This window comes from Schistocerca piceifrons, chromosome 2 (genome assembly GCF_021461385.2).
Source record: "Schistocerca piceifrons isolate TAMUIC-IGC-003096 chromosome 2, iqSchPice1.1, whole genome shotgun sequence".
Taxonomy (NCBI): domain Eukaryota; kingdom Metazoa; phylum Arthropoda; class Insecta; order Orthoptera; family Acrididae; genus Schistocerca; species Schistocerca piceifrons.
This window is the reverse complement of record NC_060139.1, coordinates 1072606214-1072750392: the sequence shown is the minus strand read 5'-3', so window position 1 is coordinate 1072750392 and position 144179 is coordinate 1072606214. Positions and strand designations below refer to the sequence as shown.

Here is a 144179-nt window from a genome sequence, read left to right as displayed (position 1 = left end):
TACAATATTCATGTTATCTGTTTTGTTTGTATATCTTCTCTTCCGCAGTAGCTATTTTACTATTCATATTGAGATATATTCTTTTGCGACAGTATTAAAAGTACTATTTAAATCAGAATTTCGGCTCGTACGTTGCCGAGCTACTTGATTGTCTGACGCGAATCTTAGCTTCGCTGCTTTGGCAAGGTCATAATATTCAATGTTTACATCGACTGATCTATGTTTTGTCAAGTATTTGCTGTCCGTTGTGACAAACAAATTGTTTGCGCACTGCGCCTCACACAATATACAGGATGTTGCAAAAAGGTACTGTTAAACTTTCAGGAAACATTCCTCACACACAAATAAAGAAAAGGTGTTATGTGGACATGAGTCCGGAAACGCTTAATTTCCATGTTAGAGCTCATTTTAGTTTCGTCAGTATGTACTGTACTTCCTCGATTCACCGTCAGTTGGCCCAATTGAAGAAAGGTAATGTTGACTTCGGTGCTTGTGTTGACATGCGACTCAATGCTCTACAGTACTAGCATCAAGCACATCAGTACGTAGTATCAACAGGTTAGTGTTCATCACGAACGTGGTTTTGCAGTCAGTGCAATGTTTACAAATGCGGAGTTGGCAGATGCCCATTTGATGTATGGATTAGCACGGGGCAATAGCCGTGGCGCGGTACGTTTGTATCGAGACAGATTTCCAGAACGATGGTGACTCGCCAGGAAGACGTTCAAAGCAATTGATCGGCGTCTTATGGAGCACGGAACATTCCAGCCTATGACTCGCGACTAGGGAAGACCTAGAACGACGAGGACACCTGCAATGGACGAGGCATCTCTTCGTGCAGTTGACGATAACCCTAATGTCAGCGTCAGAGAAGTTGCTGCTGTACAAGGTAACGTTGACCACGTCACTGTATGGAGAGTGCTACGGGAGAACCAGTTGTTTCCGTACCATGTACAGCGTGTGCAGGTACTATCAGCAGCTGACTGGCCTCCACGGGTACACTTCTGCGAATGGTTCATCCAACAATGTGTCAATCCTCATGTGAGTGCAAATGTTCTCTTTACGGATGAGGCTTCATTCCAACGTGATCAGATTGTAAATTTTCACAATCAACATGTGTGGGCTCACGAGAATCCGCACGCAATCGTGCAATCACGTCATCAACACAGATTTTCTGCGAACGTTTGGGCAGGCATTGTTGGTGATGTCTTGATTGGGCCCCATGTTCTTCCACCTACGCTCAATGGAGCACGATGTCAAGATTTCATGCGGGATACTCTACCTGTGCTGCTAGAACATGTGCCTTTAGAAGTACGGCACAACATGTGGTTCATGCACGATGGAGCTCCTGCACATTTCAGTCGAAGTGTTCGTACGCTTCTCAACAACAGATTCGGTGACCGAGGGATTGGTAGAAGCAGACCAATTCCATGCCCTCCACGCTCTCCTGACCTCAACCCTCTTGACTTTCATTTATGGGAGCATTTGAAAGCTCTTGTCTACGCAACCCTGGTACCAAATGTAGAGACTCTTCGTGCTCGTATTGTGGACGGCTGTGATACAATACGCCATTCTCCAGGGCTGCATCAGCGCATCAGGGATTCCATGCGACGGAGAGTGGATGCATGTATCCTCGCTAACGGAGGACATTTTGAATATATCCTGTAACAAAGTGTTTGAAGTCACGCTGGTACGTTCTGTTGTTGTGTGTTTCCATTCCATGATTAATGTAATTTGGAGAGAAGTAATAAAATGAGCTCTAACATGAAAAGTAAGCGTTTCCGGACACATGTCCCCATAACATATTTTCTTTCTTTACGTGTGAGGAATGTTTCCTGAAAGTTTGGCCGTACCTTTTTGTAACACCCTGTATTTTACATTCTGTGTTTTATTACGTCCACAATTCAGTTTTGTGTATTTCTCCAACTTTGTTTTAATCAGAACTTTTTAGAAAAAAGCGAAATGACTCTGGTATAAATAAAACTTTTATTACAGTCGCGAAAGATGGAATATTTCTCAATACTACATACGACACCTATCTGGTACTTAAATTAAATGAGATACTGTTATACAATAAATTTTATATGAAATTTAGGTATCTTGTCCACATTCCATTGTGGCAACTAAAATCGACTATACGGAAAGTATACGCTATGAACTTTTACCTCTGCAAACTCTTCAAAATTTCATGTAATGGTTTACTACATTTAATGCTGCAAAATAACTGCGTTGAACACCGAAACAAAATTAAGTCATTTATGGCGGGGAGGTATCAGCAAGAAGATGTATAAAAATCAAATTTTTGAGCCAAATAGTTTTTGTGAAACCGAATAAGTGTGTCAAAGCAGTCGGAACACCATGTGTCTGTGCAGGCGTGCAGTGAAGTGATGATAAAACCGCGCACAGCGCGGAATGCGGGGAGCACGTCTCTGTAGCAGCGAAAGGGTTAATGTGGCAGTGGTGGCTTTACTTCATAAACTGCGCGCTCCACCCTAAACGTAAGTTTGCGAACTATACTATATTATGGCGCTGCTTCTCTTGGCACGTGCGTCGTTTGCAACTGGCAACGCAGCAATCTCCCGCGTCTGGGCAGGCATGCGCGAGCCGCCAAGATAAAAGAATTGAACTATTCTACTACTACTGCTGCTACTACTACTACCACCATTACTACCACCATTACTACCACTACCACCGCCACTAGCAACTAGTTCAAGAAACGATGACAAATTTGTAGAACTCCAGCAGCAAGAGAACAAGCACTTATATTTTCTTTCCACGAATAAGTCTATTACTCAGTCTATAAAGATGTGATCACTGGATAGCTCTCCAAGTAGTGTATTTTCTATTGCTAACGTGCTCAAACACGACAGCCGGGTGTTGGACATTGAATTCCATAAATAATTCTTCACTCGTTTAAGAGTACTCATGCTTTGTTCACTGCTTGCTGTAGTTGCATGTAGGGTCGAAACCAAACGCAGGAACTTCGTTGTTTCTTCATAAACAGAGTCTAAATAGTTGTTGACAATGTATTTTAAGAGGATTCTAGGAGATAAGTGTTTTCTCTCATCAGCGTATATGTTACACAGTTCATTTTCAAGTTGTTGTTGTTTGAAAAAAGGGTATTGTTCTAATAACTGAAGCAGTTTCAACTTTGAGAATTCTTTTTGATAGTTCGGGAAACACTTTTCGTTCAAAAGTTCAACAAACTGAATTTGGGGAAAGTCTTGAAATCTTTTTTCCATCTGAACAATTTGCAAATGTAGTATCTCGTAAGTTAGTGCCCTGAGAAATGTCTTTTGACTGTCACAGAATGATAAGCTGCCATTCAAACACAAGCTGCATTTAATACATTCATCAACGAATGCTTCCGTTCTTAATTGTCGTACATTTCTCAAAACAGTTCTTATTTCATCGTGGCAAGCAGTTATACTGACAGATTTTGACTGAAGAACATTAAAGAAATGTACAACATAAACAAAGCATCCTCGGTAGGAACAAAGCAAGTAGACAAACTTAGGATCATCCATCCGTCGTTTCATTCCCACAGCCCAGTTCAAAGATTCTGGGTCGCACTGAGAGTCCGTATCATGAATTATATTATTAAAAACACTATATAGCTCCGAGAAATGACTAGATATTGTTGAATTTACCCTGGATCGAAAGTTCCAGCGAGTGTTGCTTGCATATGGCAGTTTAAATCCTTTCTCAGTTAGCAATACAGTTCGCTTTGTCGATTTGCTGAAAAGCGAATGGAATGCAGTAAGACCACTTACAAACATGCGTACTTGTCGTATGATTTTGGAGGCACGTAAGAGTACCAAATTCAGTTGGTGTGCGTAACAATGAATGAACAGCGCATAGGGACAGAACTGCTTCACCAGTTCTTTCTCTGCCCGCTATTACTGAAGTGCCATCATACACTACTGGCCATTAAAATTGCTACACCAAGAAGAAATGCAGATGATAAACGGGTTTTCATTGGACAAATATATTATACTGGAACTGACAGGTGATTACATTTTCACGAAATTTGGGTGCATAGATCCTGAGAAATCAGTACCCAGAACAACCACCTCTGGCAGTAATAACGGCCTTGATACGCCTGGGCATTGAGTCAAACAGAGCTTGGATGGCGTGTACAGGTACAACTGCCCATGCAGCTTCAACACGATACCACAGTTCATCAAGAGTAGTGACCGGCGTATTGTGACGAGCCACTTGCTCGGCCACCATGGACCAGACCTTTTCAATTGGTGAGAGATCTGGAGAATATGCTGGCCAGGGCAGCAGTCGAACATTTTCTGTATCCAGAAGGCCCGTACAGGACCTGCAACATGCGGTCTTGCATTATCCTGCTGAAATGTAGGGTTTCGTAGGGATCGAATGAAGGGGAGAGCCACGTGTCGTAACACATCTGAAATGTAACGTCCACTGTTCAAAGTGACGTCAATGCGAACAAGAGGTGACCGAGACATGTAACCAATGGCACCCAATACCATCACGCCTGGTAATACGCCAGTATGGTGATGGCGAATACACGCTTCCAATGTGAGTTCACCGCGATGTCGCCAAACACGGATGTGACCATCATGATGCTGTAAACAGAAACTGGATTAATCCTAAAAACTGACGTTTTGCCATTCGTGCCCCCAGGTTCGTTGTTGAGTACATCCTGTCTGTGATGCAGCGTCAAGGGTAACTGCAGCCATGGTCTCCGAGTTGATAGTCCACGCTGCTGCAAACGTCGTCGAACTGTACGTGCAGATGGTTATTGTCTTGCAAACGTCCCCATCTGTTGACTCAGGGATGGAGACGTGGCTGCACTATCCGTTACAACCATGCGGATAAGATGCATGTTATCTCGACTGCTAGTGACACGAGGTCGTTTGGATCAAGCACGGCGTTCCGTATTACCCTCTTGAACCTACCGATTCCATATTCTGCTAACAGTCATTGGATCTCGAACAACGCGAGCAGGTATGTCGCGATACGATAAACCGCAATCGCGATAGGCTTCAAGCCAACCTTTATCAAAATCGGAAACGTGATGGTACGCATTTCTCCTCCTTACACAAGGCATCACAACAACGTTTCACCATGCAACGCCGGTCAACTGCTGTTTGTGTATGAGAAATCGATTGGAAACTTTCCTTGTGTCAGCACGTTGTAGGTGTCGCCAACGGCTCCAACCTTGTGTGAATGCTCTGAAAAGCAAATCATTTGCATATCACAGCATCTTCTTCTTGTCGGTTAAATTTCGCGTCTTTAGCACGTCATCTTCGTGGTGTAGCAGTTTTAATGGACAGTAGTGTATGTTTGACCAACCACTTTTCTTTCCACATTCCATTCTTTCAATACTGCATGAATAATGTTTGACAAATCTTCAGCACTTTTATCACCAGAAACATCGTAAAATCCAACGAATCTTTCCTCAATTTTCTCTGCAATACAGTATCTGAATGTTATACTCATCTGACTCTTGCATGACACATCTAATGTTTCATCAGCCTGAATCGAAATGAAATTGCAGTTCTGAATTTCAGATTTTATTTTCTCATTAACTGCCAGAGTTATCATTTCTATTACATCATTCTGTATATCTGGATAAGTTCCTTTAAAGGTTGAAGATGATGATAGATGGTCTCGGATTAACTGCTCTCCTTGGGCTAGTAAATCCAGCAATTCCTGATACTTACCTTTGTAGCTGAAGGATTCGTCTTCTCGATGGCCGCGAATGGCTAATTCCTGTTTACAAAGAAATACATTTTCCTGTATAAGACGAGCCAATACTCTCCTGTTGGATGCAACTTGTTCGTTGTATTTTATTGCTGTCAGACGAGCGGCTTCAGAAAGGGCGTGCTCATTTCTACTTTTGCCCAATAACTGAAATGATTCTTTGTTCTGCAGGTGACGTTTTGATATCTGATGCTTTGATGCTTTCCTGTCGAAGTTCTTTATTGTACAAATGCCCTCATTGCACCATTCCTTTTCACCACTAAACAGAAGACATATATAACAATATAATCTGTTATTAACTGCATTCGCAGTCAGCCAAATATACTTTTCGTACCAGGCTGTCTGAAAAGTGCGTCTTTGTTTGGATTCACTTAAAAGTACACTGAGTATAGGAGTAGGTCGTTTGTCCTTCAATTCGCACTTTCTTCGTACGTTAATGTAGAAAAAGGCGGTTTTAATAAAAATTCTGTAAGATGTTCAGTTGCTGGCTCTCTTACGTTGGCGACACAACGAAAATATGCACTAAAATCACACAAGAATGACTATGAACACAAACCGTGCGACTGTTCACTTCCTTGTTGAAAGCCAGCATAGAAGCGGCAGAGACTAATCTCGATACCTGCTAGCAAGTGCAGCGCACCAGCCTTCGTGGAAGAGCGGAAGTGGAGGGGAGCCGAGACTACCAGTAACGCCCAGGCGCACACAGCCAGGTAAGGGAAGGGAGGCAAAGGCTAAGAGCAGTCGAGTCTCAAGCAGGCTAATACACCAATACTCAGGGTGCGGCGCGGGTTACAAAACTGATGACTTTGCACATTTAGAGCTCTTACCAGAAAGTTGTTTATATTTTTGTTATGAATTACTATTGCATCTTTTTTAAGCATGAATATTCGGTGAAAAAATATGATTCTTCATCTTATAGCTTGATATCTTTTCTCGATAAAGATCTGAGTTTATTTTCGTTATTTATGATAGTTACTGTGCTGCACGAAATTGAGAAAATGGCTGCACGAATTTTTTAAGAATTTCTAGAGGTAAAGTCTCATTGCATAGACTTTCCGTGTAGTCCATTTAAGGTCATATACGAGTATTATTGCGTATGAAATGCAACCAATATAATTATCTAAATTGTATTTAAAGCTGAGACCGGAATGACATCTCTTTTCATTTAACAGATATTGATTGTTTTATCCGCAGACGGGTTGCTCGTGCATATGAAATGCAACCAATATAATTATCTAAATTGTATTTAAAGCTGAGACCGGAATGACATCTCTTTTCATTTAACAGATATTGATTGTTTTATCCACAGACGGGTTGCTCGCGGCTCATCCAAACCTTTCCTGCACTTCGGGAATCAAGTGGTCGTAAAAATCGTCGTATTCCATAAATGGTTCAACATATCGAAACGACGATTTTTGGAAATGACATTGTATGATTAACACTCGATGCGTTTTTGTAAACGCGTGAACGGAAACAAGACTCCTTATAAATAACACCATCAGGTTTTGTCCAAATTTTCATAACCAAACAAAGAAAGAGAGAGAGACAGGTAAACGGGGTGTCAAATTGACCAGTGTGAGGGCTAGTTTTGCACGAAAATATTTAACTGCTTGCAAGTAATCAGGTATTTAACGAAAACTTAAGTAATGAGTTGAGAGAAAATTGAAATATTTCACAGAAAGCTACTGCCAGCTATGTAAATGAAGTGTCAAAAATTTCATATATTTAAGGCCTAGCTATTTTGCACGTAAAATGGTACATTGATGCAGTAGTTAAATGTCAAAACGACTTCCTTCGAATCAAGTACCAAACTTAGGATTATCGAGTAGAGAAAACGTTAGGAAGCAAATGAGGGGTCAGTGAGAACATGCTTTCTGAATAAAACTTGAAAGTAAAAAATGAAAGAAATCGGTCAAATATTTTATGAAATGATTTGTGTAAAAGAAATAAGTAGATCAGAGTAACGTTCTATGTGCCTCTGAATGATGCTGGAAGTCATGAACAGAAAATTAGGTGTACCATTCGTTTCCCTAATATTATTTATTTCATACTTTTAGGCAAATCATTTCACAAAGAATTTGACTTTCTTTTCAAAAATTTTGTATGATTCACTTTTACAGACTATTTAGATTAATTGAAACCCTTGGCCTTAACACTGACTGCTGATGAATTACCGGTACGTTCGCAATATCAAATATCTGCAAAATGTCACAGTTAATTGCAATTTATTACGAATTAAACGTCTGTGATATACTGGGATAGGTGTATATACACATAAACAGATCAAGTTCTTTGGCAAGACCTTAAAAATACACTTAGCAATGCAGTGTAAACAGTATACATAAAACGTAGTATACAGAACTTTAACTGAGTCAGTTAAAACGTAAAAAGCACATGGGACAAACCGAACACCTTTCCGTGCTCGTTTCCACAGTCTATAACGCTACCGTTACACAACAGCAAAGTTTTAAAATGTTGTCAACCTATGTGTTTATATTTGTATTTAGGGTAGTCAGTCATTCTTTCGCATTTATTGGCTGTTAAAAGTTCTTAATCATGTAAAAAACATTCGTCCTTAATTTATTGATTAGGTAATCGAATGCTCCTCTGCTTATTCAAGTGTATTCGAAGAATTTGTCTGGTGATCTTCGTGGTTGATGATATTTATGAAATTCTCCATGGAGATTCCAACCTTTGTAAATTTCATGCACAGCATTCCTTTTCGCTTTATTTTCTTAAGTAAACCTAATTTTGTAGCCTTAAACTTCAGCTACGGTATTCTATAGTTCAGTGGCACCGCTTTATAGAAACAGGTTGTAACCTCCCCCCTCACTTATCGACCTTAATGACAGTGAAAAATTAAACTGCGTGTACCTAATGGAAATTTGGGAAAAGCAATCGTCACCGAAGTTAATCTATCGGTAAAGAGGGAGGAAAGGGTTACATCTAAATGAAAGGAAAAATGCAAATGAAACTGATGGAAATCAATTTTGAAAAGGGGTAAAGTTAATAAAGAAAGTAAATGTGCGGCCATTACGTTAACAATTAACTAGTGGTAATTAGATATTTGAGATTTGGGGGAAATCACGGTCGCCAGTCCTAAGGACAATTACTATAGTAACTGAAAAAGAAAGGTTATTACACATATAATTAACACTAGAAGCGTGGCAACTGAAGGTTGACACGTGTAGTGTGAAAACTGAAAGTTTGTCAGAAGTAATAAATTTCGCTACACTCTGACTTAATTTAGCAAAAGAATTAATAAAACCGGAAAATCGAAAATTAATTTAGTGACTGAAGTTAATAGTGAGCTTTCTTTCTGAAGCACATCGAAATCCAGTAAAATACGGTTAGTCTTGGACTACCTCAACAATCATTTCAAAAGCAACTTGACTCTACGCAATTTAGAAACAAGATATTTAACTTTGAACTTGAATTAAATGATTCTGAACTATTAACAACAGTAAAATTTAGTACGTACCAAGCTGAGCTGCAGTCACAGGTAAGCTAAAATATGCTAACAAAACTCGCACTCTAAATTTGTGCTCGTGTAACCTAAATATTGTAGCCAGCTACTGAACTTTGAAATTAAAGCAGTGAAATCTAATTATATTATTTTAATGCTGGCGTTTGAATTTCAACGACACTCGGGTTCATTTCGAAAAAAGGAAGGGACCCTGCTTGGCAATGCAATTGGGACAATGAGCAACAAAGGTTCATGCTAAGTTGCTGTAATTTTGCGAGGCAAATGGAACAATTTGAAAAGCTGAGGTCTGCCATACAGTTCTGAAACTTTACGTGCTTTTAGTCTTCCTTGTTGGTTGATTGAAGGTTTGAAGCCGTCGATCGAGGAGGTGGCGACAGTCACTCATTGTCGGCCGTCGCTGTTGCAGAAGCTGGATGTTGGCGCGCCTTCTTCTCGACACGGTTACCAGGCGAAACGGGCTCTTGATGTGCGCCAGCTAATGCTTCCCGTCCGCGACACCATGTCAGAAACTATCATCGCGAGTCGAGCGCAATTACATGCTGCCAAACCCCGAAAGCGCGGCAACTCGCGGGAGCTTCTCACAACACACCTGCTCCACTCGCTACTCCAGCCAGACTCTGACTGTTCTGCCCGCGCTCCACGCGGCAGAGTTAACACTACCAAAGATCCTACACACTTTGAGTCTTCACACGACCTATCGATGTAATCGTTCGATAGCAGTTTTCCCTAGGCAAGACCCAGCGTAAAAATACAAATAACATTTACGAAACAAACCAATTATACATCGACACAAGTGCATAAATATATATATATCCAAACAGTAAAGCAATTACAATATATAAAGAGACAGAAATGTCATATCTTGAGGTAACAAAACAAGGAAAAAAATAATAGTACAATAGATGGAAATAGGAGGATATGCATTTCCGGCGTTACACGTGCCCCACATTGTCTGAGGATGTTCGTGTTACGTAAACAGACTCAGAAAATGTCCCAAAAAAGAAACAGCGGAAATGCATATGCTCGAAACATCAAAAAAATTTAGCATTCGTCTAATTAACCATAAACCAATTTGTAGACAATAATAATTGAGTGGAGAAACTCCTAATCTTATTCCACTCTGTCATCTTGCACAAAATAAAACAGGTTGACAACATATCAAAATTCATAGAAAACATAGAAAATGGTTTAGCTATTCTAAAATTGTCAAAATTCCCAACAGTATAAGAAATGGAATACTATTTACAAAATTAATCAGAGTACATGGTCATAAAAACAGGTAGATCAAAATGCGCAAATTAATAATTAATTACATAGAATACACATTTTTACATAACCCTTTCATAATTAATATTCTCGTCATGGGAGTCCATTAAACGCTAAACAAGAAAATAACACACATCAGATCGAAAAAAACATAAATATTGACAGTAGAATTCTTTCAGCTGTCCAGGAAGAAAAACAATTCCGCCTTCCGTACTCGCAAGTACAAAGAATGCCGACAGCGGCCCAAGAGCCGACAGCGGCACCGCCTCGCCAGTATTGTTGCGCCCGCCTGTGCGGCACGCTTGATCTCACTCGCCTGTGTAACGGCATTTCCAGAACGTCCGTTTCACTGAATTCTTTCGGTAAAACTCACTCCCGAGTAATCTCAAGGAGTCCCTTAATACTATCACAGTGGATAACTCAACTCTGTCCATCATCACACGCATGTACTAGCCTGAAACTTAAAACAGCGTCTAAGTACATCGGCAATGACTAGTAAATCACATATTTATGGAATCTTACAGCTATTTACAAAATCATATTTACATTCCTTAATCTACTGTGACTCAGCTGAAAACTTAAACTAGCAGCTTGGATTTTTCAGTTGATTAGATCATGATTAAATTGATTAAAATTAAATTGATTAATCAAAACGCGCTTTAGTGTCATGACGACGTATGCGAGCATCGGCTTTTAGCTTCATTACTTCTCGCAAACGATCCTTTTTCACACCAATACTAATGTCAATCCGTGGAGGGAATTTGATTATCTCTACCACTAAACTTGTACTTCTGTCACCCAACAGGATTTCCTCTGGAGAAAATTCCGTAGATTCATGTCTCAAGGTGTTCATAATTCTCTCAAATACTGCTACATATTTGCCCCATGCCCTATGGTTGTGATGGCAATAGGTACGGGAAAGTCGGCCTCGTCTTTGTTCGTGTGTTACGTTTGACACACCGTCTACAATACTTTCCAATTCACTTTCTACATTATTGTCAATGCCGAGATTCTTCACATTACAGTAGTTCAGATTCATACCTATGTCAATACCATCCGGCCAGTTAACAATGTGTATAGGCTGGTATTGCCTATGCACACCGTCTCCTGCCTCGTCAAAACTAACTACTATTGTTTTATCTTGGGACGTACATGTCAACGTTTTGCTTTCGCAGTTAATCACTGCACGGTACTTTAATAGCCAATCTAACCCGATAATTACTTCCGTAGTTAAGTCTGGCACGACGACAAACCCTTGCTCAAATCGTGCCCCACATATCTCGAAGTTGACAAAAATCTGTTTTGTGACCGGTTTACTGGCCTTCCCAGTAGCACCGATAATTTTCACTCCTGTTACTGGCATAACTACGATGCCAGGTCTGTCTTTCAGTAACTCAAATATTTTCCCAGATACAGCACTCAATTCTGCACCGGTGTCAATCAACACGTTTAGTTGTAGTTCGTGCATATTAACAGACACTACTATCTGTCTACACTTGTCCTCGACTGTTTCTTTATTTTCCCACAGTAAATCCTCATCTATATCCAGGTCATTCCAGAAAAAACCATCCGGCTTTGATCCTAAATCCGGTTTATCTGGCGGCTTTTTCAGCCTCTGTTCACATACAGTTTTAATTTCAACACGTTTTTCCTGAGGCTTAGTCTCTAGCTTCGCCTCCAATACCGAAACCTTTTCCTGTAACTCGTCAACTAGTGAGTGTTTCTTTGCTATCAATTCACTAATTGTCACCTTCGTTGATTCCTCTTTAATCAGATTGATCTCATCTGCCAATCTACCTGGAGACATGTGCCCAGTAGTATCTGCAATTACTTCCTCTGGATCTGCGCAACCCACACTGCTATCGTCTGACCGCATAACGTCAGCTCTAACCTCATACACACTGTAATCTACGTGGTTTTCTACCAATCGTGTCCGGCTATCACTAAAATTTTCGTAATCTTTCTCCTTAATACTCTCGCAATGTTTAAACTGGATGTTCGCGTCGGATGGGTCGGCTACTTCTACCATTACAACTTTCGGTAAAGTCTGCCGGTTAGGGCCAGAACTTTCCGTTACTACTTCAACATTCAACTCCTGCGGGACGAAACACGACGAATCTTGCTCGTGCTCCCCATTAACATCAACTATTTCTGGTATAGTCTGCCGGTTAGGGCCAGAACTTTCCATCACTTCACAAATACTATCTTCCTGTGGGACGAGACGCGGCAAATTCTGCCCGCGCTCTCCATAAATGCTTCTCCCGTACAGGCCCCTATAATCTCTTAGTTCGTCGTATAAGCGACCGAACTGCCTTAACCAGACCTCATCCCTCTCTGCATCCCCTCGCTCGATGACGGACGTTTTATCCGACATCTGATCTTCTTTCAACACTTGCGAATCATTCTTAAACTCAATCTCCAGTTCCGCTGTGGGTATTACAGCTGCCACTTTATAATCGATTTCCGGAACACTACTTAAATTGTTCTCACTGACAGTGAATGTATTTTCTACTGCCGTGTATACAGCTGATCTACTACTTGTGGGCGCACTCCTTTCTCCTAACACTGGCACACTCTCCCGCCGTTGATTATTCCATACGGGATTTTCATAACGACGACACCTGGGTTTTCTCCTGTTATTGGGCCGCCAAAATTTCTCCACGCCCGGTCGGCCCCTCACCGGCGCGGCTAATGGTTTCCCTGTCTCGTCCCAGCAGATACGCTCCCCGGATGCTGCTGAGGCGGCTGGTCACACCCTCTGGCGTTATTACTATTCTGCGCAGCCCGTATCACGCTAGTATGATACTGGTTTCCGTCATTCCTGTTATTATTTGCATTGTACCGATTGTTATTACGGTCCGAACCATTATTGTTATTGCTGCCATGGTTGCGGTATGCATTATTCCCATGGTTATCGTTGGTGTGGTTGCTGTGGTACCCGTTGTTGTTACCACGGCCTCTACCACTGTCGCGATTATTGCGCCAATTGTCCTCGTCCTCCACTCTTTCCAGGAAATCATTTATTGTCCTGTAATTGCTTCCTACGTAGCGTTTTGTATCATCTGGAAGCTTTTTGTAGAGTTCCCAGACTATTTCGGATTCTGTGCGGCGATCACGCAAATATTCCAACTTGCGGATCCAGCCCTCACAAAACTCCTTCATCGAGCCGCGCGAATTCGCATCGAAGGGCCTCGATACGACAAATTCGCGCCAGACACTTTGCTGTTTTTTCTCTGACCAGTATTCAGCAAGAAACAAATTTTTAAACTCGTCAAAAGTCAGGTTCGTAATGTCGAGGTTTAAGCCCCAACGCTTGGCATCACCAGCCAGCACATCAATAACCGCATTAATTTTTCTCTCATTAGTCCATGATCTGGGTAAAACTCTATCACAATTTTTAATGAAATCCGTCGCCTGTATACCGCCTTTTTTCAAGGGGTCGAACCGCTCCTCTTTCGTCAACAATTCCGAACTATGTGTACAGATTGGCACATAGCTCTGTTTTTCGTCAAGTTTCTTTTCTAATTCCGACACTCTCGTAATTACTTGGCAAGTGGTTGTCGCAAGCGTTTCCACTTCCCTCTTTTTCTCTTCGCAGGTATTAGCCTGCTCCCTCACTTTAGTGTCTACTTCGGACACTAAAGCCTTTAAAGTTTCCACCTTCTGTTGATCCTCTTTTTTCACTAATTGAATTTGTTCCGTCACCTTATTCTCGATGATCGGAGCAACTGCTTCTCCTACACTTTTCTCGATTCTGCTAATTTCGGAATCAAAACGAGTATTTATGCTCGCAATTTCCGCCTGAACGCCTATCATTTCCTGTTTAAGATTACCGATTTCGGTATTAATTACAACAATATCTTCTTTGATTTTATCAACTTTTGTATTAACAACTCCAACATTGTTGTTAACAACATTAATAGCTTTGTTCTGATTGTCTAGCATTTGTTCAATTTTTTCAGACAGAGCTACTTGCTTGGCAGCCTGAGCTGCTTGCTCGGCAGCCTGAGCTTCTTGCTTGGCAGCCTGATCTTTAATTTCTGCCGATTGACTCTTGATTTCGTTAATCAAAACATTCAATAAATCAGTTAAATTCCCGGAAACCACCGGTTTTACTTCCGTAGCGGCTTCCTCTTTCATTGTCCCCCCGTATTCGTCATCAAGGGATTCAGATTTGATTTTCACTTCCGATTCCGAAACATTTTCTAAAGTCTGGAATTCCATTTCTGCTCTTTGTTGCGTTTCGGCGGTCGCATCCTTCATGCTAGCCGCCTGCCCCGGAACAATGGGTACCGCTGTGCGCGTTTCCCACTGTTCGACCGATTGTTCCGTATCTAAGTCTACCAAATTTTGGTAATTGTTGCCTTCACTCATTTTAATAATTTTCAATATAAATGCAAAATCTCAGCTCTAATTAGGATTCCTCATACGAATATTCTCGCTGACGTATCGACCATTTCGTAACCAGTACTTTGTTACGAGATTTGCACAATGCAAAATTCGTGCCCAGAACAACCTCAAATTTGAAGATTGTCCTGTCACCAGGTCGCCACGTGTAACCTCAACCCTCACTTATCGACCTTAATGACAGTGAAAAATTAAACCGCGTGTACCTAATGGAAATTTGGGAAAAGCAATCGTCACCGAAGTTAATCTATCGGTAAAGAGGGAGGAAAGGGTTACATCTAAATGAAAGGAAAAATGCAAATGAAACTGATGGAAATCAATTTTGAAAAGGGGTAAAGTTAATAAAGAAAGTAAATGTGCGGCCGTTACGTTAACAATTAACTAGTGGTAATTAGATATTTGAGATTTGGGGGAAATCACGGTCGCCAGTCCTAAGGACAATTACTATAGTAACTGAAAAAGAAAGGTTATTACACATACACTCCTGGAAATTGAAATAAGAACACCGTGAATTCATTGTCCCAGGAAGGGGAAACTTTATTGACACATTCCTGGGGTCAGATACATCACATGATCACACTGACAGAACCACAGGCACATAGACACAGGCAACAGAGCATGCACAATGTCGGCACTAGTACAGTGTATATGCACCTTTCGCAGCAATGCAGGCTGCTATTCTCCCATGGAGACGGTCGTAGAGATGCTGGATGTAGTCCTGTGGAACGGCTTGCCATGCCATTTCCACCTTGCGCCTCAGTTGGACCAGCGTTCGTGCTGGACGTGCAGACCGCGTGAGACGACGCTACATCCAGTCCCAAACATGCTCAATGGGGGACAGATCCGGAGATCTTGCTGGCCAGGGTAGTTGACTTACACCTTCTAGAGCACGTTGGGTGGCACGGGATACATGCGGACGTGCATTGTCCTGTTGGAACAGCAAGTTCCCTTGCCGGTCTAGGAATGGTAGAACGATGGGTTCGATGATGGTTTGGATGTACCGTGCACTATTCAGTGTCCCCTCGACGATCACCAGTGGTGTACGGCCAGTGTAGGAGATCGCTCCCCACACCATGATGCCGGGTGTTGGCCCTGTGTGCCTCGGTCGTATGCAGTCCTGATTGTGGCGCTCACCTGCACGGCGCCAAACACGCATACGACCATCATTGGCACCAAGGCAGAAGCGACTCTCATCGCTGAAGACGACACGTCTCCATTCGTCCCTCCATTCACACCTGTCGCGACACCACAGGAGGCGGGCTGCACGATGTTGGGGCGAGAGCGGAAGACGGCCTAACGGTGTGCGGGACCGTAGCCCAGCTTCATGGAGACGGTTGCGAATGGTCCTCGCCGATACCCCAGGAGCAACAGTGTCCCTAATTTGCTGGGAACTGGCGGTGCGGTCCCCTACGGCACTGCGTAGGATCCTACGGTCTTGGCGTGCATCCGTGCGTCGCTGCGGTTCGGTCCCAGGTCGACGGGCACGTGCACCTTCCGCCGACCACTGGCGACAACATCGATGTACTGTGGAGACCTCACGCCCCACGTGTTGAGCAATTCGGCGGTACGTCCACCCGGCCTCCCGCATGCCCACTATACGCCCTCGCTCAAAGTCCGTCAACTGCACATACGGTTCACGTCCGCGCTGTCGCGGCATGCTACCAGTGTTAAAGACTGCGATGGAGCTCCGTATGCCACGGCAAACTGGCTGACACTGACGGCGGCGGTGCACAAATGCTGCACAGCTAGCGCCATTCGACTGCCAACACCGCGGTTCCTGGTGTGTCCGCTGTGCCGTGCGTGTGATCATTGCTTGTACAGCCCTCTCGCAGTGTCCGGAGCAAGTATGGTGGGTCTGACACACCGGTGTCAATGTGTTCTTTTTTCCATTTCCAGGAGTGTATAATTAACACTAGAAGCGTGGCAACTGAAGGTTGACACGTGTAGTGTGAAAACTGAAAGTTTGTCAGAAGTAATAAATTTCGCTACACTCTGACTTAATTTAGCAAAAGAATTAATAAAACCGGAAAATCGAAAATTAATTTAGTGACTGAAGTTAATAGTGAGCTTTCTTTCTGAAGCACATCGAAATCCAGTAAAATACCGTTAGTCTTGGACTACCTCAACAATCATTTCAAAAGCAACTTGACTCTACGCAATTTAGAAACAAGATATTTAACTTTGAACTTGAATTAAATGATTCTGAACTATTAACAATAGTAAAATTTAGTACGTACCAAGCTGAGCTGCAGTCACAGGTAAGCTAAAATATGCTAACAAAACTCGCACTCTAAATTTGTGCTCGTGTAACCTAAATATTGTAGCCAGCTACTGAACTTTGAAATTAAAGCAGTGAAATCTAATTGTATTATTTTAATGCTGGCGTTTGAATTTCAACGACACTCGGGTTCATTTCGAAAAAAGGAAGGGACCCTGCTTGGCAATGCAATTGGGACAATGAGCAACAAAGGTTCATGCTAAGTTGCTGTAATTTTGCGAGGCAAATGGAACAATTTGAAAAGCTGAGGTCTGCCATACAGTTCTGAAACTTTACGTGCTTTTAGTCTTCCTTGTTGGTTGATTGAAGGTTTGAAGCCGTCGATCGAGGAGGTGGCGACAGTCACTCATTGTCGGCCGTCGCTGTTGCAGAAGCTGGATGTTGGCGCGCCTTCTTCTCGACACGGTTACCAGGCGAAACGGGCTCTTGATGTGCGCCAGCTAATGCTTCCCGTCCGCGACACCATGTCAGAAACTATCATCGCGAGTCGAGCGCAATTACATGCTGCCAAACCCCGAAAGCGCGGCAGCTCGCGGGAGCTTCTCACAACACACCTGCTCCACTCGCTACTCCAGCCAGACTCTGACTGTTCTGCCCGCGCTCCACGCGGCAGAGTTAACACTACCAAAGATCCTACACACTTTGAGTCTTCACACGACCTATCGATGTAATCGTTCGATAGCAGTTTTCCCTAGGCAAGACCCAGCGTAAAAATACAAATAATATTTACGAAACAAACCAATTATACATCGACACAAGTGCATAAATATATATATATCCAAACAGTAAAGCAATTACAATATATAAAGAGACAGAAATGTCATATCTTGAGGTAACAAAACAAGGAAAAAAATAATAGTACAATAGATGGAAATAGGAGGATATGCATTTCCGGCGTTACAAGGTGGTTGGCTCTGAGCAGCTATCTCGTAGCGCGACGTGGTCGCTCGCACGCAGGACACCCAAGCTTTTCGCCCCTTGCTGCTGCTTCTCGTTGGAGTCTCGCGAATCCGGAAGTCGTTAGCTGTCGGTCGCTTACGTAGGACACGGCCTTAGTACTGGTATATACTCCAGAATTTTTGATACCACAATGAAAAGTCATCGAATTGAAGTCATATTTTAAAGAGGAAAACAGAATACTGGTGAAATAACAACCTTGCAATTGATTTTGCTTTTTGCAAATTGCAAAAAGAGCAATTGATATTGCTTTTACCTCAAAGTTGTTAATTCAAACTCGGTGCAATTATTCTCAAACTGATAAAGCTTCCGCTAATGTGTATGATGTGACAAAATTGCATCACTATTTGTATGACCACAAGTTCTGTTTAGTGACAGATCGCAAGTCTTTGTAGTCCTTCAGTCCTTGTTTCATTCCCCAAATTTGACCAATAATTTTGATTGTGCGCAGCTATGACCATCTGTGATCTACATTTTAAGCATTAGCACGTTACAATACCCCACCCCACTGTATCCTCTTAATAGTAAAGCGTGAAGTACGAACACAGCTAATTTGTTAAACAACTATTTTAGTAACAGGTTAATAATTTACAAATCCGTAGCGTTGAATCCGTAGCTCTTGAATCTGTATTTTACATTAATATTGTCAGCTTTACAATTCAAAGGAAGTGTTCCCTTAATTTTTCAAAGGATGGTGATCTGGAGTGACGTCCACACAGATACTCAAGACATTGGCAGCGAAAACCATTCAACATTTGACATTCCGAAAGCGGCAGACTCTTTAGTTCCATGTTCCTCATTCGCTAGCAAGGTTTTGTGACCTGAAAACTATTACAGAATGAAAACTAATTTACTGTAATCTGTATGATTTTAGAAAACACGTCTTCTCGCGACATCCGTCGGTATTCCTTGTCTACAAAATGACCTGACCGCTAAAATATGATCCCCATACAACAAACTTTGCTTATCTCGTGCCCCTAGTATGCACGTCGCTTCTTTTAAAAGTAGAAACAAGCGGCAGCAAGAGTCGATCTGCTGACGCCGTTGGCATGTTGTGTAGCTTTACACAGTATTACTTATGCACAGACTTTTGTCCCTTTTTGATAAAAGGACGACCATACGTGACTTCTAAAATGGAAATACGCTTATACATATTCTGTCTATCGAAAATTCACATAGGCATAGTTGCTACGGTACTGTTGAAAAATTCTTCACAGACAATATATATGACTTTCGTAATGATACCTAGTTGTTTTGTTGTACTAAGATGGGTTACCTTTCGCACCACAATAGAGCTGTTATTGAATACGTACACCCAGCTAACTGTTTATTTTAAAAAATTGGGCCCACTTGTTTTATGGCTATAACGTCCCATCGCTCAATATGTTAACGTCGCGTACCGTCACGTTACTGTAGCACACTATAAGGGGCGTTCAAAATGAAACGAGCCGGAGGCATAATTACAAAAATCAATACCTGTATGTTAGAAGTATTGACGCTGGCTTTTCAGATACTTGTCCCACTGTGACACAAGGCGGTGAATGACTGTCTCATAAAATTCCCAGGGCTGCGGTGTTAACCAGTTCCGTAAGTACAACTGGACATCGTCGTTCGAGGTGAATCGTTTGCCTCTCTGAGCCCTTTTAAGGGAACCAAAAATGGCGTAATCACAGAGAGAGAGGTCCAGACTGTATGGAGGGTGGCCGAGAACCCCCAATCTGAATTTCTGCAGGAGTGCCGCGACTCTGTTGGCCGTATGAGGCTTTGCAGTGTCGTGGAGCAGAATGACCCTCCGGGTGAGATTGCCTGGTCTTTTTGATTTGATTTGCTTGGCGAAGGGTGGTCAAGGTTTGCGAGTAACGCTGTTAATTCACTGTTGTCCCGTGCTGCAGGAAGTCAATCAAAAGGGGTCCATCTTGGTAAAAGGAGACCATCAGCTTAACCTTTCCTGCACTCGTGTGGATGGTCTTGGCTTTGTCGTTTTAATTCTGATTTGAAGTGATGACACCACGACTCGTCTCCAGCCACCACTCGTGCCCGGAACACATTCCCTTCCCGAGCATAGCACAGCAGATGAGCAAGATATGCTTCCTGGTGGGGTTGAAGACTGTGGGTCACCTACTGGGACACACTTTGCGCATGTGGAATCGTTCCTTCATGATGGTATGAACACTTCGGACGTTCAATCCGATCACGGCTATGGCTTTCACTGCACTCGGCGGCCCTGGGTAATGAGTGCACCCACCTGGTGGACGGTGTAATCGGTAATGCAGTGTGGTAATTCAGACCGTGCATCTTCGACTAACGACACTTGTCCTTCTCTGAAGAGCTTGACCCTTGCAAGGGACATGCAATGTCCGCCGTAAACTTGCGACATTCGCCAGTGTCCGTTTCTACTACTCCTTCTGCTGTCAGGGAACGAATAACACCCCTTTGCTCTTCTGTTGGCGCCTTCATGTGACTGTTTACAATGCGACTGGTAGCGTTGGACGACTGATGCATGTTGCTGCTAGCTCTGTATAGTCACGTGACGTGCACGTGTGCCCTCTAGCGACGGGCTGTGAACTTCCACGCTCTGGTCGGAACCACACCTGGTTACACACCCCAATGTATTCACCGGTTTGGGTATTCCAGACTCCAGCTCGTTTCTTTTTGAACGCCCCTTATGTATTAAATTCATGTAGATCAATTATGTTGACCTTGGAAAATATTTGCACACGCGTACATCCCTTTCTACTCTATTTACTGTAAATTAACAGATCGTTTTTGTTATAACAATTAAAAAATCTTCTTAACAGCCCTGAAAGATTCTCATCTTTTTAGTCTTCCAGAAAGTGAGAGACTGTTTCTCATACTCCTTCGCTATCATCTAGAGCTACTACTTATGATTTTAAATCTCCAAAACAGTCTTCATTATCACTTACGTCTTACTTCCTCATTTTAGCGCCCACTGTCCTTACCACCATTGGAGGTTGTGAAGAACCATCGAACGTCAGTTCATTATTCGCATCTTCGTTTGGAGAGTTGTCTATGATATCTGCAACGAAACTGAAACGTATAAAGCGCAAGGAAAAGCCCATACACTTCCATTTGTATGTGAAATAGCCAGAAAATAATGACATTAGTTATGTCTTTACTGGCTCTCGCTATTTTACATTCAACCGTTTCGATTTGACTGTCTTCCCATTCAAATCCAGGATGTGCCGCAATGTAGCTCTGGGGTAGCCGGTAAGTCGAGTTTACGTATGTACTTTGCGCTGGGACTTAAAATGGCTGCAGTACAACCAGTGCGTACGAAAGTATAGTTAGGTCTTAACTGCATACTTTCACTATATGGCCCACATTCTCAAGCTAAGTCGTTTGTCGGAGCCGACATTTTACCAGCGTGCTTCCCGTGTTAAATACAAAACATGAAGCCAAGTGGCTGATGTTCTGTTGAGAGCGCTAATTGCGAACAGTTTAAAGATGTTGCTGAGTTTGTACTGATGGGTAGATAATAGCTGAGAGCTCACTCTCAACTCGTTTTTTTCTTCTTCCTGCATAATTTTTATGGGTAGAAATTCAATACATCTCGATAGGCGGGAAGAAATTGATATGCTCCAAACTGTGGCAAACGACACAATATCACAGGCATATCATATACTGTATATCAGCATTTGCGCAGTCAGCTGGCACTGGCTTCAATAGAAAATGAACGTATATTATTTATGATACTTACGCATTAAGTAATAGTGTTCCATTTTATTTTGTAATTTATTTTCCCTTCTACACAGCTCGAGCTAACCACCATGAGTAGCAGACAGAGATACTGGACGCCACTACGCTTCTGTAGTGCAAAGCGTAAAGCAAGAGAAGAAAAGGAGAGAAAGACACTTGCTGTTATATCTAAAACACGTAAACTGTTTAAATTTTTTAATGTTCAGAATGATTTTGCCGAATATACAGAAAATGAAGTGCATAATACAAAAGATGTAGTTGATTGTAAGGATATTAGTTTTACTACACGAGATTCATCAGAATATGCAACTTTTTCCAATGTAGTTGCGTTTTCCATTAGTGATACAGCAACAGAACAGACGGAATGTCTTCCCAAATGGTTCAAATGGCTCTGAGCACTATGGGACTTCAACATCAGACGTCATCAGTCCCCTAAAACTTAGAACTACTTAAACCTAACTAACGCAAGGACTTCACATACATTCATGCCCGAGGCAGGATTCGAACCTACGGAAAGTCTTCCCAGTTCAGCGGTATCGTCTCCAAGCCAAACCGAACTGAAAAGCATAGGAAGTTCTATCAGGCCAGAGACCTCGTCTTTAAAGGTAATGAGGAGTCCAAAAAATGTTACAGGCTTCTGATGTTACTGCATCTTGTACAAGTGGAGCACAAAGCGAAAGCAAAATATATTCTAAAGATATTGGTGAGTGACCAAACAACTTTGACAGAGATCATTGGATTATGAAAGAAAGTAGCGAAGTTTAGCACATGAACAGTAGCTCTTTGTCTTCAGTGAAAATATATGAGAATGAAAATCAGCCAAGATTCTGTAGAAAGTCGTTTTTCACATGTAAACATGAATTAACGAATAAAACTTACATGAGAGATGGTTTGTGCTATTCAGAAAGCAAAGGGAGCCTGTTCTGTTTTGTTTGCAAAGTGGCAAATTCTGATGGCTCGCCACGGTTTACGAAAGACGGAGACTGGCGAACACTCTTAGAACCATTGTTGCAGTTATGGCTGAGTGAGTGCTAGCATTTCGAGGTAGTAATGAAATTGTTGATTCACCCCACAATGGAAATGATTTAAGGTTATTAGAATTACTTGCAAAATGTGTTTCTGGCCCAACATATACGTATTCATGCAAATACAGAAATGGCGCATAATGTCCTGTAACAACGTGCAAGGAATTTATCCATGTAATTACATCAGCCATACTGGATCATATTATTTGCGAAATTAAGAGATTCAAATACTATTCCGTCTCATTGGATTCCATTACTGATATATTTCACGTAGATAAACTCTGTGGTAGTGCTTAATGCTTATGAAGGAAAAAATTTTGCTCAGGCTACCTTTTGTGATCTTAGCAAAGCCTTCGATTCTGTGGAGCATATTTCACTCCTCAACAAACTAGTTTATTACGGAATCACAAACAGTGAAGTTGACAACATTTTTGAATCTTTTCTCAGCAACCGTAGACAAATTGTTTGTATTGGTAAACAGAGATCACAGCTAGCTGAAGTTAAGTGCAGTGTGCCACGAGGCTCAGTATTAGGACCTCTGCTATTTATCCTAATGACAAACGATCTACCATCCTGCATAAATACTCACTCCATTCTCTATGCAGATGATACCACTTTTTTCAATATCAGCTCAGACATTGATATGCTCCAAACTGTGGCAAACGACACAATATCACAGGCATCAGTCTGGTTCCGAGCTAATGGGTTGCTGCTTAATGAGATTAAAACTCAAAAGATTGTATTTAGTTTGAGAGATCCGCCAGCAGAAGACTTCAAGAATAGTGTTAAGTTCTTAGGTATTGTTATAGATACTAAACTGACTCTGGAGCCACATATTAAATACATTAATGCAAGGCTGTTTAGAGTGGTGTATTTGTTAAAGAATTTAATAAACCATGTACCTGCGGCCTATGTAAGATCAGCCTACTTTGTTTTTTTCAAAGTATTATATCTTATGCCCCCCCCCCTTATGAACCATGGACTTTGCCGTTGGTGAGGAGCCTTGCGTGCCTCAGAGATACAGATGGCCGTACCATAGGTGCAACCACAACGGAGGGATATCTGCTGAGAGGCCAGACAAACATTTGGTTCCTGAAGAAGGGCAGCAGCCTTTCCAGTAGTTGCATGGGCAACAGTCTGGATGATTGACTGATCTGGCATTGTAACATTAACCAAAACGGCCTTGCTGTGCTGGTACTGCGAATGGCTGAAAGCAAGGGGAAACTACAGCCGTAATTTTTCCCGAGGACATGCAGCTTTACTGTATGATTAAATGATGATGGCGTCCTCTTGGGTAAAATATTCCGGAGGTCAAATAGTCCCCCATTCAGATCTCCGGGCGGGGACTACTCAAGAGGACGTCGTTATCAGGAGAAAGAAAACTGGCGTTCTACGGATCGGAGCGTGGAATGTCAGATCCCTTAATCGGGCAGGGAGGTTAGAAAATTTAAAAAGGGAAATGGATAGGTTAAAGTTAGATATAGTGGGAATTAGTGAAGTTCGGTGGCAGGAGGAACAAGACATTTGGTCAGGTGATTACAGGGTTATAAATACAAAATCAAATAGGGGTAATGCAGGAGTAGGTTTAATAATGAATAAAAAAATAGGAGTGCAGGTTAGCTACTACAAACAGCATAGTGAACGCATTATTGTGGCGAAGATAGACACATAGCCCATGCCTACTACAGTAGTACAAGTTTATATGCCAACTAGCTCTGCAGTTGATGAAGAAATTGATGAAATGTATGACGAGATAAAAGAAATTATTCATGTAGTGAAGGGAGACGAAAATTTAATAGTCATGGGTGACTGGAATTCGTCAGTAGGAAAAGGGAGAGAAGGAAACATAGTAGGTGAATATGGATTGGGGGGAAGAAATGAAAGAGGAAGCCGCCTTGTTGAATTTTTGCACAGACCATAACTTAATCATAGCTAACACTTGGTTCAAGAATCATAAAAGAAGGTTGTATACCTGGAAGAATCCTGGAGATACTAAAAGGTATAAGATAGATTACATAATGGTAAGACAGAGATTTAGGAACCAGGTTTTAAATTGTAAGACATTTCCAGGGGCAGATGTGGATTCTGACCACAATATAATGGTTATGAACTGCAGGTTGAAACTGAAGAAACTGCAAGAAAGTGGGAATTTAAGGAGATGGGACCTAGATAAACTGAAAGAACCAGAGGTTGTAGAGAGTTTCAGGGAGAGCATAAGGGAACGATTGACAGAAATGGGGGAAAGAAATACAGTAGAAGAAGACTGGGTAGCTCTGAGGGATGAGGTAGTGAAGGCAGCAGAGGATCAAGTAGGTAAAAAGACGAGGACTAATAGAAATCCTTGGGTAACAGAAGAAATATTGAATTTAATTGATGACAGGAGAAAATATAAAAATGCAGTAAATGAAGCAGGCAAAAAGGAATACAAACGTCTCAAAAATGAGATCGACCGGAAGTGCAAAATTTCTAAGCAGGGATGGCTAGAGGAGAAATGTAAGGATGTAGAGGCTTGTCTCACTAGGGGTAAGATAGATACAGCCTACAGGAAAATTAAAGAGACCTTTGGAGAGAAGAGAACCACTTGTATGAATATCAAGAGCTCAAATGGAAACCCAGTTCTAAGCAAAGAAGGGAAGGCAGAAAGGTGGAAGGAGTATATAGAGGTTTTATACAAGGGCGATGTACTTGAGGACAATATTATGGAAATGGAAGAGGATGTAGGTGAAGATGAAATGGGAGATAAGATACTGCGTGAAGAGTTTGACAGAGCACTGAAAGACCTGAGTCCAAACAAGGCCCCGGGAGTAGACAACATTCCATTAGAACTACTGATGGCCTTGGGAGAGCCAGTCCTGACAAAACTCTACCATCTGGTGAGCAAGATGTATGAGACAGGCGAAATACCCACAGACTTCAAGAAGAATATAATAATTCCAATTCCAAAGAAAGCAGGTGTTGACAGATGTGAAAATTACCGAACTATCAGTTTAATAAGTCACAGCTGCAAAATACTAACGCGAATTCTTTACAGACGAATGGAAAAACTAGTAGAAGCGGACCTCGGGGAAGATCAGTTTGGATTCTGTAGAAACGTTGGAACACGTGAGGCAATACTAACCTTACGACTTATCTTAGAAGAAAGATTAAGAAAAGGCAAACCTACGTTTCTAGCATTTGTAGACTTAGAGAAAGCTTTTGACAACGTTAACTAGAATACTCTCTTTCAAATTCTGAAGGTGGCAGGGGTAAAATACAGAGAGCGAAAGGCTATTTACAATTTGTACAGAAACCAGATGGCAGTTATAAGAGTTGAGGGGCATGAAAGAGAAGCAGTGGTTGGGAAAGGAGTGAGACAGGGTTGTAGTCTCTCCTCGATGTTATTCAATCTGTATATTGAGCAAGCAGTAAAGGAAACAAAAGAAAAGTTCGGAGTAGGTATTAAAATTCATGGAGAAGAAGTAAAAACTTTGAGGTTCGCCGATGACATTGTAATTCTGTCAGAGACAGCAAAGGACTTGGAAGAGCAGTTGAACGGAATGGACAGTGTCTTAAAAAGAGGGTATAAGATGAACATCAACAAAAGCAAAACGAGGATAATGGAATGTAGTCAAATTAAATCGGGTGATGCTGAGGGGATTAGATTAGGAAATGAGACACTTAAAGTAGTAAAGGAGTTTTGCTATTTAGGGAGTAAAATAACTGATGATGGTCGAAGTAGAGAGGATATAAAATGTAGACTGGCAATGGCAAGGAAATCGTTTCTGAAGGGAGAAATTTGTTAACATCGAGTATAGATTTAAGTGTCAGGAAGTCGTTTCTGAAAGTATTTGTATGGAGTGTAGCCATGTATGGAAGTGAATCATGGACCATAACCAGTTTGGACAAGAAGAGAATAAAAGCTTTCGAAATGTGGTGCTACAGAAGAATGCTGAAGATAGGGTGGGTAGATCACGTAACTAATGAGGAGGTATTGAATAGGATTGGGGAGAAGAGAAGTTTGTGGCACAACTTGACCAGAAGAAGGGATCGGTTGGTAGGACATGTTTTGAGGCATCAAGGGATCACAAATTTAGCATTGGAGGGCAGCGTGGAGGGTAAAAATCGTAGCGGGAGACCAAGAGATTAACACACTAAGCAGATTCAGAAGGATGTAGGTTGCAGTAGGTACTGGGAGATGAAGAAGCTTGCACAGGATAGAGTAGCATGGAGAGCTGCATCAAACCAGTCTCAGGACTGAAGACCACAACAACAACATATCTTATGGGCTTTTAATATGGAGCAATAGCTCACACCTTCAGGACATTTTGGTACTTCAGAAGAAAGTAATTCGAATTATCACAAACAGTGATATACTGGCCCACTGCAAACCACTGTTTATCAACTTAAAAATATTAACTGTGATAAACATGTATATTTACTCTGCCCTACTGCATATAAAGAGCAACTTATCAGAACACCAGCGTAGAAGAGATGTACGCACTCATGGAACCAGAAATAGTAGCAATCTTGACTTACCTTACTACAGATTATCCAACTCATTGAACAGCTACGAAGTGGTGGGTACGAAGATGTTTAATAATTTGCCACTAGAATGGGTAGAAGCTCCATTTGATTTATTTAAAGACAAATTGTTCAGTTGGTTAGCTGCAAATCCATACTACTCACTTCAGGAATTTTATGACTGTAAAATATCATAGTGGTACCGATTTGGAGAGTGCAGCATAATTTCTGTAACTGAATCAGTTATGATGCAATGCTTTCATATTATTTCATTTTAAATGTTGTATTTTATGTAAAACCTATGTCACATATTGATCTTTAATCTATGTATATATGCTGTATAACTTGTATATATGTAACTTTGTCAATTGCTGTAATAGCTAAACGACAATAAAATTTCATTCATTCATTCATTCATTCATTCATACCATCTGGACCAGTGTAAAGATTTAGGAAGTTTTTGGATATGGAAGGCCATACTGCTGAACAACTCTCCCAAAGCTTACTATCTTTTTTAACAGAGAATGGCATTAATATCAAAAATTGTCGTGGGCAAAGCTATGACAGTATCAGTAACATGAGTGGCAAGTACACCGGCTTAAAAGCATGAATTAAAGATACAAATGAGTACGCTGAATATATTCCCTGTTATTAACATTCGTTAAATTTGGTCGCCAAGTGTGCTGCAGAATGTTGTGTACAGAAGCAGCCATTTTCTTTGATTTCCTGGAAAACCTCTATCCATTTTTTGCCGCTTCTACCTATCGATGGGGCCTTCTTTTAAAAACACAGAAAAATGGTAGTACTAAAATTCCAAATTTGAAAAGGTTATCGGGTACTAGGTGGCCGGCCAGAGCTAATGCTACAAAGGCGCTTTTATTTGGTTTTCATACGATCAAACATGTTTTGAATGACGTATCTACCAATATGCATCAAAAGGTAGAGTGCCGCAGTCAGGCTTACGGACTTGTTTTGAAAATGAGTTAGTGGGAACGGGAATAATGTGTGTCGCATGGAACAGAATACTAGAACGCTTGCAAGCCACTAGCTTTTCGCTCTGTCGTCTGATCAACATCTGCGCATCGGAAATGCACTTTATCACTCTAAGCGCCAAGCCCGTAAAATTTACGGGCCTGGGATCGCGCGAAAATCACCAAGCCCGTAAAATTTACGGGCCGCTACATTTAATTTCATTCAAAACACTGCAACGTTATTTCTACGGGTTTGGCCAGCGCTATACGTTTTTCAGATGTTTATTAACAAAATGCGTCCATAGATGTCACGGCAGCGCTGTAATTCATGTTAAAACTTATCTTTGCGTTCTCAGTCTGTATATCATTCAGTTGTTTGTCATCATGTTTCGGCGCGGTTTATCAGACGCAGAAATTGCGGATTTGATCAATCATAGCGACACTCTGGATAATGTAGAGAGTGATTCAGACGATTCTGAATGCAATGGTGTGTTTGAAGGTACGTATTTCCGAATTTTCCACGTAATTGTGCAGTACGCACATATCTGTTGAACATGTGTAAACGATGTATGTAGTTACACATAATGTGATATTCTTTTTAGAAGACGAGATTGATGACAGTTTGTCTTCAGATGAAGACGAGAATGATGTTGAAGGTGTTGCTTCAAATCCAGCAGCTGTGCCGTATCCGAAAGACAGTGAGTGGACTGCAGTTGACACCTACCGACCTCTGCCTGTCAACACGACACCCAGGCAGATACTAGTGGATATTGATGAGTCGAGTTCTGTACTGGATTGCAGTAAAGTGTTCCTTACTGACAGTGACGTAAATGAACTCAAGAGACAGACAAATTTGTATGCATCACAGACAATACAGAAGAAAAGAAGAGGAAATAATCTGAAGCCCCATTCAGTTTTGAGTTCGTGGAAGCCAGTGACTATAAGTGAGATGAGGCGTTTCTTGGGTATTATTTTCCACATGTGTGTTTCGAAAAAGCCCAAAATTGCGGACCATTGGAGCACTAATCCTGTTCTTAGTTGTAACTTTTGTCCCCATGTCATGAGCCGTTTGCGTTTCACTCAGATACTGTCATGCTTGCATCTTGTTGACAATTCAAATCAGAAAAAACCAGGCGAAGATGGATTTCATCCACTTTACAAAGTTTTGCCATATTATAATAATTTGAAGGAGCGATGTATCCAGGCATATCGTCCCTCAGAAAAAGTGACAATTGATGAAGGAATTTGCCCATTTCGAGGTCGTGTGAGTTTCCGTGTTTACATGCAAAATAAGCCTCATAAGTATGGACTGAAAGTATATGCTGTTGCTGAAGCCAGTAGTGGCTATGTTGTAAATTTTGAAGTTTATGCTGGTAAGCATATTGTTGACAATTCTTCGTCTGCGGTTATTTTGCGATTGTTGTCTGACAGCAGCTTGCTGAACAAAGGCCACACTGTGTATTTAGATCGATTTTATTCCAGTCCAGAGCTATTTCAGCAACTGGCAGAGAAAGGCACTGGAGCTGTTGGTACTGTGAACAAATCCAGGAAAGGATTGCCTAAAGATTTAGTATCTGCTAAGCTGAAAAAGGGCGAAATGTCTTTTCGGCGTAAAGATAATGTATTGGCAATGAAGTGGAAAGATAAGAGAGATGTGTATACATTGTCTACAAGGCATCAAGCAACATTTGGTACGCATACTAAGAGAAATGGGTCTGTAGTATTGAAACCACTTCAGGTACTTGATTACAACCTCAATAAAATTGGAGTGGATATTGGAGACCAACGCCTGCAGTACAATCCGTTCCAGCACAGAACTGTGAAATGGTGGCGAAAATTATATTTCCATTTGCTGCTTATGGGAGTATCAAATGCATTTTGGCTGTACAATGCAGTGCACAGGAAGAAAATTACAATAACAGACTTTATAACAGTGCTTGCAGTTCAGCTTGTTGAAGACGACACACTTGAATTCATTCCAAGAAATGAAGGAACTGTAGGTCGGCTAACAAAGAGACATTTTTTGCAGCACATACCTGCAACTACTAAGAAGTATGCTGCTCGTGTGTGTCACGTGTGCAGTTCCAGGAGCAAGAAACAGAGTGGCAAGGCTTCTCGCAAAGAGACACGATACGAATGTGAACAGTGTGGCGTTGCACTCTGCCTGGAACCTTGCTTTAAAATTTTCCACACTAAAAAACAATATGATTCTGTGTGAAATTTATATGTAATACTGTATACTATCAGAAACATGTAATGTAGTGCCACAATTTTGGTTAAAAATAAATCACAATTGTATTCCCTTATTCGTATGACTTTTTCTAAATTCTTAAAACATCTAAGTGATTTCTATAACTGTACCTTAAAGCTGTGCATTGTAAAGTAGTTTCTTTCACTCAGAATTAAAGTAGAAATGTGCAGCTTCAAGATGGTACCAAATTTGCCACAATCCAAACAGTAGATTTGATGCAGTAATTTTTTTAATATTGGTAAAATTGCCCGGTTTCTAGGGACGGGTGCATAAAATAGGCCTGGTACAGAGAGTGTTATACGTCCATACACGAATGCATCTAAGCAATGTGGTTCATATTTTCAGAAATTGAGGCAGAAGCCAAATACCTGACTAACTGTGAAGAATATCTGTAACAAACTTCAAGACGACGCAAGCGAAACACAGAGTAAGACCATTTTAGTGGGTCAACTACACTCGATGAAGTTGTAGAAAATCAAACACCTGGAGAACATTTTGAATTTCAGGTGTTTATTGTGTGACATTGTCCTGGCTGCATTAGCTAAACGCAATGAAAAATACCATCATCTTACTAATGGTTTTGGAATATTACAGATTTTAAATCTCTTACAGCAGAGGAGATATTGAAAAGAAGTCCTAATATAGTGAATGCTTACCCAGATGATTTAGAAGAGTCGCTAGGCGACGAACTGCTACAGTTCGCTGAGTTACTGAAAACGGATAATCGCTACTCCTTTTGACAGAAAAAAGAACGAAGCTTTGGAACTACAGATTTTTATTGGAAAAATCGTTAAGATCGTGTTTTCCAAAGGTAGAAATAGCCTTAAGCATTTACTTATCTTTAATGATCATCAACTGCAGTGGAGAACATTCTTTTTCAGCGTTAAAGCATATTAAAAATGAATTAAGAAATACGATGGGACAGGAATGTCTAAATGACCTCAGGATAATGAACATTGAATACGATTTGCTCAGAGAAATTGATCTAACTTTTATTATTTCTAGATTTGCCGAAGTTAAATCTAGAAAAGTTTATTTGTAACAATCTTGATTTACAATCTTTCGTGGCCACTTGTTGACAAACTGTTTTATTTGCCTCTTTCTCGGGTTCTTCGGCCGATGTTCGTCTGATGATTTTACTGACGTTTCGCCAGCACTAGTGACTGGCATTGTCAAAGCTTCACCCTCCATTGCCTGTGGTGAATCTTGTTTTATTTTATATCCAAAACCATATGACCTACACGAACCAAAGGCCTGTTGTCAGAATTTGTTACAGGCCCCACGCTTGCTTAATCTGGCACTGCAAGGCGTTGTCGAACCATCAGGCATCCTGTGGTCTTCTGCTTTGTATTTGGTGCCTCAGGAGGACAAACCGTGTCGCCCATAAGGAGACCACAGTACGCTAAATTCAAGGGCAGTGCCAGGCAGGTATCTGTTGCCACATCTGCTGAACATTATTTAGCCAGTTCTTGGCAGCTGCAACTATAATTAGCAAAACTGACTGTGCAAAGGCATACACTGTTTGTCCCGTGACTGTCCAGTCATCTCCACCCTGGTGAACTTTGAATACATTGCATAAGAACAGGAGAGCGATGGAAAACTGGACAATATCTTCCACGATACCTCCAGCGGCCTAAGTCTAGAACTGGCGCCCATGCCTGGTTGCTTCTTGAAGGTTTAGTGCTAAGAAAGGCGCACATCGCCCTTTCCTCCTGGAGAAATTTGGCACAGTGCTTCTGACTATATCTGCGAGTTATCACATTCTGGTGCTAACACCATGGTGTTGCTTGTGGCTGCACATTTCACCTGTCTCGGACTCCAAAAAGACTGCCACCAGTGAGCATGCACCTGCCTGGCCTGCCAAAGTCAGGAGACACAGCCATGCACCCATCGGCACCTTCCCCGACACGACACGCCACTTCACACATCTCCACACGGACACTATAGGTCCACTTCTTTACACTGGTGGACCACTTCACCCACTGGCTGGAGGCGACCCTGTAGCCTATATCACCAATGTGACTGTTCCTACTGCTTTTGTTGACACCCAGATGATGCACTTCATCTCTCCGAGACTGTACAGACTGCAGCCCCCAGTTCAAATATGCACTGTTCAAACATGTGTACTGTCTGTGTAGAGAACAGCTGTACTACTTAACAGGCTACCACCCACACCTAACGGCATTATTGAGTAGCTCCATTGGACATACAAGGCATCAATGATGTGCCATGAAACTGCCTTGACAAAGACACTCCTGCTTGTACTCCTCGGCCTGCGAGTGACCCTGTAGAAAGAGATCAGCATCTCATCTGCAGACTTCATCTACAGCCAGAGCGCTCTCCATTCCCAGAGAATTCATGGAGGAAGTACCACTGCCTCACGATGCATAGGCACTGCCACTAGCAGAATGCCTGCACAGTAACATAGCCGGCCTCCAACCGCATCCACCGTCGTGGCATTGCACTGTCAAAGCCTTCATCCACATGGACAGTGCCACATGCATGTCTATGTATTGCCTCAAAACATTCCAGTTATGTCCAATGGTGTAAATAAAATGCAGTAGCCACCAGAAAGATCGCGGGAGGTGCACATCGGCATGGCGTGTCACGGACGGTAGTTGCCACAAGTAGAGTCCCGTCCACCAGAGGGCACGCAAGAATTCGGCCGCGACCTCTGCCGGTGGAACAACAAGAACAACTCAGGCAGCATGGGCAGTGCCCAGAAAGTTCACTTCAGGTGTGCCTAGGAGACAGTTCCCGGTCTACGCTATGTGAAGTGTGATGGAAAACGTGAACCGTGTTACTACATAAAACATGGGAGCAAAGTCTTTTCTGAAACCACATTAAAAAAAAAAATAGTTGTGTTATAATGTCAGTCTTATTATTGCTAATCATTATAAAATTACGGTAAATAAAACATGTAATGCAGTGTTAGTTAAAGCACTAAAGTTGGTAATCTTCATAAAAAGAGAACAATGGGCACAAAATTTACAGCGTGTTGCCGACAAGGAGGTCACTCAGTTCAGGGACGTCCTGGGTGAGACAGAGGGAAGATTCATGCCTGGTACGGATTAGCATATTTGCTGCACAAGTAATGATTTGTGAAAGTCTGTTATAGAGAACGGTGTCTTCAAAAGTGGTGTTTATTTGTGAAATGACTATGAAATGAAATGGAAGCTATTCTAATACAATGCAATGAGCAGAAGGAAAGTTGCTACTAGGATCAATATTATCAAATCATGATTATCATTAAGGCAGTATACTTTCCCATCCTTCCAAACACTGTGAACCTAGAACACAGGCAGCCATGACCAGACATGCCAACAACGAAAATATTGCTTACACACTGCAGCTACATTACATGATCAGTAACTCTGCATACTGTCTGCATTTTCTGCTTTGTTCAAAAGCTGACTTTCAGCAGGTGTAAGATGCACTTTTTGCAGAAATCTGTATGAAAATCCATGTTAAAGGTCATGGTAACATCAAAGAAAACTTAAAATGGGGGAGATATTGTAACATGGAATTGTTAAGGATAGGTAGGCATTGTATTGAGAGAATAGGGCTTCTGTTGGGCCTGAAAAAAATGAATGTAAACAGCAGGAAAATGTAAAATGCGGGAACGTAAAAGTGAGGTTCTATTGTATTCAAGTGAAGTATGCACCCACCCACTATAATTCTTCATTCACATTTATGCTACCCTCTACCTATGTACCAGATGACTTATTTCTAATTTTTCGCACTACTTGTCATTTAAGGCCTTTATACGGGCCCGGTTTCTACTGATATTTCATGTGCGTGAGAGTCCTATACACTTTCATATGATGTACTTTCAACTGAGTAAGTTGAGATCAAGATGTTAAAATTGCAGTGAAAAAATAATCACCACAGGACTCTTTTCTTTATGTTAGTAGTGTCATAGTTTATTACATTCTTATATGAGATAATTTAATTTCACCTTCTTGCCAAGCAACTACAATGTGATTTTGGAATTTGCTATGAAGTAATATATATTATTAACAAAATGTATCTGCAAGTTATATTCTATTAAACATGTACTAATGTTTCATTCAGGAATTGAAACTTGTTATCCGTATTAGATTCAGTACCCACAAGTAGCCATTTAGCACCTTTATCCGAGACATGTCACAGATTTGGTAAGAGAATACACTGGTTTCCTTTGTTTACATTAAGCAGCAACCAATGTTAAAGGATAAATCAGGTTCATGATGAAAACCCTCCGGTACCTGTGCATGTTCCAGTAGCCCCAGGGTTGAGGTCCAGAAGGAATTTCCTTAAGACTCCTTCAAGCTACAGCAAGAAAACAACTGTGGATCTCTCGACTTGAGAATCCTCTACCTGGCTTCCAACATTGGAAACGTTCACATTTAGGCCTGAAGAGAATTGGCTTGTGTGGAGGTCACTCATCTTTCCTTGTTCTGGAGTTGGAAGCTCCAGGAATAGCCTTCAGAAATAGCACTTCCCTGTGGGCACAATTATGACCTGCGTGGTAAGAGTAAGTGATTTCATTAATCAAATACAGTGAGTGATATCAAACAGGACCCAAAAAAGTTGGTGAGGCTATAGTATCTGTAAAACTACACAAAAAAGTTATAAAATGACCAACACTGAGTAAGATACAAAAACTGAGTCATATCTGAAATTAAATGTTTCTGGAAGATTTTCAACAGATTTGACTGATGAAAACACTGTATACACCTCCTTCAGAATGTGAAATCACAAAAATTAAAATAGTTTTGTTTGTTGACTGATTGTGGCTCTTGATATGTCAGATATTTTATGAATTACAGTACCCTCACAGAAGTCATACAGATAACAAGTCATAACTCAATTCATATTGTATTTTTTTCTTTTTTTTTTTTTTTGCATGTGAATGCATTGCTTTACCACCATACTGACTGACCACTGACCTGGGTATTCATCCGCTTCATTTGGGCAGCAGCTACAATGCAATATGGTTGATTACTGATTAACTGAGCAAGGTTAAAAAGTGTGATAAAACTGACGATCCTCCAAGTGTGAAATGTACAGTGTCATCTGCTTTTTATATGCACAGTAATTTGTACACAGATGACTAAGGTTTACAGTAATCTGATGAATGAAGTGTCAGTTCGGAAGCAGTGTATTGCGTTTAATGGTGGACAGAAGAATGTTCATGACGAAGATTGCTTGGGCTGGCCTTCAGGACAGAAACAAAAATCCCAGAAGATGGGTGTTTCACAATTAGTGGACTGCAGTGGCCTACTGTTAAGATGCTCCAATGACTTTGCTGTGCAATTAAAACCAGGCAATGCTGAATGCTAACCAGTGGAGTCATCCTGCTTCATGATAATGTAGTCTGCATGCAGCAGGAGTGACAAAGAACTTATTTCAATGGTTTCAGTGGGAAATGTTTCAAATTAGCCATATAGCCTGTACTCAGCCCCAAGTGATTATCATCCATCCCCCAAACTGAAAGATGTTTTGAGTGGGTAACACTACAGAAGTGGTGATGAACTTATAGAAGCTGTTAATCAGTGGTTCAACAACTTCGCGGCTACTGAGTATGCAGACAAACTAGACATGCTGTTAAAATTGTAAAAGTACTTAAATCTGAACAGTGACAGTGCAGGAAAGTAGCTTGGGTATCAAATTGTATGTAAAATACAGTTTCGTTTAATTACACAAAATAAAAAAAAATTGTAGAAAACTTGTTCTTTACTTTCCAAAAGACCCTTGTAAAGGGACATTGTCCTCTACCATTACTTTTCCTCAACAGTAGTACTTGATATCAGAAATATTTTTCAAATTTTGGACAGGTCAGTATTATCTCAGCTGTTTTTCTGATAAAAATTCATGTAATTTTATACACAATATGTTATCTCACAAGTTAAAATTTATGAAAAGGAATTACTTTATTTTCCTCATTACAATCAATACTTAGTGTCTGTGAATGTACAGTTAAAATTGGTTTTCTTAGAAACATTTGAAATTACAAAATATTTGGCACACTTACGATTTCTATTATTGATTATGCAATCCAGTGCTGTTTATTATGTTTATTTCTTGATTCATTTATAAAATAATAATCTAAACTAATAGGAATTCATCTATCAAGATTATCTGTAATCCCTTCACAATATTTTTACCACAGAATGAAGTAGTAGTAAGCATGCCTCTGATGTGATCGGATCTATTTTTGTATTTTGAACAAACAATGTAATTTTGGCTTTGTTAATGTACAAATTCAAGACAATGTGATATAGTAAAATGTCTGCAAAGACAATCTTCAATATTATTTAGATCAATTGAACCACAAGAACCTAAAATGTGAGAATTTGAACTTTAAGAATCACACTCCTAGACATGAAGAACTGGAGCCAACTGTGCAAGAAAAAGTAAGTAAAAAGTTTATTGTAAATCTTACTCCTCTCGAATCTTCTGAAAAGACTTCACCATCGTGGACATTAACAACAACAAGAAAGGGAGGGGTTCTTTTTTTTTTTTCTTTGCCTAGTGAATTGAAAACCAGGAAAAACACACTTCGAAAAAAACTGTACAATCTATTACAGCAGGCAAGCCTGAGTATATGCAGACAAAAATAAATATAAGAAAATGTGATGTACATGCTTTGACCAAAGATGACAGAATGAAACCAGATGTTGATTTGAGAAATTGCAGTTTCGGCTGAGTGTCCTGTGTTTACATAATAAATAAGTAAATAAAAAACCTAAACACGAGTAGTTACAACATACAGCATAACTAAACATTAATATCCAACTATGTATATGGGACAAAACTGCTAATGTGGAGAAAAAAAAAGAAAGAAAAAGCTTCGGGGTTGCTACAGATTTATGTTAAAAATAATATTCATCCTCTTGGAAAGCGGGCTCGATATATAGAACAGAAGGAACTTCATTGACACAGCATGACTAACTTGATAAATACAAGAATCCAAATAAATATTAATTAATAATGTCTTAAATAACAGAGGACTGACACACTGAAGTTTTCATACTTCTGATGCTGCTGTATAAATTACACAAGCAGTGACCTAGGATGATGGGGGCAAGTCAGGGGAAGTTGATGGAAGGCCACACAGAATATGGATAGAAGAGGTGGCAACATGGTAGGGTATGGGAATATATGTCACACCCCACTGTCACTTAAAATAATTTTATTTTGTCTGACATAATGCTCAACTTTGTTGTTTTTACCTAAGAAGTGAAAAAACTAAACAATTACACTGCAGATTAATTTTTCTCACCACTCTTTTGGTTTGAACCTGATACATTTTTAAAATATGTATATAACCTGAGCTGCTTTAACACATATACTGACACCAATAGGATGTAAGTAACTACAGAGGGCAGTACACAATATCCTACGAGTCATGTTCATTGTTTTATGTTGAAGATGGGCACAAATATTATTGTCAGACTTAAATATTCATAATACAGTATTAGTTCCAAAAAATATTTTAATCAGTTACCTGAGGACAGGGAGAAACATCAAAAATATTTTTTTTAACTTGTGAACAATCACTGATTCAAAGGCACTTAAGTTGTAAAGTTCATTAAAAATGTTCTTTTAACATTGTCCTTCAACTGGTTACAATTCTGCAAATAATTTTCCAAGTAACTGTGGATTCAGCTTTGTACACATAAGCTTCTGGAAGTCAATACCTGTGAGCCTGATACAGGTTGTGTAGTGGAATCCAATCAGATGTTTCATTCTCATAATGAGGTTTCTTGTGTATCTTTGGATATGGTGATTCAGGACAGCTTCCAAACTGTAACATGTTTAAATAAGAGTTTAAAATCAGAACACATTTTATTAGTACTGAGTAAGCTTAACTATTTAATTATTTGTATGTATATAACTCAAAATTAGCTGAAATATTTATTTTATGAGACAGTACCAATAAGCACTTGGGATAAAGTGCTTTGGTGGGAAAAGATGGTGAAATTCAGACTGTTACTGTTAGTATGGAACTTTCCTTTTCTACCGTTTTAATGTATTAGAAGATGCTAGTTGCTCATCAGTGCTGCTTGGCTTCAATGAAGCACTGACTGTCACTGCATTAACAGCCTTAAGAAAAGTGCAGTATTCCTTAAACATGTGAGTTATTGGAAAATTAAGTTAGGTGAATATAGACTGTGATCTGCATTTATTTTATTATGAACCTTTATGTATTACACCAACAATGTGGCCCCACTCGGGTGCTGATTTATCCATAGCACATCTTCAATTCAACAGGAACAAGGTAGACAATCTGTCTCATAACAAAATATGCAAAACAACATTACAAGAAGGGGACAAGTGGATTGGAATGGATGGAGTGCACCCCCCCCCCCCCCCCCCCACACACACACACACAGACAGACAGACAGAGGGAGAGAGAGAGACCATAATCTGCAGTGTTAAAATGATCTCTCTCTCCCTCTCTCTCTCTCTCTCTCGCCCCCCCCCCCCCCCCTCCACCCTCTCATAATCAAGATGCAACTCCACTACTCAGCTTGAGATATTCCCTGCCAGTATGCTGTGATCAAAGTCTGCAAACCAATGGCACTGGCTACTGGGGCCACTGACAGACCATTTGCTGGGTTGTAAAAAGAACTGCACTTTCAGTGGTTTATAGCCCCCTCTTTAGATGAATTTATGTGAAGTAATAAGACACATATGGTGTTTGTACAATTTTGGGGTATCCTGTGGCACTATCTAGTATCAAAAGGAACCAAAAAATGAATTTTATTCCATGACACAAAGTTTCATGAAGCTCTTTTGTTGTAAACATGAATAAATAAATACATGTAAAAACTTTCAGAGGTCATAGATTCCTTTTTCCACTGTGGTTACAAAATGTATGTGATACAGACACTGAAATAAGAAAAGGTGGTGTCTAGATATAACATATAAAATAACTAGTAAGCATGGTAACACTTTGCAGTTTTTAAATAAGTACGGGACTTGGATCTACATCCTAATCTCTCCTCCTCACCTCTCTTTGTCTATCTCCTTCTCTCCCCTCCCTCTCTTCATCACATCCTCACCCCCCTCTCTTATCACGTCCTCACCCCCCCTCTCTCATCACATCCTCACCCCTCTCTCTGTCGATCTCCACTTCCCCCTCTCTATTCATTCTCCCCTCCCCTGCCCTGTCTTACCCCTTTCTCTGACCCTGAGTCCCATTTTTTATTGTTGTAAACAAAACCTTGATTGAGAATTGAAACTGCTTCAAATGAGTTTGTATATCAGTTGGAACCATTGGTATAAGTGGTATGAGAGACTCTCCAACTGCTGGATCTATGCGGAAAGTATCTTAAATCACAGTGTTTTGCATTGTTTTTATCTGTTAATATGTAGGATTACGAAGTGTCAACTGATTCAGATTCCATAGTATTCTAGTTATAGATTGACAAGCCATTAAATCAACTTTCATATTTTCTGTACAACTGACAGTGAGGAAGAAAATGAAACAGCTCATTGTTCTACATATTAGTTTTGTTTGAAAATATATTTAAGAATTAGGAATTTATGTGAGTAACAAATTTGTGTAATGGGTTACATGCCCTCCCATCATAAGTGAAACAGACAGTGAGAAGGAAATAGAAACCACAAGTTTTCACAATACACCATGTCATTTTCTTTCCTGTAGTTGGTTTCAACAGAAACCTGTACATTGTTGTAAAAAAAAAAAAAAAACCAGTCAAAAGCTTTTACAGAGTATGGTTAACAATGTTTCCCCTTTCTGTAATTTATTTACATATTATATATAAAAAAAGAAGAAAAAGAATTTGGATTGGGCATGTATTAAGAAAGAATGACAGACTGATAAAAACATTTTTAGAAGGTTATGTAGAAGGGAAAAGGAAGCAAGGATGGAAGAGATTTCAGATACTGGATGACGTGATGGACGGTACAACATACAGCAGGCTTAAGAAGGAAGCAATGGATTGCAGAAAATGGAGAGGCAAAGGATTTTCCAATATAGCACAAAACTGATAATGATGATTATACATATTTGAAAAAACATACAGCCAGAATCCCTCCTAATGTTCAATAAACTACTGCATAAAAATTTAAAGTAAATCAATCAACGACTCTTTGAGATTTTTCTATATATATATATATATATATATATATATATATATATATATATATATATATATATATATATATATATATATATATATATATACTTACATAGAAAAATCTCAAAGAGTCGTATATATATATATATATATATCACACACAAAGGGTGGCACATGAAAAACTGGCTCAGAGTAGCAGATTGCTCATTGTCACCTAGCAACTCTTATCTATTATTTTGAAGCTATTGTATCTGTTCTGTAGTGTCAGTACAGAAACCATTGCGACTTGGTTAAGCAGATATCCCAGTGAGATGTATCCTCTTCAAGAAAGAATCAGAATAGTGGAGGTGCATGTGTCTACCAGTTTCTGGTTCTTCCATACCAAGAGAGTGCAGTATACAGGATTTAGTGATGAAGTGATATAATACAGGGTCACTTGCAAATGCAAGCTCTGTGTATTTGTACACCTGCTATGATTGCAGATATTCAAGCACGAACAGCACGTAAAATGGTGCAACAAGTGAATGTTTCCCATAGGTCTTGTCAATGTGTTTTACACCATATAGGGATGAAGGCCTAGAAAATTACATGTGTCCAAGAACTCAATGAGGAAGATGAGCAAAATGTGTGTATTACTATATGTGGCTATGACAAACAGTTGAGAGTGGAATGTTGGATCTGCTGCCGTCTTTCATGAGTGAGGAAGCATAGTTCTGTCTGACAGGACACGTGAGCTCCCAGAACACCAGATACCGGTCAACAAAAAATTCCCATATGAATAATGAGGAACCTCGTCACAGAGAAAAAAACAGTTTGTGGTGTGCCGTGACAGCAAGTCAGATTGTGGGTCTCATATTTTTTTAAACAATAATGAAACCTGCTGTGTGTATGATAATCTTTGAGGAATTTTACACGTGGTTGACTTCCTGTGAGTGTAGGTATGCTGTCTTTCAGCAGGATGGGGGGACCTGCCACACTTAACATGAGTTGATTGCATGAATTCATGAAAGATTCATAGAAGAAAGGACTGTCAACAAAGGATTGTGGCTGCTGCATTCATCAGACAAAGCCATTTCTGCCTTTCATCTGTGGAGCAGTCTAAAGGGAAAATTGTATGGAACTAACCCAGTAACATTAGAAAACTTGAAGGATAATATTTACAATGTAATTTTGAGAACTCATGTGCCACAGTTGTGCCAAGTGCACATTAACATGTTAGGGTTTGCGCAAAAGTGCAGCAAAGCACAAGAAGGTCATTTTCAGCACCTAATGTCATTTAATGTCAAAGACAAGGTCAATCCACTTTGCATTAGCAAATTTCTTTATTATCCAATTTTTATTCATTTATCTACTTTTTGTATCTGCTCATAGCGTACAACTAGTTTTGTGTACTTGGCGAACAGACTGTACTCGGAGCCAGTTCTTAGCATGCCAGCCTGTGTTATATACACTGGAAAAATATATAGCCTATGTCTGTCCAAATGTTCATTAGGGTATCATGTAAAAGCTTTATGCAAGAGTTATGTAACTATTCAAGATTTTTGATAAGAATGTTTACCCTTTACATGTTTCATATATATGTTTATGTATGAAAAATATATTTCCCATATATTTCCTACTGTTCATTAGCGTATTGTGCAAAAATTTGAAACAAATTGGTCAACAACTTACTAAGATTTTTAGTAACAATGTTTCTCCTTTATATATTTTAAATAAATGTTCTGTATGTCTGTCCAAATGTTCATTAAGTATAGCGTAAAAATTTGAAATAAATCAGTCAAAAACTTTTTGAGATTTTTGGTAACAAAACTTTCCTTTATATATTATATATATAGTTACATATTGAGTATATTGGATGACCACTTGAATGTTCATTAGAGTATCGTGTAAAAATCTGAAATACAGCTGTCGAGTAAGTTTTGAGATTTTAGATAACAATTTTAAATGACCACATGTCTTTATACAGAGAGATTCAGGACAAATGTCACATAATTTGTGAGTTGACTCTACATGTGAAAATAAACCAAAAAAGTCACAGAAACATGTGTCTGATTTTCGATTGTTACAGAACTGGAGCAGGTTGAAGACTACACACATCCATGAATGAATATGATGACAAATGTGAATATTACTTACTGAAATCATGTGTAGGCACTATGGTTGACCAACTGATAGTGGGACAGATGATCAATCCATCCTAAAAGAGGTGTGGGGATTCTCCAACAGATGGTACCACTGTGATGTCACACAAAGGCAACAGCTGTTGTGTACCCAGTGCTGAATTGTGTTGACTTGCTGAAAAGTCCTGAAGCCATGTGCATGTTGTGCTCGGGTATTGCAAGTCCCAGTGTATGTGAATACCAACATGCCGCACACATTCACCCACGCAATATATGCAGACATGTGGTTTGTGTATGGATACTGTAATAGTAGTGCCTGTGCAGCTCTGACAGAGTACCAGAGATGTTTTCCCTGATTGACAAACCCCCTGTCCCATTGTATTTCCCAGAGTTTTTCATATGTTATTTGAATCCTGAACACTTCCCAGCATACATGTAACATCAGAACATGAGGCCATCCAGTTATTTGAGGAAAAGGAAGACATTAATTTAAGTATTAGCCGTCATCTCGATATTCCACAACTGCATATGTGGCATATATTATATTCTGAAGACTTCTATCCATTCCATTTGCAGTCTGCACACCTGCATCCAGGTGAGTCAGTATGCAGACAACAATTTTATGAATGGTTGGCTGTACATAGAGATGTCGTGCAATACACTTTATTTATATATGAGGCTATGTTTACTCATAATGCTATCATGAACACCTGCAGTTCTCATAGATGGCCGATGGAGAATCCACATGACACTAGGGAACAAGATTCTAAGTTAGGTTCTCAGTGAACATCTGGTGTGGTCTGTGTTCCTGCCAAATAGCATAAGAGCTGCAGCATACACACATTTTCTGACAGGAGACCTACCTGCCATTTTGGAGGATGTGAAATTAGGGGACGACAGAAAATGAAGCTGCAGTGTGATGGATCAGTGATTCACTGTACTAGACAAGTATCTCAGTATCTGAATAACACATTTCCTACATGTTGGATTGGCCATGATGAGCCTGCAAGATCACCTAACCTAATCCCATTAGACTTCTGTTTATGTGGATGTGTACACTACACAGATGAATACATGTGAAGAACTTGTTGCTCACATCATGAATGCTGTTGCCCACATTAAAGTCTGCCAAGATGGTGTTCAATGTCTAACACAACATACCCTCCAATGCATTTGCAAGTGCACTGAGATGGGTGGGGAACTTTTTGAACACCTCTTGCAGGATGGATCAGTCATCTGTCCCACCATTATTCTGTCCACCACAACACCTACACAGCATTTCAGTAGTAATATTCAGACTTGTCTTTGTAATCATTCATGGATGTGTTCAACACACTACAGTTCTGTAATGATGGAGAATTGGACACATGGTCATAAGATTTTTCAATTTGTCACATGTAAAATCATCTCATAAATTATGTGAAGTTCCTCTTGAATCACCCAGTTTAGTAGCATAGATAATATAACAGAAATGGCACAAAAAAAATTGTTTTAGTACAAGTCACAAAGTATGTAAGCGGTTTCAAAAATGGAAAGAAATATCAATATAAATGTATTGTTTGAGGCTCTCCTGATGGACTAGTTGTATAAATGGTTCACAGGGGTGATGTCAGATGCTGTAGTGAAATACCCACAATATTGTTTTGGGACACCTGACTGACATTTTCAGGTGCAGCAAACACACTGCTGAACTGTGAAAATTGGAAATTTGTGGTAAGGTCTTATGAGACCAAACTGCTGAGGTCATGGGTCCCTAAGCCTACACATTATTTAATCTAACTTACTCTAAGGACAACACACATACCCATGGCTGAACTGTGACTGAAGCCTATTTATGACAGGCTATGTAGGAAACACAAAGGTGTCAAATTTGGTGGCCAACAGTGAAGGTTTCCTGATTGGTAGTGGGAAGGATGGCTAAGCCACCTATCAGATGACAAAACGGAGACTTCGGTACATGATCAGAGGCTGTTGTTCCTGCTGTGTGCTGCTGACAGCTGCCTCGGTGCTCTCTGTCGTAAGCCGCATGATGGAATATGTGTCCATGCTAACACGTGCTAACACGTGACCATCATCACCATTGTCTTCTGACAATGTAAGTGTAATCCCTTATATGACCAATGCTTTCCCTTAGTGTCCAATGCTTTCCCATAGTGATCAATGTCACTTTGATACTGACAGCAATGGGTCCCATGCTGTGGTGTGCATTTCACAAGATTTGAGTGGTATGAATTTCCACCACTTCTTTATAAACACTGGACCTTCTCAAATTGAGACTGTCCTTCACTGGACCTAGACGAACTTTGGAGCTCTGTTGGTGGAGGGAAGACTCAATTAATTTTGTTTCTTGGTAAATTTTCCTTTCTCAAAGGACTAGCACTGAAGTATAACAAAATGACCACTCCTCTGTGTCTTCACTTTCTTCTAACTCTTAAGGTTGTCTAACATGCATCTGTGGAGGGTGCAGCAAATCCCCCATTTGGAATGTTCATTTTGCAGGAATACGTACTGAGGTAGCACAGTTTATTGGATGAAGTATGCCTCTTTGTTACAACGGGTGGTGACAGCTGGTGGCCTGCCACAGTAACTATGTGTATGTTGTTTTATGGAATGCAGTCCAGCCCAAGTTGCCAATCCTCTTTCTCTGCACCAACATATCCAGTACCAACAGTTTGCCTTCTTTATATAAATTTAATGTTTTAAAAAAGAGAAATTAGATGTTACAAAAAGTGCACCCAGTGATGTGGTGCCCTGGGGCCAGATTTTAAATTCACCAACTAGAGTGCTCTTTCTCCATTATCTTTCATAAAAACATTAGCTACAATAAGTGACAAGTGACTTTATTATCCTTCCAGCTTCTCACCATTGAGCAATGGCACTTGAGCGCATCAAAAGCCATGAGCATATAAGATGGTGTGAGTTGCAAGTAATTCAGTCCATGAACGAAGTCTTCCAGGTTGCAGACATAGTGCTCATACTCTCTTACTAAAAATCTCAAACACATTGCCAGATGTTTTGCCAACTTGTATGTTGGCACCCCGGTATTACTTACAACTGATTAAATTGGTATGCTGTTCTTCTGAATTTTAAGCAGTCCATATAGCCTTGGAGGGACAGGTGCTTGTGGATGTGGTCTTCTGGCCTCAACAGAAGAGATCATGCTGTTCCTGAGGTACCCTAAAGTTCTTTACTGTAGTTTGGCAGTGGGGACCTTATTCCGTAAATGTACATGAATGTATCTAATATTGTAGGCAGCTGTTACTCATATTACAGAACTAATGGACCTTTTAGAATTCACACTTTCACACAACTATTGTTAAATTCTAGAATAATTTATGCAAGCAAACAAATAGTCTGTCAAATGGATCAAAACCATACAGGTTGCTAACTAAAATTTTTATAAACAATTTAGAAGAAAAGATTCTGGATTCTGAGCACCATAACATCAATAACATTATTTTCTATTATAGATGTATAAATGATATCATTTTAATCTGTAATAGAAAAGACCATATCAGTGAGTTAAACTAACTGCTCCACAGCTCCCTTGAAAATACAAGGTTCACAGTAGAGAACCGAGTAGATGACAGCATAAATTTCTTGCACCTGGTCTTAGAATAACAAATACCAATATCCAAGTTATTGGAAACTTATCACAACCATCACTACTACCTACAATACTTTTTGTCATCTCACAGGCCACAAAATGAGAGCACTCCTGTATTGGTCTATGCATGACAGTGCACATATCACTATGTTCCAATAAGCTGCACATGAAAATGCGATTTTTCACAGAGTCATACCTTGTTTTCTATTGATTGCATAGATAAGGGGTCAAGTGTTTTGGATAGACCTCGATCTAGAGACCTATTGTATACCTGTCAGAAGAATGACAGTAGCTATCCCACAGAACAGGTTAAAAATTTAAATATTGCACACATCCTTCCGCCCAGCAAAGACCATGATTTTTGGATATGAAACATGCCAATTGCAAGGATGGAAACATCTATAATTTCCATCCATGGCAAATTGTCAAACTTTTTACCATATCTTCTTAAGTTAATGATCTACAGAATCTTTGAAACTTTTTACAATATCATAATCCATTACTGAGATCCAAAGCGATAATACTTATGCAAATAAAACATGTAATATACAGTCTGAGGCATAAATGTAGTTTTAATTGACATAGTGAACACATGGCAAGAGTTCTATTATTAGCACAAGGGTCCTGAGACCACCGAACTATGTTTTTAGCCAGCATTTTTTTACCAAAAACTCTGACATACGTCTCTGTATAATGTGCACTTCACACTTATACATATACACCCATAGTGGTACTGCAGTGAGAAAAAAAATTGGCCAAAAAGGTCTTTACAGGCACGAAAATGACTTAAAAGACAGCCAAAAATTATGTAAAAAATGAAAAGACTGAAAATCCAATAAAATATTTCTAATAAGTGTATGTGCACAAAATCTCTCTGCAGTGGCAAGCTCCACATGTCTCACCTAGTGGGGCACTGTAAGGTGACAGCACATTCATGTTGCTGGATTCACTGTTAGTGGCTGCATTTGTGTTGGGAGAATCATTTTGCAATTTGTTCTGATCTTCTGATGACTTTATTAGGCATTAAATGACAGCGTCATCTGCAAACAAAATGTTTGCATTTATTTGCAAATACCTTTACCAATGTTTCACATGTAACTGAATGCAGATGATAATCTATCATCATTGTCCTGAGTTCACTGTCGTCCTTGTATTACTTTAATACACTTGTTTTAGCTCCACCACAAAGGAAATAGTTGGGTGGAGTCAGATCTGGTGGGTCTCCAAAGATTTCACCTGAAAGTTGTAGGAACTAATGTGCCATATGAGCAGTAATGTTGAAAAAGTTGGAAAAATGAATGGCTGATCTCATTTTCATTCAGCAGTGCAATACATGGATAAATTATCTGGGAACAATAGACATCGGAAGTTATGGTTATATCAAAAAAGCTTGGCCATATAATTTGCGCTCCCATTATGGCAACCCACACTTCAATTTTCTTTGTGTGCAATGGTGTTTCTCTTAAGGCATGTAGATTTTCCATGACCAAATTTGTAAATTTTGGGAATTAATGTAGCCATATACATGAAACCAAGCCTTGTCAGTGGAAAAGGTACGATCTAAAAACCAACTCCATGTCAGTTAACAAGTCATGGAAATCATTCACAATACACTATTCATTTTCTATGGTCCTTACAATACAGCTGTAATTTTACATGGGTACATCCCCAGTTCTTTGGTTATGGCCTTATGTGCTGTCAAACAAGAGACTTTAGCCTCTTGCAATAATATCCTCACTGATTTTGTTCAACTCTGCAACATGATGTCTGAAATGTTGTCAAGCATCCGTTCTGTTAAAATTATTGGCCTACCAGTTCATGGTGCATCATGAACTAAAACTGTTGTCTGGAATTTGCCAATTAAATCATGTATGGATGTACAGCGTCACAATGTGGACATCTCAAATCTCCGTAAACTTTCCTCTGCATGGAAAATAAATTTTCCTCTGCACGGAAAATATCTTACATTAAAAACGCTCTGCCTGCAATACTAAGCATTCTCACTTCACTAAGCTTATATAATAACTGGACAATAACACAACAGCTACAATGTAAATACAACACTACTACCTCTACCTTCCCACTGCATGTCCACAGAACACATGGCAGAACAGACATGAGGAAAGACTTTGCAGACACACGATAATATATGTATTGAAGTATATAAATAAACTGTCCAAACTTTACTGACCCATAGAATTCATTTTATGTATGAAATATACTCTGCTGCATCAGGGAAAAGAAGGAAACCAGAGGAAACATGCTCCTATTGGAGCACAAAACAGGCAAATATTTTCCTCTTTAAAAGACTCTTACAGAAAAGGGGGGAATCAGCTGCCTCAATACTCGTTGTATCTTCCTCACCAAAAATCTTTGCTTGCAAACATATTTGCACTAGTTTGTGCTTAAAGATATTAGTAGAGAGTCAGAGACAGTAAAAGAGAGAGGAGACTGTGAAGGTGGGGGAGCAGCAGTGGCTGTGAAAGAGAAAGAGAGATGGATGAATGAAGACAATAGCAGTGGGAGCAAAAGGGAGAGGAGGGAGTAAAAATGAAATTTAGAGATGAGTGGTGACAATGCAGGGACATGGGGGGGGGAGGGGGGGGGGGGGGCTTGGACCCCACACAGACAAGTGAATTTTAAAATGTTGGTACAGCGGAGGGCCCATTTTGGACCAAAACTTTGAACATGTGGATGTACAGGAAAAGATAATTGGACCCACAGGTTTTGTGAGCTGCTAAGGCATGGTGGAAACAGTGGCAGTGGGAAAGAGAGACAAAAGGAGACCGTGTATGTGAGAGAGTAAACAGTGGCAATGAGATATGCTGTAAATCAATGAGGAAAAGGAGATGGGGGGACAGAAACTGTGTGGCAGTAAGAAGAAGATGCTGCATTTGAAAGCTTAACTACAAAGAGAGACTGTGTAAATGGAATATGTTTACATGCCAAAACTTTTGATGGGGAAGGTAGAATGAGGATTGAGGCTGCTGTCTTCCCACTTTTCTGTCAGTCTTTTAAAGAGGAACATTTTTACATTTTCTGCACTCCAAGAGGATCTTTTTTCCACTGAAACTCTTAATGTAATACTCCAACTATCACCCTTGGGAGTTACATTCAAAAAGAAATGGAAATAATAAAACAAACAGCCATAGAAAATGGCTACAGCAGCTCCAAACAAGATTTACTGAGAAATGACACAAAGAAAGCATACACAACAATATCTATCCCCTCCCCCAATCATTTTGATACTGCCTTTTCCTTCTTCCAAGGAAAAGCCATTTGTTTTATGTTAGGCATTCAGACTAAAGTTCAATATGACAGCTAAAAGGGGGATCTTACTCCCAAGGAATGTGTGCGTACCTAATTAGACCTGACTGTTTTCTTAGTGGCATATGCCTTTTCACTCCTTTCCACCTCCTGAACAAAAATCTTTAGTTTATTATCATTAATGTGAAAGGGTGGCTAAGGTAATGACTGTATACTGAAGCACCAAAATTGGCTCTGAGCACTATGTGACTTAACTTCTGAGGTCATCAGTCACTGAAGCACCACCTTTTTATTATTCAAGCAAATAATATCACACTTACATTCCTACCTGCCCTAGTTCTTTCATACTAACAAGCACTTTCTATTTATCTCACAGAGGTAGCCATTGTCCCTATGACACACATACCTGGGCTCTAGCTCCTCCGTTTCATCTTATCACTTTCCTTGCTAACGTTAGAGTGCCTCCCTGTGCTCCACTTAACTGCTGCACTCCTAGAATGATGGGAATTCCGCGAATCAGCAGTGCTTCCCTAAAGAGGCAGTGGCATGTAAGGGTAAAGTTGACACTGAAACAGTGTTGTTGGTAACCATACAAGGATCAACTATAAATAAACCCATGACACGGCAATGGGAACTTGCATGACACCATCCTAAGCAAACCTATTTGTGGACTATCTAGAGAAATCCTGCCTAGCCGCACACAATATTAACCTCTCATTAGGTGCAGATTCACTGATGACACTATCATTATTTGAATCTAATTATGCTGCCCTTCCCCATTTTTTTCACCTGGTCCTCCTCAGATGTGCACACAACTACCTCCATCCACATAAAACCTACCATCCATGATCACCACCTCCACGCTGACAATGTCAGAAGCCTAACCACTCACTGTCACCACATCTCTAGTGATGAATAGCCCCTCTCCAAATATGTCAAGAGTCTTACTAAGACTTATGCAGTCTGAAGCTACACTCCCCACCTTGTCCAGAAACAGCTCTCCTCAACCTTGCATTCCCTGACACCTTTCATTCTCCACATACCCAGTGAACAACTGAGTCATGTACTTCACCAGAGTTCAACTACCCCTTGTGCCCTGAAATAAAAAATATCCTCCTCACCCATCCCACAGAGGTGTTCTGCCACCCAACCAATCTATGCAACATTCTCGGCTGTCTTTATGCCACTCCTGCTCCCAGTTCCTTGTCGCATGGCTCACTGCCTTGTAATAGACCTAGGCGCAAGACCTGTCTGATATACACTCCCAGTACCACTCCACTGCAGTCCAGTCATAGGCATCTCCTATCCCATCACAGGCAGGACCACCTGTGAAAACTACCACATGGTCTACCAGCTTAGCTGCAACCACTGTGTGTCATTTTACTTACATGAGCATGACAGCTAAAAGCTGGTCAGCTGCAAAAGTGGCTACCACCAAACTGTGGTCAAACACAAATAAATGTACCACTGGCAGAAACAGTATTATTTCATATGTTCTGCACAGTTTATTATCTATAATCTACTGCCTTTTTCTTACTTCAAGTATATATTATGTAAACATGAAAGAAAAAGATTATGAGATTACTTGAGAGAATTTGTAGACAGTGAAATGTATAGTACTTGGGTGTCGAAATCCAGCTGGCTGAGCATGCCAATCAAAGGTCCCCTCGTATTTAATTTCCTTGCAAACTACAACAAGGCTGCCCTTATGTATTATTAGAACAAAAAAGATAATACTACCTGATTATGCTCCTACATGACACCATTACAACATATGATCTGTATTTCTGGTGAAGACTAACATGAACTGTTTTAAAACTACTGCACAAAATGCCGATAGTACAGCAGCAACATTTCAAAACTGGGCACTGAGAGGAGGATGATAAAATTGATTTATCTCTATTCTCACTGCTGCTTTACTCATTCATTCCATTATAATTCATAACAATAGCATGAGATACAGTAGAAATCAATCATTTAAATACTTGTTACGCACATCATGAGTAATTTGTGAAATCAAATTCCCTAAAAAATGCAGACATCTTTTGAACAAAGCTGACATCACTTGCTCATCCTGCCTGTCCTGTTTAATAGACTGGATATGTGTCACAGCTAATTTTATAGACACCTGAGCTCTTAAAGGGGGGAATGCACTGGTTTCAGATTATGAATAAGATTATTTTTTGGACTATTGTTAGTAGAAAATGCTTGTTTTCAACTGTACTTGTTTCGGAGGTGATGCTGAATCCTAAAACTGGTGTCAACATTTTTTTCTTTCCAGTAAATTTGTTATTAGAAGTATCAAGAGTGGGGATTCTGTTATTGGTTTTATTTCTGAGAATACGTCTGCCTGCTTAGCTGGGTGGTAACGTGCTTGCCTCTCAGGCAAGTAGGTCCGGATTCGATTCCCGGTCAGGTTGGAAAATTTCTCCGCTCGTGGACTGGGTGTTGTGCTATTCTCATCATCATTTCATCCTCATCACCAGCACGCAAGTCACCCAATGTGGCGTCGACCGGACTAAGACTTGCACTCAGTGGCCGAACTTCCACCCATGGGGCCTCCCGGCCAACAGTGCCATACGTTTGTTTCCATTTTTCTTTCTGAAAATATTATCCATTATGGTTGGTTTGTATCCATTATTGACTGCAATAGTTTTAATCATATTAATGTCAGCACTGAGTCTTTCATTAGATAAAGGAGTGGTTGGTAGAATGGAAAATGGCTTTTTTGTGAGAATAAGGGTGTGTTGCACAGGACGGTACTATTTGAGCAGTGCAGATTTTTTCTTTTTCTTTTCGCAAAAGATACTGAAAGAAAATTTATTATCAACTATTATTAATGTTAGAACCAAATAATTTATCTGATGTTATTCGTTTTCAAACTCATATGTGAAAGTAATGTTTTCCTGAAGTTCATTAAAGATTTTGAAGAGATGATTAATGCTGTTACTAGGCTCTCTGTATATAATCAAAATGTCATCTACATATCTGGAATATGAAAGAATACCTAGACTGAAACATTTTTCTTCTCTGGAGTTTATGGGTATTTATGCAACAACAACCACTAATGGATTACCCATTGCAAGACCATAGGATTGCTGATACATTTATTCACTGAACTCAAAATATATTTGTATACAGTTCGAATTAAATCAAGAAGTCAGTAATCTGCTCATCAGAAATTTCTTTCTTGCGAAGATGTAAAATTATTTTCTACTGTATCTATAGCTGTTTGCCACATAAGTTTCTGTAAAGGTTTTTAATACCAGATGACACCAGCTTGTTATTTTGATAACAATGTAAGTCTTTAACTTCACTAATGAGATTCTGAGTGTTGGAAAATGAATAATTATTTTGAAAGTCTACTCACCAAGCAGCGGCAGAACATACACAAAAAAAGATGGTTGTAATTAGGCAGGATTTTGAAGCTAGTGGCTTCTTCTTCAGGCAGAAGGATTGAAGGGGAAGGAAGAGAGGTGAAGTAAAAGGACTTGAGAGATCTACAAAAAGGGGTAGATTTCGGAAAAGCCACCCAGAACGTTTAATTACAAGCTTCTTTGATGTGTGTGTCCTATCTCTGCTTGGAGAGTAGATTTCTTTTATCTATCCAATTAAATTATTTTGTCAACATTTTCGTTGTAATATTATGAAAAGGATAGATTTCTACTCATCAAATTGAGGAGGTGTTGAGTTGCAGATAGGCACTCGAGAGGCTGTTATACATTTAAGTGTTCAGCCAAAAGGCCTACTTCAGAAATAAAAGAGGCACACATGCTCACAAAAGTATGACTCATGTACACATGACCACTGTCTCCTCCCACTTTGGCTCAACTGCAACAGTGTCTGAGATGAGCAGTAACCTGGGATGGGGAGAGGGAAGTATGGGAGGATAGGAGGATTAGGGTGTGGACTGGTGTTGTGCTGTGTGTGAGAGTGTGCAGGACAGTGGTCGGTATAGGACAGCGGCTTTTAGAGAAGCAGAAAAGGAAGAGGGGTGAAGGAAAAAAGTAGAGAAGAGGAAATGATTAGTGGCTGCATTAGCAGAACAGAAGGCATTGTAGTGCTGGATTGGGAACAGGTATGGAGCTGGTAGGTGGAGGGCAGGTACTAGCACCCCCCCACCCCCCCCCCCCCCGCCACCCCCCCCCCCCACCCCACCCAACCCCCACCCACCAGTTATGGGAATGAAGGGCATGCTGTAGGAAGAGTTCCCACGTGCAGTTAGAAATATGGTGTTGGTAGAAAGAATCCAGATGGTGCAGGCTGTGAAGCAGTCATTGAAGTAAAGCACATCGTATTGCGCAGCATGTCCAGAAACTGGGTGGTCCAGTTGTCTCTCGGCCACAGTTTGGCGGTGGCTGTTCATGTGCACACACAGCTTCTTCCTGTAGAAAGCAGCACAGTGGTTGCAGCTTAATTTGTGGATTATATGGCTGCTATCAAGGGAAGCCTTACCTCTTATGGGATAGGAGATGCCTGTTACAGGACTGGAGTATGTGGTGGTGGTGGTTAGCTGTATGGGACAGGTCCTGTACCTAGGTCTGTTGCAAGGATATGAGACATGAGGCAAGGGGTTTGGAGCAGGGATGGTGTAGGAACAGACAAGGATATTGGGTAGGTTGATTAGCAGTGGAATATTACTAGAGAATAAGTGGGAAATGTAGAGGATAAGATATTCCTCATTTCAGGGCACCCTGAATTCAAGGCACCCTGGAAGAGAATGTGATACAGCTGCTCCAGTCTTGGGCGGCATTGAGTCATGAAGGGAGTGCTCCTTTGTGGCCAGATGGTGGGAATGTGGTAGCTGACTGGAGAGACAGTGCACAGGATACATGTTTCCATTGGGTGGGTAATTACAGTCTATGAAGGCCTCACTGAGACCCTTGGCATATTTATATAAGTCTCTTCATCACTACAGATGCAATGACCATGGGTGAGTGGGCTGTACAGAAGGGAATTCTTGGTATGGAATGTGTGACAGCTGTCGATGTCGAGGTGTTAAGTTGGTGGTTGGTAGGTCTGATGTGGACAGAGGTACTGATGTAGCTATCCTCAAAGCAGAGGTCAACATCCAAGTAAGTGTATTACAAAGATCATAATTAATTTCTGAGTCAATTTTGGAACCCACATATTTCATTAAAGCTATTTCTTGTATTACCTTACCAAGATCTTATTCAGTGATTTTACGCTCATACGCAAGGAAAATTTTTCTGACATCTTTATGGCCATGATGTTGTGTCTCTTGTTTCTTGACCATGTCACTTATAATTATAAATAACGAACTTTCCTTTTGAGCACTGCTTAATGATGAGGACCAGACTTAATTCTCTTTCATTTGCAACTGTATTCTTGCAATAAATACATTGCAATACTTTACAGCTGACACTTTACCATTTCCATAATACAGTCACTTTTGTTTATCATTCAAAAATGACTTTTGGTGTAGCAACTCCACTTCTGCTCACGAAAATAGCTCAAACATTGTAATATAAAATTCATAAGGCTTCACCTAAAAATATGTTCGCTCCCGGTAGCCGAGAAGTCTGTGCAACAGAATGTCAATCCTATGGGCCCGAGTTCAATTCCTGGCTCGCTCGGAGAGATTTTCTCTGCTCAGGACTGGGTGTTGTGTTGTACTAATCATCATCATTTTATCACCAATAACACAAAAGTCGCCTAAGTGGCATCAAATCAAAACACTAGCACCCAGCGAATGGTCTACCCAATGGGAGGCCCCAGTCACATGACTTTTTTTTTTTTATCTAGTAATATGTCTCTAATTTATAAGCCTCTTCAATTAAATATATATTGCCTCTCAATAATTATTCTTAGAGATGAATTGTTAATGCTCAAGGCACAGCAAATTTGGGATCTTCTAGCATTTGTTAGGATGAATTTCCTAATTTTAAACATCAGCATATGTCAGGTGTCACACACTTAACACAATACATTATGTTCATCACGCTGTCTGCTATAAGAAACATTAGCTCTCTAATGGACTATCACAAACAGAAGCTATGCCTGTTGTGTATGTTTGCTTCACAGAGATTTTAAACAGTTGCATTTATGAGATTCTTTTACATATTTTAAAATTTTACTTACATCTAAAATTTTCCTTTATCATTTGGTCCAGGGATAGGAAAATCATTACTATGGCCCATTTCTTTTAAGGTACAGGTCTGTTCAATTAGTTCATTTAACCTAACTTACATACTAGAAATAAAGTGAAAGAAAAAAATAGGAAATACAATAGTAAGTCTGGATGTAAGATCCTGCTTCTAAGTTTAAATACTCACATGATACAGTTTGCACAGCGGATAGATAAAAAAATCTACTCACCAAGCAGTGGCAGAACACACACATAAAAGAAGGGTACAGTGAGGCGAGCTTTCGGTGCCAGTGGCTTCTTCTTCACGCAGATGGGTTGAAGGTATGGAAGATGGGTGAAGGAAAAGGAGTGAAGAGGTCTAGGAAAATGAGTAGATTTCGGAAAAGTCACCCAGAACCATGAGTCAAGGGAGACTTATCATACAGGATGAACAGGAAAGACTGATTTCTGGGACCTGCACTGGATGAGATTTAAAAACCTGAGAGCTTAAAGGTGGAAGACAGGAAAATATGCAAGATAGAGATAACTGCTAAAACATCATGTACAAGTTAATAAGAGTGAAAAGCTAAGAGCATTGTATGTAACAGAGGTGGGAGGAGGCAAAAAATAGACAGGCAAGAAAATGAAAGATGTAGAAAACTAAAATAGAGTGAAGAAAGGAGTAGTTACTGCGAAGAATTGTTGAGATGGAAGAAATTAACGTAGATTAAGGCTAGGCGGGTGGCAAGGACAAAGGACATGTTACAGCATTAGTTCCCACCTGTGGAGTTCCGAGAACTGGTGTCTGGGGGAAGAATCCGAATGGTGGGTGTTGTGAAACGGGCACCGAGGTCACAATTGTTATGTTGTAGAGCATGCTATGCAACTGGATAATGTTTGTTACCAGTACACACCCTCTACCTATGCCGATTCATCCCAACTTTTAATTTGGTGGTAGTCATGACAATGTAAAAGGCCAAACAGTGTTTACATAACAGCTGGTATGTGACATGTTGTTTCACAGGTGATACTCTGTTTGATAGTATACATATTGTCAGTTACAGGGCTGGTGTAGGTGGTTTTAGGATAGTGTATAGGGCCAGTTTTGCAGTGGGGACTATCACAGGAGTAGGAGCAACAGAGTAGGGAGATGGATGCAGAAGGAGAGTAGAGTCTGACAAGAATATTGCAGAGATTGGGAGGGTGACAAAAAGCTATTCCAGGTGCGGTGGGCAAAATCTCAGGCAGAATGGATCTCATTTTAGGGCATCATTTTAGGAAGTCATGGCCTTGTTGAAGTAGCCAATTAATACATTACAGACCAGGATAATAATGGGGGACAGGCGTGTGCTCTGAAGTTGTTTTTTTGAAGGAACAGCAGTACCACCACTGGATGTGATGGTGTGGGAAATCTGCTATTGAACTAGACTGTTGGGGTACTTACGTCCGGTGAAAGCAGTGGTCAGAATCATGGTATATTGCTGTAAAGAGTCTGCATGGGGGAGGGGGGAAATGGAAAGGATAGTAACTTTCAAAATGTAAGTACTGCATTGACATGGAAAGGATAGCGACTTTCAAAATGTAAGTACTGCATTTTAGTATATTTAATGTGGACAGAAGTGTCTAGCTGGCCTTCTGTGAGAACGAGATCAACACCAAGGAAAGTGGCATGGGATTTGGAATACAGCCATGTGAAATTTAATTGGGAGAAGGTATTCAGAGATTCCAGAGTTTTAACAGGACAGCATTGCAATGAATCCACATGGTAAAGATGTCATCAATGTATCTAAACCAAGCCAGGAACTGAAGACCTATGAATTCCAGGAAAGCCCCCTCCAAGTGACCCACGAAAGCGATGTCATAGGAAGGAGCCATCTTGGTTCCCATGGCCGTATTCCTGGTGTGTTCGCATTTCTGCCCCTCAAAGGAGCAGTAGTTGTTGGTAAGTATAAAGTTGATTAAGGTAAGTGTGAAGGATGTCAGAGGTTTCAAATGAGGTAGGCACTGATTGAAGAAATGTTCAGCAGCAGACAGGCCTTGTACATGGGGGATGTTGGTACAGAGGGAGGAGGTATCGATTGAGAGAAGCACACCATTGGTCATTCAGTATTATCCTGGTCTGGAATGTATTAATCAGCTACTTTGACAAAGCCATGATGTCCTAAAATCATGCCCTAAAATGAGGTCCATTCTGTTTGCGATTTTGCCCACCACACCTAGAATAGTTCTTAACAACCTCCCAATCTCGGTAATATTCTTGTCAGACCCTATGCTCCTTCTGCACCCATCTCCCTACACTATGGCACCGGCCGCGGTGGCCGCACATTTCTAGGTGCGTCAGTCCGGAACCGCGCGACTGCTACGGTCGCAGGTTCGAATCCTGCCTCGGGCATGGATGTGTGTGATGTCATTAGGTTAGTTAGGTTTAAGTAGTTCTAAGTTCTAGGGGACTGATGCCCTAAGATGTTAAGTCCCATAGTGCTCAGAGCCATTTGAACCATTTTTTTTAACACTATGGCTCCTACCCCTGTAAACATCCCCACTGCAAGACTTGCCCTATGCACCCTCCTACAACCATCTATAGCAGCGCTGTAACTGGCAAAATATGTACTATCAAAGGGAGAGCCACCAAGGAAATGACATGTCATATACCAGCTGTTATGTAGACACTGTTTGGCCTTTTACATCCGCATGACTACTACCATATTATCAACTAGGATGAATGGGCATAGGCAGAAGGTGTATACTGGCAACACACAATACCCTGTTGCAGAGCATGCTCTACAACACAACAGTCATGATCTTGGTGCCTGTTTCACCATGCACACCATCTGGATTCTTCCCCAGACACCAGTTTCTCAGTACTTCACAGGTGGGAAATAGCGCTATGTCATGTCCTTGGTTCTTACCACCCACATGGTCTTAATCTACATTAATTTCTTCCAGCTCAACAATTCTTCAGAGTAACTACTCCTTTCTTCACTCCATTTTAGTTTTCTACATCTTTCATTTTCTTACCTGTCTATTTTTTGCCATCCCCCTCCCACCTCTGTTACATACAATGCACATAGCTTTTTACTCTTATTATCTCATACACGATGCTTTAGCAGTAATCTCTCTCTTGCATATTAACCTGTCTCCCAACTTTAAGCTATTAGGTTTTCTAATCTTGTCCACTCAGTCCCTAACAATCATTCTATCCTTCTCATCCTGTCCAGTACGTCTCCCCTAACCTGCACTTATTGGTGACTTTTCCAAGATCTACCGCTTTTCCTAGACCTCTCCAGTCTGTTTCCTTCACACCTCTTCCTTCCCCTTCATCCCTTCTGCATGAAGAAGGAGCCAATGGCCACGAAAGATTGCCTAATTATAACCTTCTTTTATGTACGTTTTCTGCAGCTGCTTGGCTAGTAGATTTTTTATCTATCCAATTACATTATATTTTCAAAAATTGATCATTTTCATTGTTATAGTTTACACAGTGTGTTCAATCCAGTGTTTATCTGCTACAAGTCTCTTTACCTTCATTCTCAAAAGCACTTTTCGGATTATTGTCGTTTGTGGTGCTTTCTGAACTCTCATTGTTAAGTGTAGTCTCTCCATTCTTAGTTTTGGTTGCCTCATCAATCTGAATGGATAGTATCTGTTGAATAGGTTGGTGCCTTGTCAGCATCAGGAGAAACTATTCCATTCTAAGATGTATGACAGCTTGTGTGGAGTTACAAAGCTGAAGAGTAACCAAGCACAGAACACCAGCTGCAGAATTCCATCTGGTAAGTAACCAGATCGTTCTCTGTTGTTTTTTTTATTACTTCTATTTTGTTACTCATTGTCTTCTGTGCTCAGAAAGTTCCTTAAAATGAGCATTCATTTGTCGTTTAGCGTGGACCAGCAGTTTTTTTTCTAATGACACTGAACCGTGTGCACCTTCCGTACATTGAAATACTACGTAGCTTATTTGGTGCCTGTCTCAAAACTTCTGGCATAAGGTGGTGCACGTGTGTCCTGCTGAGCTGGCCTAAGGTCTCTCTAAGTTGGTTGAGAGCGATCCGGTGCTTACGTCTAGCAAATAACAGTTCCTCAAAGGACAACAGCTTGGTGGGGAGGTGTGGCTGTGAGTCACTACTACCTTCTGGGAGATTACTGATCCAGAGTGCATGTCCAGGTCTCAGAGCTTGGCTGATAAAGGTGTTGGCAGCAGCAGAAGGAAGTTTTCCTTGCCCATGCAATTGATTACCTGCAGCAACAGCGGCACAGTAGAGTGGCACAAAAATGAGGACTTATCTGGTGACAATTGCATTCAATGCTGCAGAGCTGATAGTAACCTGCAGTGCAAGTCCCCTATGATAAGACAGGTTTTTTCCCCTTGGATACATTTGTGAATTTGAATTCAGGCTGTGGTTGAAGATGTGTTCCCTGTGTGTTCTGCACAAATCATTATTATTAATGAGAGAGAGTGTAATGTATTCTTGGGAAAGAACTGATTCCTTTTAACTGTATTAAGTGAGCCCACTGGGGCATTTTGTTTAGTTAAGATCACGTTCACAGAGTTCAGAGACTATTTTCTCTTGGGCTATTGACTAGAAAATTAAGACACAGCACAGGACTGGTTGTTGAAGCATGCGCATGAGAAATTTTAAGCCTTTTAATCAGCAGGAGAAGATTATTTCTTGTTAAATCATTACCGCCCATTATATGAGTAGTTCAATGAAGAGGGCATCATTGCTTGACTGCGACTCATATGTGTTGGTCTTTTGTCCACTGTTCTCATGATCTATAATTACCTGGCCTGAATTAATTGTTAAGTTTCCATCTACATTGGTTGGGTTCTTACCAATTTGTTACTTATCCTTTTCCACTTTTTTGAATTACGTATTGTGTTATAGTTCTTAGGTGCTTGTATAATTCAAAGTGTAAGATGCCTTTTGAGATTGCTGTAATCTGGTATCACTGAAATTCTTGAAACTGTTCAAGGCATTGTTAATAATATAATTTGGTATCTGGGCCTTCAAAAAATAAATAAATGTCTTCTCTGGTACACACATTAAATTCATTTTCTAGGATCTAACCTCTTCCAGCTCTTTGCAAGCTGTCCCATTTCACTCCACATATCACTATGGCATTTACTCATGTGCCTTTTGACATAGCCTTTGCTTATTGCTTTAGATCACTCACACTTTTCTTGATTCTTGAACATTAATTTCCTATGAGTACATTACAATACAGTACAAGAATTACAATCAAAATACTATTTTCAACATAATTACTTATAGGTTTACATTTAAGAACAGACACATAAAAATAATAATACAATTCTACCTTGCAGGCAATGGCAGGTTTCCCTATCCCAATGGCCACATCTGTGTGCCATGAGTCAGGATCCTGTACCTTCACAGACAAATTAGCAAAAAATGGTTCAAATGGCTCTGAGCACTATGGGACTCAACTGCTGAGGTCATTAGTCCCCTAGAACTTAGAACTAGTTAAACCTAACTAACCTAAGGACATCACACACAGCCATGCCCGAGGCAGGATTCGAACCTGCGACCGTAGCGGTCTCGCAGTTCCAGACTGCAGCACCAGAACCGCGCAGCCACTTCGGCCGGCTAGACAAATTAGCAGACTCAGTTGAATCCATTGTATTTCACTACAGAGTATACAACTTTTCATGAGGTTCAGTATAAGAGACTGTATACTACAGAGATCAGATGGAATACAAAAGAGACAAAACTATTTCAACATGAAGTTACTTTGTACCATCAACCAGGGCTTACCTGATTGTCAACACTCATGTGGCAATTCAATAGTACATTTTGTTATTACCTGTCCTCATGTGTAGCACTATACTGTGTGACATAAGTACTTTCTTGTATCTTTCAAAGGCGAGCTTCTATAATGAGGCTGTTGATATTTTTTCTTTTCTTTTCTTTTCTTTTCTTTTTTTTTCAATATATCTGTCTGTTGAGTGGCAGCACTATTATTAATCCATATGGGGAAATTTCTCATATGCAAATGTATTTTCCTGGTACAACTAACTATGTTCACTAATTCATGTAATTGTTGATGTGTTCATTGTTTTCAGCAATTGTAGCTAAGACAACTTTGTATACTCACTTCTCTTTATAGCTTCTCATCATAACATCGTATAAGAGTAATGTACATGGGGATACTTGCATTTACACATACATGGAGGTATGAAAGTTTAGAGAACATTAGTAACTGGAATGGTATTTTGTATTTCTTCAAGACTAAGTAAAATATTCTTTCTGCCTCTAGTAGCAGACACATTTCTTTTTCTACAGAGAGGTAAATATACCGATATAGTAACGTTTCTTAAGTGTTATTTTCCCATTCATAAAACAGTTTCACACAAAATACTTACAACTACACTGCAAGAGGGTCCCACAACTGATTCCTCTACCTTAATCATATACTTACTTCATAGAAAGTGGAACATGCAAAACACCATTTTCGTCATCTTTATCAAACAAAATTTATTTAATTAACTAGTTAGATTCTGGTTCCCTTCAGGTGAACCAGCTGTTCATACGTTCATAATCATTCGTACAAAGGGTTCCTAGGCAAAGAAAATCTCCCAATAAAATAATGTTTATATGTGCATCCTTTCAGATTACAAGTATTTCAATTCAGTTTGTACTTCTTGCCTGTTGTCCATTGACCATCATCTTGTTCTCTGACATATTTCATAATTCATACCATTTTTCCTTCACACAGTACACCTTTTCCTTTGAAGTAGCTCGTTTTTAAAATTGTATTATATAATAGATTAAGGTTCTAGGTGCAGTATGTACCTTAGGTTTAGTGTAGTTGTTAACTTAGACTTCATGTACATATTGTGTATGCTTAGATGCAGTTGCATTGTAGCTCACTGTGTTGTCCACAGCTGTATGTATTTGTAGATTGTTGTTGTATACAGCTGTATACATGCATATACTTTCATATATTTTGTGGTTAAACTTAATGCTATCCGCTGAATCATACCCTAGAAATATGCCATACAATTTATGTGCATCGACTGCCTTTCATAAAATACACCAAACTCCCATTGTGCCATAACATAGTAGTTTACTCTATGTGTATCTCTTATTCAGCACTTGCACTGCACAGTGAAAGGTCATAGTAAAGTTATAAACTACATTCACAGCTTTTAAGTATGTTCCCTGGTAGTGATGATGCAAAATGGATCTTTATCCACATGTTTTCCTCAGGACAATGCTCTTAATTATTACTAACTATTTACATATTTACAGTTCCCTACTTTCAATCCCAGGCTTCATGTTTCCGTATGTTCACTGAACAAACTTCATTTCTTTGTGAGCATACAGTTCTTTGATCTTTCTGATTTTGCCTATGCTAGCAAATAGGTTCCTGGATGTGGAATTTCCATTATCAAGCAAGGTACTGAATATATTTCCCACTTCTTGTTAACCATTTTAACTCTTCTAGATTTTGGATGTTTTCATAACACCACCTGACCATGTATCTGGAAGGTGCAAGTCCAGTCTAAATTCTTGTCATACTTGGCTTTCCTTTTTTGTGCTTGTTCACTCAGAATAGTTGCAGCTTGTCTTATTTTCTCTTTCAGTGAAGATTCATGCACTGGTATACCTAGCAAACGCTTTGACCACCCATTAAGTTCACTTTTCCCTGGAATAGGCATGTGTATTCAAATACAGAGATATGCAAAAAGGCAGAATATGACGCTGCGGTTGGCAATGCCTATATACGACAACAACTGTCTGGCGCAGTTGTTAGATCTTTACTGCTGCTACAACGGCAGGTTATCAAGAGTTAAGCGAGTTTGAATGTGGTGTTATAGTCAGCACTCGAGCGATGGGACACAGCATCTCCTAGGTAGCAATGAAGTGGGGACTTTCCTGTATGACCATTTCACAAGTGGACCGTGAATATCAGGAATCAGGTATAGCATCAAATTTCTGACATTGCTGTGGCTGGGAGAAGATCTTGCAAGAACGGGACCAATGATGACTGAAGAGAATCGTTCAATATGACAGAAGTGCAACCCTTCCGCAAATTGCTGCAGATTTCAATGCTGGGCCGTCAACAAGTGTCAGTGTGAGAACCATTCAATGAAACACCATCAATATGGGCTTTCAGAGTCGAAGGCCCATTAGAGAACCCTTGATGACTGCATGACACAAAGCTTTACGCCTCGTCTGGGCCTGTCAACATCGACATTGGACTGTTGATGACTGGAAACTTGTTGCCTGGTCAGATGAGTCTTGTTTCAAATTGTATTGAGCGGATGGACGTGTACGGGTAAGGAGACAATCTCATGAATCCATGGACCCTGATTGTAGGCAGGGGAATGTTCAAGCTGGTGGAGGTTCTGTAGTGGTATGGGGCATGTGCAGTTGGACTGATATGAGACACCTGATATGTCTAGATACGATTCTGACAGGTGACACATAGGTAAGCATCCTGTCTGATCACCTGCATTTATTCATGTCTGCTGTGCATTCCAATGGACTTGGGCGATTCCAGCAGTACAATGCAACACCCCAAATGACCAGAATTGCTACAGAGTGGCTCCACGAATACTCTTCTGAGTTTAAACACTTCCGCTCGCCACCAATCTCCCCAGACATGAACATTTCTGAGCATATCTGGAATGCCTTGCAATGTGTTGTTCAAAGGAGATCTCCACCCCTCGTACTCTTACAGATTTATGTACAGCCATGCAGGATTCATGCTGTCAGTTCTCACCAGCACTACTTCAGACATTAGCTGAGTCCATGCCACATCATGTTGCAACACTTCAGTGGGCTCATGGGGACCCTACATGATATTAGGCAGGTGTACCAGTTTCTTTGGCTCTTCAGTGTACTAACTATGTGTTAAAAAGGAGCAATGTGCTGTACACATTTTGTTTGCTAGTTTGGTATAAGTGCTAGTAAAGTGTTTAACCTCTTTGAATATAGGTTCAATTGGATTTGCTTCTGTGTGAAAATGGGCAAATAAAATATCTTTTACTTGTTGTCCTTTTAAGAAAAGTTTTCCTTTTAGGGTTTGTAGAATGTGACGCATTGTCAGTTAAATGGCCTTAGGTATACCTATTCTTGGAAATAGACCTCTACTATCATCCTAATAACTGTAATAGTTAAAATGGTTCTCATAGCGTACGTACATATGCACTTCATGGAGACATTGTACATTCCAATGAAATATTTGACTCCTTCCCTCCCTCGATGAAATGGTTCAGTTGTGTGAAGTGATACTAATTGTAGTAGTTTCTTTGTAATAACAGGACGTAATTCATTCAGTCAAGACTGATTTGAGTGTTGTGACCTTCTGACATGTGAAACACACTTTTATTACTCTTTGTACCTTGCGGCACAAATTTGTAGAGTAACAATATGAGATAATTTTGTCACTACATTTCATTACTCCATAATGACCACATGTGTGGTGTTTAAATCTAATAAAATTAATTACATAATCTTCAGGTATACTGACACACCAACAGTTTGATTCTGGTGTTCACTTATAAAATAGCAAGCCTTTGTATATTGTGACATACTTAGCTAGATTTCTGTCTTCTTTGTTATTCAGTTTCTCTTTTACCATCCTCTGATGAGGATAATTTTCTTGCAAATTACCCATTTGTTGACAAAGTTTTAGGTAATAGGGTCTATAATCTTCATCTTGTATTAATAAGACTCTAAGATCTGACATCTGTTCATTTAGTTCTGTAAACTCATTTAATCCTTGTGGGAGTCTAGAAAGTACATCAGCTATAATAGAGGGAAACATTCCACGTGGGAAAAATTATATATAAAAACAAAGATGAGGTGACTTACCGAACGAAAGCGCTGGCAGGTCGATAGACACACAAACAAACACAAAACATACACACAAAATTCAAGCTTTCGCAACAAACTGTTGCCTCATCAGGAAAGAGGGAAGGAGAGGGAAAGACGAAAGGAAGTGGGTTTTAAGGGTGAGGGTAAGGAGTCATTCCAATCTCGGGAGTGGAAAGACTTACCTCAGGGGGAAAAAAGAACAGGTATACACTCATACACAAACACATATCCATCCACACATACAGACACAAGCAGACATATTTAAAGTCTTTCCTCTCCCGGGATTGGAATGACTCCTTACCCTCACCCTTAAAACCCACTTCCTTTCGTCTTTCCCTCTCCTTCCCTCTTTCCTGATGAGGCAACAGTTTGTTGCGAAAGCTTGAATTTTGTGTGTATGTTTTGTGTTTGTTTATGTGTCTATCGACCTGCCAGCGCTTTCGTTCGGTAAGTCACCTCATCTTTGTTTTTTATATATATATATATATATATATATATATATATAAAAACAAAGATGAGGTGACTTACCGAACGAAAGCGCTGTTCGGTAAGTCACCTCATCTTTGTTTTTTATATATATATATATATATATATATATATATATAAAAACAAAGATGAGGTGACTTACCGAACAAAAACGCTGGCAGGTCGATAGACACACAAATAAACACAAACATACACACAAAATTCAAGCTTTCGCAACAAATTGTTGCCTCATCAGGAAAGAGGGAAGGAGAGGGGAAGACGAAAGGAAGTGGGTTTTAAAGGAGAGGGTAAGGAGTCATTCCAATCCCGGGAGCGGAAAGACTTACCTTAGGGGGAAAAAAGGACAGGTATACACTCGCACACACGCACATATCCATCCACACATACAGACGCAAGCAGATGAGGCAACAATTTGTTGCGAAAGCTTGAATTTTGTGTGTATGTTTGTGTTTGTTTGTGTGTCTATCGACCTGCCAGCGTTTTTGTTCGGTAAGTCACCTCATCTTTGTTTTTATATATATAATTTTTCCCACGTGGAATGTTTCCTTCCATTTTATATATATATATATATATATATATATATATATATATATATATATATATATATATAATTTCAAAACTGAATTCCTGTAAGAATAAGGACCAATGAGCAATTTGCTTGTGTAACAACTTGCAAGTCAGCAAAAGAGATGAAGCCTGGTGGTCACAACGAACTTTCATGTGCTTTCACTACCAACAGTGTTCAAACTTCTAAAAGCCCTACACTACAGAGAATGCTTTGAATACAGTAATCAAATATGATCTTTGACACTCAGTGATTGTTTGAGTAGGAAAACTAATTATACAACTCATGCTCTTTCCATTTATCTCTCGAATTTGGAACAGACATTCACCAAATCCTTGAAACAATGCATGCGTGCTTAAGCAAAAATCTTGTGTCATTTCTTGATGGCGTAAAATATTAGCATTTATTATAGTTTAGTTTATGGTCTGGACTTCTCTTTGGAATTCTTCAGTCCATAACCAGGCTGTATTCCCTTAATTTCTTCTGGATGCTATTTAATGATTGTTAAAGTACAAACTTCCTACAGAATGAAGTTTTTTCTAGAAAAGCCTTCAATTGTTTTCTGTTCTGTAGTGTAGACAAGCGTTTGACAGCTGCAACCTTTTTGGGATAGGAAAAACACTTGTGGGTGAGCTTATATGGCCCAAAGACTTTATTTTTTCTCTTCCAAATTTCGACTTTTCTAAATTAACTGTAACACCATATTCAAGAAATTTATTAAGTACCTCCTCTAACAAATGTAAATGTTCCCTCCATGAACTCGTTACAATCAATATGCTATTGATATACAGGGTGATTCTCTTGCGCAGAGCTGCTCCTGATACATTGTCCAATGCGGCTAAAAGACACCTGGGCTAACATCAAGTCCAAAAGGTAATACACAAAAATGGTGACTGTGACCAGAATAGGCACATGAATGGTATTTCCTTATTTCCAGATGCAATGATATCTGCCAGTACAAAGAGAGCACAACCAGTGACGTTAAATACTTAACACCATGAAATTTTAAGAGTTGTTTGGCAATATTTTCTGGTTTGTTCTTGCAGGAACAATGATTTTGCTAATGGAATGTGCATAAAGTACTAATCAAATATTACTATTTCCCTTATTGACAACTAACAAAAGGGCTGCAATACACAGAATTCAATGGTACTATTACTTGACAATTTAACATTCTTTCTATTTCTTTATTTGCCATCTCTTTCGTAGCACAAGAGATTGGGTAAGAATTATGACATGAAGTATGATGTGGTGGTGGTGGTTGTGGTTAGTGTTTAACGTCCCGTCGACAACGAGGTCATTAGAGACAGAGCGCAAGCTCGGGTTAGGGAAGGATTGGGAAGGAAATCGGCCGTGCCCTTTTAAAGGAACCATCCCGGCATTTGCCTGAAACGATTTAGGGAAATCACGGAAAACCTAAATCAGGATGGCCGGAGACGGGATTGAACCGTCGTCCTCCCGAATGCGAGTCCAGTGTGCTAACCACTGCGCCACCTCGCTCGGTATGATGTGGATATATGCCCATTTTGTAACTGTAATCTTTCATAATACCTGGTTTTTTATCGAAACAGGTGTTCTTACTGTGTGAGTAATTTAAATAACCACTTTCTTCATGTATCACCTAAATAATCACACTCACCAACCTTTCCATTGATAACATGACATGGTGCCAGGATATCCAACACCACCTCACTGTATTACTCATTTATTAAAAGTATTTCAGAATACATAAGATGAAAATTTACTGTATTGCTAAATGATAAAACTGCTTTATCAACCTGCAAGCACCATTTACCAGTAACCACATCAAGGTTTGCATTAAACTGTCTGAAGAACTCCGTCCCTTGAATACAATTTACTATTAATTTCTCAATCGCAAGAAAATTGCATTTGATTGTAATATTTCCAACGATAATAGAAGGCATTCTTGCAGCTTCATATGTTGTGTCTCGTTTCCAATGGCTGTTAATATTTTGCAGTTTTGTGTAGGAAAAGTGGGTACTGCTTGTCCTTTGCTATCATGTCAAACAAACTCTTGTACAAAATGTTTGCAGATGCACTTGTACCCAGATTTATTTGCACTGGTATAGTGCCTACATTTGCATGTATTATTGCTTGTACCACTTCCTCTTCATTCTTTCTTGTATTGTTGGAACATAATCCCTCTCTCAAGTTGGTTTCCTCATTGTACCTCAAAAAAAGAATAGTTGCTGAAGGCATCCCCCTAAATCCAGGATCTGGTGGGGCAGCTATTCCAGTGCTTGCATTACAAAACTCTCAAGATGATTCCTCTTGTCTAAAGTTATTACTTGACACAGGGTTTGTGTGACCATTTTAATTTCTGTGATAACCATTGCCATCATTTAGATTCCCACTAGAGGATGCAGCATTCCAGTTTTGTCTATTCCAATTATTAAAATTATCTTACATGTTGAAAAAATTAGGGTTATATCTATTACATCCCCTTTCTGTGCATTTAGATTTGCTTCACAATTACAGCTATCATGTCTGATATCTAATGTTACTGGCTGCACAAAAAAGAAAGGTCAAGTACGACAAGAATTTAGATTGGACTTGCACCTTCCAGACAGGAGGTCACATGTTGTTATGAATACATCCAAAATCTAGAAGAGTTAAAAAGGTAAAAAAAAGTGGAAAATACATTCAGTGCCTTTCCTGATCATGGAAATTTCACTTCCAGGATTTAGAAAACATTGTTCTTGTGAAACATAACTACATCTTTACTCACACAATGTGTTGAGTGCTATCGACAAGGGATTTCAAATTGATTCTGTATTTCTAGATTTCCAGTAGGCTTTTGGCACAATACCTCAAAAGTGACTTGTAATCCAACTGTGTCCTTATGGAATGTCATCTCAGTTAAGTGACTAGATTTGTGATTACCTGTCAGAGAGGTCACAGTTTATACTAACTGATAGAAAGTCAATGAGCAAATCAGAAGTGATTTCTGGCATTTCTGAAGATAGTGTTATAGGCCCTCTGCTGTTCCTTATCTATATAAATGATTTAGAAGACAATCTGAGCAGCAGTGTAAGAGTGTTTGCAGACGACGCAGTCGTGTACCACCAGTAAAGATCAAAACAAATTGAAAATTGAGTTAGAAAAGATATCTGTATCAAATTGACTTAGAAAAGATATCTGTTTGGGGCAAAAATTAGCAATTTACCCTAAATAATAAAAAGTCTGAGGTCATCTACATGAGTGCTGAAAGGAATCTAATTAAACTTTGGTTACACAACAAACCATTCAAAAGTAAAGGCCATAATTTCAACCAAATACCTAGGAATTACAAAAATGAACACCTTAAAGTGGAAAGAACACACAGATCATGTTCTGGGGAAGGTGAGCCAAAGGTTGTATTTTATTGGCAGAACAATTAGAAGGTGCAATAAATCTACTACAGAGACTGCCTACACTACACTTTTCCATTCTCTTTTGGAGTACGTCAAGAAAGTCCAAAGAGGAGCAGCACTTTTCATATTATCGAGAAATAGGGAAGAGAGTGTCATGGACATGATGCAGGATTTGGGGTCAACATCATTAAAATAAAGATGTTCTTCATTGCGGTGGGATCTTCCCACAAAATTTCAATCACCAACTTTCTCCATCAAATGCGAAAATATTTTTTTGACACCAACCTGCACAAAGAGAAATGATCATCATAATAAAATGAGGGAAATCAGAACTCACACAGAAGGATATAGGTGTTCATTTTTTCTGCACTGTTCGAGAGTGGAATAACAGGGTATTGTGGTGAACATGGTTCGACAAACCATCCGCCACACACTGAACTGTGATTTGCAGAGTATCCATGTGGATGAGGTCAATGATACCAACTATGGATCGAAAATATTCTAAATTATTTTCTGGTATAGTGAATAGCTTCTTCTTAATATGTGCAAGTAGTCTACCCTTTAAAATTATAAGAACATCTACATGTAACATAGGTTTACTTCAAAACATGTTTATTTAGATAGTTTTCAAAATATTAGCTTTGTCTGTTTTGTCTATTATTAAATGGTTTTGGGTCAAAAACTTCTCACCTGAGTCATTCTTGTACTCCTGGTGGCTAAAACTTAGAAAGAAAAGCCTTTTCAAATTGATTGTAGGTTTTATAATACTCAGCATGTCCACAGCCCATGGCAAGGCGTCCATTTGTGTATATCCTACTATGTAACGAATATTTTGCTGTATAACACAGTATAATATCTCAAAAACACCTAATGAATATTATGGAATATTCCTTCTTTGTTCCCACAGAAAATATCTGGAACAATCATGTTTTAATATCCTTCCATCAGTCAAGATCATCGACAGGGAAGATGTATTACCATGTGTATACGGTACAGTTCCTTGTGTTACACATGGATAGTTTCTTTGCTGTACATATGTTACTGATAACTGTTGACGTTCTCCTTCATTTGCATTGCATATAACAATAGGTGAAAAAGTGTGGATCTGCTTATTTACTGTTTTACCATTTGCCTTTTTGTTATTAACACCAAATGGTTCACTTGAACCCATACATATTTGTTGAATAGCATTCTTCAAATTGTGATCAAGTTTGATAATAATCGTATCCTCCCTTTCAGTAACTATCCTTTCCATTTCCTCAAGGTGAGTATGATGTTGCTCAGTCACCTTTTCTGCAAGTGTATTATCACTGACAAATAACCCAACATCTGCACAGTTGTTTAATTTTTGTACATAATTACTGTTACATTTCTGTTTTAATGTCAGAAATAACATATCCTCTGATAATTTCTGTACTTGATCCAGGAAATCACCATGGTATGTAAATCTGATGTGCTAGCTTGCACCAAGGATATCACCTTTGCTAAGCTGTCTGTAAAATATTTTGTTTTCGAGTAAGCTCATCAAGCTAGTGAGTGTTTTTCTTCTGTTCATCCACAAGCACAGAAACTTTTTCATTAAACTTGTGTTCTAACTTTTGCTCAAAACTAGAAAATTCTGTTTTAAAGTTACCTGCCATTGGTTTAAACTGCTTAAATGATATTTGTTCAAACCGTTTATGCATCTGCTCAATGTATTATAGGAAAAAACTATCCCCCCCTCCCCCCAAGATATTAGTAAGCCACGATTTCCTACTCTTTGCTGTTGTTTCTTTTCAGTGGGTATTTCCTGTTCCACTATTTGTGGACTAGGAGAGATATGTGATTCACATAAATCATTATGATAAAAATTATCACAACACCAGAACATGCTCATGGGCATCAATCCACATATCATAAATTATCATTATATCATCTAATTTCAACAAACCATTGTTTGTTATTTGTACTGAGTTTAAAATCCAGTTATCACCAGTCCTACTTTCAGTGCTTTCTTGTGTTGCCACAATTTCCACTGGCGATTCATTATCAACTGGCAGTACATTCATTTTGTTGGACTGCATTATTTCATCCAGTTTTTCAATAATATTGTTCACTTAAATAGGAAAATTTTATCAGAATGCCAATATTTAGTACAAAATGCTATTATTACTGTATATATGAGTAGGAATCCTTCCGACATCTTTTTACAGCCACGATGTTGTATCTCTTATTTGCTGGCCATGTCACCTACAATTTGAAATAATGAACTTCCCTTCTCAGCATTGTTTATTGAGAAGAACCAAGCTTAATTTTCTTTCATTTGCAACGCTATTCTTACTGTAAGTATAGCTGCAATATATTACAGTTGATGTCTTTATCATTTCTGTGACACAATTGCTTTTGTTTATCATTCAGAAATGACTTCTGGTGTGGCAACTTCACTTTTGCTCACAAAAGTAGCTCAAATACTGTAATATAGAATTCATAAGACTGCACCTAATGACATATATCTTTAATGTACAGGCCTCCACAATATAATACATACAGTCTCTGAATAATTATTCTTAGACATGGAACATTAACGCTCAAGACAAAGCAAATTTTATATTCTATAAAAGGAAAGGTTAAAATATTCTTATTTGTTTTTGTTTATCATCTGAGATCTTTTAGCATTTGTTAGGATGAATGTCATGATTTTAAACATCAGCTTACATCAGGCATCATACACTTGAATGATACATTATAGTTGGTGGGGTTCAGAAAGACTAGGGTAAGTGAATATGGGAGGTGTTGAGGTTATGGACGAACGTGGATAGAGCGTCTTCACCCTCAGTGGGTGAGGTGTTGAGGTCCTTAAGGCTTTGACAGAAAGTTCGATAAGTAACAGCCTCACCCTCAGTCCAGATCACGAAGATGTCATCAATAAACCTGGACCATATCAGGTGTTTGATATCCTGGGTGATTAGAAAGAATCACTCTATATGGCCCATGAATAGGTTGGAATATGATGGTGTGCTGCAGGTTCCCATCGCTGTACCATGGATTTGTTTGTAGGTGATGCCTTCAAAGGAGAACTAATTGTGGGTGAGGGTATAGTTGGCCATTTCTAACAGAGTGGATAGAGACTACAGTCATGTGTGGGTGAGATGTGCCTGCTTGTGTGAGTGTGTCATGTTTACATTTCTGAAGAAGGCTTTGACAGAAAGTTCAATAAGTAACAGCCTTTTTATTGTGCCTATCGGCAACTCAATGTCTCATCTTAACAGTGAGTAGCAATCTGTCCTTTGCTTTATAGTACTGATACTCCAATGTGGACTTTCCATTATTTGATATAATCTTCAGCATTCTTCTGAAGCATCATTCTAATAAGCTTCTATTCTCTTCTTGTCTGAACTGTTCATCGTCCACGTCTCACTTCCATTAAAGGTCACACTCCAGGCTACACTCCCTCAAAGAAAATGTCGTAGCAGTAATCTATATTTGATGTTAAAGAATTTGTCTTGTTCTTGTTAATACCAGCCTACATTTTATATCCTCTCTGGTTCCACCTTCATCAGTTATTATACTACCAAAATAGCAAAACTCATTTGCTACTTTCAGTGCCTTGTTACTTGATCTGATTCCCTGATCACCACCTGATTTTTAATTCAATTACATTCATTCCATTACCTTTGTTTTGCTTTTGTTGATGTTCCTCTTATATCCTGGTTTCAAGACACTGTCCATTCTCTTAAGCTGCTATTTTAACTACTTTGAAGTCTATGACAGAATTATGATATCATCAGCAAACCTCAAAGTTTTTATTTCTTCTCACTGACCTTTAATTCCTTCTCCACATTTTTCTTTGGTTTCCTTTATTGCTCATTCAATGTACAATTTGAATAATATCAGGATGAGGCTACAATTCTGTCTCACTCATTTCTCAACCACTGATCCTCTTGTATGCCACTTGACTCTTATAACTGCTGTCTGGTTTATATACAATTTGAAAATAACTTTTGCTCCTTGTATTTTACCCTTGCTACCCTCATAATTTCAAAGAGTGTATTCCAGTTGGCAATATCAAAAGCTTTTTCCAAATTTGTGAAAGCTGTAAACAAAGGTTTGCGTTTCCTTTACCTGTCTTAAGTAAAAAAGGAAAAAACTTTTTCCTTCTCATCCCATGCACTAAGTCTCCCCTGAACTGCACTTCTGGATGTCTTTCCATAAATCTACCCCATTTTCTAGACCTCTCCAGCCCTTATCCCTCACACCTCTTCCTTCCCTTCAACCTTTCTGCCTGAAGAAGGAGGCATGGCTCCAATAGCTTGCCTAATTACAACCTTCTTTTATGTGTGTGTGCTGCCGCCGCTTGGTGTGCAGATTTTTGACTTATCAAATTAAATTATTCTGTCAAAAATTGATTGTTTTCATTGTTATATCCTATTTGTATGGCCCTACATTTGTCCTCTAGCCATTCCTACTTAGCCATTTTGATTTCCTGTCAATCTCACTTTTTAGACATTTTATTCCTTTTTGCTTCATTTCCTGCATGTTTATATTTTCTCCTTTCATCAATTAAATTCTGTATCTCCTTTGGTATCCAAGGATTTCTACTAGGCCCTGCCTTTTTTACCTATTTGATCCTCTGCTGCATTCCATATTTCATCTCTCAAAGCTACTCATTCTTCTTCTACTGTACTTCTTTCCCCTTTTTTCGTCAATTGTTGTCAAGTCTCCTCTGAAAGTCTTAACAACTTCTGGTTCTTTCAATTTATCCATGTCCCATGTCCTTAACTTTCTACCTTTTTGCAATTCCTTCAGTTTTAATCTTCAGATCATAGCTAATCAATTGTGGTCAGAATCCACATCTATCCCTGGAAACTCTTAATTAAAAAACTGGTTCTGAAATCTCTCTCTTACCATTATGTAATCAATCTGAACCTTTCCAGTGTCTCCATATCTCTTCCATACATACAACCTTCTTTCATGATTCTTAAATGAAGTGTTAGTGTTGATTAAATTATGCTCTGTGAAAAATTCAACCAGGTGGCTGTTTCTTTCACTCTTTTCTCTCAGCCAAAATTCACCTACAATTTTTCTTCTCTCTCTTCTTTTTCCTACCATCGACATCCATTCCCCCATGAAAAATAATTTTCATTTCCCTTAACTGTCTGAATAACTTCTTTGGTCTCGTCATACATTTCTTCAATCCCTTTGTCAGCATAGGCAGGAACTATTAGTCCCAAAACCTCAGAAGTGTATCATATCTATGTGCGTGGATGTGTGTGTGTGTGTGTGTGTGTGTGTGTGTGTGTGTGTGTGTGTGTGTGTGTGTTGAGAGTATCACACATTTCAAACACTTTGTCTACTGAAGGTAATTCAAAGGTAATTCATACCCAGCAGTTCTGTCTCACAGATTATTAGTATTCATCCAAAATTTGTCTTTCAATGTGCAGTAAAGTGTGTGTTATAAATGAATCTTTTGGCAAATTAACATCTTGTGCTGTTCCGGGAACTATATTTTTGTCTTTCTTGGGCCTGCTTCATGGTGTACAATAATCCACAAACAAATGACTAGTATAATTATAGTAAGGAAAGTTCTGGCAGAATGAAAATAATTTAGGAGTAAGGCAGACCACTTACTGAACAGCAGAAGTGATGAGTTGTCGACAGGTATACATAAAAGAGAATGAAAACTTCGGCTTTCAGAAGAAATAATTTTACAGGCCAGGGTACACACACACACACACACACACACACACACACACACACACACACAAACACACATACAACTATGCACCTACACAGTGTCTGTTGGACACAGAATGCTGAGACTGCAATGCATCAGGGGGACTGTGGTGGCAGTTGTCAGATGGGGTGGGTAGGGGGAAAAAAGAGGCAGGAAGCAGGAGGAGTGTTTGGGAATGAGTAACTAGTGGCTAGGAGGGAGGCAGCAAGTATGCAGACTAAGAATGCAGGAGGGAAGGGTGGCAGGTGCAATGGCTAGGCCTGCCCCACACAGGTGCTGGAATCACTGAGGTGCTGTGCATGATGGAGGCAATGTGAAGGTATGCTTGGGAGGGGACACCAACCAGCTCACAACCTGAGTGAAAGGCCATCACTAAAAGTTTGCTGAGAACAAAGTTTAGTGCCCGGTAGCACAAAACACTACTGAGCACGACATGCTCGAATTTAATGGCTGATTCACAAACCTTGCCATCTGGATCCTCCATCACAGCAGCAGTTTTTCTGAAATACGCAGTTGGGAGTTATCCTTAAAACACATCCTTTGCTCCTGTAATTCTCTCAATCTTAATCTCTGCCAATCCGCCAACCCCACACCCTCTACCTGACGGTTTCCCCTTCCTCCATCATGAAACCTCTTCCCACATCATCCTCCCTGTGCGCTACATCTCACCAAATCTGGTACCTGTGTGCCATGTGCATAACCAGTGCACTTCCCTCCCCTCCCTTCTGCATCCCTAGCCTGTGCACATGTGATCACCCTCTGAACCCTCCTCCTGCTTCACACCCCTCTCCCCTCTACATACTTCACCTGTTATGACCTCCATCCCAGTCCACCTGCCTAACAGCAATTTTGACATTGTGTGAGCAGCTGGCACAGTATAGGTGCACTGGTGGGTGTGTATTTGTACTTTAGCTCATCAAAGGAAATCTTCCAAAAGCTAGAAAAGTTCCATTCTCTTTCCTGTGTGCCCCTCTCTGACTCAATATTTCTGCTATTTGGTGAGTAGTCTCCTTTCTTCCTAAATTATTCCTGACTAGCATATTTGTTCAAACAACTTGCGATTTTTCACAGAGTCATACCTTGTTTTCTATTGATTGCATAGATAAGGGGTCAAGTGTTTTGGATAGACCTTGATCTAGAGACCTATTGTATACCTGTCAGAAGAATGACAGTAGCTATCCCACAGAACAGGTTAAAAATTTAAATATTGCACACATCCTTCCGCCCAGCAAAGACCATGATTTTTGGATATGAAACATGCCAATTGCAAGGATGGAAACATCTATAATTTCCATCCATGGCAAATTGTCAAACTTTTTACCATATCTTCTTAAGTTAATGATCTACAGAATCTTTGAAACTTTTTACAATATCATAATCCATTACTGAGATCCAAAGCGATAATACTTATGCAAATAAAACATGTAATATACAGTCTGAGGCATAAATGTAGTTTTAATTGACATAGTGAACACATGGCAAGAGTTCTATTATTAGCACAAGGGTCCTGAGACCACCGAACTATGTTTTTAGCCAGCATTTTTTTACCAAAAACTCTGACATATGTCTCTGTATAATGTGCACTTCACACTTATACATATACACCCATAGTGGTACTGCAGTGAGAAAAAAAATTGGCCAAAAAGGTCTTTACAGGCACGAAAATGACTTAAAAGACAGCCAAAAATTATGTAAAAAATGAAAAGACTGAAAATCCAATAAAATATTTCTAATAAGTGTATGTGCACAAAATCTCTCTGCAGTGGCAAGCTCCACATGTCTCACCTAGTGGGGCACTGTAAGGTGACAGCACATTCATGTTGCTGGATTCACTGTTAGTGGCTGCATTTGTGTTGGGAGAATCATTTTGCAATTTGTTCTGATCTTCTGATGACTTTATTAGGCATTAAATGACAGTGTCATCTGCAAACAAAATGTTTGCATTTATTTGCAAATACCTTTACCAATGTTTCACATGTAACTGAATGCAGATGATAATCTATCATCATTGTCCTGAGTTCACTGTCGTCCTTGTATTACTTTAATACACTTGTTTTAGCTCCACCACAAAGGAAATAGTTGGGTGGAGTCAGATCTGGTGGGTCTCCAAAGATTTCACCTGAAAGTTGTAGGAACTAATGTGCCATATGAGCAGTAATGTTGAAAAAGTTGGAAAAATGAATGGCTGATCTCATTTTCATTCAGCAGTGCAATACATGGATAAATTATCTGGGAACAATAGACATCGGAAGTTATGGTAGTATCAAAAAAGCTTGGCCATATAATTTGCGCTCCCATTATGGCAACCCACACTTCAATTTTCTTTGTGTGCAATGGTGTTTCTCTTAAGGCATGTAGATTTTCCATGACCAAATTTGTAAATTTTGGGAATTAATGTAGCCATATACATGAAACCAAGCCTTGTCAGTGGAAAAGGTACGATCTAAAAACCAACTCCATGTCAGTTAACAAGTCATGGAAATCATTCACAATACACTATTCATTTTCTATGGTCCTTACAATACAGCTGTAATTTTACATGGGTACATCCCCAGTTCTTTGGTTATGGCCTTATGTGCTGTCAAACAAGAGACTTTAGCCTCTTGCAATAATATCCTCACTGATTTTGTTCAACTCTGCAACATGATGTCTGAAATGTTGTCAAGCATCCGTTCTGTTAAAATTATTGGCCTACCAGTTCATGGTGCATCATGAACTAAAACTGTTGTCTGGAATTTGCCAATTAAATCATGTATGGATGTACAGCGTCACAATGTGGACATCTCAAATCTCCGTAAACTTTCCTCTGCATGGAAAATAAATTTTCCTCTGCACGGAAAATATCTTACATTAAAAACGCTCTGCCTGCAATACTAAGCATTCTCACTTCACTAAGCTTATATAATAACTGGACAATAACACAACAGCTACAATGTAAATACAACACTACTACCTCTACCTTCCCACTGCATGTCCACAGAACACATGGCAGAACAGACATGAGGAAAGACTTTGCAGACACACGATAATATATGTATTGAAGTATATAAATAAACTGTCCAAACTTTACTGACCCATAGAATTCATTTTATGTATGAAATATACTCTGCTGCATCAGGGAAAAGAAGGAAACCAGAGGAAACATGCTCCTATTGGAGCACAAAACAGGCAAATATTTTCCTCTTTAAAAGACTCTTACAGAAAAGGGGGGAATCAGCTGCCTCAATACTCGTTGTATCTTCCTCACCAAAAATCTTTGCTTGCAAACATATTTGCACTAGTTTGTGCTTAAAGATATTAGTAGAGAGTCAGAGACAGTAAAAGAGAGAGGAGACTGTGAAGGTGGGGGAGCAGCAGTGGCTGTGAAAGAGAAAGAGAGATGGATGAATGAAGACAATAGCAGTGGGAGCAAGAGGGAGAGGAGGGAGTAAAAATGAAATTTAGAGATGAGTGGTGACAATGCAGGGACATGGGGGGGGGGGGAGGGGGGGGGAGGGGGGGGGGCTTGGACCCCACACAGACAAGTGAATTTTAAAATGTTGGTACAGCGGAGGGCCCATTTTGGACCAAAACTTTGAACATGTGGATGTACAGGAAAAGATAATTGGACCTACAGGTTTTGTGAGCTGCTAAGGCATGGTGGAAACAGTGGCAGTGGGAAAGAGAGACAAAAGGAGACCGTGTATGTGAGAGAGTAAACAGTGGCAATGAGATATGCTGTAAATCAATGAGGAAAAGGAGATGGGGGGACAGAAACTGTGTGGCAGTAAGAAGAAGATGCTGCATTTGAAAGCTTAACTACAAAGAGAGACTGTGTAAATGGAATATGTTTACATGCCAAAACTTTTGATGGGGAAGGTAGAATGAGGATTGAGGCTGCTGTCTTCCCACTTTTCTGTCAGTCTTTTAAAGAGGAACATTTTTACATTTTCTGCACTCCAAGAGGATCTTTTTTCCACTGAAACTCTTAATGTAATACTCCAACTATCACCCTTGGGAGTTACATTCAAAAAGAAATGGAAATAATAAAACAAACAGCCATAGAAAATGGCTACAGCAGCTCCAAACAAGATTTACTGAGAAATGACACAAAGAAAGCATACACAACAATATCTATCCCCTCCCCCAATCATTTTGATACTGCCTTTTCCTTCTTCCAAGGAAAAGCCATTTGTTTTATGTTAGGCATTCAGACTAAAGTTCAATATGACAGCTAAAAGGGGGATCTTACTCCCAAGGAATGTGTGTGTACCTAATTAGACCTGACTGTTTTCTTAGTGGCATATGCCTTTTCACTCCTTTCCACCTCCTGAACAAAAATCTTTAGTTTATTATCATTAATGTGAAAGGGTGGCTAAGGTAATGACTGTATACTGAAGCACCAAAATTGGCTCTGAGCACTATGTGACTTAACTTCTGAGGTCATCAGTCACTGAAGCACCACCTTTTTATTATTCAAGCAAATAATATCACACTTACATTCCTACCTGCCCTAGTTCTTTCATACTAACAAGCACTTTCTATTTATCTCACAGAGGTAGCCATTGTCCCTATGACACACATACCTGGGCTCTAGCTCCTCCGTTTCATCTTATCACTTTCCTTGCTAACGTTAGAGTGCCTCCCTGTGCTCCACTTAACTGCTGCACTCCTAGAATGATGGGAATCCCGCGAATCAGCAGTGCTTCCCTAAAGAGGCAGTGGCATGTAAGGGTAAAGTTGACACTGAAACATTGTTGTTGGTAACCATACAAGGATCAACTATAAATAAACCCATGACACGGCAATGGGAACTTGCATGACACCATCCTAAGCAAACCTATTTGTGGACTATCTAGAGAAATCCTGCCTAGCCGCACACAATATTAACCTCTCATTAGGTGCAGATTCACTGATGACACTATCATTATTTGAATCTAATTATGCTGCCCTTCCCCATTTTTTTCACCTGGTCCTCCTCAGATGTGCACACAACTACCTCCATCCACATAAAACCTACCATCCATGATCACCACCTCCACGCTGACAATGTCAGAAGCCTAACCACTCACTGTCACCACATCTCTAGTGATGAATAGCCCCTCTCCAAATATGTCAAGAGTCTTACTAAGACTTATGCAGTCTGAAGCTACACTCCCCACCTTGTCCAGAAACAGCTCTCCTCAACCTTGCATTCCCTGACACCTTTCATTCTCCACATACCCAGTGAACAACTGAGTCATGTTCTTCACCAGAGTTCAACTACCCCTTGTGCCCTGAAATAAAAAATATCCTCCTCACCCATCCCACAGAGGTGTTCTGCCACCCAACCAATCTATGCAACATTCTCGGCTGTCTTTATGCCACTCCTGCTCCCAGTTCCTTGTCGCATGGCTCACTGCCTTGTAATAGACCTAGGCGCAAGACCTGTCTGATATACACTCCCAGTACCACTCCACTGCAGTCCAGTCATAGGCATCTCCTATCCCATCACAGGCAGGACCACCTGTGAAAACTACCACATGGTCTACCAGCTTAGCTGCAACCACTGTGTGTCATTTTACTTACATGAGCATGACAGCTAAAAGCTGGTCAGCTGCAAAAGTGGCTACCACCAAACTGTGGTCAAACACAAATAAATGTACCACTGGCAGAAACAGTATTATTTCATATGTTCTGCACAGTTTATTATCTATAATCTACTGCCTTTTTCTTACTTCAAGTATATATTATGTAAACATGAAAGAAAAAGATTATGAGATTACTTGAGAGAATTTGTAGACAGTGAAATGTATAGTACTTGGGTGTCGAAATCCAGCTGGCTGAGCATGCCAATCAAAGGTCCCCTCGTATTTAATTTCCTTGCAAACTACAACAAGGCTGCCCTTATGTATTATTAGAACAAAAAAGATAATACTACCTGATTATGCTCCTACATGACACCATTACAACATATGATCTGTATTTCTGGTGAAGACTAACATGAACTGTTTTAAAACTACTGCACAAAATGCCGATAGTACAGCAGCAACATTTCAAAACTGGGCACTGAGAGGAGGATGATAAAATTGATTTATCTCTATTCTCACTGCTGCTTTACTCATTCATTCCATTATAATTCATAACAATAGCATGAGATACAGTAGAAATCAATCATTTAAATACTTGTTACGCACATCATGAGTAATTTGTGAAATCAAATTCCCTAAAAAATGCAGACATCTTTTGAACAAAGCTGACATCACTTGCTCATCCTGCCTGTCCTGTTTAATAGACTGGATATGTGTCACAGCTAATTTTATAGACACCTGAGCTCTTAAAGGGGGGAATGCACTGGTTTCAGATTATGAATAAGATTATTTTTTGGACTATTGTTAGTAGAAAATGCTTGTTTTCAACTGTACTTGTTTCGGAGGTGATGCTGAATCCTAAAACTGGTGTCAACATTTTTTTCTTTCCAGTAAATTTGTTATTAGAAGTATCAAGAGTGGGGATTCTGTTATTGGTTTTATTTCTGAGAATACGTCTGCCTGCTTAGCTGGGTGGTAACGTGCTTGCCTCTCAGGCAAGTAGGTCCGGATTCGATTCCCGGTCAGGTTGGAAAATTTCTCCGCTCGTGGACTGGGTGTTGTGCTATTCTCATCATCATTTCATCCTCATCACCAGCACGCAAGTCACCCAATGTGGCGTCGACCGGACTAAGACTTGCACTCAGTGGCCGAACTTCCACCCATGGGGCCTCCCGGCCAACAGTGCCATACGTTTGTTTCCATTTTTCTTTCTGAAAATATTATCCATTATGGTTGGTTTGTATCCATTATTGACTGCAATAGTTTTAATCATATTAATGTCAGCACTGAGTCTTTCATTAGATAAAGGAGTGGTTGGTAGAATGGAAAATGGCTTTTTTGTGAGAATAAGGGTGTGTTGCACAGGACGGTACTATTTGAGCAGTGCAGATTTTTTCTTTTTCTTTTCGCAAAAGATACTGAAAGAAAATTTATTATCAACTATTATTAATGTTAGAACCAAATAATTTATCTGATGTTATTCGTTTTCAAACTCATATGTGAAAGTAATGTTTTCCTGAAGTTCATTAAAGATTTTGAAGAGATGATTAATGCTGTTACTAGGCTCTCTGTATATAATCAAAATGTCATCTACATATCTGGAATATGAAAGAATACCTAGACTGAAACATTTTTCTTCTCTGGAGTTTATGGGTATTTATGCAACAACAACCACTAATGGATTACCCATTGCAAGACCATAGGATTGCTGATACATTTATTCACTGAACTCAAAATATATTTGTATACAGTTCGAATTAAATCAAGAAGTCAGTAATCTGCTCATCAGAAATTTCTTTCTTGCGAAGATGTAAAATTATTTTCTACTGTATCTATAGCTGTTTGCCACATAAGTTTCTGTAAAGGTTTTTAATACCAGATGACACCAGCTTGTTATTTTGATAACAATGTAAGTCTTTAACTTCACTAATGAGATTCTGAGTGTTGGAAAATGAATAATTATTTTGAAAGTCTACTCACCAAGCAGCGGCAGAACATACACAAAAAAAGATGGTTGTAATTAGGCAGGATTTTGAAGCTAGTGGCTTCTTCTTCAGGCAGAAGGATTGAAGGGGAAGGAAGAGAGGTGAAGTAAAAGGACTTGAGAGATCTACAAAAAGGGGTAGATTTCGGAAAAGCCACCCAGAACGTTTAATTACAAGCTTCTTTGATGTGTGTGTCCTATCTCTGCTTGGAGAGTAGATTTCTTTTATCTATCCAATTAAATTATTTTGTCAACATTTTCGTTGTAATATTATGAAAAGGATAGATTTCTACTCATCAAATTGAGGAGGTGTTGAGTTGCAGATAGGCACTCGAGAGGCTGTTATACATTTAAGTGTTCAGCCAAAAGGCCTACTTCAGAAATAAAAGAGGCACACATGCTCACAAAAGTATGACTCATGTACACATGACCACTGTCTCCTCCCACTTTGGCTCAACTGCAACAGTGTCTGAGATGAGCAGTAACCTGGGATGGGGAGAGGGAAGTATGGGAGGATAGGAGGATTAGGGTGTGGACTGGTGTTGTGCTGTGTGTGAGAGTGTGCAGGACAGTGGTCGGTATAGGACAGCGGCTTTTAGAGAAGCAGAAAAGGAAGAGGGGTGAAGGAAAAAAGTAGAGAAGAGGAAATGATTAGTGGCTGCATTAGCAGAACAGAAGGCATTGTAGTGCTGGATTGGGAACAGGTATGGAGCTGGTAGGTGGAGGGCAGGTACTAGCACCCCCCCACCCCCACCCGCCACCCCCCCCCCCCCCACCCCACCCAACCCCCACCCACCAGTTATGGGAATGAAGGGCATGCTGTAGGAAGAGTTCCCACGTGCAGTTAGAAATATGGTGTTGGTAGAAAGAATCCAGATGGTGCAGGCTGTGAAGCAGTCATTGAAGTAAAGCACATCGTATTGCGCAGCATGTCCAGAAACTGGGTGGTCCAGTTGTCTCTCGGCCACAGTTTGGCGGTGGCTGTTCATGTGCACACACAGCTTCTTCCTGTAGAAAGCAGCACAGTGGTTGCAGCTTAATTTGTGGATTATATGGCTGCTATCAAGGGAAGCCTTACCTCTGATGGGATAGGAGATGCCTGTTACAGGACTAGAGTATGTGGTGGTGGTGGTTAGCTGTATGGGACAGGTCCTGTACCTAGGTCTGTTGCAAGGATATGAGACATGAGGCAAGGGGTTTGGAGCAGGGATGGTGTAGGAACAGACAAGGATATTGGGTAGGTTGATTAGCAGTGGAATATTACTAGAGAATAAGTGGGAAATGTAGAGGATAAGATATTCCTCATTTCAGGGCACCCTGATTTCAAGGCACCCTGGAAGAGAATGTGATACAGCTGCTCCAGTCTTGGGCGGCATTGAGTCATGAAGGGAGTGCTCCTTTGTGGCCAGATGGTGGGAATGTGGTAGCTGACTGGAGAGACAGTGCACAGGATACATGTTTCCATTGGGTGGGTAATTACAGTCTATGAAGGCCTCACTGAGACCCTTGGCATATTTATATAAGTCTCTTCATCACTACAGATGCAATGACCATGGGTGAGTGGGCTGTACAGAAGGGAATTCTTGGTATGGAATGTGTGACAGCTGTCGATGTCGAGGTGTTAAGTTGGTGGTTGGTAGGTCTGATGTGGACAGAGGTACTGATGTAGCTATCCTCAAAGCAGAGGTCAACATCCAAGTAAGTGTATTACAAAGATCATAATTAATTTCTGAGTCAATTTTGGAACCCACATATTTCATTAAAGCTATTTCTTGTATTACCTTACCAAGATCTTATTCAGTGATTTTACGCTCATACGCAAGGAAAATTTTTCTGACATCTTTATGGCCATGATGTTGTGTCTCTTGTTTCTTGACCATGTCACTTATAATTATAAATAACGAACTTTCCTTTTGAGCACTGCTTAATGATGAGGACCAGACTTAATTCTCTTTCATTTGCAACTGTATTATTGCAATAAATACATTGCAATACTTTACAGCTGACACTTTACCATTTCCATAATACAGTCACTTTTGTTTATCATTCAAAAATGACTTTTGGTGTAGCAACTCCACTTCTGCTCACGAAAATAGCTCAAACATTGTAATATAAAATTCATAAGGCTTCACCTAAAAATATGTTCGCTCCCGGTAGCCGAGAGGTCTGTGCAACAGAATGTCAATCCTATGGGCCCGAGTTCAATTCCTGGCTCGCTCGGAGAGATTTTCTCTGCTCAGGACTGGGTGTTGTGTTGTACTAATCATCATCATTTTATCACCAATAACACAAAAGTCGCCTAAGTGGCATCAAATCAAAACACTAGCACCCAGCGAATGGTCTACCCAATGGGAGGCCCCAGTCACATGACTTTTTTTTTTTATCTAGTAATATGTCTCTAATTTATAAGCCTCTTCAATTAAATATATATTGCCTCTCAATAATTATTCTTAGAGATGAATTGTTAATGCTCAAGGCACAGCAAATTTGGGATCTTCTAGCATTTGTTAGGATGAATTTCCTAATTTTAAACATCAGCATATGTCAGGTGTCACACACTTAACACAATACATTATGTTCATCACGCTGTCTGCTATAAGAAACATTAGCTCTCTAATGGACTATCACAAACAGAAGCTATGCCTGTTGTGTATGTTTGCTTCACAGAGATTTTAAACAGTTGCATTTATGAGATTCTTTTACATATTTTAAAATTTTACTTACATCTAAAATTTTCCTTTATCATTTGGTCCAGGGATAGGAAAATCATTACTATGGCCCATTTCTTTTAAGGTACAGGTCTGTTCAATTAGTTCATTTAACCTAACTTACATACTAGAAATAAAGTGAAAGAAAAAAAATAGGAAATACAATAGTAAGTCTGGATGTAAGATCCTGCTTCTAAGTTTAAATACTCACATGATACAGTTTGCACAGCGGATAGATAAAAAAATCTACTCACCAAGCAGTGGCAGAACACACACATAAAAGAAGGGTACAGTGAGGCGAGCTTTCGGTGCCAGTGGCTTCTTCTTCACGCAGATGGGTTGAAGGTATGGAAGATGGGTGAAGGAAAAGGAGTGAAGAGGTCTAGGAAAATGAGTAGATTTCGGAAAAGTCACCCAGAACCATGAGTCAAGGGAGACTTATCATACAGGATGAACAGGAAAGACTGATTTCTGGGACCTGCACTGGATGAGATTTAAAAACCTGAGAGCTTAAAGGTGGAAGACAGGAAAATATGCAAGATAGAGATAACTGCTAAAACATCATGTACAAGTTAATAAGAGTGAAAAGCTAAGAGCATTGTATGTAACAGAGGTGGGAGGAGGCAAAAAATAGACAGGCAAGAAAATGAAAGATGTAGAAAACTAAAATAGAGTGAAGAAAGGAGTAGTTACTGCGAAGAATTGTTGAGATGGAAGAAATTAACGTAGATTAAGGCTAGGCGGGTGGCAAGGACAAAGGACATGTTACAGCATTAGTTCCCACCTGTGGAGTTCCGAGAACTGGTGTCTGGGGGAAGAATCCGAATGGTGGGTGTTGTGAAACGGGCACCGAGGTCACAATTGTTATGTTGTAGAGCATGCTATGCAACTGGATAATGTTTGTTACCAGTACACACCCTCTACCTATGCCGATTCATCCCAACTTTTAATTTGGTGGTAGTCATGACAATGTAAAAGGCCAAACAGTGTTTACATAACAGCTGGTATGTGACATGTTGTTTCACAGGTGATACTCTGTTTGATAGTATACATATTGTCAGTTACAGGGCTGGTGTAGGTGGTTTTAGGATAGTGTATAGGGCCAGTTTTGCAGTGGGGACTATCACAGGAGTAGGAGCAACAGAGTAGGGAGATGGATGCAGAAGGAGAGTAGAGTCTGACAAGAATATTGCAGAGATTGGGAGGGTGACAAAAAGCTATTCCAGGTGCGGTGGGCAAAATCTCAGGCAGAATGGATCTCATTTTAGGGCATCATTTTAGGAAGTCATGGCCTTGTTGAAGTAGCCAATTAATACATTACAGACCAGGATAATAATGGGGGACAGGCGTGTGCTCTGAAGTTGTTTTTTTGAAGGAACAGCAGTACCACCACTGGATGTGATGGTGTGGGAAATCTGCTATTGAACTAGACTGTTGGGGTACTTACGTCCGGTGAAAGCAGTGGTCAGAATCATGGTATATTGCTGTAAAGAGTCTGCATGGGGGAGGGGGGAAATGGAAAGGATAGTAACTTTCAAAATGTAAGTACTGCATTGACATGGAAAGGATAGCGACTTTCAAAATGTAAGTACTGCATTTTAGTATATTTAATGTGGACAGAAGTGTCTAGCTGGCCTTCTGTGAGAACGAGATCAACACCAAGGAAAGTGGCATGGGATTTGGAATACAGCCATGTGAAATTTAATTGGGAGAAGGTATTCAGAGATTCCAGAGTTTTAACAGGACAGCATTGCAATGAATCCACATGGTAAAGATGTCATCAATGTATCTAAACCAAGCCAGGAACTGAAGACCTATGAATTCCAGGAAAGCCCCCTCCAAGTGACCCACGAAAGCGATGTCATAGGAAGGAGCCATCTTGGTTCCCATGGCCGTATTCCTGGTGTGTTCGCATTTCTGCCCCTCAAAGGAGCAGTAGTTGTTGGTAAGTATAAAGCTGATTAAGGTAAGTGTGAAGGATGTCAGAGGTTTCAAATGAGGTAGGCACTGATTGAAGAAATGTTCAGCAGCAGACAGGCCTTGTACATGGGGGATGTTGGTACAGAGGGAGGAGGTATCGATTGAGAGAAGCACACCATTGGTCATTCAGTATTATCCTGGTCTGGAATGTATTAATCAGCTACTTTGACAAAGCCATGATGTCCTAAAATCATGCCCTAAAATGAGGTCCATTCTGTTTGCGATTTTGCCCACCACACCTAGAATAGTTCTTAACAACCTCCCAATCTCGGTAATATTCTTGTCAGACCCTATGCTCCTTCTGCACCCATCTCCCTACACTATGGCACCGGCCGCGGTGGCCGCACATTTCTAGGTGCGTCAGTCCGGAACCGCGCGACTGCTACGGTCGCAGGTTCGAATCCTGCCTCGGGCATGGATGTGTGTGATGTCATTAGGTTAGTTAGGTTTAAGTAGTTCTAAGTTCTAGGGGACTGATGCCCTAAGATGTTAAGTCCCATAGTGCTCAGAGCCATTTGAACCATTTTTTTTAACACTATGGCTCCTACCCCTGTAAACATCCCCACTGCAAGACTTGCCCTATGCACCCTCCTACAACCATCTATAGCAGCGCTGTAACTGGCAAAATATGTACTACCAAAGGGAGAGCCACCAAGGAAATGACATGTCATATACCAGCTGTTATGTAGACACTGTTTGGCCTTCTACATCCGCATGACTACTACCATATTATCAACTAGGATGAATGGGCATAGGCAGAAGGTGTATACTGGCAACACACAATACCCTGTTGCAGAGCATGCTCTACAACACAACAGTCATGATCTTGGTGCCTGTTTCACCATGCACACCATCTGGATTCTTCCCCAGACACCAGTTTCTCAGTACTTCACAGGTGGGAAATAGCGCTATGTCATGTCCTTGGTTCTTACCACCCACATGGTCTTAATCTACATTAATTTCTTCCAGCTCAACAATTCTTCAGAGTAACTACTCCTTTCTTCACTCCATTTTAGTTTTCTACATCTTTCATTTTCTTACCTGTCTATTTTTTGCCATCCCCCTCCCACCTCTGTTACATACAATGCACATAGCTTTTTACTCTTATTATCTCATACACGATGCTTTAGCAGTAATCTCTCTCTTGCATATTAACCTGTCTCCCAACTTTAAGCTATTAGGTTTTCTAATCTTGTCCACTCAGTCCCTAACAATCATTCTATCCTTCTCATCCTGTCCAGTACGTCTCCCCTAACCTGCACTTATTGGTGACTTTTCCAAGATCTACCGCTTTTCCTAGACCTCTCCAGTCTGTTTCCTTCACACCTCTTCCTTCCCCTTCATCCCTTCTGCATGAAGAAGGAGCCAATGGCCACGAAAGATTGCCTAATTATAACCTTCTTTTATGTACGTTTTCTGCAGCTGCTTGGCTAGTAGATTTTTTATCTATCCAATTACATTATATTTTCAAAAATTGATCATTTTCATTGTTATAGTTTACACAGTGTGTTCAATCCAGTGTTTATCTGCTACAAGTCTCTTTACCTTCATTCTCAAAAGCACTTTTCGGATTATTGTCGTTTGTGGTGCTTTCTGAACTCTCATTGTTAAGTGTAGTCTCTCCATTCTTAGTTTTGGTTGCCTCATCAATCTGAATGGATAGTATCTGTTGAATAGGTTGGTGCCTTGTCAGCATCAGGAGAAACTATTCCATTCTAAGATGTATGACAGCTTGTGTGGAGTTACAAAGCTGAAGAGTAACCAAGCACAGAACACCAGCTGCAGAATTCCATCTGGTAAGTAACCAGATCGTTCTCTGTTGTTTTTTTTATTACTTCTATTTTGTTACTCATTGTCTTCTGTGCTCAGAAAGTTCCTTAAAATGAGCATTCATTTGTCGTTTAGCGTGGACCAGCAGTTTTTTTTCTAATGACACTGAACCGTGTGCACCTTCCGTACATTGAAATACTACGTAGCTTATTTGGTGCCTGTCTCAAAACTTCTGGCATAAGGTGGTGCACGTGTGTCCTGCTGAGCTGGCCTAAGGTCTCTCTAAGTTGGTTGAGAGCGATCCGGTGCTTACGTCTAGCAAATAACAGTTCCTCAAAGGACAACAGCTTGGTGGGGAGGTGTGGCTGTGAGTCACTACTACCTTCTGGGAGATTACTGATCCAGAGTGCATGTCCAGGTCTCAGAGCTTGGCTGATAAAGGTGTTGGCAGCAGCAGAAGGAAGTTTTCCTTGCCCATGCAATTGATTACCTGCAGCAACAGCGGCACAGTAGAGTGGCACAAAAATGAGGACTTATCTGGTGACAATTGCATTCAATGCTGCAGAGCTGATAGTAACCTGCAGTGCAAGTCCCCTATGATAAGACAGGTTTTTTCCCCTTGGATACATTTGTGAATTTGAATTCAGGCTGTGGTTGAAGATGTGTTCCCTGTGTGTTCTGCACAAATCATTATTATTAATGAGAGAGAGTGTAATGTATTCTTGGGAAAGAACTGATTCCTTTTAACTGTATTAAGTGAGCCCACTGGGGCATTTTGTTTAGTTAAGATCACGTTCACAGAGTTCAGAGACTATTTTCTCTTGGGCTATTGACTAGAAAATTAAGACACAGCACAGGACTGGTTGTTGAAGCATGCGCATGAGAAATTTTAAGCCTTTTAATCAGCAGGAGAAGATTATTTCTTGTTAAATCATTACCGCCCATTATATGAGTAGTTCAATGAAGAGGGCATCATTGCTTGACTGTGACTCATATGTGTTGGTCTTTTGTCCACTGTTCTCATGATCTATAATTACCTGGCCTGAATTAATTGTTAAGTTTCCATCTACATTGGTTGGGTTCTTACCAATTTGTTACTTATCCTTTTCCACTTTTTTGAATTACGTATTGTGTTATAGTTCTTAGGTGCTTGTATAATTCAAAGTGTAAGATGCCTTTTGAGATTGCTGTAATCTGGTATCACTGAAATTCTTGAAACTGTTCAAGGCATTGTTAATAATATAATTTGGTATCTGGGCCTTCAAAAAATAAATAAATGTCTTCTCTGGTACACACATTAAATTCATTTTCTAGGATCTAACCTCTTCCAGCTCTTTGCAAGCTGTCCCATTTCACTCCACATATCACTATGGCATTTACTCATGTGCCTTTTGACATAGCCTTTGCTTATTGCTTTAGATCACTCACACTTTTCTTGATTCTTGAACATTAATTTCCTATGAGTACATTACAATACAGTACAAGAATTACAATCAAAATACTATTTTCAACATAATTACTTATAGGTTTACATTTAAGAACAGACACATAAAAATAATAATACAATTCTACCTTGCAGGCAATGGCAGGTTTCCCTATCCCAATGGCCACATCTGTGTGCCATGAGTCAGGATCCTGTACCTTCACAGACAAATTAGCAAAAAATGGTTCAAATGGCTCTGAGCACTATGGGACTCAACTGCTGAGGTCATTAGTCCCCTAGAACTTAGAACTAGTTAAACCTAACTAACCTAAGGACATCACACACAGCCATGCCCGAGGCAGGATTCGAACCTGCGACCGTAGCGGTCTCGCAGTTCCAGACTGCAGCACCAGAACCGCGCAGCCACTTCGGCCGGCTAGACAAATTAGCAGACTCAGTTGAATCCATTGTATTTCACCACAGAGTATACAACTTTTCATGAGGTTCAGTATAAGAGACTGTATACTACAGAGATCAGATGGAATACAAAAGAGACAAAACTATTTCAACATGAAGTTACTTTGTACCATCAACCAGGGCTTACCTGATTGTCAACACTCATGTGGCAATTCAATAGTACATTTTGTTATTACCTGTCCTCATGTGTAGCACTATACTGTGTGACATAAGTACTTTCTTGTATCTTTCAAAGGCGAGCTTCTATAATGAGGCTGTTGATATTTTTTCTTTTCTTTTCTTTTCTTTTCTTTTTTTTTCAATATATCTGTCTGTTGAGTGGCAGCACTATTATTAATCCATATGGGGAAATTTCTCATATGCAAATGTATTTTCCTGGTACAACTAACTATGTTCACTAATTCATGTAATTGTTGATGTGTTCATTGTTTTCAGCAATTGTAGCTAAGACAACTTTGTATACTCACTTCTCTTTATAGCTTCTCATCATAACATCGTATAAGAGTAATGTACATGGGGATACTTGCATTTACACATACATGGAGGTATGAAAGTTTAGAGAACATTAGTAACTGGAATGGTATTTTGTATTTCTTCAAGACTAAGTAAAATATTCTTTCTGCCTCTAGTAGCAGACACATTTCTTTTTCTACAGAGAGGTAAATATACCGATATAGTAACGTTTCTTAAGTGTTATTTTCCCATTCATAAAACAGTTTCACACAAAATACTTACAACTACACTGCAAGAGGGTCCCACAACTGATTCCTCTACCTTAATCATATACTTACTTCATAGAAAGTGGAACATGCAAAACACCATTTTCGTCATCTTTATCAAACAAAATTTATTTAATTAACTAGTTAGATTCTGGTTCCCTTCAGGTGAACCAGCTGTTCATACGTTCATAATCATTTGTACAAAGGGTTCCTAGGCAAAGAAAATCTCCCAATAAAATAATGTTTATATGTGCATCCTTTCAGATTACAAGTATTTCAATTCAGTTTGTACTTCTTGCCTGTTGTCCATTGACCATCATCTTGTTCTCTGACATATTTCATAATTCATACCATTTTTCCTCCACACAGTACACCTTTTCCTTTGAAGTAGCTCGTTTTTAAAATTGTATTATATAATAGATTAAGGTTCTAGGTGCAGTATGTACCTTAGGTTTAGTGTAGTTGTTAACTTAGACTTCATGTACATATTGTGTATGCTTAGATGCAGTTGCATTGTAGCTCACTGTGTTGTCCACAGCTGTATGTATTTGTAGATTGTTGTTGTATACAGCTGTATACGTGCATATACTTTCATATATTTTGTGGTTAAACTTAATGCTATCCGCTGAATCATACCCTAGAAATATGCCATACAATTTATGTGCATTGACTGCCTTTCATAAAATACACCAAACTCCCATTGTGCCATAACATAGTAGTTTACTCTATGTGTATCTCTTATTCAGCACTTGCACTGCACAGTGAAAGGTCATAGTAAAGTTATAAACTACATTCACAGCTTTTAAGTATGTTCCCTGGTAGTGATGATGCAAAATGGATCTTTATCCACATGTTTTCCTCAGGACAATGCTCTTAATTATTACTAACTATTTACATATTTACAGTTCCCTACTTTCAATCCCAGGCTTCATGTTTCCGTATGTTCACTGAACAAACTTCATTTCTTTGTGAGCATACAGTTCTTTGATCTTTCTGATTTTGCCTATGCTAGCAAATAGGTTCCTGGATGTGGAATTTCCATTATCAAGCAAGGTACTGAATATATTTCCCACTTCTTGTTAACCATTTTAACTCTTCTAGATTTTGGATGTTTTCATAACACCACCTGACCATGTATCTGGAAGGTGCAAGTCCAGTCTAAATTCTTGTCATACTTGGCTTTCCTTTTTTGTGCTTGTTCACTCAGAATAGTTGCAGCTTGTCTTATTTTCTCTTTCAGTGAAGATTCATGCACTGGTATACCTAGCAAACGCTTTGACCACCCATTAAGTTCACTTTTCCCTGGAATAGGCATGTGTATTCAAATACAGAGATATGCAAAAAGGCAGAATATGACGCTGCGGTTGGCAATGCCTATATACGACAACAACTGTCTGGCGCAGTTGTTAGATCTTTACTGCTGCTACAACGGCAGGTTATCAAGAGTTAAGCGAGTTTGAATGTGGTGTTATAGTCAGCACTCGAGCGATGGGACACAGCATCTCCTAGGTAGCAATGAAGTGGGGACTTTCCTGTATGACCATTTCACAAGTGGACCGTGAATATCAGGAATCAGGTATAGCATCAAATTTCTGACATTGCTGTGGCTGGGAGAAGATCTTGCAAGAACGGGACCAATGATGACTGAAGAGAATCGTTCAATATGACAGAAGTGCAACCCTTCCGCAAATTGCTGCAGATTTCAATGCTGGGCCGTCAACAAGTGTCAGTGTGAGAACCATTCAATGAAACACCATCAATATGGGCTTTCAGAGTCGAAGGCCCATTAGAGAACCCTTGATGACTGCATGACACAAAGCTTTACGCCTCGTCTGGGCCTGTCAACACCGACATTGGACTGTTGATGACTGGAAACTTGTTGCCTGGTCAGATGAGTCTTGTTTCAAATTGTATTGAGCGGATGGACGTGTACGGGTAAGGAGACAATCTCATGAATCCATGGACCCTGATTGTAGGCAGGGGAATGTTCAAGCTGGTGGAGGTTCTGTAGTGGTATGGGGCATGTGCAGTTGGACTGATATGAGACACCTGATATGTCTAGATACGATTCTGACAGGTGACACATAGGTAAGCATCCTGTCTGATCACCTGCATTTATTCATGTCTGCTGTGCATTCCAATGGACTTGGGCGATTCCAGCAGTACAATGCAACACCCCAAATGACCAGAATTGCTACAGAGTGGCTCCACGAATACTCTTCTGAGTTTAAACACTTCCGCTCGCCACCAATCTCCCCAGACATGAACATTTCTGAGCATATCTGGAATGCCTTGCAATGTGTTGTTCAAAGGAGATCTCCACCCCTCGTACTCTTACAGATTTATGTACAGCCATGCAGGATTCATGCTGTCAGTTCTCACCAGCACTACTTCAGACATTAGCTGAGTCCATGCCACATCATGTTGCAACACTTCAGTGGGCTCATGGGGACCCTACATGATATTAGGCAGGTGTACCAGTTTCTTTGGCTCTTCAGTGTACTAACTATGTGTTAAAAAGGAGCAATGTGCTGTACACATTTTGTTTGCTAGTTTGGTATAAGTGCTAGTAAAGTGTTTAACCTCTTTGAATATAGGTTCAATTGGATTTGCTTCTGTGTGAAAATGGGCAAATAAAATATCTTTTACTTGTTGTCCTTTTAAGAAAAGTTTTCCTTTTAGGGTTTGTAGAATGTGACGCATTGTCAGTTAAATGGCCTTAGGTATACCTATTCTTGGAAATAGACCTCTACTATCATCCTAATAACTGTAATAGTTAAAATGGTTCTCATAGCGTACGTACATATGCACTTCATGGAGACATTGTACATTCCAATGAAATATTTGACTCCTTCCCTCCCTCGATGAAATGGTTCAGTTGTGTGAAGTGATACTAATTGTAGTAGTTTCTTTGTAATAACAGGACGTAATTCATTCAGTCAAGACTGATTCAAGTGTTGTGACCTTCTGACATGTGAAACACACTTTTATTACTCTTTGTACCTTGCGGCACAAATTTGTAGAGTAACAATATGAGATAATTTTGTCACTACATTTCATTACTCCATAATGACCACATGTGTGGTGTTTAAATCTAATAAAATTAATTACATAATCTTCAGGTATACTGACACACCAACAGTTTGATTCTGGTGTTCACTTATAAAATAGCAAGCCTTTGTATATTGTGACATACTTAGCTAGATTTCTGTCTTCTTTGTTATTCAGTTTCTCTTTTACCATCCTCTGATGAGGATAATTTTCTTGCAAATTGCCCATTTGTTGACAAAGTTTTAGGTAATAGGGTCTATAATCTTCATCTTGTATTAATAAGACTCTAAGATCTGACATCTGTTCATTTAGTTCTGTAAACTCATTTAATCCTTGTGGGAGTCTAGAAAGTACATCAGCTATAATAGAGGGAAACATTCCACGTGGGAAAAATTATATATAAAAACAAAGATGAGGTGACTTACCGAACGAAAGCGCTGGCAGGTCGATAGACACACAAACAAACACAAAACATACACACAAAATTCAAGCTTTCGCAACAAACTGTTGCCTCATCAGGAAAGAGGGAAGGAGAGGGAAAGACGAAAGGAAGTGGGTTTTAAGGGTGAGGGTAAGGAGTCATTCCAATCTCGGGAGTGGAAAGACTTACCTCAGGGGGAAAAAAGAACAGGTATACACTCATACACAAACACATATCCATCCACACATACAGACACAAGCAGACATATTTAAAGTCTTTCCACTCCCGGGATTGGAATGACTCCTTACCCTCACCCTTAAAACCCACTTCCTTTCGTCTTTCCCTCTCCTTCCCTCTTTCCTGATGAGGCAACAGTTTGTTGCGAAAGCTTGAATTTTGTGTGTATGTTTTGTGTTTGTTTATGTGTCTATCGACCTGCCAGCGCTTTCGTTCGGTAAGTCACCTCATCTTTGTTTTTTTTATATATATATATATATATATATATATATATATATATATATATATATATAATTTCAAAGCTGAATTCCTGTAAGAATAAGGACCAATGAGCAATTTGCTTGTGTAACAACTTGCAAGTCAGCAAAAGAGATGAAGCCTGGTGGTCACAACGAACTTTCATGTGCTTTCACTACCAACAGTGTTCAAACTTCTAAAAGCCCTACACTACAGAGAATGCTTTGAATACAGTAATCAAATATGATCTTTGACACTCAGTGATTGTTTGAGTAGGAAAACTAATTATACAACTCATGCTCTTTCCATTTATCTCTCGAATTTGGAACAGACATTCACCAAATCCTTGAAACAATGCATGCGTGCTTAAGCAAAAATCTTGTGTCATTTCTTGATGGCGTAAAATATTAGCATTTATTAAAGTTTAGTTTATGGTCTGGACTTCTCTTTGGAATTCTTCAGTCCATAACCAGGCTGTATTCCCTTAATTTCTTCTGGATGCTATTTAATGATTGTTAAAGTACAAACTTCCTACAGAATGAAGTTTTTTCTAGAAAAGCCTTCAATTGTTTTCTGTTCTGTAGTGTAGACAAGCGTTTGACAGCTGCAACCTTTTTGGGATAGGAAAAACACTTGTGGGTGAGCTTATATGGCCCAAAGACTTTATTTTTTCTCTTCCAAATTTCGACTTTTCTAAATTAACTGTAACACCATATTCAAGAAATTTATTAAGTACCTCCTCTAACAAATGTAAATGTTCCCTCCATGAACTCGTTACAATCAATATGCTATTGATATACAGGGTGATTCTCTTGCGCAGAGCTGCTCCTGATACATTGTCCAATGCGGCTAAAAGACACCTGGGCTAACATCAAGTCCAAAAGGTAATACACAAAAATGGTGACTGTGACCAGAATAGGCACATGAATGGTATTTCCTTATTTCCAGATGCAATGATATCTGCCAGTACAAAGAGAGCACAACCAGTGACGTTAAATACTTAACACCATGAAATTTTAAGAGTTGTTTGGCAATATTTTCTGGTTTGTTCTTGCAGGAACAATGATTTTGCTAATGGAATGTGCATAAAGTACTAATCAAATATTACTATTTCCCTTATTGACAACTAACAAAAGGGCTGCAATACACAGAATTCAATGGTACTATTACTTGACAATTTAACATTCTTTCTATTTCTTTATTTGCCATCTCTTTCGTAGCACAAGAGATTGGGTAAGAATTATGACATGAAGTATGATGTGGTGGTGGTGGTTGTGGTTAGTGTTTAACATCCCGTCGACAACGAGGTCATTAGAGACGGAGCGCAAGCTTGGGTTAGGGAAGGATTGGGAAGGAAATCGGCCGTGCCCTTTTAAAGGAACCATCCCGGCATTTGCCTGAAACGATTTAGGGAAATCACGGAAAACCTAAATCAGGATGGCCGGAGACGGGATTGAACCGTCGTCCTCCCGAATGCGAGTCCAGTGTGCTAACCACTGCGCCACCTCGCTCGGTATGATGTGGATATATGCCCATTTTGTAACTGTAATCTTTCATAATACCTGGTTTTTTATCGAAACAGGTGTTCTTACTGTGTGAGTAATTTAAATAACCACTTTCTTCATGTATCACCTAAATAATCACACTCACCAACCTTTCCATTGATAACATGACATGGTGCCAGGATATCCAACACCACCTCACTGTATTACTCATTTATTAAAAGTATTTCAGAATACATAAGATGAAAATTTACTGTATTGCTAAATGATAAAACTGCTTTATCAACCTGCAAGCACCATTTACCAGTAACCACATCAAGGTTTGCATTAAACTGTCTGAAGAACTCCGTCCCTTGAATACAATTTACTATTAATTTCTCAATCGCAAGAAAATTGCATTTGATTGTAATATTTCCAACGATAATAGAAGGCATTCTTGCAGCTTCATATGTTGTGTCTCGTTTCCAATGGCTGTTAATATTTTGCAGTTTTGTGTAGGAAAAGTGGGTACTGCTTGTCCTTTGCTATCATGTCAAACAAACTCTTGTACAAAATGTTTGCAGATGCACTTGTACCCAGATTTATTTGCACTGGTATAGTGCCTACATTTGCATGTATTATTGCTTGTACCACTTCCTCTTCATTCTTTCTTGTATTGTTGGAACATAATCCCTCTCTCAAGTTGGTTTCCTCATTGTACCTCAAAAAAAGAATAGTTGCTGAAGGCATCCCCCTAAATCCAGGATCTGGTGGGGCAGCTATTCCAGTGCTTGCATTACAAAACTCTCAAGATGATTCCTCTTGTCTAAAGTTATTACTTGACACAGGGTTTGTGTGACCATTTTAATTTCTGTGATAACCATTGCCATCATTTAGATTCCCACTAGAGGATGCAGCATTCCAGTTTTGTCTATTCCAATTATTAAAATTATCTTACATGTTGAAAAAATTAGGGTTATATCTATTACATCCCCTTTCTGTGCATTTAGATTTGCTTCACAATTACAGCTATCATGTCTGATATCTAATGTTACTGGCTGCACAAAAAAGAAAGGTCAAGTACGACAAGAATTTAGATTGGACTTGCACCTTCCAGACAGGAGGTCACATGTTGTTATGAATACATCCAAAATCTAGAAGAGTTAAAAAGGTAAAAAAAAGTGGAAAATACATTCAGTGCCTTTCCTGATCATGGAAATTTCACTTCCAGGATTTAGAAAACATTGTTCTTGTGAAACATAACTACATCTTTACTCACACAATGTGTTGAGTGCTATCGACAAGGGATTTCAAATTGATTCTGTATTTCTAGATTTCCAGTAGGCTTTTGGCACAATACCTCAAAAGTGACTTGTAATCCAACTGTGTCCTTATGGAATGTCATCTCAGTTAAGTGACTAGATTTGTGATTACCTGTCAGAGAGGTCACAGTTTATACTAACTGATAGAAAGTCAATGAGCAAATCAGAAGTGATTTCTGGCATTTCTGAAGATAGTGTTATAGACCCTCTGCTGTTCCTTATCTATATAAATGATTTAGAAGACAATCTGAGCAGCAGTGTAAGAGTGTTTGCAGACGACGCAGTCGTGTACCACCAGTAAAGATCAAAACAAATTGAAAATTGAGTTAGAAAAGATATCTGTATCAAATTGACTTAGAAAAGATATCTGTTTGGGGCAAAAATTAGCAATTTACCCTAAATAATAAAAAGTCTGAGGTCATCTACATGAGTGCTGAAAGGAATCTAATTAAACTTTGGTTACACAACAAACCATTCAAAAGTAAAGGCCATAATTTCAACCAAATACCTAGGAATTACAAAAATGAACACCTTAAAGTGGAAAGAACACACAGATCATGTTCTGGGGAAGGTGAGCCAAAGGTTGTATTTTATTGGCAGAACAATTAGAAGGTGCAATAAATCTACTACAGAGACTGCCTACACTACACTTTTCCATTCTCTTTTGGAGTACGTCAAGAAAGTCCAAAGAGGAGCAGCACTTTTCATATTATCGAGAAATAGGGAAGAGAGTGTCATGGACATGATGCAGGATTTGGGGTCAACATCATTAAAATAAAGATGTTCTTCATTGCGGTGGGATCTTCCCACAAAATTTCAATCACCAACTTTCTCCATCAAATGCGAAAATATTTTTTTGACACCAACCTGCACAAAGAGAAATGATCATCATAATAAAATGAGGGAAATCAGAACTCACACAGAAGGATATAGGTGTTCATTTTTTCTGCACTGTTCGAGAGTGGAATAACAGGGTATTGTGGTGAACATGGTTCGACAAACCATCCGCCACACACTGAACTGTGATTTGCAGAGTATCCATGTGGATGAGGTCAATGATACCAACTATGGATCGAAAATATTCTAAATTATTTTCTGGTATAGTGAATAGCTTCTTCTTAATATGTGCAAGTAGTCTACCCTTTAAAATTATAAGAACATCTACATGTAACATAGGTTTACTTCAAAACATGTTTATTTAGATAGTTTTCAAAATATTAGCTTTGTCTGTTTTGTCTATTATTAAATGGTTTTGGGTCAAAAACTTCTCACCTGAGTCATTCTTGTACTCCTGGTGGCTAAAACTTAGAAAGAAAAGCCTTTTCAAATTGATTGTAGGTTTTATAATACTCAGCATGTCCACAGCCCATGGCAAGGCGTCCATTTGTGTATATCCTACTATGTAACGAATATTTTGCTGTATAACACAGTATAATATCTCAAAAACACCTAATGAATATTATGGAATATTCCTTCTTTGTTCCCACAGAAAATATCTGGAACAATCATGTTTTAATATCCTTCCATCAGTCAAGATCATCGACAGGGAAGATGTATTACCATGTGTATACGGTACAGTTCCTTGTGTTACACATGGATAGTTTCTTTGCTGTACATATGTTACTGATAACTGTTGACGTTCTCCTTCATTTGCATTGCATATAACAATAGGTGAAAAAGTGTGGATCTGCTTATTTACTGTTTTACCATTTGCCTTTTTGTTATTAACACCAAATGGTTCACTTGAACCCATACATATTTGTTGAATAGCATTCTTCAAATTGTGATCAAGTTTGATAATAATCGTATCCTCCCTTTCAGTAACTATCCTTTCCATTTCCTCAAGGTGAGTATGATGTTGCTCAGTCACCTTTTCTGCAAGTGTATTATCACTGACAAATAACCCAACATCTGCACAGTTGTTTAATTTTTGTACATAATTACTGTTACATTTCTGTTTTAATGTCAGAAATAACATATCCTCTGATAATTTCTGTACTTGATCCAGGAAATCACCATGGTATGTAAATCTGATGTGCTAGCTTGCACCAAGGATATCACCTTTGCTAAGCTGTCTGTAAAATATTTTGTTTTCGAGTAAGCTCATCAAGCTAGTGAGTGTTTTTCTTCTGTTCATCCACAAGCACAGAAACTTTTTCATTAAACTTGTGTTCTAACTTTTGCTCAAAACTAGAAAATTCTGTTTTAAAGTTACCTGCCATTGGTTTAAACTGCTTAAATGATATTTGTTCAAACCGTTTATGCATCTGCTCAATGTATTATAGGAAAAAACTATCCCCCCCTCCCCCCAAGATATTAGTAAGCCACGATTTCCTACTCTTTGCTGTTGTTTCTTTTCAGTGGGTATTTCCTGTTCCACTATTTGTGGACTAGGAGAGATATGTGATTCACATAAATCATTATGATAAAAATTATCACAACACCAGAACATGCTCATGGGCATCAATCCACATATCATAAATTATCATTATATCATCTAATTTCAACAAACCATTGTTTGTTATTTGTACTGAGTTTAAAATCCAGTTATCACCAGTCCTACTTTCAGTGCTTTCTTGTGTTGCCACAATTTCCACTGGCGATTCATTATCAACTGGCAGTACATTCATTTTGTTGGACTGCATTATTTCATCCAGTTTTTCAATAATATTGTTCACTTAAATAGGAAAATTTTATCAGAATGCCAATATTTAGTACAAAATGCTATTATTACTGTATATATGAGTAGGAATCCTTCCGACATCTTTTTACAGCCACGATGTTGTATCTCTTATTTGCTGGCCATGTCACCTACAATTTGAAATAATGAACTTCCCTTCTCAGCATTGTTTATTGAGAAGAACCAAGCTTAATTTTCTTTCATTTGCAACGCTATTCTTACTGTAAGTATAGCTGCAATATATTACAGTTGATGTCTTTATCATTTCTGTGACACAATTGCTTTTGTTTATCATTCAGAAATGACTTCTGGTGTGGCAACTTCACTTTTGCTCACAAAAGTAGCTCAAATACTGTAATATAGAATTCATAAGACTGCACCTAATGACATATATCTTTAATGTACAGGCCTCCACAATATAATACATACAGTCTCTGAATAATTATTCTTAGACATGGAACATTAACGCTCAAGACAAAGCAAATTTTATATTCTATAAAAGGAAAGGTTAAAATATTCTTATTTGTTTTTGTTTATCATCTGAGATCTTTTAGCATTTGTTAGGATGAATGTCATGATTTTAAACATCAGCTTACATCAGGCATCATACACTTGAATGATACATTATAGTTGGTGGGGTTCAGAAAGACTAGGGTAAGTGAATATGGGAGGTGTTGAGGTTATGGACGAACGTGGATAGAGCGTCTTCACCCTCAGTGGGTGAGGTGTTGAGGTCCTTAAGGCTTTGACAGAAAGTTCGATAAGTAACAGCCTCACCCTCAGTCCAGATCACGAAGATGTCATCAATAAACCTGGACCATATCAGGTGTTTGATATCCTGGGTGATTAGAAAGAATCACTCTATATGGCCCATGAATAGGTTGGAATATGATGGTGTGCTGCAGGTTCCCATCGCTGTACCATGGATTTGTTTGTAGGTGATGCCTTCAAAGGAGAACTAATTGTGGGTGAGGGTATAGTTGGCCATTTCTAACAGAGTGGATAGAGACTACAGTCATGTGTGGGTGAGATGTGCCTGCTTGTGTGAGTGTGTCATGTTTACATTTCTGAAGAAGGCTTTGACAGAAAGTTCAATAAGTAACAGCCTTTTTATTGTGCCTATCGGCAACTCAATGTCTCATCTTAACAGTGAGTAGCAATCTGTCCTTTGCTTTATAGTACTGATACTCCAATGTGGACTTTCCATTATTTGATATAATCTTCAGCATTCTTCTGAAGCATCATTCTAATAAGCTTCTATTCTCTTCTTGTCTGAACTGTTCATCGTCCACGTCTCACTTCCATTAAAGGTCACACTCCAGGCTACACTCCCTCAAAGAAAATGTCGTAGCAGTATTCTATATTTGATGTTAAAGAATTTGTCTTGTTCTTGTTAATACCAGCCTACATTTTATATCCTCTCTGGTTCCACCTTCATCAGTTATTATACTACCAAAATAGCAAAACTCATTTGCTACTTTCAGTGCCTTGTTACTTGATCTGATTCCCTGATCACCACCTGATTTTTAATTCAATTACATTCATTCCATTACCTTTGTTTTGCTTTTGTTGATGTTCCTCTTATATCCTGGTTTCAAGACACTGTCCATTCTCTTAAGCTGCTATTTTAACTACTTTGAAGTCTATGACAGAATTATGATATCATCAGCAAACCTCAAAGTTTTTATTTCTTCTCACTGACCTTTAATTCCTTCTCCACATTTTTCTTTGGTTTCCTTTATTGCTCATTCAATGTACAATTTGAATAATATCAGGATGAGGCTACAATTCTGTCTCACTCATTTCTCAACCACTGATCCTCTTGTATGCCACTTGACTCTTATAACTGCTGTCTGGTTTATATACAATTTGAAAATAACTTTTGCTTCTTGTATTTTACCCTTGCTACCCTCATAATTTCAAAGAGTGTATTCCAGTTGGCAATATCAAAAGCTTTTTCCAAATTTGTGAAAGCTGTAAACAAAGGTTTGCGTTTCCTTTACCTGTCTTAAGTAAAAAAGGAAAAAACTTTTTCCTTCTCATCCCATGCACTAAGTCTCCCCTGAACTGCACTTCTGGATGTCTTTCCATAAATCTACCCCATTTTCTAGACCTCTCCAGCCCTTATCCCTCACACCTCTTCCTTCCCTTCAACCTTTCTGCCTGAAGAAGGAGGCATGGCTCCAATAGCTTGCCTAATTACAACCTTCTTTTATGTGTGTGTGCTGCCGCCACTTGGTGTGCAGATTTTTGACTTATCAAATTAAATTATTCTGTCAAAAATTGATTGTTTTCATTGTTATATCCTATTTGTATGGCCCTACATTTGTCCTCTAGCCATTCCTACTTAGCCATTTTGATTTCCTGTCAATCTCACTTTTTAGACATTTTATTCCTTTTTGCTTCATTTCCTGCATGTTTATATTTTCTCCTTTCATCAATTAAATTCTGTATCTCCTTTGGTATCCAAGGATTTCTACTAGGCCCTGCCTTTTTTACCTATTTGATCCTCTGCTGCATTCCATATTTCATCTCTCAAAGCTACTCATTCTTCTTCTACTGTACTTCTTTCCCCTTTTTTCGTCAATTGTTGTCAAGTCTCCTCTGAAAGTCTTAACAACTTCTGGTTCTTTCAATTTATCCATGTCCCATGTCCTTAACTTTCTACCTTTTTGCAATTCCTTCAGTTTTAATCTTCAGATCATAGCTAATCAATTGTGGTCAGAATCCACATCTATCCCTGGAAACTCTTAATTAAAAAACTGGTTCTGAAATCTCTCTCTTACCATTATGTAATCAATCTGAACCTTTCCAGTGTCTCCATATCTCTTCCATACATACAACCTTCTTTCATGATTCTTAAATGAAGTGTTAGTGTTGATTAAATTATGCTCTGTGAAAAATTCAACCAGGTGGCTGTTTCTTTCACTCTTTTCTCTCAGCCAAAATTCACCTACAATTTTTCTTCTCTCTCTTCTTTTTCCTACCATCGACATCCATTCCCCCATGAAAAATAATTTTCATTTCCCTTAACTGTCTGAATAACTTCTTTGGTCTCGTCATACATTTCTTCAATCCCTTTGTCAGCATAGGCAGGAACTATTAGTCCCAAAACCTCAGAAGTGTATCATATCTATGTGCGTGGATGTGTGTGTGTGTGTGTGTGTGTGTGTGTGTGTGTGTGTGTGTGTGTGTGTGTTGAGAGTATCACACATTTCAAACACTTTGTCTACTGAAGGTAATTCATACCCAGCAGTTCTGTCTCACAGATTATTAGTATTCATCCAAAATTTGTCTTTCAATGTGCAGTAAAGTGTGTGTTATAAATGAATCTTTTGGCAAATTAACATCTTGTGCTGTTCCGGGAACTATATTTTTGTCTTTCTTGGGCCTGCTTCATGGTGTACAATAATCCACAAACAAATGACTAGTATAATTATAGTAAGGAAAGTTCTGGCAGAATGAAAATAATTTAGGAGTAAGGCAGACCACTCACTGAACAGCAGAAGTGATGAGTTGTCGACAGGTATACATAAAAGAGAATGAAAACTTCGGCTTTCAGAAGAAATAATTTTACAGGCCAGGGTACACACACACACACACACACACACACACACACACACACACACACACACACACACACACACACACACACAAACACACATACAACTATGCACCTACACAGTGTCTGTTGGACACAGAATGCTGAGACTGCAATGCATCAGGGGGACTGTGGTGGCAGTTGTCAGATGGGGTGGGTAGGGGGAAAAAAGAGGCAGGAAGCAGGAGGAGTGTTTGGGAATGAGTAACTAGTGGCTAGGAGGGAGGCAGCAAGTATGCAGACTAAGAATGCAGGAGGGAAGGGTGGCAGGTGCAATGGCTAGGCCTGCCCCACACAGGTGCTGGAATCACTGAGGTGCTGTGCATGATGGAGGCAATGTGAAGGTATGCTTGGGAGGGGACACCAACCAGCTCACAACCTGAGTGAAAGGCCATCACTAAAAGTTTGCTGAGAACAAAGTTTAGTGCCCGGTAGCACAAAACACTACTGAGCACGACATGCTCGAATTTAATGGCTGATTCACAAACCTTGCCATCTGGATCCTCCATCACAGCAGCAGTTTTTCTGAAATACGCAGTTGGGAGTTATCCTTAAAACACATCCTTTGCTCCTGTAATTCTCTCAATCTTAATCTCTGCCAATCCGCCAACCCCACACCCTCTACCTGACGGTTTCCCCTTCCTCCATCATGAAACCTCTTCCCACATCATCCTCCCTGTGCGCTACATCTCACCAAATCTGGTACCTGTGTGCCATGTGCATAACCAGTGCACTTCCCTCCCCTCCCTTCTGCATCCCTAGCCTGTGCACATGTGATCACCCTCTGAACCCTCCTCCTGCTTCACACCCCTCTCCCCTCTACATACTTCACCTGTTATGACCTCCATCCCAGTCCACCTGCCTAACAGCAATTTTGACATTGTGTGAGCAGCTGGCACAGTATAGGTGCACTGGTGGGTGTGTATTTGTACTTTAGCTCATCAAAGGAAATCTTCCAAAAGCTAGAAAAGTTCCATTCTCTTTCCTGTGTGCCCCTCTCTGACTCAATATTTCTGCTATTTGGTGAGTAGTCTCCTTTCTTCCTAAATTATTCCTGACTAGCATATTTGTTCAAACAACTTGTCTCGCCAGTTTCAAGCTGGGATAATGGAGAAGGGTTGGTTACAACCCAATAGCATAAAAAACTCTTTGTTACTGTCATGTATGGCTTAGTATATAATGGTAATGAGTGGTGGGTTACAGACTGGTGCGGTAACTGTCATCATAGGAAGCTGGACTGGAGCAGAAATGATTCGCATACACGTAGACAAAGCAAACAGAAAATTTACTTGAGTTGTATTTCTCCCAGGAAACAAAGACTCATTACAAGTGAAGCATCAAGAAAGAGAAGCCAGCTATCACAGTGTCAACAAGGATAAAGCTCACTGTATTAGGCACACTATGGTATCGGTGCGATGAGGCTCCGAGATTGAGTGAGATGAGTCACTGCCATCAGCCATCGTATATCATGGTGGCAGAAGACACTCTAGTCCAGAGCCATTGGAGGCATGGCTCAGTGGGTGTGCTCCATTGGGTCTGCTGATGCCTGCATGACTGCTATCAATATCAGACAGGAACTTGCAATTCCATTGCCAACTGTGACATGCCGGTAGGGTGGTATCGATATGCGATACCACAGTTACGAAACATAAACTTACCTAGGACCTGAATGGATTCAATGGAAATCTAAAAATACAAAGGAAATATTATCTATGATTTCAAAATTTTAATTTTGGATCTTGTTATGTTCAAACCCTATACAGACAAGCAGCAATCCAGACCACGAACTCAGAAAGCAATATGAATTGTACCTGAGAGAGTAAGTTTGACTTACTTCAAACCCCAGAGAATTCATATGAGACATCATGCTCACCAGATGGAAGAACTACGAACTGAAACATCACATATTGGTGGAACAGCATTATGGCCATATATCCATGGCTGTCAGGTCTTACAGAGGAGCTCGCTGCACATCATATCAGTCTCTTGTGTGTGGACCTAAAATTATGTTCATCCACGTGCTTAAGATGAAGATGGTGACACTAGAACCTTCTCTGAATGTTGAGGAACTGTGAGAAAGTGCAATTACAGAACATGCTATAACAATCAAAAACTGTTTTGAGGCCCTAAAAATCCTGGAAGCAAGAGAGAACATGGAGGAAATGTGGAAAGGAATAAAGACCATGGTACCAAATGCAGTAGATGATAAATTGAGAAGAAAGAAAAGAATGAAGAACAGAAAATTGTTCCATGAGACATACCAGAAAGCTATGGAAAAGAGAAGGAAGGTGAGGGAGAAGTGGCTGACTGACAAGGAAAATGAACATGACAGTGAACATCAGAAGAAAAACAAAGCAAATCTTGAGAACAGAGAAGAAAATATATCAAACCAGTTTGTTAGAACCAGAAGTCAAGACAATTTTTCCAACGGATCAAAAATCCAAAATATGGATTTCAGACCCAAACTTTTTTAGAGAAAAGAACAGTAACTTGATAAATGACATCTACATCTACATCTACATGGATACTCTGCAAATCACATTTAAGTTCCTGGCATAGGGTCCATTGAACTACCTTCACAATTCTCTATTATTCCAATCTCATATAGCGTGTGGAAAGAATTAGCACCTATTTCTTTCCGTATGAGCTCTGATTTCCCTTATTTTATCATGGCGGTCGTTCCTCCCTATGTAGGTCGGTTCAACAAAATATTTTTGCATTCAGAGGAGGAAGCTGGTGATTGGAATTTCATGAGAAGATTCCATTGCAACAAAAATGCCTTTCTTTTAATGGTGTCCAGCCCAAATCCTGTATCATTTCTGTGACACTCTTTCCCATATTTCGCGATAATACAAAATGTGCTGCGTTTCTTTGAACTTTTTCGATGTACTCCATCAGTCCTATCTGGTAAGGATCCCACACCACGCAGCAGTATTCTAAAAGAGGATGGACAAGCATAGTGTAGACTGTCTCCTTTAGTAGGTCTGTTACATTTTCTAAGTGTCCTGCCAATAAAACGCAGTCTTTGGTTAGCCTTCCCCACAACATTTTCTATGTGTTCCTTCCAATTTAAGTTGTTCTTAATTGTAATACCTACATATTTAGTTGAATTTACGGCTTTTAGATTAGACTGATTTATCGTGTAACTTAAGTTTAACAAGTTCCTTTTAGCACTCATGTGGATGACCTCACACTTTTTGTTATTTAGGGTCAACTGCCACTTTTCGCACCATTCAGATATCTTTTCTAAATCATTTTGCAGTTTGTTTTGATCTTCTGATAACTTTATTAGTCAATAAACAACAGTGTCATCTGCAAACAACCGAAGACAGCTGCTCAGATTGTCTCCGAAACTGTTTATATAGATCAGGAACAGCAAAGGGCCTATAACACTACCTTGAAGAACACCAGAAATCACTTGTGTTTTATTCGATGACTTTCTGTCAGTTACTACGAACTGTGACTTCTCTGACAGGAAATCACAAATCTAGTCACATAACTGAGACGATATTCCATAAGCACGCAATTTCACTATGAGCCTTTTGTGTGGTACATTGTCCAAAGCCTTCCGGAAAACGAGAAATATGGAATTGATCTGAAATCTCTTGTCAATAGCACTCAACACTTCATGTGAATAAAGAGCTAGTTGTGTTTCACGGGAACGATGTTTTCTAAACCCACGTTGACTGAGTCAATAGACCATTTTCTTTGAGGTAATTCATAATGTTCGAACACAATATATGTTCCAAAATCCTGCTGCATATCGACATTAACAATATGGGCCTGTAATTTAGTGGATTACTTCTACTACCTTTCTTGAATATTGATGTGACCTGTGCAACTTTTCAGTCTTTGGGTATGGATCTTTCGTCGAGCGAACGGTTGTATATGGTTGTTAAGAATGGAGCTAATGCATCAGCATACTCCAAAACGAACCTAATTGGTATACAGTCTGGACCAGAAGACTTGCTTCTGTTAAGTGATTTAAGTTGCTTCACTACTCCGAGGATATTTACTTCTATGTTACTTATGTTGACAGCTGTTCTCGATTTGAATTCTGGAATATTTACTTTGTCTTCTTTTGTTAAAGCATTTCGGAAGGCTGTGTTTAGTGACTCTGCTTTGGCAGCACTGTCTTCGATAGTATCTCCATTGCTATCACACAGAGAAGGCATTGATTGTTTCTTGCCACTAACGTACTTCACATATGACCGGAATCTCTTTGGATTTTCTGCCAGTTTTGAGACAAAGTTTTGTTGTGGAAACTGTTATAAGCACCTCACATTGAAGTCCGCACTAAATTTTGAGCTTGTGTAAAAGATCGCCAATCTTGGGGATTTTGTGTCTTTTTAAATTTGGCATGTTTGTTTCATTGTTTCTGCAACAGTGTTCTAACCCATTTTGTGTACCAAGGAGGATCAGCTCCATCGTTTGTTAATTTATTTGGTATAAATCTCTCAATTTCTGCCAATACTATTTCTTTGAATCCAAGCAACATTTGATCTACACTTATATTATTAATTTGGAATGAGTGGAGATTGTCTCTCAGGGAGGCGTCAAGTGAATTTTTATCTGCTTTTTTGAATAGGTATATTTTTCGCTTATTTTTTGAGGATTTGGGGATTACTATAATCAATCTTGCTACGACAACCGTGTGTTCACTGAATCAGTTTTGATGTTCGTTATTAACTCAGGATTATTTGTTGCTAATAGGTTAAGTGTGTTTTCACAACCATTTACTATTCGCGTGGGCTCATGAAGTAACTGCTCGAAATAATTTTCAGAGAATGCATTTAGCACAATTTCGAATGATATTTTACGCATACCTTCATAATTAAACATATATTTTCGTCAACACATCAAGGGTAAATTAAAGTCACCACCAACTATCATCGTATGAGTCAGGTACATGTTTGAAATCAAATTCAGGTTTTCTTTGAACCTTTCAGCAACGGTATCATCTGAATTGAGAGGTCGGTAAAAGGATCCAATTATTATTTTATTCCAGTTGCCAACAATGACCTCTGCCCATACTAACTCACAGGAAGTATCTACTTCAATTTCGCAACAAGTTAAACTACTTCTAACAGCAACAAACACACCACCACCTTTCAGAACACCGTTAGGTTCTTCGCAAAAATTTTGGCTGAGCTTATATCTGGCTTTAGCCAGCTTTCAGTGCCTATAATGATTTGAGCATCAGTGCTTTTTATTAGTGCTTGGAGCTCTGGGACTTTCCCAACACAGCTACGACAATTTACAGCTGTTATACTGATGGTTCCTGTATCTACTATCTTCCTGTCTTCAGCCTGCACCCTTCAAGACTGAAGCCCTTCTTATGTTTTCCTGAGACCCTCTGACCTAAGAATCCGCCCAGTCCACGCCACACAGCCCCTGCTACCCGTGTAGCTGCCTCCCATGTATAATGGACAACTGACCTATTCAGCGGAACCTGAAACCCAACCACCCTTTGGCACAAGTCGAGGAATCTGCAGCCTACATGGTCACAGAACCATCTGAAACTTTGATTCAGACCCTCCACTCAGCTCTGTACCTGAGGTCCGCAATCGGTCCTGTCGAATATGCTGCAAATGGTCAGCTCTCCTTTCATCTTGCAAGCAGGACTAGCAGCCTTTACCATTTCTGTTACCTGCTTGAAACCAGAGAGAATCTTATCTGATCCAGAGTGACACACATCATTAGTACCGATGTGAGCAACCACCTGCAGTTGGCTGCACCCTGTGCTCTTCATAACATCTGGGAGGACCCTTTCCACATCTGGAATGTCTCCACCCGGTGTGCACACGAAGTGCACATTGGATTTCTTACCCTTCTTCTCAGCCAAGTCCCTAAGGGGCTCCATAACTTGCCTAACGTTGGAGCTCCTAACTACCAATAATCCCACTCTCTGTGATTGCCCAGATCTTGCAGGCTGAGTGGTTTCCTCCGAAACAGGACAGGCGACAGCATCTGGCTCTGCGACAGTATCAACAACAGACAAATCCTGTAACCTGTTTGTCACACAAACTGGGGAAGCCTTATGTATGGCCACCTGGGAAGTCTTTCACTACCCGCTTTGCCCCAGGGCGACCTCCCACTCGACCACAGGTGAGGGGTCAATCTCAGTGCAAGCAGTAACTGGGTTGGCCCTGGGTGAGGACCGATCGGAGGACTTGGACATGCTGGACGTCCGTTGGATCCCCATGGCTGGCCCACAACAGTGGTGCCCATCCACTGCAGCCTCAAGCTTTGTAACTGAAGCCATCACAGCCTGAAGCTGAGAGCTAAGTGTCACCAACTCGGCTCACATCTGCACACAACAAGCGCAGTGCCTGTCCATACTAAAGACTATGGAAAACTAAACTATACAGATAAACAGACTATCGCACAGACTGTGCTACTATACTGTAGACTCTGATGAAAATGCAGGAACTGTGTCTAATAATACACAGATATTCAAAAACCCAACTACCGAATGTGAAACTAAATAATTCCCCCCTGATTAGGAACCTGTAATACATCACAAAATCGTTTACTTTCTGACGCAAATGACAATGCGAGAACAGTGGCTATTAGATACATGCAGAAACTCAATAAACTAAACTATTAAAGCACACAGAGGATAGAATAAAATTTGTTCCTGGTTAGGAACTCATAGATGTCACAAAAGTGGTTACTTCCTTGTTACTGTGTCTGTCTGAGTCGGCTACTACTGCCTGACCGACCAGAAAAGAATTGGAGGAAGATGGAAAGAATACTTCTCAGAAGCCTTGTTCACCCAGAACAAAGTGAGGTGTTACCTGCAGACACCATGGAGGAAAACAAAGATGATGAAGAATGGGAAGTGGCTGAAGAAGATGCCAAAATTGGAATCCAAACACTCAAAAAAACTAAGCCTCAGGGGAGGATAGAGTAAAACAAGAATTAATCAAAGAGGGAGATGAGAGCTTGCACTTACAGATATATAACCTGACCCCGTTGATAAGACACTGCCAGATGAAAGGAAATTGCCCATAATATGTCTGAGATACAACTAGGGATAAAATTGGAATGTGATAATTGTAGGGGTTTAAGCTTGCTGAATGTAAACTACAATGTACTGTCTATTATCATCCTCAGAAAATTATAACCATTTCTAGAGACCAACATACAGGAACGCCAAGCTACCTTTCAACCAAACCGATCAACAACAGAACACATTTTCACTCTAAGACAAATGTTTGAAGAACACTGGCAATGTGATAAAAGTATGTACAGTCTGTTCATCGATTTTCAATATGCTTATGACAGCAGGAATAAACTATACAATGCACTGCATGACTTCAGAATCCCTGAGATGCTAGTGAAAATGTTGCAAACTTGTATGGATGGGTCGAGGTCTACAGTGCATTTCAAAGGTGAGACAGCAGAGACATTGGAGACTGAGACAGATCTCATAAAAGAGGATGCTCTCTCATGTGTTCAGTTCTGTATCATCTTGGAGAAAGTAATAAAGGATTGTAGGCAACAGGAATGGGCTGGAGTATAAATGAATGGTTATTTCAGTTATCTCACATATGTAGATTACATAGTCCTTTTAAGCGAATCAAACAATGAGATGAAAGAAATGTATCAGGAAATGAGCAAGAGCAGGAACAATTTCTTGAGGTATATGGTTTGAGGTTCAAGAGATGGGAGCCTATCTTAGATAAAGAAGTATGGAGGAGGAAGAGCAAGAATGAGGAAATCTACCTCTTGATGTGACAACCAACAATCATACAAGTGCTGAAGAGCAGAAGAATCCAATGGGTGAACCATGTAGCCCATATGCCAGAAGAAAGACAGGTCAAGAAGGCACCTGGAGTGAAACCAAACACCAGGTGCCCCATAGTAGCATGTTTCCAGGATCTACTGCAACACTGCCAGCCCACAATGTAGCACAGCTACGCATTTTTTCATTCAAGCTCTGCAGGTGCATTGGTCGAAGTCAGGTAACTTCACCTGGCCTAGGCTAGTTCAGAGGGTGCACACAAGAGCAGTAGAGGCCGCCACATCTACAGAACAGACCTTTCGGTGCATCCGTCATGCCATTTTCCTCAACCAGTCTGAGCCCAATCACTACACCAATAGCTACCTGGTAGTCAACCAAGACACAGATACAACTGCCCTTGCCTGGCAAGCAGCAGGTAGCTCTTTCTCTTCCAGCAGAAGCAGAAGTTTGCCAGCACCACGCTGCCACCCAAACTCAAGGTCGTCCTTGCCATCCAGAACTACTGCTCCAACTGTGGACTCTGAGGCTGGAAATCCTTGTATTGCTCATGAGATGGGACTTCAATTTTCTATCTACTGTGCATGTGTAAGAGGACAGTCATTTTCATTTGCAAGAGAACTTTTCAGAAGATAGTCTCATACATTATATTGTTTTGCAAGAACTTTAAATTGTCAAGAAGTTACTCCTTCATTTTCAAAAAGGAATCTTCTGATCTGTTTTGAACTGCTTTAACTGACATTCTCAATAAACTGATCTATGGAACTCATTGTGTCAATAAATTGATTTGTGAGTGTAATCACTGATTTATTGTGAAAGTGCCCCAAGCCATGACACTTCACATAGCTTGACCAAGGTAACACTGGATGGACAAACTGGACTGGATGGACAAACTGGCAAAGGAACCTGCAGCCCTGGGGACTGAAGACGCTCTGAGGAACCGAACACAAAACCAAAAGGAATGGAGGTAGTTTGGAGAAGCAGCACACGGTCTGCAGGGCCTGTGATTGCCATGTATGTATCTATGGCAATGGCCTTGCTGCAGTGGATACACCAGTTCCCGTCAGATTACCGAAGTTAAGTGCTGTCAGGCATGGCCGGCTCTTGGATGGGTGACTGTCTGGGCCGTCATGTGCTGTTGTCATTTTTCGGGGTGCGCTCAGCCTCGTGATGCCAATTGAGGAGCTACTACACTGAAAAGTAGCGGTTCTGGTCAAAGAAAACCATAATAATCACCGGGACAGCAGTGTGCTGACCACATGCTCCTCCTATCCGCATCCTCAGATGAGTATGACATGGCAGTTGGATGGTCCCAATGGGCCACTTGTGGCCAGAAAATGGAGTGCTTTATGTATGTATATTTTCATGAACAAATGCTCCCCCTAGGGAGGCAACTACTGTATTCTTCACTGAGTGAACTATACAGCCTTGGCATTTAGTTTATAGAACCAAAAGAAGCAACTGGTATACAATACTAGATCTATCAATACACAGTATAAGCAGAAAGAAAAACCATTTTTGTAGACTCATGTTAAAGTTCCAATATCTGAGAAAAAGAATGATGTACTAATTGTTTTTATTGCATTAATTAAAAAAATTCATTATTTATGTTTCATTACCTGTAATTTACACTAAATGTGTAGCTGACTCAAAATTGTACTGAAAAATCCTGAACAGAATACAATGAGAAGAGATGTAGTGTTGGGTAACAGGCCATATAAATAAGAAGTGTAACATAGTAATGTAGCCTATGAACTTCTTCAGATAGTTATAGATCCATAACTGACCCTTCTACGCATGTAGAAATACTGACCCAGCTCTGTGGCCTCATGCCCAGCAGCTGTTTATATGTCTGTGCACCCTAGAAGGTTTGTGTACTGGATTACTAAGTCCCAATTCTTGCTTCTGTGCCTATCCTCTGTTCAGTGCTCCCAGTCCCTGGTAAGTAGTTATGTTCTTGTTTCCAACAAATATCAAGAGATTCAGTGAAATTTTAGGTACTTGTAGGTATAAAATAAATACTGAGAAAACCAAAATGTGCAGTTGCATCCTAAAATCCATAATGCATAATTGACGGGTAAGGCACATTCTCCAAGTAAATGGTAGAAGTAGTTAATAGTTACTGACTAAAAAGAGAATCTTTGAGGAAACTTAACACCTGAAATAATATTAAGGGAAGGCTAACTGACAAACTGAGTTGTGCCTGAATGACTCAAAGTTCTGTACATTTCAACCCCGTGCAGCACACAGTTTTACTCTGCCACCATGTTTCATAAGAGTGCACACTCCACTGTGGAGTTTAGGACATCCTTAGGCTGTGGCTGAGACATTTCTTCACAATATATTACCTCATAGGAGTGCTGTTCCAGCAAGTTATCAATGAGAGCTTCTATGAAGTTTGGAAAGCAGTTAAGAAAAATAGACAACATTGAAGATACTTCTGTAGTCTTTAAAAGAATTACCCAGGAAGGTCAAGGTTACGAGTTGAAGTTCTGGCTGGCACACTGTTCTAATCTGTCAATCCTGATTTATATTTTATTAACAATATTCTGCGGTAACAGCAGAGATATCAGATTTAATTGATGAAAGGAGAAAATATAAAAATGCAGTAAATGAAGCAGGCAAAAAGGAATACAAAAATGAGATAGACAGGAAGTGCAAAATAGCTAAGCAGGAATGACTAGAGGACGAATGTAAGGTTGCAGAGGCATATATCACTAGGGGTAAGATAGATACTGCCTACAGGAAAATTAAAGAGACCTTTGGAAAAAAGAGAACCACCTGTATGAATATCAAGAGCTGAGATAGGAAACCAGTTCTAAGCAAAGAAGGGAAACAGAAAGGTGGAAGAAGTATACAGGGAGTCTGCACAAGGGCGATGCACTTGAGGTCGATTTTATGGTAATGGAAGAGGACGTAGATGAAGATGAAATTGGAGATATGATACTGTGTGAAGAAATTGACAGAGCATTGAAAGATTTAAGACAAGAAAAGGCCCTGGGAGTAGACAACATTCCATTAGAACTACTGATAGCCTTGGGAGAGCCAGCCCTGACAAAACTCTACCATCTGATGAGCAGGATGTATGAGACAGGTGAAATACCTTCAGACTTCAAGAAGAATAATAATTCCAATCCCGAAGAAAACAGGTGTTGACAGGTGTGAAAATTACAAAACTGTCAGTTTAATAACTCATGGCTGCAAAATACTAACAAGAATTCTTTTCAAATGAATGGAGAAACTGGCAGAATCTGACTTTGGGGAGGATCAGTTGGATTCTGTAGAAATGCTGGCACACGTGAGGCAATACTGACCCAAAGACTTATCTTAGAAGACAGATTCAGGAAAAACAAACCTACATTTCTAGCATGTGTTAACTTAGAGAAGGCTTTTGAAAATATTGACTGGAATACTCTCTTTCAAATTCTGAAAGTGGCAGGGGTCAAATAGAGGGAGCAAAAGGCTATTTACAAATTGTAAAGAAACCAGATAGCAGTTACAAGAGTAAATGAGCATAAAAGGGAAGCAGTGGTTGAGAAGGCAGTGAGACAGGGCTGTAGCTTATCCTCAAGTTATTCAATCTGTATATTGAGCAAGCAGTAAAGGAACAAAAGAAAAATTTTGAGTAGGAATTAAAACCCATGAAGAAGAAATAAAAACTTTGAGATTTGCCGATGACACTGTAATTGTCAGAGACAGCAAAGGACCTGGAAGAGCAGTTGAACAGAATGGGCAGTGTCTTAAAAGGAGGATATGAGATGAACATCAACAATAGCAAATGAGGATAATGGAGTGTAGTTGAATTAAATCAGGTGATGCTGAGGGAATTAGATTAGAAAATGAGACACTTAAAGTAGGAGATGATTTTCTTCTATTTGGGGGTAAAATAACTGATGATGGTCAAATTAGAGAGGATATAAAATGAAGACTGGCAATAGCAAGGAAAGTGTTTCTGAAGAAGAAAAATTTATTAACATTGAGTACAGATTTAAGTATTTGTATGGAGTGTAGCCATATATGGAAGTGAAACATGGACAATAACAAGAAGAGAATATAAGCTTTCGACATGTGGTGCTACAGAAGAGTGTTGAAGATTAGATGGGTAGATCACGTAACTAATGAGGAGGTATTGAATAGAATTGGGGAGAAGAGGAATTTGTGGCACTACTTGGCTAGAAGAAGGGATTGGTTGGTAGGACATGTTCTGAGGCATCAAAGGATCACCAATTTAGTATTGGAGGGCAGTGTGGAGGGTAAAAATCTCTTAAAAATGAAATCAACATGAAGTGCAAAATGGCTAAGCAGAAGTGGCTAGAGGGGAAATGTCAGCATGTAGAAGCATATATCACTACAGGTAAGACAAAAAGTCGCCTACAGGAGACCTTTGGAAAAAAGAGAACCACCTGTGTGAATATCAAGAGATCAGATGGAAAACAAGACCTAAGCAAAGAAGGGAAAGTGGAAAGGTGGAAGGACTATATAGAGGGTCTATGCAAGGGAGATTAACTTGAGGGAAATATTATGGAAGAGCAGTTGAACAGAATGGACAGTGTCTTAAAAGGAGGATATAAAATGAACATCAACAAAAGCAAAACAATGGTAATGGAATGTGATCAAATTAAATTAGGTGATGCTGAGGGAATTAGATTAGGAAATATGACATTCAAAATTGTAGGTACTATTTGGGAACAAAATAACTAATGGTGCTTGAAGTAGAGAGGATATAAAAGTAGACTGATGATAGTGAGAAAAGCATTTCTGAATAAGAGAAATTTGTTAATGTTAAGTATAGATTTAAGTGTCAGGAAGTCTTTTCTGAAAGTATTTGTATAGATTGTACCCCTCTATGGAAGTGAAGCGTGGATGATAAACAGTTTAGACAAGAAGAGAGTAGAAGCTTTTGAAATGTGGTGTTACAGAAGAATCCTGAAGATTAGATGGGTAGATCACATACCTAATGAGGAGGTACTGCATAGGATTGGAGAAGAGGAATTTGTGGCACTACTTGTCTAGGAGAAGGGATTGGTTGGTAGGACACATTCCAAGGCATCACCAATTTAGTACTGGAGGGAAACATGGAGGGTAAAAATCATAGAGGAAGACTAAGAGGTGAATACAGTAAGCAGATTCAAAAGGATGTAGGTTGCAATAGTTATTAGGAGATGAAGAGGCTTGCACAGGATAGAGTAGCATGGAGAACTGCATCAAACCAGTCTTTGGACTGAGGCCCACACCACCACCACCACCAGCAGCACCAGCACCACCACCACCAACAACAACAACAACAACATGAGCGTTTCAGAGCTGAAGTTGTGATAACTATGTTTGATTATGATGAAATAATGTGAAGGAAAGCCACTGTTGACAAATGGTGAAACAGACTTCCAAAAAATACAGTTATGACTGTATGGCTGCTTTACCAGGCAATGGTGAAAATCTCCATTTAAAATCTGTGAATAATGCAGATTGGGCTTTCATCCTTGGTACAACAAGATAGATACAGACATAAAATATAAATCTTATTTATATCTTACAGATACACTGCTTCCTTTCTCTCCCACTTCTCAGGTGTTAAAATTTCTCCTGTTTAGTGTCTTTATCTGATACTTTGCTCCTTGTCCTGTCTTTGACTCAAGGTTATTGGGGGTTTCTTACCAATATCTGTGTAGGAATGTGAGAATAATCAACTACTGGAATCATTGGTTCCCAAAGCTAATGTTTGTGTTGCCATTTGTTACTATGAATTTTGACCAATTGCTTTCAAGTGTAAATTCACTTTATCTTCTGTTGATGGAAGTTTTACTGCAATGCCACTCAGTGATGTGGCAACATGATTAATATTAGATCAGAATCTATAATTACTTTTAGTCATTTATGCACAACTTGATACATATAACTTAACAACAATTTTTACACTTACTGTTGATGAATGATGTGGCTTTTCACTGTACTGGAGGCAGCTGGAAGTCCTGTGTGATTCAACATTGTCTATAGCATCCAAATGATCTGCATCTCCCAGAACAGGGACACAGAATGTTGCATAAGGACTGATATCTTGTCTCTGTCCCAGAGAAACACGCATTGGAGTGGCAATATAGACTGCTTCTTGGAGATTTGCTGAGGCAATGCCACTTTCAATGTTGTCATATTTCATAGGAACTGCTCCCCGATCCAAATCCTCTATTTTTCCTGTTTCTGATGTTTTCTCTGCAAAATAAAAAAAAACATGTTAAGATACAATATTTGCAAAACTTTATGTGATTAGATGTATACCAATAAAACAATTAAAAATTCATACTACAATAATAGAAAATTTGAGCTGGGAACCATAAACAAAAATAAGGAAAGATAACATTACTGCTGTCTGATGCATGGCACACAGACATACAGCACAGAAATTAACCCTAAACCAAGTAAGAGAACCATATGAAGGCTAGAGTGTTTCAATGGTTGCAGTGGTTTACAGTATGGTGAGTACAAGAAAAGAAAGGAAAGAGTCAGTACTGATTTTATAATTATTTTGTAATGGGGTTATTCACATTTCATCTAGACACTAACAAAATTGAACTGAATCTCAGTGAGTACTATACCCTCAGATTCACTTTTGATGTCAATCTTACAGCCAAATGTTGTATCCTATTCTACAAGAGAGGCCCTTAGGGCCAGCACAGTACCAGTCAATGATGAAGATGGCAAGGTGGTACAGAACAAGTGACTGGAAGTCAGGCAAAGCTAGTATTGTGTCACTCTCTATGGTGATGCCCCGTGTCATGCCATCTGTGTGGGTGACGGTATCATCTGGATACTCTGACCAGTGCATATGGTGTGCACTGTCCTGGTTAAAGTGAGGCCTCTTGTTTCTCACCCTGTCTGTCACGTTTTGGCACTGAGACCCGCTGTTTCTGAGGTGCACATTGGTGGGTCTGCTGCAGATGATGCTGGCTGTGGAGGTGTCAGGTAACCATTGTGTCTGAGCCAATTTTGCTGGCACCAAAGTGTGCCATCTTCTTGTGTCCTTTAGACTGTACTTTCCTTTTTCTGACCCAGTTGTAGGATCCACTAAAAATAATATCTTGGGATGGATAACCATTTGAACCCGGTGTGGTCCTTCATACTCTTGGAAAAACTTGTTTCTCTCTTTCTTCAGGGTAGAGCTCTGAAGATGCTGTTTTACAAGGACTAGGTCATCAACCTTGTACTGCAGTTCTACAGCTTTCTCATTATGCTTACTCACTCTTTGTTGAGCCTTTTCAACTAAATTTCTAGAAACTATTTCCTGATTCAGTTCGTAGTAAAGAGTAAGATGTCCAGGCCAAGTAAAACATTTAATGAGGGGTTATCCTACAAAGGGTTTGCCTATTACATCCAAAGCTGTTAATTCAGTTGATAAATGTCGTAATTCATTTAAAAAAAGTTCAAAGTCTTTAATTTTTGTTGCCCATAAAGTATGTTTTTCATGGCAGTAGGTGCGGCATAATTTCCCAATTTCTTTCACAGCTCTTTCACATGGATTAGAGGACGGGCTATAGTTGGATATTAATACTTGACGAATATCTTCCCAAGCTAGAAATTCTTTAAATACATTACTGACAAATTGTGGTCCATTATCTGTGAGAAATTGATTTGGTTTTCCCAACTCCAAAAAGTACTGTTACAAACAGTGTATAACCATCTGTGCATTTGCTCTTTTGATAGGATTCAACTTAACATATTTTGACCAGCACTATATTATGAACAAAATGTATGACACTTCTCTCTTCCATTTAAGAATTGGTCCAAAAAAATCTGCTGCTGTAAGATCATGTAACGATTTATGAATAATTGGATACATTTTGTATTTAACATGTGTGTTACTCTCTTTCACCTTCAGACAGATTTTACAGGTCCTAATTAAAGATGTCAAAGCTTCTTCAAATAACAGAACTTATTCATATGAGCTATACACTTTTTTACTCTGCATATCCATATCCTGTATGAATAAAACCATACAATTTTGTCTTTCATTAACTTCGAAACGCAAATGTGCCGACGTTGCAGTGTTATACTGTCTAACGAAAACAAATTATGCCCTATAATTTTCCACTTTCCTGCTTGATTAGGAGGTAAGGAATTCCTGATTCACATATCAAACATTCCTGTGAAATAGGGATCATGATGGATGTTTTCTGTTATCCTTTGGGCCACCTATACCCTGGTGTGTGGATAGTCTACTGTCATAAAATTAATTGCAAAAATTATGTCAGTTCCCTCCATATGATTTAACTCTTCTGTGCCTACTGGTAACCTAGACAAAGTATCCAGTACAGTATTCTCAGAACCTTTTGCAAACTGTATCCTAATGTCATATTTCTGTAGGAACAACATCCATCACATTAATCTCCGATGTAACAACCAACTACTCATTTAAAAAGATAGAGCTTGATGATCTGTACAGACATGGATTTCTGACCCCCCATACTAGTGTTCGGAATTTTTGGATACTCCATGCTATTGCCAGTAGTTCTTTTTCAGTAGCTGCATAGTTTAATTCACGTTTATTAAGACTATGGTTAGCAAAAGCTATGGATCTATGGTTTACATTATCTAGACCCCACTATCCTCGAAAAAGTTCTTCTGCAATACCACAATCAGTTGCATTGGTTGAAATTTTAAATGGCACACCCATACTCAGATGATGTAATATGGGTGATTCTACCAGTGCTCTTTTTACATTTTCAAATGCATCATTTGCCTCTTGATCCCAAAGCCATGGTATTCCCTTTCTTAATAAACGTACAGTTCTTGGGTCATTCACTTCTTGACCTCATATATACCATCTATAGTATCCAGCCATTCCTATAAATCCCTTCAACTGTCTTATATTTCTAGGGGGTAGACATTCTTTAATAGCTTTTATGCACTCAGGATCTGGTCTAATGCCTTGCACCCCTACAATATACCCTAGAAACTTAAGCTCTTGTCGCACAAAGTGTGATTTAGACAATTTCACTGTAATGCCTTTTTCTTTAAATTTTTTCACGGTCTTACTCAAGGTTGGACAGTGTTCACCTGATGTTCAGAGAGGCATATTGTTTCAGCTGGTTTCAAGGACTCTAATTCATCTATGCAGATAATTAATTCATTAATTTTATTTCTCAGTTCTTGAATATTTTGACGCAATAAAGATAGCTGACATTTCACATTGGCTGAGTTAAATTTGGGTAGTGCTGAAATTTCTGCTGATTGTTGAAAATTCTTAACCAATAGCTTTTTGTGCTCATGTAACAAGCTAGAATTATGTTTGTTGGTTCCTTTCTCAAACTGAAGGATTGTCTCAATCCTAACCTCTCTTAAAACTTGGTTTCTTTCTGTCCTCCCTACCCTAAAAATTGGTCTTTTCTGAACCCTATAACCACTGGTATTTTATCACTCATGACAGTGCCTCCCCCATTTAACTTTCCTGCTATTTTCCCAGCCAGTTTACCCTTCCCTTTCCTGTTGAGGTGAAGGCCATGCCTAGTATAATCCCACCTATTGAGAGAATCAACAGGAACCACACCAATGTGTGACCCTGCAACCAACATAAGCAGCCGTTCCAACTGCAAATTAACTCTCTGGACAGAAGAGTTCAAATGGGGTCAGTCATGGTGCCCAAGAAGAGATACAAACTCAAAACTAGTATGCTTCGATGCTGATGGAATCTTTGCCAGGTCGCACTGTGTACTGTACCCAGGATCTCTGTCAATACTATTAATTAGCCCACCCACTATAACCATGGTGTCTTCCTTAGTGAAATCGTTGCACAGTGATCCTAAGTCCTCTGTCACCTGCTCCAGACCAGCTCTAGGTTTAAACAAATTGGTAAACTGGTATTCTGATCATAGTTCATAATGCAAAAGTTTGCCAACACCTCTTCTATGGGAACTACCTAACAACACCACTTTCTTTCTCTTTACTGATTTCCCTACATTCTTACTTTTCAATTTGCTGCTGAAAGTTTGTTGTGCCCTGTCTACACCTGCAACTGCTTGAGGCTCATCAGCTTCTAACTGAAGCAACAGGTCAAATCTATTTTCCACATTCACCATGAAGCTATTAGACAAAGTTCTAGGCCTCTTCCTCCTGTTGCCAATTCCCACCTCTCTTTACCCTTCTCCCTCTTTAACCTGTCAATGTCTCACATGGCCCTGCCTAACTCAGCCTGAAGGGCAGCAATTTTCCCCTCCTGTTCTAGTATCTTCCATCTCTACTACACATCCTACAAAACCACTGATGAGTCTCATTTACTTCCCCTATTCCCACACCACTATAGTCACCCACATGGAAAAAACTACAGCATCCATCACACCGAAGCCCCGACGTAACAATTCTATGGCAAGTCAAGCACATTTCACTCACAATAAATTTAATAGTTTATTAAGAATAAGTCAGTTAAATTATAGATAAACACGAAAGTATGATTCCACAAATTTGGCCTATATGCAACTGTATGTAAACAAAAACACAAAAACAAGAGTGCAAAGTTTCTGAAACAACAGCTTAAACTTTATGCTACTTTCCAGAAATGTGAGTTAAAGAATGAAGAAGTATGCTGCAGTTAAATTGATGGAGAGAGCAAACAACAATTAAACGAAATTCTATAGATTTGCTGTGGCAAAATGTAAACAGAAAATACGACTTTAACCTGACTGTATGATCTTTACCTGCAATGTATCCACTGAGCCATTGTTCGGGTATGATCCTCGCTGGTGGCTTGTAAAATTGTGTATGTAGTTTCTCAAAAATAATTTATAACCATGATAACATCTAATTTAAAACAAGAAACCTCATTCTTATCAAATTTTACGCTCTGTCCAGCCAACTGACCATCATTGGGCTTTGTAATAGCTCTTTTAACATGATTCTGCTAAGGCAGTTATTGAAAGCATTACACAGAGCTCCTTTGAAAGCCACATGTGTTTCATTTAGCATCTTTCTATCTATACTCACACAATTTGATTCACACTTGTGGTGCAGTGGTCACCCTTTATGTAGAAGTTTCTTTACAGATACTGAAACTGATACTGATGGAGAATCCCTCCAGTGATAAATTGTATGTATGTATGTAGGTATGTATATATCTCATGCTCTGTCAGATAGTCTTTGAAACTTCAGCCACAGTTCTGCTACAAGCTCCTGCCCGGAGCTGAATGTTTCAAGCTACTTATTGTAACAAGACACGTTTACTTCTGTAGCTGGTCTACTGAACAGTTAATTTGTTGCCATTAGGTCCAATATATTTCCAACATGAGAAGGCTTCCATGTCATCTGTTCTAGATAGTTTTCAGAGAAGGTATCTGATATTACTTCACAGGATGTCTTGTCACTTTCACCACTTACAAAACTGTAATCATCCCAGTTCCTTTTTGGATGATTTATGTCTCTTTCAATTATGACAGTCTGAGTGATGAACATAAGTAATAACGAGTAAGGGTTTTCTCTAAACTTTACAGTTACGTCTGTGGATGAGTCTGGTGTCAGATAGGATGATCGAATCACGAGTTTATGCCCACCCTTGATATTGAATCTTGCCCAAACGCTATCATATGCAGCTTCAATTTCTGTCTCAGTGGCGTACAGATTCTTATATACTGTGATAAATACACCACTGCCAGTTCCTATTAACCTATCGTTTCGATAGACACTTTGATTTACTGCAAAAATCTCACTAGCATCTATTTCATGAATTAGCCAGATTTCTACACTTTGTATTCTGTGAACTCAACTACCTTTAATGAGTGCTTCAAATTGTAGCACTTTGTTGTGAAAGTTTTGCCAGCTTATCACAAGGATTTTTATAAGCTATTGTTTAAATCTTACATTATTATTTCAGGTTCTCCTACAGCTCTACTGAGCAGAGCCGATTAACTTAAAAACCCTTTGTGCACTCCACACAGTATCATCTCTCCAGAAGCACCATCTGATATGTGGTACACCTCTGACCTATTTAGGGACACCCTAAATTGATCAACCCTCTGGTGCAAGTCTAGGAAATGTGGCAGATTAGCTTGTCACAAAACCTACAAAGTCACCAGTTTGAACCTCTATTCTTTGGCTCAGAATCAGAGAACCATGATCAATTCTGGGGCATACAACAAACTGTGAATTAACTATGCTGCAATTCTGTGAGCAAGGCTTGTCCTCCTAACCTTCTCTGGCAGTCTGGAATGATCCAAGTATGATTTCATAATCCAGGTGAAAGGCACTGACTGATTCAATGTGTGCCACAACTTGTTGTTGATTGCACCCTGCTTCCTCTTTGACTATTTTTAACAGCTTCATCAACATGCTGAATTCGAAACCCTAGGTATGCGCATGTAGTCCACAGGATGATCCTTCTAATTCCCTGCTGCCATTTCTCTTATGCATACCATTTTTTGCTGTACCTTCAGACTGTCACTCCCTCTGCAGTTGCTACCTCTCAACAGGGGACACAGCAAGCTTCCCAGCAGCTGAAGTGTTCCTCACCAGCTCAGTTTCAGTTCCAGTGGGAGGCAACTCTTTTCGTGATTATGTGGTAGAGTGTAGTAACCCGAGATCTCCCTGGTGACGGCCTTCCCTTTACAGGGCCTCTACACCTATATTGTGTTCATCATAACAATAAACCTGACACAAACATTACAACAAGTATTCTTCCACATTTGCTTGTGTAATAAGATCAAGTTGAAGAAATATATTTCAAGGAAGATGCAATACATGAAAGTCATAGATCAAGTAAACAGAGTAAGATGTGTGTACACTTTAACAGTCAAATCATAACTGAGTCCAAGTCTAGCGGCCACTGGCTGGCTGGCCGCTTACGTGGCGCTGCTGCTGCATGGCTGGCAGACAGCGCCGCATGTAGAGGATGCTCATAACTGCGTGGCGGCACTTTGAAAGATCGGCGAGTCACAACACTTTTCCGCCCTTTGAAGTTTTTGCACAGGTCTTGATGGAGAAGGCCTGTAGATTGCTAATGTCAGTAGGTGTTGTCTGACTGGCCGTAAATTCTCGAGGAGGAGGTTTCCCGTATGGACGGAAGTGTCCTCGATGATAACGGGTCGAGATGACAGGAGACGTGGGGGTCGAATCTCCTGGGGCCCCATGCACCAACCTGCCCATTGCGGCAAGTCCAGTTGTTATAACAGAAGACATGGTCGATGTGTCCGTGTCCGTAGGAGAAGGAGACAAGTAGAGTTGCTCCAACAGGTGACGGCCATCTGGTTCCTGCATGGGCATGTCTCCTGGTGGCGTCAGTTCTTGTGCTGGCACCGATATGATGGTGAGAGGACTGCATTGTGAGTAATGAGAGATTCCAGGATCCCGAGCATCAGGTAGAGCTGAAGGTAGTGTAGTGGCATATGGAACAGGTGTTGCCAACACACGAGGGCAAAGCTGGCCTGAATGACGCACTGTAACACCCGTGTCCATCTGGATTACATACAGGCGTTGGCCACGGTGTCATAAGATGAGGCCAGGACTCCATTTTGGCCGCCTGCCATATCCCCGTACCCATACAAGGTCATCAGCGGTGAACTGGCCGGCCAAGCGATGGCACCCGTGGCCATGAGCTGGAAGGCCGCAGAAGATGAAGTAGTGTGCGGGGCTGTCGGCCATGTAAGAGCTCAGGAGGGCTGTGGTCACCCATGGGGGTGAAATGGTAAGAAGTCAGAAATTGGAGAAGCGCATCATCAGCAGCAGAAGAAGTCAGGAGTTTCCTCATCTGAGCCTTAAATGTGCGGATCAATCGTTCAGCCTCACTGTTTGACTGTGGATAGAATGGAGGGGCCGTGACATGCATGATGCCGTGACGGGCACAAAAATCCGCAAAATCTGAAGAGGCAAATTGTGGACCATTATCAGTAACAAGAGTAGAGGGAAGGCCTTGCAAAGAGAAAATGCGAGCTAGAGCATTGGTGGTTGCCGCGGTGGTAGGCAACATGCAACGGACAATGAAAGGGAAGTTACAGTGGGTGTCAATAACGAGAAGCCAATAAGTACCTAAAAAAGGTCCTGCAAAGTCAGCATGAACACGCTCCCAGGGCTTCTCAGGCGAAGGCCACGGTGACAAAGATGACTTCGCGGCGACGGCATGTGACACACAAGGGCCGCAGGCAGTGACCATGTGTGCGATTTCAGAGTCGATGCCGGGCCAGTACATGATTTTGTGCAAGAGACACCCCAGTGCCCTTGATGAAGGAGGCGCAGGATCAAAGCATACAATGACACAGGTACCACAACAAGCGGCGAAGCGTTTTCGGTGGAAAGGAGGATAACACCATCCCTAACCGTGAGGCGGTAACGCAAAGCATAGTAGTTCCGTAACGGATCAGAAGTCTTAGCGAATGGGCAATCTGGCCAACCCTTCTGAATACAGCGTAAAACAAGGGAGAGGGTAGGGTCAGAACCTGTAGCAGCTGCCAGCCGGTCCCCGGTGATGGGGATCCCGTCCACAACTCGCTGCTCAGCAACATCCAGGTGGAAACACAAAAGTTCGTCCCTATCAAATCCCATATCAGCACCCATGGGAAGGTGAGGTAGTGCATCAGCATTCGCATGTTGAAATGAGACAAGTAAAGAGCCCAACACTGGAGGCGGTGTGCAGCCTTGTCAGGAAGTGACGTTGATGGATGAAGCAAAGAAACAAGTGGTTTGTAATCCATAACAAGATGAAATTTGGATTTATAGAGAAAAACACCAAACTTATGAAGAGCATAAATTATGGCCAAAGCTTCTTTTCAATTTGAGAATACTTTTGTTGGGCATCCGTGAGCGTTTCGGAGGCATAAGCAATGGGTTGTTCAGAACCGTCAGAAAAACAGTGTGCAAGGACTGCACCAACCCCGTATTGAGAGGCTTCCGTGGCAAGAGCAAGATGTTGGCCAGGTCGATAAGTAGCCAAACATGGGGCCTGTTTCAGCATAGTCTTCAATTTCGGGAAAGCCACATCACATGATGCGTACCAGTGAAAAGGCACGTTTTTATGCAACAGGCGATGCAACCGCAGAGCCACTGAAGCAGCAGACGGTAAAAACTTGTGATAGTTTGCTATTTTCCCCACGAAGGCCTGCAGTTCTTTAACAGATGTACGGCGAGGAAGGGCATCGATAACAGCGACAGTTTGCTGAAGCAGACGAATACCATCCTGAGAGAGTTGAAACACCAAGTACGCGATGAATGCCTGAAAAAATTTTGATTTTTGAAGATTACACTTAAGACCAGCAGTCTGTAAGACATGTAAAGTGTGCGGAGACTTTGAAGATGTTCGTCAGTGGTGGAGCCAGTGACAACAATGTCGTCCTGGTAATTTATACACCCAGGGACAGTGATCAATAATTGCTCCAAGAATCGCTGAAAGAGAGCAGGGGTGCTGGCAATCCCGAATGGCAATCGTTGGTACTGATAGAGGCCGAAAGGTGTGTTAAGGACCAGAAACTGCCGGGAAGCAGCGTCGAGAGGAAGTTGATGATAAACTTCTGACAGGTCAAGTTTAGAAAAATACTGGCCTCCAGCAAGTTTAGTGAACAATTCTTCAGGTCGAGGTATAGGGTTAAGTGTCGATAAGGCATTCAGCATTTACAGTGGCTTTGAAGTCGCCACAGAGATGAATATCACCATTTGGCTTAGCAACAACAACGGCAGGAGAGGACCACTTACTGGAAGTGACAGGAAGCAAGACCCCTGAAGCAGTGGGCCGATCCATCTCCCATTTGACCTAATCACGAAGGGCCACAGGAATGGGCCGAGCCTGAAAAAACTTAGGCTGAGCAGTGGGTTTGAGTGTGATATGAGCTTCAAAGTCGTTTGCACGGCCTAACCCAGGAGAAAAAGGGGACGAAAATGTCGTCGAGAAGGAATCCAATTGAGCATAAGGAATAGCATCAGAGATGATATTGACATAGTTATCTATGGAGAACCCAAAAACGCGAAAGGCATTGAAACCAAAAAGATTCTCCGCATTACTATGGTCGACCACAAATATGGGAACAGTGCGAATGACAGATTTGTAAGATACCTCAGCATAAAATTGTCCCAAGATAGAAATCTTCTGTTTATTGTAAATCCGTAATTGCCTAGTGACAGGTCACAGGATTGGAGAACCCTACTGAAGATACATCTGAGAGTTGATGATAGTGGCAGCAGAACCAGTATCCACCTGCACGCGAACATCGCGACCAAGTATTTGGATGGTGAGGAATAACTTCCCTGAAAGGGAAGAAGTACAAATGACAGACAACACAAAATCAGAATCAGCATCATGTTCATGAACATCATGTATGCAGTCGGATTTGCAAACGGATGACACATGACTCTTGTTTTTGCATTTGTGACACACGGTCCAACGTTGTGGACAATCCTCTCGTGAATGTTTCGTAAAACACCGCGGACATGATGGAAGTTGCCGTGTGTTTTGCTGCAGTTTCTTAGAGGTTTCCTTACAGTTAGGCCTAGGCTGTGGTCGGGAGCGTACTGTGGCCATGTTGGCCGGCAGGAACATGCCACACGCTTCGTCAACATCGCACAGAGGTTGTACTTCCCCGACATCGCCCCATGCCTCTATTTGCGCTCCAGCAGCGCGAGAAATTTCAAAAGACTGAGCGATGGATAGGACTTCACTTTGAATCGGATTTGCCAACTGAAGGGCACGTTGCCTAACTTCTTTGTTGGGTGCTGATCAGATAATAGCATCCTGTACCATGGAATCGGCATAGGACTCTTTGTAAACTTCAGTAACATATTGACACTTTCTACTGAGGCCGTGAAGTTCACCAGCCCAAGCACGATAGGATTGATTTGGTTGTTTTTGACAATGATAAAAGGCAACAAGAGAGGCTACCACATGCATTTGCTTTTGAAAATAGACGGACAGAAGTGAGCACATTTCAGCAAAGGACAAAGACGCAGGATCTTTCATAGGAGCCAATTGCGACAACAACCAATACATTTGAGGTGAAATCCATGAAAGGAACAGAGACTTACATGTTTGTTCGTCCGCGACATGAAATCCCAAGAAGTGCTGTCGAAGACATTTTTCGTAATCAGACCAGTTTTCCACCGTCTTGTTGTAAGGAGGATAAGTAGGTAGAGACAACGACGAGAGACGCCCTGCATTTGATGCCACGACAAAATCACAAATCGCATTTGTGAGAAGCGTTTGCTGTTCCATGAGACCTTGCAGTAGTTGCTCTAAAGTAGCCATGAAAAGAAAAATCCCATCCTCGTCACCATTTGTAATAACGTCAAGTTGTTCAAATATATTTCAAGGAGGATGCAATACATGAAAGTCACAGATCAAGTAAACAGAGTAAGACGTGTGTACACTTTAACAATCAAATCATAACTGAGTCCAAGTCTAGCGGCTGCTGGCTGGCTGGCTGCGGCAGCACTTTGAAAGATCAGCGAGTCGCAACAGCTTGAATCTCATTGGATATTGTTTCACATGGAGCGGAAGCCAAACTGGGTCCAGTACAGTCAAGTACGATCATAAGGATACATTTTATACTGTCTTACATGCACATATACTGAGCAATAATGTGAGACAACAGCTTTCCCAGTGCATTTAACTTGGATGGCACTGGCCTGCCAGTGGTCCGACATACCCGCAATGATGTGAGCAATTGAAGTTCAGATGTAAAAAGAGATGAGCAGAGAAACAATATAGCTTTGAACATAATTTAATTTTCAACAAGAATGAAGTAATACTTGGAAAAACACCAGCACTAGCAGTCCTGTGTTCATGTGTTTGTGTGTGTGTATCACTATACAGTGAGTAGCAACTATCCTTTTCATAATATTGTTGAGAGATGAAAATTCCTAACTTAAACACAGGGTAATTTTTCTCAGCAAGCTATGTGTGATGCAGAAGTATGCTGCAGTGATTTCACCATATTGTTGAACACTGAAGTCACTAAAGTTATTAATTACAGTCAGTCATCAGGTAATCTCTTAGCTCCTTCCTTATCCATATCTGAGAAATACATTTTAGTTTTGGAACTGTCATCTGATACCTTGACCCGGTTCTAGGTGCTTCTGTCCGGAACTGTGCTGCTGCTGCAGGTTCGATCCTGCCTCAGGCATGGATGTGTGTGATGTCCTTATGTTAGTTAGGTTTAAGTAGTTCTAAGTCTAGGGGACTGATGACCTCAGATGTTAAGTCCCATAGTTCTTAGAGCCATTTGAATCATTTTATGATACGTTGATAACAAGTCAACCAACAACAGGATACATAAAGCCACCCATGTGCTACATTTTCTCCTCTTCCTGTATGACATGTTGTTCTATATCCCACCAGCGTATGGCAGTGACATGTGAAAGAGCTGAATGCATTAGTACTAGTACATCTGGCAGCTTAACACTCTTGTTATTTCTCATGAGAAAACCCGTTTTACTTGGCCCCAGATCATTTCTGTTAGGTTCATATTGTAATGGTCGAATGGCATACGCTAAACTACAACATTTTTATGGTGTGCTCAATGCTGTGAAAATATTGTTTTTCATATTTCTACAACATTTATCACTCTGTTTTGTGTCAGACTACATCTGTGGTGTAAAACAATGAACATAGTCGAAATAAAGAGTATTCGGTTTTCCACTTTTGCCCTAAAATTTAAATTCCTACGTATTCCTAATTTAAGCAGCCTTCATTAACAATATTTCATAAAATATCAATAATTAAGAATTTATATTTGAAATAAAAACAGGAATAGTGCATGCAATATGTAATTAGAAACAAGAAGATGTGTATTATTCATGAAAAATAATGATGAATTTTACAGTTATGTCATGTAAGAATTTCAAATTGGAAAAGAAAGGATGACCAAGACAAGACTTGAACCAGCAATCTATAAACTCCATCAGATTATCAATTTACTATGCCACTGAGTCTACTATGCTTCCAGTGTGTATTCGTAGGTCAACTACCTCAAATACAGTCCACTGGAAAACTACATAACAGATTTTTTTCTGTAAATTTATGAAAAACTTAAGAACACAACCTATTTCTCAGCCCTTTTTAACCATGTTCTGCACTCATGTTTCTGTTTCACTATGGAGCAGGAAGCAGTCTTAGCCATTTCCTTACTGCATATTAACAGTACAACAATCGGAGCACAACAGTACAGAGACTGTTACTGTACATGATTACTGAAATAAAAATTACATAATTAAAGCACAATTTAAGAGAAACGTTCATGGCTGTTAATACATGAGGATGTCTTAAAGTTCCATGTAATGTAGCTTAGTAATAACGTATCTAACACATACAAAGGACCTACTTCCAAGAGCGTAACAATACCAGTGCACATGTGCTACGCTTCTGACCAATCATCACATTTATGTTTGTTGAATTCAGGTTTATTCTTGATGAACAAAGTGTACCACTGACATACCACACACAGCCAAGTGATGTATAGTGACAGATCCAATTACTTCCTTTAATAGAGGGGGTGTCCAGAGGAGAGTAAAGTACTTGCGATACCTTCTGTATCTCTAGTAAGACTCTCACTAGCCCTTCCAATACTCCCATTTACAACAGCTTCCAATTGCTTGAAAGCAGTCTGAGCTTTTCCAGCTGCTTATGAACAGCAGCTAACTAACCCAGTGCTGGAGAACAGCATTCACAGTGTGACTGCATTGTGGTTGGTGAAATATTGTACATAAGTTTAAAATAAACTTTCTGTGTCTCTTCTAGTTTATCAGGGTGTATATGTGGACAAGGATAAAACATTCCTAGAAACTGAGGAGCAAAAAAAAAGTTTCAGAAAGATCTTTGGTATGCAGCAACAAGTATGCTGCATATTTTCGTATTACGAAAGTATAAATCCAAATTTCACCAAACACCTCCTGTTTCTTTCCAAAGTATTGAAATCAAGATTGTGAAGTGCTTTTGTAGGCCAGTCATAGTTCATGTTATGTGATCTCGCCAGCCGATGACAGCGGATATTCAGAGCATATGACATGTAATGTAATCACCCAATAGCAATATCACTGTTAAGTTTAAATGAATATTCATAGTGTTGCAACAAGAAAAGCAAGGCTTTCACGTATAATATTGGTCTGGAACATTTGTGAGGACATAGAACCACTGCCTCTTCCTCCCAGAAATATAGATGCCCTACCACAGCAAACTCAGTTCTCTGCAGTACGCGCTCTATGCCACACACATTGCGTATACGCTGCGAGAATAAAAGTATTCATAATAAATTACAGGAGTGCGAGTGATCATTTATCATCGTAATTACCACGCCCGCTCTCCTCTACCTGTAGATCAATAAGCTGCAAGAGAAGCTAATCTTTCACATATAATGTTAATCTTTTTTGTGTGTGTTACAATTTAAGATACTACATCACACAAATGTGCAAGTAAATTTTTTAAGAATGATATAAATGTCTGATCTTCAGGGCTTAAAATTCTTATACCTGACTCATGCTAAAAGAGCTGATTTTTAAATGAGAGTCAAATGCTCTGTAATTTAAGAAATTCATTGTACATTTTCACACGTAGTTCACTTTGTGTAAAACAAAATTCACTTGGAAAGTAACGCTTTTCAAACCATCATTCGCAATATTTTCCCACAACCTGTTAGAGATTCGTTCATTTCAGCAGTTGCCAGAGAGCGCCAGATAACAGGTGTCACCACGCTTGCACAGCTATGTTGACGTAGGAAGCCCGTATGCTCACATGTGTAAAACATTAAAAAATCTTACATTAGGTCGTAAAAGAAGCAACACATCAGAGGATACTCCATGATTGTTGGAATATCGTGAACCATACTGAAAGGCACTAAAATGCATAGTTCGGCCACACTTTTCAGTGCGGTTTTTCAGGACGTAAATTTTCTTGGAGTACCAGTACTGTATTATCTCATGTTTGGTTCTTTATTATGGCATATAAAAGAAGATAAAAACGTGCACTTGAAATGCAAAATAAAACTTACAGTTAGTACTGGATGGGATTGTTTGCAACCAGGAGAACAAGGAGTCTTCAGAATATTTGCACCCTTTATTGCCTACTGCTGTTTTACGTGACATAAAATTAAATACAGGATACATAAAAACAGAAAAGACAAGAGACAAGCACGACAGTACAAATTTCTTCGATCCTTAGGTCCTAGCACTGTTTTCTCTGTAATCTTGCAGCAGCTTTAGATGCCGTGCTTTTCTGTCTGTGGAAGAATCTATTACCTCATCAAAATTCATCAAAAGTTTTGCTACATGAAAAATCGAAATGCCGTCTAGTACTGAAAAAGTTATAATACAAATACTACCCAAGACTGGTGTGATTTCTCAATCTGATTTTGTCACTGCCTGCTAGATGAAACAAAATACGCCCATCTAATACTGCAGCAATTGTAACACACACCAAATAAATGAGACTGTTTGGCACAAATGGTCATTTTTTTAGCATGACAGAATATAATCCACGAAGCACCAATATCAAATGCCTATTAGACCTACAACAAGAAACAAGTTTTATGTTATGAAATAGTTTCAAATTTCATTCATACACTCTAGCTTCTCAAGCATGAGATCAAAAAGTAGTAGTACGAAATTTATGTATAAATTTGGGATCTTTATATTCTTCCATGATTTGTGTCATGTTCCCGTTCTTCTTCTTGTCATCACTAATTCTGTAACTGTTTCTGCCAGTGTCAAAACTTAATCTCTGGTTAAAGTCACTCATTATGCCAGAATCACTGGTTTCATTATCCCATGTTTATTCTCCGGTTAGGCACTATTAAGTGTTCGTACCACGTGTTTTCTGCACTACTCCCAGAATAAAACTTACACGGCTAATAGCTGAGGACTGTACAAATGGCCCTTACTAGCGTAGCAATGTGGCCAAAAATTTTCGGGCAACATTTTATTTGCTTGGGTACACCGAGAAGATAATAGGTAATCTTTCTTACCTGTTATTCCTGTTTGTCATTTATTTCTACTCTGGTAGTCAGAATATATGGATTTTGCTAGTAAATATAACAAAGCTGATCATTCACAGCCGGCCGATGTGGCCGAGCGGTTCTAGGCGCTTCAGTCTGGAACTGCACGACAGCTACGGTCACGGGTTCGAATCCTGCCTCAGGCATGGATGTGTGTGATATCTTTAGGTTAGTTAGGTTTAAATAGTTCTAAGTTCTAGGGGACTGATGACCTCAGATGTTAAGTCCTGTAGTGCTCAGAGCCATTTGAATCGTTCACAAACACAGTCAACCATATAAACAAATAGCGATTGGCATTGACCTGGTCGGGTTTATTCTGCTCAGTTCATGTAGCCCATCTCCTTTTGTCTGCAGGAAAGTTTATTATCAGATGCAACCGTGATTCCCCTGGCAGAGACATCATGTACACTATGAGCGCATTCAAAAATAAACTTATCATTCATTCAGAAATCAACTTAGAATTTGTTCAAAAACCAACAGGTATGTGTTTCAAAATAATATGAATAATCGATAGACCAACATGCACTGACGCTAGGCGCTTTATAAAACAAGGTTTTTTTCCTCAAGAATATGAATTTGGCGTCCCACTAAAATTGCCGCCCGGGGCGGATACCCTAGTTTGCCATCCCCCTCCCAACCCCTAGATCCCGCCCTGCTGCGCATGTGTGAATCTGGCAGCTTGGGCGCACCAGTAAAATTTTTCTGGGTAGCATCTGGCTGCTTACTGCTATTGCTTGCACAACTAACATCCACACTTATGTAGCCAAAAGTGGGAAAAGGTACTATCCATAGGTGCATGCGCATGAGCCCGCTCACAACTACTCAAACGAATCTAATGTAAACTTGTGACGTCTAGCTCATCGGAGGCAATTTGTTGTTATGAAGCACTGCATTGTCTTCCTGAAGCCTTTAACACATTTTGCTGTTGGCAGAGGCTTGCATGAGCACTGTGTTTTGTTCTTGTGCATGGCGTGTTTCCTTTGCAACTTAAGCTTTATTTACATTTTTTCTCTTGTTCATGTTTTGTTGCTGCAGTATTATTCTGCACTAGTGGTATATAGCAATATACTTTGTTAGAGTACCAGTTCTTACCAGTCAAAATTACAAAAATTTAACTGAAAACTAAAACAATGAAAAATTCCTGTAATTCTAAAAAATTCCCAGGTTTTTCCCGATTTTCTCCCAGATGAAAAATTCTGGGGTTTTTCCTGGCTCTCCTCGGTCATATACATCCTGTTTATAAGTTTATTATGCTACAAGGATTCAAAGATCCTTATAAGAACTCAGCAAAGAAGTGATTTCTGTTCCAACAACAGAAAAACCTCTACAGGCTATGATCAGCGTCACTCTAAAAAATAGCAGAAATTTACAGCAAATGCAAACAAGATACACTGCTGTTGAAAGGGGAATGAAATGTAACGCAATATGACAGTTACTGTAAGAGCAACACACAGAGTTATGCTGCAGCAGTCAACTTTATTGCAGCTGAATTTTGTTATTACAATTTACAACAAGAGTTCTGGGAATTATTACATTAGACACTGCAGTTTAAAATTCATAGCAAAGTCATTAGATCATTAAAATGCACTAAAATTAAAAAAAAGTAAGGTCCCCCAGTAAAAAAATAAGAAAGTTTTGGAACACAGTAAAAACAAGATAAGGAAAAGTTAATCAGGAAAAATAGAAAATGTATGGAACAATCTGACAAAACAAAGTCCCAAAATTGTAGATACTTCTATCTTTATTCTGTCAGTAACAGATAATTAAAGCTTGAACAATTCTTTAGCTCATAACCTACAGTTTGTAATAAATGCCTTCCAAAACAAGTTTGATACAATTCATCTTCATCTTACATATCCAAAAGAAGTTCCCAGAGTTATAAACTTCCTTAAAGATAAATGTTCAGATGGTTGTGACAATATCAGTAGTAAAATAATGATATGTTGTTCACCAAAACACTGTAATATACTGACTTATTATGGCGTTGAATCATTTGGAAGTGCACTTTCCCAGAGAGACTTTGACACAGTTGACACTCTACTTCCAAAAAGATGGCAAAATATCAGTAAAGAATTACCAACCTATTTCATAACTTATAACTTCCAAGCAATAAAACAAGGATCCCAACACACTTCCCTAGGGAAACCCTGAAGTTACATCTACTTCTGCCAATGATGATCTGTCTAAGATAACTTGCTGTGTCTTCGTACCAAGAAATCCTCAGTCCTGTAACAAATTTTGTTTGATACCCCATATAATTATTCTTTTGTTAATAACTGCTGTTATGGTACCAAGTAAAATGCTTTTTCAAAGTAAAAAAAAGAAAAATACTGCAACACTCTGATGATCTTTTACAGAAAAGAATTATTTGACTTTTGCATTTCAATCAAGTCATGGCAGGTGTCTGTGTAACTCTTGTTTGGGAGTCAAGCTGTGCAGAACAAACTTTGCACACATTTCTTTCATCTTCAAAACGTTCTTGAGAATGTCTTAATAATGGTTAGCGACATTACTCAGTTGTGATTTGTGACACAACAACATAGACACAATATCATCACATGTCCACTCGTTAACACTGCCTGCTGACAACTGACTGGTCGAAAGCATATCTGTTGTTTACATCTGCTAGTTCAACCTGTCACTGTAGTTATTGTGCTGATATTACTTACATGCCAGGAATGAAATCATTCTCGCAGCTTTCTGGGCAACAACGTATATGTTTGGAGGTCCAGGTGGCAAGCAGTGACACACTATGAAACTGTTATTAATACAGGGTGTTTATAAATAAATTTCGGGGCTTTAACGCTTTATGCCTTGTGACAAATTGTGCTCGCATTGAACATTTATAAGGTTCTTGGTAAAACTGTTTGAGTTGCTCTTTCATTTGACATATCATTTATAACTATAAGTTTAATGTAATAAATATTATAAAGTGTTAAAACCCCAAAATTCATTTGTAAATACACTGTATATTCAAAGATAAATGGTGGCTCTTGTGGCTACGGAGACTTAATTTTTAAGCATAAGTGCAGGCCCTCTAGCAGATTTGTAATTTATAGTGTGAGTATTCACAATGTAGTCTATGAAAGTACACATCTCAAAATTCCATAACTTCACCAATGCTTTAATTATCTCACATCGTGCCCTAAAGTGATGAACTTACTACCCAAGATACTTCCTATCCCTCTTAAAGTGGTGTTCCATTGCCCACGCACAACGTTCTAGTCTATCCATATGCCACACTCACTCCCAACCCTTTGCCACAGGGATAGGTATAAAATCCCTGCAACAAACCAAGGTGAAAGATCAGTCCAATAACCCAGCACCTCCGCTCCAGTCCTGTCACAGGCTTATCCTACCCCATCAGAGACCATGTCACTGGTGAAAGCAGCCATCTCACATATCAACTTGGCTGCACCAACACTGCACAGTTTTTATGTTGGTATGAGAACAACCCAGCTGTCCACTATCATAATAATGCCCACTTCGAAACTGTTGCCACAAACAATGTCGACCACTGGGTCATACAACATGCAGCTGAGCACAACACACTCAATGTCAATGGCTGTTTCACAGCCCCAGCCATTTGGATCCAGCCCTCCACAACCAGCTTCTCTGAAGTAAGCAGATGGGAGTTAGCCTTACAACAAATCTTTTGCTCCCATAATCTTCCTGGCCTCAACCACAGGCAATCCAATGTCCCCTCACCCTCCACCCACCACCAGCTTCCCCTTCCTCCATCCTGTCACACCCTCCCAGTTCACTGCACCATGTCACCTTCAGCATGTGCCACTACCGACTAGCTCCTAAAATCATGCATGACGTGCCTGGTCTATATACCTGCCATGCCTCCCTCCCACATTTCCAGCAAGCAACCAGATGCCTCCCTCTGAGTTGATAGCCACCCACCGTCAGTCTCTCTCCCTGCCTGCTGCTTCTCGCTCCCTTCACCCACCCAACCTGACACTACCCTCACTGCAACCAGTCTACCAGCTGCACTCATCCATGATGTCAATTCTGTGAAAGTGAGAATGTGATCTGTCAGTTGTATGTTCATAAATGCCTTCACCTTTACACCTTCTCTATCCATACTTGCATCACTCCTTGAAGTTGAGGTTCTGTTATGCAGTGCCACGCACAGCTATATTAAACTTCTTTATTGCCAGATGGAAAGTGCTGTGATAATGGAAGACTATGTTTGCTACCCATTAGCTACAAAATCACCTAGCCTCTTCTTTTCAAAATTGTTCTGCATTTAACAGTTTCCAACATTTTCTACATGTAAATTAAATATTCACATTTAAGCCTTTAATAACCAAACCTGTCGACGGACAGATCATTAGTATCCCACAGTTAAGAAGTAATTAAGTAATTCCATACAATCTTCATTTGTTTTTCTTTCTGGAACAATAGCCATTGTTGTCCACACCTCCTATACTTGACATCCATAACACACATCAAGGTGTAAATGGTTCCTTCCCACCAGTAAAACACCTGCCCTCTGTCGTGCCTTGTGGCTGTAGTGTGCTCAGATTTGTGTTCTGTATCTGTGCATGAATAAAAATTGAACATGCAATATGTGGTCTTTGCTCTGCTAATAATACCATAAATTATGGTTTCTAAATGGCCATCTTTCATCGGAAGTGGGATGTGTTGCTACCTTGAATAGCAATATGTATCACTACATATTCCCCAACTAGGATGAAAGATGCCATGTAGAATAATTTAAATAATTAATCACAATATTGTATACCTTTGACTTCCCATAAATTACAATTAGTTTCACATCAAGGGTCTCTTGAGATAAAGTGTTATTCCCATTCTTTTCACAACAAACGATACACATTCAGATATTTTCAATTTAACACTTTTTCCATTTGTCATCCCTTGGTTCATCAGATAAAAGTGTTAATCTCTTTATATCAAAATATGATAATTATTATTTCATAATTAATGTTCATTCCTAATGAGATATGCCCTCCTTGGTATCTTTGTTTTTCACAATATGTGACCCTCTACGTGTCAATGAACATTGTTTTAAACAGAATATTACCACAGATTAATGAACAACTTTCAAAGAAAATCCTTGAGACAGTTGATCACTTTGTTTCAAAATATGTTCGTAACTGCAAAAACCAATGAGAACCATTTTCCTTACATATCTATTGATTATGGGCACTCATATGTAACTGCTTTGCAGCGACATAGTTCCCTTAATTTGTTTGATACACAATGTTCCAACATTTCAGTTACGATAAGGAGTTACAGTTTTGCATTATCATTTACTCTACTTCTTCTACCTTCAATTCTTAGATTTGCTTTCATACATCATATACAGAAAAATGAAGATTCGAAATAACGAACATTGACCAGGTAAATCCATATGCCTTAACAATTTTTGGAGAACACTTCTTTAAATTCCTTTACTCTTACTTTACAGTTTCCTACTTTCATAATCAATTTACTGTCATCTACTCTCATACGAGGGCTATCCACAAAGTACATTACGTTTTGGAATTAAAAATAAAGTACTGGAAATTTTTTTATTATATACAGATGAAAGCCACACTTAAATACTACTTTTCTACATAGTTGCCATTTAAATTAAGGCACTTATTGTAACATTGGACAAGCTTGGAAATTCCTTCGTCATAAAATTTGGCCGCCTGCGCCTAATAGTTAGATCTTAACATTGCCATTACTAAAATTTTTCTTACCTCCTACCCAACTAAATCGCTGCATTTCTAGATTTCGGTTTCAACTCCTTAGGTAAGTTTGCTAAGGTTGTGTCAATTTGAGAAATTCTACTTACTGTAGATTTAAGCGTTGTTTTATTATTAGATATGACTTTTATCCTATCCAGCTGTTTCAACTTATTTGCTTGAATTTTACTCTGTTTTGAGTGTTATCACATCATTTGACATTGTTGTTATATTGTGAGATGAATCGTCTATCCGATCGAGCTTATTTAAAACCTTACCTAACATTTTTGTAACCATGCCCCTAGTTACAGGTATACTAAAGTGTGCAGGGTGTACACTCAACAACACTTAATTATTTTGAATAAATGTTTTATCCCCTTGAAACCATTATATAGTACTGCTGATAAAATTAGTCTCAATCTCAAACACTACACACAAATGTTTACAGTCCACATTACATCTCACCCAATTTGTTATACAGGGAGAAAAGTATTTAAACCGACAAACTCTGGGAGGTTTCAGGGGACATCAAAACAAATATTTTTACCTAATGTCATTTTTTCCTATGAGGAGTATTTAAACCGATGGAGGCCATATTACGCTCTTCAGTTGTTAGAGGCTGTATCACAATCTTCAGTTGTTAGAGGTCATATTATGCTCTTCCGTTGTAAGCAACTGCTGTCCACCAGTGTAGTAGTGCATTGTTTCTGTTTACTAATGGAGCAATACACCTGGAGTGAGTACACTGATATGGTTGGTACGTACTACGTATTGCACCACAATGAGCTGCACAGTGGGTTTATCAACAACAATATCCTAATCACCGTATCCTGCATCATACAACCTTTGCTGCTGTGTACCAACATCTGCATGAGACCAGGTCATTTTAGCAGATTACCTGGACAGGGACAGCATTACACAGTAAAAACACTGCAATTTGAGGAAGCTGTCTTGCAGCATGTGGAGTGGGATCCTTCAATGATGTGGAAAGCCCACTTCAGGATCTTGTTCAGAGACTTAATCCTGCCACTTTTACTATTCGAATGGTATCTGAAGTGAGTGATCGTTTGACACAAAAATTTGTCTACTTTGCTTATTTTCATTTGCTTATGTCATATGGGATTATATTTTGGGGTAACTCTTGCCATTCTAAAAGGATAGTTTTGTTTCAGAAATGGGCAGTTTGGGCAATAAGTGGTGTAAGTTCACGAACCTCTTGTCGACCCTTGTTCACGAGTCTGGGAATTTTGACATAGGCCTCTCAATAAACCGGGTGATCAAAAAGTCAGTATAAATTTGAAAACTTAATAAACCACTGAATAATGTAGATGTTGTTGTTGTTGTTGTTGTTGTGGTGATGGCCTTCAGCCCTGAGACTGGTTTGATGCAGCTCTCCATGTTACTCTATCCTGTGCAAGCTTCTTCATCTCCCAGTACCTACTGCAGGCTACATCCTTCTGAATCTGCTTAGTGTACTCATCTCTTGATCTCCCTGTACGATTTTTACCCTCCATGCTGCCCTCCAGTACTAAATTGGTGATCCCTTGATGCCTCAGAACATGTCCTACCAACCGATCCCTTCTTCTAGTCAAGTTGTCCACAAACTCCTCTTCTCCCCAGTTCTATTCAGTACCTCCGTATTAGTTATGTGACCTACCCATCTAATCTTTAGGATTCTTCTGTAGCACCACATTTCGAAAGCTTCTATTCTCTTCTTGTCTAAACTATTTATCGTCCACGTTTCAATTCCATACATGGCTACACTCCATACAAATACTTTCAGAAATGACTTCCTAACACTTAAATCAATACACGATGTTAACAAATTTCTCTTCTTCAGAAACGCTTTCCTTGCCATTGCCAGTCTACATTTTATATCCTTTCTACTTCGACCATCATCAGTTATTTTGCTCCCCAAATGGCAAAGCTCCTTTACTACTTTTTTTTTTTTCCTTTCGAATAACCCATTAGGAGAGTACGATGAATCAACTTTGGCTACTCTTCATTGTATTAGATTTCTTCAGTTTCCAAATTTCCTTCATCCTTTTAGAGTGTTGTTCCCTTTCTTTTTGAGTCAACTTTTGTCTAGTTATTTTTTTTCTCTCCTGAAATTCTGCCTCTTGAACTGCCTTTCTGAAATGTGTTCTGTTTTCTATTGTGTCTATTGTAACTCCAGCATTTTCAATGTCCTTTTCAGTCTCTATGAACCATGCTGGCTTGGATTTGTAGCTATTGAGTAATGTGAATATCTGCTTGGTTAGTCTGTTGTTATCCATTCTGAATATGTGTCCAAAAAACTGTAGTCTCCTCTTCCTCATTACATCAGTTAGTTTCTCCATTTTCAGATATAGCTCTCTGTTTGGTCTTAACCTGTACTCAGCTTTATCGTTTCTCTTAGCGCACAGTATTTTCCTTAAAATTCTTCTTTCGACCTTCTCTAGTTTCTCAAGATCTCCATTTCTTGTTAGTTTAAGTGTTTCTGCCGCATAGAGAGCTTCAGGTCTGGCCCCTGTTTGGTAGTGTCTTAATTTCATGTTCCAGGACAAGGATTTTTTATTATAAACGTTTTTGGTTATATGAAACACTCTTTCCATTTTGTGCACTCTAGTTTCTATAGCTATCTTTTCTTTGGCATTGTATGTAATCCACTCTCCTAGGTATTTAAAGGAATCTGTTTTGCGTATTGTGTTGTTGTCAACTGCAATATTTTACTACTTTAAGTGTCTTATTTCCTAATCTAATTCCCTCAACATCACCCAACTTAATTCAACTACATTCAATTTTTCCTTGTTTTGCTTTTGTTGATGTTCATCTTATACCCTCCTTTCAAGACACTGTCCATTCCATTCAACTGCTGTTCCAAGTTGTTTGCTGTTTCTGACAGAATTACAATGTCATCAGCAAACCTCAAAGTTTTTATTTCCTCTCCATTTATTTTAATACCCACTCTGAACTTTGCTTTTGTTTCCTTTACTGCTTGCTCAATATACAGATTGAATAGCATCGGGGAGAGGCTACAACCCTGTCTCACTCCCTTCCCAACCACTACTTCCCTCTCCTGTCCCTCGACTCTTATGACTGCACATATTGTAAATAGCCTTTCACTCCCTGTATTTTACCCCTGCCACCTTCAGAATTTGAAAGAGAGTATTCCAGTCAACATTGTCAAAAGTTTTCTCTAAGTCTACAAATGCTAGAAATGTAGGTTTGCCTTTCCTTAATCTTTCTTCTAAGATAAGTCATAGGGTCAGTATTGCCTCACGTGTTCCAACATTTCTACGGAATCCAAACTGACCTTCCCGAGGTCAGCTTCTACCAGTTCTTCCATTCGTCTGTAAAGAATTTGCGTTAGTATTTTGCAGCTGGGATTTATTAAACTGATAGTTCAGTAATTTTCACAT

The 144179-nt window shown here is 39.7% G+C and overlaps 2 protein-coding genes across 2 annotated transcripts; one reads left to right on the top strand and one right to left on the bottom strand.

Annotated features, from left to right (window-relative positions):
• Positions 1 to 28909: 28909 nt before the first annotated feature.
• LOC124776127 (piggyBac transposable element-derived protein 4-like) lies at positions 28910 to 30562 on the top strand. The gene has a single exon (XM_047250966.1). It carries the CDS (start codon positions 28910 to 28912, stop codon positions 30560 to 30562), a length of 1653 nt encoding a protein of 550 aa, XP_047106922.1.
• A 7467-nt stretch (positions 30563 to 38029) lies between these two features.
• LOC124777549 lies at positions 38030 to 120943 on the bottom strand. The gene is made up of 2 exons (XM_047253005.1): positions 119062 to 120943; positions 38030 to 38387 (listed from the first exon to the last, which is right to left on the bottom strand). Exons 1-2 carry the CDS (start codon positions 119293 to 119295, stop codon positions 38274 to 38276), a joined length of 348 nt encoding a protein of 115 aa, XP_047108961.1. The 5' UTR covers positions 119296 to 120943; the 3' UTR covers positions 38030 to 38273.
• Positions 120944 to 144179: the final 23236 nt, after the last annotated feature.

Excerpts from the sequence above, each read along its gene's own strand:
- LOC124776127 (XM_047250966.1), top strand. The coding sequence starts at position 28,910 with ATGTATGTAGTTACACATAATGTGATATTCTTTTTAGAAGACGAGATT.
- LOC124777549 (XM_047253005.1), bottom strand. The coding sequence starts at position 119,295 with ATGAAATATGACAACATTGAAAGTGGCATTGCCTCAGCAAATCTCCAA. Across the intron at positions 38,388-119,061 it reads AGCCACATCATTCATCAACA|TTTGGAAGCTGTCCTGAATC; the intron begins GTAAGTGTAAAA and ends AACATGTTACAG.